The sequence below is a fragment of the Cryptomeria japonica genome, chromosome 4 (assembly GCF_030272615.1).
Source record: "Cryptomeria japonica chromosome 4, Sugi_1.0, whole genome shotgun sequence".
In the NCBI taxonomy this organism is placed as follows: domain Eukaryota; kingdom Viridiplantae; phylum Streptophyta; class Pinopsida; order Cupressales; family Cupressaceae; genus Cryptomeria; species Cryptomeria japonica.
In genome coordinates, this window is record NC_081408.1 from 216,982,236 (window position 1) to 217,126,414 (window position 144,179).

The window sequence follows — 144,179 nt, forward strand, 5'->3', positions numbered from 1 at the left end:
CTTGGGTTGGGTAAAGGTTGAGTCAAAACAAATGTTTTAACCATGTAGAAGGGTTTGGGTTAACCATTAATGGTTATTGGAGACTTTGTGGATTAAGTGGTTGAAGGTTGGAAGCTTTCAAAGGTTATCAAAGACTTTGAGACATTTAGTGGTTGAAGGTTGAAAGCCTTTAATGGTTATCAAAGACCTTGAGGCTTTGAGAAGTGACTTCCCTTTTGCTTAGGGATGTGACAAATTTTAGAGGAGAGGTTAGGTTAATTAGAAGCAATTAGAGGATTCTAGAAGGGTTTAGAAAGGGATTTAGGATTTTGCAAGTGGATGGGGGGATAATAGGATTTAATTGAAATAAAGTAATTTAATTCAATTTGGTTGCAATTTGGGAAAATTAAATAAATTAGATTTATTTAATTTTAGGATAACTATTTAATTAAATTTGAATTTAATTAAAAGTGGCTAGGGGGATTTAATTGAATAAAATGATTTATTCATTAAATGGTATAGTGAATTTTATTTAAATAAATTGAGTAATTTACTTAATAAAATAGAAGAATGTGGATAATTTAATTAAATTGGATTTAATTAAATAGGGAAATGAACATAAAATATTCATTTAGAAATATGGTCATTTTTATACGTCTACACAAATAACTCTACACCCTCTAATATCTAAAGGATCTTAAATGGTTTTTTTATATATACATGCCTATTCATGGTGAATTGTGCCATCAATTGTGCATGCAACATGTTATGTTCTTATGCATTTTTCCTTAATTACATACAATGTACTCCTTGAAATACAATATTTTATCAAATGATTTAACATTATTGAGTTGTTTGAGAAATTGAGTGGATTCTGGATTCTTAGAAACTATTCATAGCCTCTAAGTTTAAACAAAACAAGAAGCCTATATAGTAAAAGGGCAAAAAAACAAACAAGAAAATAGTTTGCTACATTTTGGTGTTGTAGGACTCAATGGATGGCATATGCATGTCCCCTTTCTTTGTGCTCAAAGATCTTGCCTTAGACATTTTAGGTTTTAGATTCTATCCTTGCGTAAACTATATGGTCTTGGTCAACTATGTTGTACAACCACTTGGGCAATGTATGGTGGGATGGAAATTCTTAGATCTAACTATTTGATGCCCTCTTTGCTCATTGATATGAATTTTAGCATCACAAAAAATAGTTAGCAATCACAAACTTGAAGGGCTATAACAAGATATTCAAGAATTACAATTGATGAAAGAGGATAGTCATCATTTGTGTTTTCAAGATAAGGATAGTTTTCTCTCAAGCAAGGATAATCATTGTATGAGAACATGGTGAACAAATATTGAATACATGTGCAAGAATAATCATTGTATGATAACATTATGAACCAATATCTATAAGAATAAGAGTTACAAAGAATAGAGAGTTAGAGACAATACAAAATGAAAAAAAGACAAGAATCTAGATAGTTGACATACGTGAAAAACATCATGATCATGTAATCAACAAAGTTCAGTTTGATAAACCCATGATCCTGAGAGATGACATGATGCTCATTGTAGATCAACAACAACAATTATATAATCATAGGAGAAGCCATGAACACTCAAATATGAGACATTCAACATTGGTGCAAGGTTCACAATGACAGTCTGTTTTTCAGAGGGATGATAATAGAAGATAATCAAAGATGACATATTTAAAGCCATTTACCTTTCATTCAATGAGAAGACTATAGTGATAAAAGGTCATTGTACAAGAAAGAAGACAGTTTATAGTGAATAGTAGTTGGAAATAAATAGATAGGACCTCACTGTCATAAAGGTCAAAGAATATTTATCATCATTAGTGAAAGAAATAGTATGAGTTAATAATCACCATGATAGAGAGCAAGTTTCATGATCATGTTGAATGCAATAAATAACAAAAATAAGGAGAAAAACACCAAACTCAGTCATTTGAGACTAGTGGACAACAAACTTGTAATGTTTTGGCAAGAGAACACACATAAAACAAATGAGAGATTATTAATGTGATAATTTCAAGACCCGATTGTTAGTAAAAACACAAAAATTTCAGCTTGCAATCATGACCAAAATCTATGACAAAGTGAATTGCAACTAACATTGACTTAGAGTTTAGGGTTTTCAAGCAATAAATTACATAGTTTTGCAATATTTTTGCAAGTTCCAATAGTGTCTTTAGTTGGGGATGAATGGCTATTGAAATTGTAAGAATCCAAAGACAATCTCTGGGATGCGGACCAAAATTATGAAAAACAACTAAGACACATTGACACAAATAAAAGTAAAATTTGAAAATGTAATCTACTATGAATGGAATCAATATTATTTAAGAAAAGAAGTGCATGCCCTTGATTGCAAAGAAAACTTACTTGAGGAGCACGCAGTTATGGAGAGATCGCTTTTGGGGGGAGGGAGGCAAGAGTAGCTTCAACTTTGGCAGACAATGCTCCTGACCTATGCTTGGTTTCTTTTAAAATGAGCTTGTGTTCTATTTTTTTAAATAATAATGGCTAAGTTCATCGAAATTCTGACGAACATCAGGTCTGCATCGGTGTATGTCTTACCAATAGCCTCATCGACTATCGGCTAGACCAAATGTTCCCTTCGCCGCTAGTGTAAGTCATGCCGATTGATTTCATCGGCATGTGCTACCCCGATCACAGGCTTCTATGCATACAAATAGATTCAAAAGGTTCCGATGAAGGTTTTTGATGGATAAGGCATATTGTGATCAAATTTAATTTTTTTTACAAAAATGCCCAAGTTCGTTGGAATTCTAATGAACATCAGGTCTACATTGGTGTATGTCTTATTGATAGCCTCATCGGCTATCAACAAGACCAAATGTTCCCTTTGCCGCTAGTGTAAGTCTTGCCAATGGATTTCATTGGCATGTGCTACCGCAATCAAAGGCTTCTATGCATACGAATAGCTTCAAAAAGTTCCAATGAAGGTTTCCGATGGACAAGGCATATTGTGATCAAATTTAATTTTTTTTTACAAAAATGCCCGAGTTCATCGGAATTCCGACGGAACATATTGTGATCAAATTTAATTTTTTTTACAAAAATGCCCGAGTTCGTCGGAATTCCGATGGACTGATCAAATTTAATTTTTTTTACAAAAACGCCCGAGTTCGTCAAAATTCCGACGGAACATTCGTTGGAATTCCAATGAACTCAGGCATTGAAAAAAAAAAAAAAAATTTGATCACAATATGCCTTGTCCGTTGGAAACCTTCATCAGAATTTGAGGCCAAATGTATTAGAGCATGCACTGTTAGACCTTTGATAAATGAATCTTTATAATTTGCATCGATTCTGTCATATTCCTCTGCTAGATTTCCTAGGTCAATGTGGACATTTGAGTTTTGTGCTTCAAACCCTAGGTTCAACAAACGAGCAAATTCTCCATCGACTATGGACAAAATTTTCTCTTGAGTATTTTTATTGACAATTGCTTTTGTATCTTTATCATAATTTTGGGCATAGACAATGACAATTTTTGGGCAAGAGAATACTTCAGGTAATACTATGCTGGGAAGTACAACATACCACAATGCAATTTTATTTGTACTTGCATTTAACATTGTGTTAAAGACAATATATTTTTCCATGTTTGGATCTCTCTCCTTATTAGACAATGTATATCTAATTTCTATGATTCGCTTTCTACCATGGATAATAGGGTCATAAATATCATGGTATTCATCAGTGAAACCTATTATTTTAACCAGTTTGGTTAAGTCTATTTTTTAATTCACTTGGGTTTTAGTTGTACTATTTGGTTTCCCCATAGTTGGTACTATGAATGGTTCAAAATAATGCTAACCCTCAAGTTCAACCCCTAATTCTAGTCCTACAATCTAAACGGTAAACCATGAGATTCAAAAATTAAAAACTCAAGATGTAGGTGCTCTAGATTTTACGCAGAATTTCTATTTGAGTAGACTGACATAGACAAACTCTGTTGCATTCCTCAATCTAGTAGCCATTTTTGAATCTCCCTAGATTTACCAATATGAGTCCCTTAGTTTGAAAACCCTCAAAAGTTCAAAAGTAAAACCTAAAGGGAAAAATTTCTAGAAAGTATTGTAATTTTATAAATTATTATTAATAACCATTTGCTACCACATGACAAAAAATTCTTTGATTCTTTCTAAATTTTGAGGACTGACAGTTTGACATGTCACACGAGTCACTTTTCTGGAATTGTTTTGAAGACTTTTGAATCCTTTACAACTTCTACCCGAAAATAGAGTTTATTACACTTAATTAAGTATACAATTACAAATTTAAAATTTAAGTATACTTAATTAAATGTTTATCATTTATGGAAGTCTTCTGGTAGATGTTTGCAAAAAATGTTTATCATCTCTTATTCGACCCAAAACACACCTTATGTCGTTGATTTGTGCTCATCCAATGAATGACGGTATCCTTTGTCAGTTGTCGTGGGTCCCATTATACATAGGATTTTTTCCACCCAAATGCCACATCACCTAACACTTCATCATCCCATGGGTCATAACCTTTCTTTCATGTCGGTGTTCAATGACACATGTTTCGAGCGAAAGTTTGCAAAAAAAAAAATATAGATCCCACATTCGGCCCCAAATACACCTTAAGCCATTGATCTGTGCTCATCCAACGGATGACAATATCCATTGTCAGTTATCGTGGGTCCCATTATCAATAGGATTTTTACCCCTTTGGGCGCCACGTCACTTGACACTTTTTCACTTAGATTTTTACATTTACATTGTTCTCACTTTTAAAAATAATTTATTTTAATTTTTTTAACAATTATTTCTATTTGTTTTTTAAGGTTAAATTAACAAAATGATAAATATAATATATTTTAATATTTAATTTTTTTAAAATAAGATATTTGTTTATTTTTTTATTCTTATCTATTTTAATAATAATTATATTATAACATATATAATATAATTAAATGATTTTAGGATATATTGTATGAAAGTTTTAAAAATGTCATTATTTAACTTTAAAAAATATATATAGGCGAATAATATAATTGTTGATTTTTTAAGTGTTGTTTATACTTATTTTAATATTACCATATAACATGTATAATATTTAATTACTTATGTGATTTTAATATGTATATTATATTAAGATTTTAATACATAAAATTAATTTTGGAATTATATATTTAATTTTTTTAAATTTTATTCTAATTTTTTTTAATAATAATTATTATATTATAATTACTATATAATATATGCTATATGAAAATTTTAATAATGTGATTATTTAACTTTTCAAAATACATATGTAGGTAATGTTATTAAAATTTTCATATAATATATCATAATATCACTTACTGATATTATATATTATAATATAATAATTATTAAAATAAATAATTTAAAAAAAAAATAAAACATATAATCTATTAGTAAAATGAATTAAATATATAATTTGAAAACTTACATAATATTTCATTTTTTAATCAATAATTTTTCTATGTATTACTTGGAAATAAAATATTACAAATATGCAAGTATAGGTGGTATAGTAAAACCACTAGAGTTATGCCGCTACAAAAAAACACCCCCAAAACACCATTCCCCCCAAAAAACAAAATCCTACTACATGTAGAAACCCCACAATTCCAATTCGGCCTACCAAAATTGTTAGCAGACATCCCCTCATTTTTACAAAGTTTGGGAGAAAATGGACATGGAAAAAAATGATACAAACAAACAACACCAAACACCATTGGCCATAGTTGGATTAACCCAGAAGCGGCCTATACTCTGGGTCATCATAGAATTCTGAGAGTTGCTTCATTGCTTGGGTAGTCTTGGGTCTTGGCTGCAACTCTCGACCCATCGCTACTCGTGCCACTTCATGAAGGACCCTTAAAACCTCATCAGATTGCATCAACCTTGTGAACATTTTGAAGGCCTGCCACACGCGCCAAGCAACAGATCTGCATCTTGCATTAAAATCATCATCATCCCATCGAATGAGTGGTAGCAACACCACCGGACCAGCCACCTCCATCTCAAGAACAATGCCCACCTTCGAGACCACATGAACACACACACTATCCAGATTTAATAGGTAGTTTGAATCAATTACAACTCTCAAGGCATCTTTTACCTTGTCCACCTCGTCCTCAAACTAGAAACCCCAAGTGACAATAAATGAATATGCCTCCATGTTGATCATGTAAATGACCTACATGGACAATTTCCTCTCCCAACAACATTTTGACAATCTCGTACAACCATTCATACTTAAACAAGAACAAATGTTTCAGGCTCCTATTCATAAATCATCTGAGAAATAGGATTAATTTCTTATCAGTATGGAAGGAGAAATTGGCTTCCATGCTTCTTAAGAAACCCAAGCCAATGCTGCAAGTCCAGACAATATGATACCAAAAAAATGGCAATCCAACTACACTCCATGACTCGTCCAATCCACCCAATCTTTAAACATTTCACACTTAATTATGACATCCAACGACAGTGGCCATCGCTATTAATCACAAACTCTACCATCATTGCTCTACATGTACTAGTTTAGATGCAAAATTCATCCGCACAAGCTGGCATTAAAGCCACCTAAATGTTAACCATTTAGTGGCGTGCATATGATAAGGCAATATCACTGTATATTCGTTGTCAGTTACTGTGGGTCCCATTATACATAGTATTTTGCCACCCAAACACCAAATCACCTGACACTTCATCGTCGCATGGGCAATAGCCTTTATTTTGTGTCAGTGTTCAATGACACATGTTTCTGGTAGAAGTTTGCAAAAAAATTATCGTTCTCACATTCGGCTTGAAATACATGTTACGTCATTGATTTATGCTCATCCAACGGATGACAGTATTCGTGCCCAAAATTATATATGAAGAATAATAGTATTTAAAATGTTACTAAATAGTTTTTAAATTATATTGATTATGTTTTATTTTTTAATATGTTGAAAATTATAATGGTAAGAAATAGTTAAAGTATTCCCAATATTTATAATAGTCATATTCAAAGTAGTGACTAGAAATTAATCCGTTTAAACTAAAATGGATTAAAAAGATTTAGAATAAAGCAATATACTTGAAAATAAATATAAAATAAATTAATATATTTATTTATTTATCATTAATTAAATTAATTATAATTTTAATTATAAATTACAAGCATCATATGATATAAATATTTTAAACATATTTATGTATAAGATATTAAATACATTTCCATCTTTAAAATCTTACATTTAATAAAATTTTAACTTTTATTTAACACAATATTTTATTTTGTTTAAGAAGTGTATTATTTAATTCTAGATATTTATTAATATATAACATTTATATTAAAATTTAAATAACTTATATTAAAATATGTAAATTAAATTTCTATAATCTTTAACTTTTTTTTTTAATTCTGCAATTCAAAGAGTACAAAAAATTGTCCCCAAACTTCAACATGCAAGCTCTCTACCTACATAGTAGAGGTAAACAACCTGCCAAAATAGAAGCGAACAAAATAAACACAAATCTAGCATGGTTTTTATGACAAAATTGCAGCAACCGACACTTTATAGTTAAAAAAAATCAGTATCACTTACACCTAAATACTAACAAAACTTAAATTTAATCTTCATCCTCTTCCTCATTCTCAACAATGTTGAAATAACACAGCTCATAGACATTGTGATCCTTATTGGATGCTATCACTCGCATCCAATCCCTGACATTATGCTTTTTCAAATACTTCTTTGTTAAACACTTCAAATATCTTTTAGAAAAGGTCGTCTTAGAAGTGACACTGAGTTTGTTCTTTAATTTTAGATAAGAAATCAGAATAGACCTGCTATGTTCGACACTATCTTCCCTCCTTTAATTACTATCCCATATCTTGGAATCTTCTAATTCCAACTTGTTTTCAAAATGGAATTTCCCTTTCTCTCTGCTCGAGATTTAATTTAATGAGATTTGACATTTGTTTATAATTTTATATTTTTTAATGGTGAAAATTAAATTTTGTATCCACACAAATTAATAACTATTTAAGCTATTTCAGAACATAATGATTATGCTAAGTATCCTGCCATGGCAGGAACTAATAATACAACGATATAGAAAGAATTTTTAAATCCATAGAAGGAAAACTGAAACGAACTAGAATTTGCAAAATTTTAATTAATATGTTGCACAAATTTATAATTTTTGACTGTCATAGTCCCTAACCCTCCAAAACTTTAAAGCCAAAATGAGGGAGGTTACGAAGAAATAGCCAAAATAACAAAAATACTAGAGGCTAGGGCATTGTAAGTGGATGGTAGACTAGTGGTATCCGAAAAACAAGACAAAAAAATGAAACCCTTCATGGGTAACCTTAAGGATCTTTCCCTCCATCTAGGTAGAATTATTCAGAGATGAGAAGCTCTGAGAATTCTTCGAGCCATTTGTAGTCTTGAAATTCATCTAGGAGAAACCATTTCCAAAGTAAATCCCTACTAATTTGTGGCCATTTCCTATGTCATGTCAACTATTCAACATTCAGGTTCAAAAGAAAAGGTTGCTTGGCTACATATTGGTCACAGAGGAGAATAAATCACTTGCCCAAGGGATCCCCACCCCTACTTCTGCAAAGACAAAAACAATAATGTTGTCCCCAAGGAATTGTTCTTTGAACACTCTCTTTAACAACATCAACATATCCACCTTTTCTCCTCTGAGGTCCAGAAGAGACACCAAGAACTTGGACGTAATGTCCATGTCAACACTGTATTTATTATCATTTCTCAAAAACTCTCGGCCCAACACCATCCTCATAGACTTGTTAAAGAACATCTCAACCTCCTTACAAACTAATTGGAGGGTTGCATCTTTGATGTAGCCCAAAAAGGCCCTCTGGTCCTCCTCAGATGCACTTCTGAATTAGATAAGAGTGTCCATCTTCAAAAATTTTAATACCAATTTATACAACCTAAAGACCTAAACCAGAGGCATAATTTCAACTACTGTTAGGTTTCACAATTTATCTACCAAAGACAAATTGAAGAAGAAAGAAGCAAAGATCGTCTATAAATAGCTCTTGATTCTAGCAATTCCTTCACCAACCGTATTAATTCCTTTGTCCTTTAAATTTTTATAAATATTTCATATCTCTTAGTAAATCTTCTTCATAATTGAATGAGTGTGTGAAATTAGAAACAACCGTAAACCACTACCAATTACCAAATTGGAAGTCGTGCATGCTGAGTGGATCACAGTTAGAGAATGTCAGTGACCAGACATTAATAAATGTTGATACTCAATTAGGATAAGAATTGATACGTGTCTACTATCTCCAATTCCATTCCGAGGACTTTCTAGAGAACTACACTCTCTTCAAAAATTTGGGCCAAAATAAAATTTTAGTCATTGATCTATGATCATCGAACGATTTTAAATCATTGACGGATTTTAGGTATGTGTGATGTGTCAATGAGTTTGTGCTTATCGATACATCATGCAGAGTCCGCACTCGACGTGATGTTGCATTAATTAGATAATGAAAAATAGCAATGAATTTATGAAATCACCAATAAAATATTTATTTTTCCATAAATAACGATATATTAGCCAATAAAATTAAATAATTTTCAAATGGTAGATACAAATCGCCTATACACTTAAATAGTTTTTCCTTCGGAGTATACTTTTTCACCCATACACTAATATAATTTTTTCCTTTAAACAAAAAAAATTCTCCTCCTACATCATGTATTTTCCACACACAATAATGAATTATTCACTAGGATTTTGTGGAATTTTCATACCCTAAAAAAAAATCACCAATACAAACTAATTTTTTTTCCAAATTTGAAAAATTTTTCACCATGAATATGAAATTCCCCCCCCCCCAAAAATAATGTCTGATTTGCCAAGATTTAACACTTTTTCTCAGGGGTGGTTTCTTAAAGTTATCCCCAAGAAGCATTATCATCCTTAATCTTGAAATTTTTTCTCAACCTTGCTATTACTATTTTGAATTTAATTATTAATTGGAAAATTGTAATCATCTTTTAGTTGTCATGAATGTTGTTAAATATAATTCTGATAGTTTGTAAGATATTTTTTAATTGTCAAAATAGTAAAATCATGAAAAGGGGAAAGATAAATGAAAGCTTGATAATGGAAGGAATATTTTTCAAAAGCCAAATAAAGTCTCAAGTCAAAAGAAGTTTTCTATTTTTTTGTAATTTGTATAAAACCATTTGTGATTTATGGTTTCTGTCATGTCTATATATTTAATGTTTGAGTTGAAGGAAACATATGGTACTCATAAGCTGTTGAATCAAAGAAGCGCTACAAAAGTTTAAGTGAGAAGTTGTATTGATGTAACTCATTTGAATAATTAATACATGTCTTAGATCTCTTTGGGTGTAGATTTTTTTGCCAAAAGGGTTTCTCCATAATATTATTGAGTTGAGGATTGCATTTATTTTGTTATCCATTTCTATCTTTGATTTATTTCTATCTATTTATTTGGATGCTTTAAATTGTTAGCATAATTTCACTGTAAAGTTTTATCCTATTTTCAACATTTGGTATCAGAGCCAAGTTGGTTTGATTTGAGAAGGGGATGCCTTTCTTAGAGTGTTTGATTGGGTTTTTCTCTGTAGTGGGAGTGTGTTGTTTATTCTTGTAGTTTTAGATTTTTTACAAGTATGGTTGTCATTGCACTAAAATATCAACTTGTTAATGCCCGATACAACCACTAGACTTATAGAATCCATAGGAGGTAGTTAAGACATGTCACAAACTCAAAGGTTGCGCTACACAACATAAGGAAACCAAGAGCGCACACCTTGCAACAATCCCCCTACCATCACAAGCGAAGGGGTTTGAACCTATGAGCAAGATTTGATACCACTTGTTACAAGAATAGTTGTCGTTGCACCAAAATATTGATGTATTAATGCCCAATAAAACTACTAGAACTTATAGAATCCACAGGAGGTGGTTAAGCCATGTCACAAACCCAAGCGTCGAGTTGCACAACACAAGGAGAACAAGGGTACATACCTTGCAACAAGATTAAGTGTAATAAGAGATTATGGTTAGATCATCTCAATTGGACATTGAAAAGTTCAATAGTTTTGGATATGATCTTTGGAAGCTAAAGATGGAGGATCTCTTAGAAGAAAAAGGAGAAACTAGATACCATGTCAAATGAAGATTAGAAAAAATGATACAAAAAGGCTCATGAAGCTGGAAACTAACCTTATCATAAGCTTTGAAAATATCCAATTTAAGAAAAAACCTAATTTCTTATTATCCCAAGAGAGAGAATAATCTCAAGGATAATACAAATGGAATTAAAAAATTTATGGCCTAAAATAAAACCATTATATTAGACTAAGATAATCACATGAAGGAATGTTTGAAGCTTGAGAGCTAAAACCTTCAAGAAAAACTTGTAGATGGAGTTACAAAGGCTAATGGGTCTAAAGTCATCAAAGGAGTTGGTGTAGCATTGTAAATTATACTCACTCACAATTTTATTCTCACCTAGACTTGACTTTGGCATTTCATCTTTCAATGTGTTATAAATGTGCTAATTGTACTCACACCCCATATTAGACTTACATTTTCATCATTTCAACTATTTCCCCCTCATTTCGAGCCTTGTTTTTTTAGGACCAGGGTTCCTAGCCCCTTGGTCCTTATCAAGACCCAAATTTGGGTCCTATAATGGTCATCTCAAATGAGAGGCAAATTTGACCCCATTGTGACATACTCCATAAATTTGATTTTTTCTCAACTGGTCAAGTATAAAAGGAGGTCTACCCATCACATTTGAAACCTAATGAATCAATCTTTAAAGTCATCCAAAATACACTAGAAAATTAGAGCGTGCATACAATTAAGTATTCATCAAGCATTGGAGCAAATGTGAAGTCAATTTCAAGTATTAAAGATAGCATCCATGATCAATGTTATATGAAGGCATTCTACATAAACCCCTAAAACCTTTTTGTGAAGGTGAAGTAAAAATTCCTCAAGGAATACATTGTTGTTTCAAGCATTTAATTTTAAATTCAACCTCACCCTCAAAAGGAAAGTATTTTATTATACTCTTACATTACATTTATCATTTCACTTTCATGGTTAATTTCAAAATCAAGGTTTGACCTAAGGAAAAACCCTATTCCCAACCTATTTCATATCTCTCTGTGTGCATGGAATAGGTGCAAGAGCTATACTCGAGAATTCTGATAGAGATGACCATGATGAATATGTTCAACTTTTGACAATAAAAAATTTAGGGGACTAGGGTGGATCTGTACTACCTAGTCCTAAAAAATCTAGTTGAATATTCAAAAACAAGTTCTAAACATCTTTTTCCTAGATCTCATTTTGTGGCTCTATGGAATATATGTAACAGTCTATTTGCAGCTATTTACTTTAATTATTCATTTTTTTGCCCTAACTTTCAAATATTAATCAATTTCAACTTAGGAAAGAGGAAAACCCTAATCTCGATGAATCTAATCAGATTTTCAGCCCTTTTGTTATTTGGATGGAGGTTAGGTCTATTAGGTTCACCCCTCTTTCCACCCTTTTTTGGCTAATTTTAGATTGCTACTGGTTATATTATCTTAGTTGACCCTAATTCAAAACTACACGATTATATATTGGTCTCAAATCTAATTTTTATGCATTTTAAAATTCTAAATTGCACTCATAGTTTTTGTTTTCAATTGAATTACATAAATTTAGAGGTTAAATTCACAAAAACAGTAATTTATTATTCTAAAATTAACTTGTGGGTTGCATAATTTTTTAAGTGTATTTTTAGATTTTATTATCATGACATGTTATATTATGATTTAAAATAATTTATTGTTCAAATTCAAAATTCACAATGGTTAATTTTCTGGTTAATCAATCATTTTTATAATAAATTTCATTTCTTAATCATATTTTTTAGTTTTGGCATTCAAATTTTGTTGCTTTGTGCTTGAGTTTTGTTGCCATTAATCCTACATGCAATATTCCAATGAGAAGAAGTATTAGACTTCAGGATTCCCAAGGCTTATACACTAGGGATATGGAGCCTTAGTTGGATAACTTGTTCCATGAGAATGTTGGTATTTCCTCTAATCTAACAAATGACATAATTTATCCCCACTCTCCTCATATTTCTCATGATGTGGATGAATCACTAACAAAGGTTACTATTGATCAATTGGAGAAGATTGACAATTAATTTAAAAATCTTAAAAAATGGACGAGTCAACAATACCCAAAAAGTGAGGCAATCCCTTTGATTGGAGGGTTAAAAAGAATGGTGCAAAGTGATAAAATAGGTGTGGATTTGTTGCGTGGCCTTATTCATATTGTTGACACTAATATTATACCAATCAAAATTTGTACCAAAGTCCTTGGTTACTCTCAACCCAGTAGTCAAGTTAATCATTCCATTTCTATGCCTACATCCTTTCCTATAGTGCCTACATTTACATCTTCTAACATGACTACTTCCACACAAAATTTTAATCTTATACAAGTTAGTTATGGGGGAAATTTTATTAATCAATATTCATACATATCTCCTTCCATGAGTCTTCTATTTGTTTCACAATCATCTCCCAAACCAACATACCACAATTGTTCACTTTCTTATTCTCAACTTCCACCTACATATTACAATGTTACTCCTCCATCACAATCCAACCTATCCAATTTCAATCCATCCACTGAAGAAACCATTAATAACCTAGCCCAAATTGTTACATCCCTACAACATCAATTAGCTTCCATTAGACAATCCAAGTTCAATGTTCCCACATTTGTTGTAGCGAGGTGATCCCATAATACTGGGTTACACATTTTGTCCAAACTTGAAACTAGAATCAAAATTTTGCATCCGATCTGTACTTTCTAAGACTTATAAAAAGGTAAACCATTAAGAATTTGAAGATGGAATAAACTAATGATTGGTGAGATTTTTCATATAGATTATAAATATATATTTTTAAATAATTAAAAATAATTTTTCCATATTGTAATGTAACTTCTAATAACTTAATATATACAGTAATCAACATTTTTCAAAAGTGACATTTATTATGTAATGCATAACATTTTTATAGCAAGAAAAAAAAATTAATTTTTAAAATATAGATTTGTCACACCAATATCTAGGAGATGGATGTCTTTTCATAGTTTTTTGTTAAGTCAGAGTAATTGTAATTTGGATAGAGGTGTATGTTGTAATGCAAAACTTTTTTTGTATGCATTTGAATTAGCTTCTTTTTTGTGTGTTGAAATGAGGATATTTTTTACAGTTTTTATCTCTATATTTCTATTTTTTCACGTGTGAAAAAATTCTTAATGTTCAATGAAAAACCTACAATCATAAGAAATAAAACATAAATATATTAATGAAATTAAATATACTAAACATTATACTATTTGGAAATCTTAAAATAAGGATTACATACTTAAAAAATCAAAACATTTTAAAGAATTCATATTGTTGAATATCTAGGCAACTAAGAGGGGGGTGGGGGGGGTGAATCAATTGATATATTTAAATTAATTTCTTAACCCTTTTACACATCTAGAACAACCAACATATTTAATAACTACAGGTATAACATGAAAGTACATGCATAACACAAATCACACAATAGACACCATATATGACGTGGAAGACCAAAAAATGAAAAAACCATAGAGAATGATAGTTCTCAATAAAAACACTAGTTAAGGTAGTTTTTACAAAGGGTGGCTCATTTCCATAATGCTCATGGCAGGTGGGCTCACTGCCTAGAAAAAAGGCTCACTACCAAAGAAAGAAAGAAAGAAAAGAAGAATCCACCACTCTAACACAATCTACAAAACTTGACTTCTTTCGATGCCTCAATGCCAATCACACACTTCATATAACATCAATAATTAGATCCTTAAATCTCAATCTCCAATCTCTTCAATAAAAATGTCGCACTTTTTCATCCTAACACAATCAGATCATCCTCATATAAATACTATCTTCTCGGAAGCATAATCTTCCAAGTCAGCCAAGACAGAGATCTAAAATAGGTCAACACTAATCATTCTGGTGGTGGGAAGGAATGAGAAATAGACCATACCACATCACTCAACAACTATTAGATCAATACATTATATTCATTGCAAATCCCGAATCCAAATTACAACTCACATGCTATATCAATGCCATTCCTCATCCTCGAATTCTGGACTTAATCCTGGCCCAAAAAACACTACTATGAAATAGAATGGAACCAAGATATACATGAATACAATCGATCAACACCAAATTTAATAAACAAAAATATTTGGATCACCATCAACTCAATTAATCCATGCTGAATCACAACTTCCAGAGTATGAAAGATTTCGGGGACACAACTTTTAGATTACCAACACCAAGAATATATGTTGACACTAATGACAAACATTATGTTAACAACAATGACAACTAATCAAAATCATCAACAACACATTTGCAATAATATGCCCCTTTGTCATTGATGGCAACATTCATCAACAACAAACATAAAACAATATTTGTACTACTCATCTCATCAACAATCTAAATCTCTCTGAATCTCTCGCCCTTTGACAACAATGACAAAGGCAGACAAATCTCCCCCTATGAAACTTACTCTTGCTCCCCCTAAGAGGAAGCATTTAAGCATAAGTCTAGATAAGAATATGAAAGATATTAACTATACTCATGTACATCCAAATGTACATAAGTTCAAACTAGGAAGGAGTAATACCCCTAGCTTCTACTAGAGATACTCAAAGGTATCTTTACACAACACCTTCATGAATATTTCTACAATCCTCTATTTTGTAGGTACAAACTTAATCTTGACTTCATTATCCAATAGCGTTTCCCTTAAGAAGTGATTTGAAATGTATATATGCTTTGTTCTGGAATTTTGTACCAGATTCTTAGAAAAATTTATTGCACTAGTGTTATCACACATGATAGAGATGGGTTCATTGAATATTAAACCAATATCTTTCAAATTATGCTTCATCTATAATATCTGAGTAGAACATGAAGATTCTGCAATATATTCTTCTTCAGATGTACATAAAGAGATAGAATTCCTCTTCTTACTTGACCAAGCAACCAATCGGGAGCCAAGAAAGAATGCTCTATCACTTGTACTCTTCCTGTCATCAACAGTTGTGGCCCAATCTGCATCAGTATAAGCTGTCAAATTAAAATCCAAGTTTTTAGGATACCACAAACCAAATTCTTTTGTTCCTTTTAGATATCTAAAAATTCTTTTTACTGCCACAACATGTGATTCTTTTGGTTCTTGCTGAAATCTAGCTACCAAATAAACCACATACATGATATCCAGTTTGGTAGTAGTCAAGTATAACAATCCTCCAACCATTGATCTTTACTTGCATTTTTTTTAGGGAACTTATATCATCTTTTGTCAATTTGCACCTAGTGGTCATAGGTGTACACACTAGTTTGGAGTTGTGTAACCCAAACTTCTTCAACAATTCCTTAATGTTTTTAGACTAAGAAATGGAAATTTCTTTATCATTCTGATTTACTAGCAATCCAAGAAATAAATTTAACTCAGTAATCATAGACATCTTAGATTCTTTTTGCATCTCATCAGCAAATATTCTGCACATGCCTTCATTTCCACTAAAAATTATGTCATCAACATACACTACAAAAATTAAGGTTTTACTTGAATTAGTCTTGAAATATAAATTGATGTGAGTCGATCTCTTCTAAAAGCCTTGATCAATCAAGTACTTATCTAGCCTTCCTTACCAAGCTCTAGGAGTTGTTTTCAATCTGTATAGAGATTTCTTCAATCTATAAACAATGTTTATATGTTATTTCAACTTGAATGTAAACTTCTTCTTTTAGTTCTCCATTCAAAAATGTTGATTTCGCATCCATCTGATAGATCTTGAAATATTTAAAAGTTGTGAAAGAAAGAAACATCCTAATTACCTCTATCCAAGATACTAAGGCATATGTCTCATCAAAATAAATTCCTTCAATATGAGTATAACCTTTGCAAACCAACCTTGCTTTATTTCTCACAACCTTTCCACCTTCATCCATCTTGTTTCAGAATACACATTTTGTTCCAATCACATTCTTATATGCCAGTCTGCGAACTATTTCCCATGTTTGATTCTTCTCAATTTGATCCATCTCTTCTCTCATTTCTTTCATCTAATTATGATCATTGCATTCTTCTTCTACTGTTTTCTATTCAATCTTTGAAAATAAGCATAACAAGACTTGTTCATGAGCTTCTTTTCTTCTAGTGATGATTCCTTTATTCTTATCTCCAACAATCTAATCTGCTAAATGATTCTTTTGTACATACCTCAGGGTTTTCGATGTAGATTCTAGAGCTTCTTGAGTATCCTTTTCTTTCTCATCTTCTCTAATTTTCTCTTCCCTTTTTTTGTTAGCCGATTCATCAGATTCATAACCTGGCAATTTGTCAAAAAATTTAGAAGTACGTTCATCAACTTTCACATTTGCACTTTCAACAATGTTGTTCAACCTCTTGTTCTAACACTGGTATGCCTTGCTCTTTGTAGAATATCCTAGGAATATGTGTAGGATTTTGCCAAGATCAAGGGCACAATGAAAAGCATAAAAAGAGACAATAGAATGACAAGAACAAACTGTATTCTCATCAACATGCAAAAATGATCAACTCGATTAACCAATACAATGAATATAGGTCTTCTTATATAGGCAAGGCCATATGGATGTATGAGCACACAATTATGACTTGTGGCTCAATGAGAAACAAGGGTAGGTAAGAAATACTAAGGGTAGGTAGGAGAAATAATATAATATTCCACAAGAGGTGGATGACCCATCGAATGTGGAGTGTAACAACAAAATAAGACCACAAAAGGTGGAATTTCTCCTACAAGCTCTATCCCTATGTGCACACTTCCCTAAGTGTCTCAAATCCAAACTACAAAGAGATGCATTAACCTAAGTTAACTTAAGTAAAGTGTAATAATATCCAAAATGAATATTTATTTACACCAACACCCCCCCTTAAGTGCAACTTAGGGGAATGAAGACTCAAGTCAACAATGCAAGATGGGTCCCGACTACTAGGCCATGATAGATACCCATGTACAATATGCAAATGCAAGCAAAACTATGCAATGCAATCTCTCACAAGCAGAGAAAGGGAGAAAACCCAGTGGGAAAAAGCTCCCCCCCAAAAGAGAGATGAATGTACAAAAGACTCTCAAAGAAGAAGGACGAAACCTCAAAGAGGAAAAAGTCCTCCCCCATAAGAGAGGAAGGAGAAGTCAACTGACCCCCCCTAATGACACATCCCGCACCCCCAAGAGAGCTCGCAACTGCTGGAACTTACTCTCGGTGAAAGGTTTGGTGAATATGTCAGCAACCTGCTCTACTATAGGACAATACTGCAAATCAATGACCTACTCTGGAATGAGCTCTCGGATATAGTGCATATGAATCTCGATGTGTTTGGTCTGCTGGTGTTGGACTGGATTCTTCAAGATTGCAATAGCACTTTGATTGTCGCAATGTAGAACTGTAGATCATGGAGTGGTGAAGCCAAACTCTGTGAGAATCTATTGGAGCCAAATGGTCTCAGTCGCTGCGTTAACAACGCCTCAATACTCAGCCTTAGTCGAAGAGAGAGCAATAGCATGTTGCTTCTTACTTTGCCAACAAATGGCGCCCAAACTAAGGGGAAAACTATAACCAAAAGTAGACTTACAATCATCAAGATCGCTAGCCCAATTGGAGTTTGTGTAACCAACCAAGCGAAGTCCTGTGCCTACTGCATAGTGAATCCCATAGTGATGTGTACCCTGGATGTAATGAAGGATGCATTTGGCAACTTTCTAATGAAGCTCATGTGGTTCCTGCATGAAGCAGGAAACCATGCCAACTGCAAATGAATTATTAGGGCATGTATGAGTCAAGTAGATGAGACTACCCACAAGCTGACGATACAAAGTGGCATCAACTGGTGGAGAAGAACACTAAGCCTCAAGCTTGACTCCTGAAAGAAAGGGAGTCAGAGTAGGCTTACAATTAGCCATATGAAAGCATGCAAGTAGATCAAGAACATACTTGGGCTGCGATAGTGTAATCACGGAAGGTGACTATGAAATCTCTATCTCGAGAAAGTAGTGCAAAAGACCCAAGTCAGTCATAGCGAATCTGTCATGCAAAGCAGATTTGACCCTGCTAATGATGGATGCGGTACTCCCTGTAATGGCAAAGTCATCAACATAGAGCACAAGTATCAAGTGAGAGTCATCCTATCACAAAATGTAGACATTCAGATTGGAATGACACCTGGTGAACCCTGCAGAGAGAAGAAAGGAATCCATCTTGGCGTACCAAGCCCTGGGGGTTTGCTTAAGGCCATAGAGAGATTTCCTTAGTCTACAAACCAAGGAAGTATCTTGGATGAAACCCTGTGGCTGCTCCATATAAATCTCCTCATCAAGATCACAATGAAGAAGAGCACTCTTCACATCCATCTAATGTACAGCCCAACCATGAGCTACAACAATAGCAAGTGTCAAACGAATGGAGTTCATCTTGGCTATGGGTGCAAAGGTCTTAGTATAGTCAACACTTGCAACCTGAGAGAAACCTTTCGCAACAAGCTGAGCCTTATACTTATCCACACTACCATCCTCTACAAACTTGGTCTTATAGATCCACTTACATCAAACCATCTTTCTCCCCTTAGGGAGATGGACTAAATCCCATGTATTGTTCCTCATCAAGGAACTATACTCTTCCTCCATAGCTTGGTCCCACTCAGGAACCCCTGATGCTTCCCTAAATGTCTGTGGATCGGAAGCAGCAACAATGAATGCATGTGGAAGATCCTGATGTTGTGATTGAGTTCTCCATGTATCTAAAGGATCCCCAACAAGAGAACCCATAGACTCAAGTGTCTGTCGAGCCCAACGAGGTCTAGGTGGAGGTGGAGAACAAGGCTCCTCAACTGCAAGTGGACCCTGTGGAGGTGTAGCCCTATGAGCCAGAGTTGAAGGAGTCTCATCATCTGAATCACTAACATCACTATCCACAATGGAGGAAGGTGGAGGAGGTAGAGAGGCTAAGCTAGGAGATCTTTCCTCAAAGTGAACACTCCTCTCAATGAACACCTCATGTGTCTCTGGATCCATGAATCTGTATGCCTTAACACCCTCAGGATATCCAACAAATATGCAAGGTCGACTCCGTGGTTCCAATGCCTTGCATTTCTACGGAGGTATGCGAGCCCATGCGGGACACCCAAAGACTCTGAAATGTCTCACAATCGGTTTCCTACCAGCCCAAGCCTCAAAAGGAGTAATACCTTGCAAAGCTTTGTGAGGAACCCAATTCTGGATGTGTGTGGCACAACTGATTGCCTCTACCTAAAAGGCGGGATCAAGAGAATGTGCATGTATCATACAACTAGCCATTTCTTTGAGAGTTCAATTCTTGTGTTCTGCAACCCCATTCTGTTGTGGAGTATATGCAACAGAATGCTGAAGATCAATCCCCTCAAATGTACAAAAATCCTCAAGTCTCTTGTTCACATATTCCCTTCCATTATCTGTGTGAAGAATCTTGACCACTTTCCCTAATTGCTTCTCCACACGAGTCTTGAAGTCCTAAAATTTGTCAAATACTTCACTCTTATGAATGAGAAAGTAGACCCAAGTGAAGCGGGAGTAGTCATCAATGAAGGTGAGAACATAGCGGGCCTTACTAAATGAAGGTGTTGGAAATGGACCTGCTACATTGCTGTGAACAAGTTGAAGAACTTCCAAAGCTCTCCAAGCTTTCCCCTTATCAAACTTCTCTTTGGGATGCTTGCCCATGGAACAACCTGAACATACACCCTCTGAAAAACTGATTTGAGGTAGACCTGTGACCATGTCTTTAGTGCTTAGCTGCTAAAGATAGCGGTAGTTGAGGTGACCAAACCGCTCATACCATAGCTTACTTTCTGAATTTGAATGAGTAAGCAAGGCCCTAGAAGGTGAACTTGGTACAGAGTGGGAGAATGAATAAAGCCTTGAGTTGTCATTGACTTGTCCCACTACTACCAAGGAATCATCATCAAGTTCCTTTACCACAACTGAATCTAGTGTACACTCAATCTTTTTCCCATTCCCATAGTGAGTGATTTGGTAGATAGAGAGAAGGTTGGTAGACAAGTTAGGAACATAGAGAACATTCTCAAATGTTCCATCATCCATGTCAACTGAACCTTTCCCTTCAACCTCTACTTATGTATCATCACCTATGTAAATGTGAGGTACCTTAGATGGCTCCAATGAAGAAAACTGCTCCTTTGTAGAACCCATGTGATATGAGGTACATGAGTCAAGTATCCACTGCTGTGAAGAACTTTTTGTAGCCACAAATGCTTGCCCTTTTCCCTTAGACTATGAGGAAGAGGAAGGAGATGAATCCTTCTTTGTGTAGGTGGATGGCAAGTTGATGTTGTTTTTCCTGAGAAGATTAGTTAACTCATCAACTTTCTTTGCGTGGCATCGATGCTCATCATGACCATACTTCTTGCAATATGCACAAGTTGGTTTATCCTTCTTAGGTGGTGTCCCCTTCTTAGAAGAGGATAAAAAATCACCTTGGGATGGAGAGGATGATTGTCCTTTTTCCTGGTGTGGCGTAGACTTAGAGTGCTTCTTCTTCTTGTTGGAATCTTTGCCTTGACTTCCTTGATTCCCTTGATTAGCCACCAAAGCCTTGGACTTTGAAGACTTGAGAAACCCCATGTTCAACAACTTAGATTGTTCCAATATTAACATTTCTGTGAAAGCATCAAATGAAGGCATAACATAAGAACTCCCCACCGTCAAACGATGAGTTTGGAAGCTAGACACAAATGCTGCATATTCTGGTGCAAGTTTATCCAACAAGTTGAATATCAACTGAGCATCCTTTTTGTCAATTCCACAATCCTTAAGCTTTGCTATTAGCTCATTTGCTTTGGTAACATAATCTTGGATTGTATCAAAACTCTTGGGATCCAAGTTGGTGAGCTCATTGTCAATCTGATACCCTCTGATTTCATCAACTAGACCATACAATTTCTAAAACATATCTCAAGCCTCTTTGATTGTTTTACACTTCTCAATGTGAAAAATGAGGTCATCTGATACATATTTGTGCAAAGTTCCAAGAGCCATGCAATTCTTTGTGAGCCATTCTAATTGAGAATTTGGATCAGCCTTAGGATCAGGTGGTGTTGTTATTGTTCCATCTATGTAATGTGTGAGACCCTTTTCCATTAATTTACTCCATACTTTAATTTTCCATGATGCATAATTATGTGGAGTTAAAGGTGGAAATTTATTAGGACTCATTGCAACAAAAAATGGAAAGATAAAAAGAGAGGCACAATCACACAAGACACCCCCCCAAATTCACTCAATCAAAGAACCCCCCCCAAAAGTGATGATTTGGCACTTTATAATTAGTGCGTATATAATGGGCCACTTGTAAAAAATGGCAAAGTGGACTTCTGATTACAATTTTACAACTGCCTCAATAAGGCCAAAAGAGACTCAAACTGATAATGCAAGAGATCTAAACTAAGATCCAAGCACATTACAAGCACCTAATAGGCCAAATAAGACCAATGTCTAAAAGTACAATTTCCACTCAAAATCTCTGAAATCTGATCATAGATTATGAAAGTAGATGAAAAAACATGCACTTTCAAAAAAAATGGCACTTGAAAAGGAGGTCGTATGAGCTCAAACGAGGCCTTTGAAGTTGTAGAATTGAGGATTGGATAGGTACAGCTAAGAGAATCCAAAAATTCTGAAAAACTTGTGCCCCAAAATTAGAAAATAACCACACCACTATGAAGATCATGAAATTTAATCCCATTTCAAAAAAAATTGCACCAAAAAAGGAGCAAAAATGAGCAAGATATGGCCTTTCAAAGTTGGACTGCAAAACTAAAAAGCTCAATGGAGAGGGGTTGAAAAAATTTCAAAAAGCTGCTGATGTGGTGCTGACATCAGCAATTCACTGTCTTAAATTTGACACCCATCTGACCGTCACAAAAATGTCATCATCCCTACATGGCGTCCGTACTGTACGAACATGCTGACTGGTTGTATGGACAGATGACGTGGCTCTGTGACTGGGTGTATGGTGGTGACGTGGCGTGGTGATAGTGCGTATAGAGGTCGACCGTGGGCCAATGGCCGCCTACCACATGGGGGGCACGGGTCCATCGGTTTAGTCGTTGATGGGAGGGAGGCGTCGCCGGTGGCAGGAGCTGGTGGAGCTGGGAGCCGAGGGGGCCGGCGGTGAGAGTGGGGTGGTCGATGGGAGTCAAAGCTGCCGGCGGAGTTCAGCGACAGCCGGCAGGAGTTCCTCGACGTGCGGAGCGAGGCGGCGATGGGAGTAGGTACGCGTCGAGGGTGGCGGCTCCGACAGCAAGTACGTGTTAGCAGCAGGACCTGCAACCTACAAGGTACTGTAGAGTATGGGGGGGTCTGCGGACCCCCAAACAATCCAAAATTTTTATTTATTGTTTGATATTTTTTTGATTGCTTTTTTTGATTTTTTGATTTTATATTTTTTTTTTCGAAAAATAATTTTTTTGAAATTTTATTTCGAAATCCATACGATAATAGCCAAAATGGGGAAAAAAAATTTCTCACCAAAATAGGTCGACTTTATAGTCAAAATTTATGGAAACGGCCTCCTGGATTCAACGGTGATGTCCAAATCGCTGTACGATGCCCTCCAAAAATGAAGATCCCCAAATCTGAAAATAGAAGCCTCCAAAATGTCTCCAAAAAACTAATCAATGAAGCCCCAATAGCTCTGATACCATGTAGGATTTTGCCAAGATCAAGGGTACAATGAAAAGCATAAAAAGAGATAATAGAATGACAAGGACAAACTGTATTCTCATCAATATGCAAAAATGATTAACTGGATTAACCAATACAATGAATATAGGCCTGCTTATATAGGCAAGGCCATATGGATGTACGAGCACACAATTATGACACGTGGCTCAATGAGAAGCAAGGGTAGGTAAGAAATACAAGGGTAGGTAGGAGAAATATTATAATATTCCACAAGAGGTGGATGACCCACTGAATGTGGAGTGTAACAACAAAATAAGACCACAAAAGGTGGAATTTCTCCTACAAGCTCTATCCCTATGTGCACACTTCCCTAAGTGTCTCAAATCCAAACTACGAAGAGATGCATTAACCTAAGTTAACTTAAGTAAAGTGTAATAATATCCAAAATGAATATTTATTTACACCAACAATATGCCTTCATCTACTCTGTTGTCAAAATTTCCAATATTATCTTCAGCTCTTTAGATATAGCACTTGCTTCCAAATACCTTGAAATATTTTACTATTAGAGTTCTGCCATGCCATAGCTCATATGATGTCTTTTCATGTCTTTTCCCGTATTAAACTTTGTTAAGAGTGTAGATTGCAATATGAATTGCTTCTCTCCAATAGGCTTCCAAAATCTCTCCCCCTTTGATAATTGATCTGGTTGCCTCTTGAATTGTTTGTTTCATTCTTTCCACTACACCATTCTATTGTGGTGTTTTAGGGGAAAACAACTATCTTCTAATACCACATTTCTCATAAAACATGTTAAACTCATTAGAAATAAATTCTCCTCCTCTATCAGACCTCAATTACTTAATCTTTCTATCAACTTAATTTCCAACCATAGTGATGAGAGAAGTTTATAGTCCTGTTTTGTAAGGATTTATTATGTTGTTCATGATGATACTTTAGACTTTGATACTATAATGTCACTATTTACTATGCCATTTCCTTAGAAACTATTACCTTTTGGTATTAAGTTTAATCTTGAAACAATTTGCGATACTAATGCATATGCTATGCAATTATCTATTAAATGTGCATGTGTTGAAAATAACATTGTTTCATGATTATTTGAGAAATGTGGTTATTTGTATGTGCTAATGTGTTTTGCAGGTTTGTGCTAAGGAAGTGGTGTTATGATGAAGCTTTCAACAAGGAGAAGGACTCTTACCAGCTAGCCAGTTGTTGAAGAAGTCAAGGAGTAACCAATGTAGAGGAGCTTTCTCTACTTAATGTTGCAACTACCTTTTTAACTAATAATGTACAATCAATTGAGTCTATTTAGGGGCATGCTGCTCTATGTCTATGTTGAGGAAGTACTATCTGACTTGGGTAAGCACATGCATGAGATTTCCTTTCCTCTTTTCATACTTTCAATAAATGGTGCCCTCCTTATGTTGTGGAGTTGGTCGCCCAATTAGTTAGGATTATTTGGTATTTTTTTTCTATAAATAATGTTCATATGATCTATGGTAGAGGTTGAATATTCTAATGTTGTAAGTTTACTTTCAGCTTTGAAATATAGTTTAAGAGCATGCTGTCATCTCTTTTGTACTACTATTTTGATGGATAAAATGATATTTTGAGTTTTCAACACTTGTGTTAATCTTGGAAGTCTCACTCAAGGGAGTCCACTTGGTGAAAATATTGTTTAGTTATCTTAGTATTTATTCTTCATTCAGTAGGTAGTACCATTCCAACAGTTAATTGTTCCTGCAGCCACAAAACTCTGTTCTATGTTGATTCCTGTAACCACAGTGGGCAAAGTAGTTTCTGATAACTCAATGATGAACAGTGAGTACCAAACCGGTACTGAGAAGGGGAGGTGAATCAGTACAGACACAAAAACTTTTCCTGAAATGGTTTGACTGCAAACAGTGAACTTGACCAGCAATCACTAACACCAGTCTAAACCAGATTACTACTGGTTAAACACAATGAGACTGTGAAAGATATAAACCGACAACACTTAGCTTTCCACACAACCTACACCCTCATTTCCACTTTATCCTTATGCATAAACAGGTAATCTATCATCATAAATATAATAAGTTGCTAGTTCAACATGATTCACCACTTGACAGAAAATAACAAAGCATCACATGAAAAAGACATCACATATGACACACATATTTTTCACGTGGAAACCCAACTGGGAAAAACTACGGTAGGGATGAATACCCACAAGCTGTTCTTGAACTCTTTGGAAGTCCGCTCTATTAGGAGCCTAGTCCAGTTAAAGACTGTTACAACAGGTTCTATTAGGAAGTGATCCTGTTCGGGATCACCCAGTTAAGGGATGGATAGAATACTCGGTTAAGGGTTAAACCCTATTAAAGGTTACCTTGTTAGAGGATTTTAAGAACTCAATGGCTTTGAGTCTCCCTGTTAAAGGATTTACAACAAGCTGGTTAAAGCTACCCTGTTAAGGGATTTCCCAATTGTTGAAGTGGTTAGGGATCAACAGGTATTACAATGATCTGGTAATAGCACTCAATGCCAATGCAGATCCTCTTTAGTTCCTTCCTTCTGCACACTCACTCTGCAGGTATCAATTCTCTTATCTGGTCTGGCAAGAATCATGTACCTTTGCACTTAGATACACACACAACATTTGCCAACAACCTCAACATGAAACACAACATCGACCTTATAAGAAACAGATAGGTCGATAGCATAAACCCTAAACCCTAAATATTTAGGTTGAGCAATTTAGACGGTTCAATCCTGACCATTGAACACTTTTCATTTGAATACAATGGTCTTGAACAGATCTCAAGATGTTCTCCATCGTTTGTTCTTCACTGCTTCTTGGAGGCGATAACCCATCACGCGCTCTCCACCACTTGTAGAGACTTCGTACATTCCCGAGGTAGATAGGATCAATCTCCTTCATGCAAGATCCTTCACGCACACAAAGATGACGTGGCAACATGATCTAATCTCCATTTCAATGCTAACTCATCACATGATGTCATCGGTTGAATCACACAGGTTTGGAAAACTTCAACCAGAAACCCTGAAGCTGAGACTACCAACCAGTAGTCATACCATATTATGCCTTGATAGAAAATATTCCATATACCGATTCACATTTCAACATATCGGTTCACTTGGAAAAATGTACCGCTTCACCTTTTGCATAGATATCAGTTCACAACAGCATACCGGTTGTCATTGCTAGTTACATAACTCAATATACCGGTTCACTCCTCAGCATATTGATATGAATGACAACATACAATATCATCATGTCATCATACTTTGCACATATGCCAACAATCTCCCCCTTTGGCATTGATGGCAATATACAAAGATATCTCTATTTCTGCATCACATCTTCTCCCTATTGCTACAGATATCTTCTCTGCTTCATATCTTCTCCCCCTTTGACAATAATGCCAAAGTGGAGGCACAAGCTTCCCTGTTCCATTATGTTGTTCCCCCTAAGGAGTAGCATCCTTCAACACATCAGTCCTAAAAAGATATATCAATGTTAGACCTGACTGATGTGGAGCACGAACCTATAGTTTACCTCTTGAAGGGGTACCACCCCTAATTCACCTCTCAAATAGTTAAATGTAGCCTTTGGTAGAGGCTTGGTGAATATGTCTGCTAACTGCTCCTTATTGGAAACATGTTCCAATACCACCTCTTTGATCTGAACCTTTTCCCTCAAGAAATGATACTTGAGTTCAAAGTGCTTGGTTCTAGCAAGTAAAATTAGATTCTTGGAGATGTTAATTGCACTTGTATTGTCACAAAATATACTTACCGGTTCAGATACAGGAACTTTGAAGCCATTCAATATATGCTTCATCCAAATAGTCTAGGTGCAGTTCATAAAAGCTGCAACATACTCTGCTTCTGCTGTAGACTGAGAGATACAACTCTGCTTTTTACTCATCCATGAGACCAGTCTACCACCAAGAAAGAATGCACCACCAGTTGTGCTCTTCCGGTCATCCACATTACTAGCCCAATCATCATCTGTGAACACTCTTAGGTTGAAATCATTATTGTATGGATACCATAATCCATAGTCAATAGTTCCCTTCAGATATCTAAGAATCTGCTTGACTGCTACCAAGTGGGATTCTCTTGGGCTTTTCTAGAACTGAGCGGTAATGCCCACTACATGTGCAATGTTTGGTCTGCTATGCACTACATAATGCAACTTACCAATCATTGATCGGTAATTCTTCTCATTTACCAATGCTGAGTCATCCTCTTTTGATAGTTTACAACCAGTCACCATTGGTGTACGAACCGGTTTGCTGTCTTCCATGCCAAAGGTATTCAACACCTCCTTGACATACTTGCTGAGTAATAAAGATTCCATCTTTTATTTGTTGAATCTGTAGTCCAATGAAGAACTTAATCTCCCCTATGAGTGACATCTCAAATTCCTTCTTCATCTCATCTACAAAATCATGACTCATCTTGTCATCTCCACCAAAGATTATGTCATCAACAAATACTTCACAGATCAAAATCTGATCTCCTTCTGATTTCAAGTAGATATTGCTATCTTCACTTGTTCTTTCAAATCCAATCTTTATAAGATGGGAGTGCAAGCATTCATACCATGCTCTAGGTACCTTCTTTAGTCCATACAAGGCTTTATGTAGCCTACACACCATGTCACTATCTTCTGATAGGGAAAATCCATCTGGTTGCTCTATATACACCTCCTCTTCAAGTATTCTATTTAGGAATGCAAATTTACATCCATTTGGTATACCTTGAATCATTTAAAAGCTGCATATGTAAGAAGCATACAAACTCCTTCCAATCTTGCTACTGGAGCAAAGGTTTCTCCATAGTCTTCTCCTTCTTCTTGGGCATATCCTTTACACACTATTCTAGCTTTGTTCCTTACCACTATGCCATCCTCATTCAGCTTGTTTCTGAAGACCCATTTGGTTCCAATGACATTTTTATGCTCCGGTCTGGGTACCAAAGACCATGTACCATTCTTTTCTATCTGATCAAGTTCCTCTTGCATTGCATTGATCCAGTCTTCATCTTCATGCATCTCTTTGAAAGATTTAGGTTCAAATTCAGAGATCATACATGAGTTTTCTCTAACCTTTCTTCTTGTAAGAATTCCTCCATCCTTGTCTCCCATGATTTGATTTGGATCATGATTGAGTTTGACATATCTAGGTATATTCTTAACATATTCCTCTTGCTTTTCTTCTTCATCCTCATCTTCATCAGCATCAACATCCACCGATGTAGGAGCACAATTACTGGTAATAGGCTGATTTGCAACTGGTTCCTAGAAGGTTACTACTGGTTCATCTCCTACTTTCTCATTGCCGATTTCCTCAGGTTTCTTAGAGTTTTCATCAACTCTAATTTTGATGCTTTCAACAATTCTCTGATTCCTATTGTTGAAGCATTTGAGAGCTTTACTCTTGGTGGAATATCCTAGGAATATTCCCTCATCACATTTTGCATCGAACTTGCTCTGATGTTCACTCCTCTTAATATAAAATTTGCTACCAAACACTCTAAAGTATCTTACCACTGGTGTCTTACCGGTCCAGTACTCATAAGGAGTCTTATCCTTACCTTTCTTGATGAGTACTCGGTTCATTGTGTAGACTGCAATGCTCACCGCTTCTCTCCAAAAGGTGTGAGCAAACTTTCCTTGGATAAACATAGTTCTAGCCACTTCAACCATAGTCTAGTTGTTTCTCTCTACTAAGCCATTCTGTTGTGGAGTCTGGGGGGCAGATAGTTGCCTCTTGATGCCATTCTCTTCACAATATTTATTGAATTCACCATAAGTGAATTCCCCTCCTTGATTAGTTCTAAGGCATTTGATTCTTCTACTGCTTTCCTTTTCTACCAATGCTCTGAAAGCTTTAAACTTTCCAAAGGCTTCAAACTTGTCCTTCAAGAATGTGACCCACATCATTCTTGAGCAATCATCTATAAGAATCATAAAATACCTATCTCCCTGCACACTCCTCATTTTCATAGGACCACACCAATCAGTATGCACAAGATCAAGTAAATTGTCTGCAGTGAAAGATTTACCTTTGAAGGTTGAGGAAGACATTTTCCTCAGTTGACACTCTTAGCACATAGGATTTTCTGGTTTTCTCAGCACCAACAATGCTCTAATTGCCTTGATCTTACTGGCCCTCTCAATGTTATCAAAGTTTACATGGCAGAGTCTCATATGCCATATCCAGCTATCATCAAACTTAGCCATAAGACATGTACTGATATTTGTATTCAACTGAAATAGGTTACCTTTGGTCTGCATACCGGTGGCCATCAGTTCACCATTCTTTCCTTTGATTTTGCATACTCCATTTTTAAATTCCAAAGTGAGTCCACTATCATTCAGTTGGGCAACACTCAAAAGGTTGTGTCTGAGACCTTCTACCCAATACACATTGTCAGCACTGCTCTTTCTATTCAGAGAGATGGACCCTCTGCCTTTGACTATACAAGGTGCATTGTGACCAAAATGGACAACACCACCATCATACTCTTCCAGGGATAGAAACTTACTCCAGTCACCAGTCATATGGTAAGAACAATTAATGTCAATAATCCACTCAGTGGAATTATCAAAGTAGGAGACAAGAGCCTTCTTGTCTGACACATCTTCCTTGACTGCAACAAACACAATATCTTCATTTTCTTCATCTTCTGATTCCTCATTTGTGACACCTTCATCAACTGCTACAAAATAGTTTCTCCAGTTTCCTCCTTTGAATTTCTTGAACCTTTCCGATTTATCCTTGTTATCACCATTAGGACAATTTACAACAATGTTTCCTATTCAGTTACAAGAAAAGCATTTCAAAGGGAGCTTACCTTTGTATTTACCAATTCCCTTAGGAAGTCTCTTGGCAAGAAGAGCTTCAAATTCCATCAGGATCTCCTCATCATCCATTTCTCTGCTCTGTCTTGGTTAACCGCTGGTGCTTGCTTCTTTTCCTTTTCTAGATGGTGCAGCAAATGCTCTAAAGGCTAATTCAGTCTTTTGAATACTGCCATCATAGTTATCTAGTTCATAGGCTATCAACTTTGCAACAATGGAGTCTAGGGATACCTTTGTCTTGTCTATAGACCTCAACTCCTGAATAGCAGCAACCCTTATTGCATAGACCGGTAATAAGGATCTCAAGACTTTGCTAACTATAGTAGAATCATTTATTTTGCCTTCTGCACTCTTGATATCTCCAACAATAGTTTTGATTCTAATTCTGTATTGTTGAATGGTCTCTCCTTCAACCATCTGCATGTCTTCAAACTTTCCCCTAAGGCTCTCTTCCTTAGCTTGTTTAACATGCTCATCACTGCCATAGATATTCTCAAGAGCATCCCATACTTATTTGAGATTGTCTTTATCTTGGACATCAATAAACTCAATGTCAGATAAAAAACTGATTAGGGCTTCCATGACTTGCCCATTCTCCTGGATCTCTCTCTTTTGATCATCGGTGAGAGTGTCAGTAGGAATAACATAAGCATTCTCAACATAGCTCCAGCGTTGAGCACCCATGCTTCTAATGTATATCTTCATTCTGTCCTTCCATATTTTAAATTTATCTCTGTTGAAATTTAGACCTTCCCTCTTCATCATTACAATAGAATCTTTCCCTTAAGCGGTTAAGCTTACAACATAGAGGACCTGGAGGATGCTCTGATGCGAATTGATGAATCAATGATGAACAATGAGTACCAAACCAGTACTAAGAGGGGGGGGGTGAATCAATACAGACACAAAAACTTTTCCTGAACCGGTTTGACTGTAAACAGTGAACTTGACTAGCAATCACTGACACTGGTCTAAACTAGATTACTACTGGTTAAACATAATGAGACTATGAAAGATATAAACTGGCAACACTTAGATTTCCACACAACCTACACCCTCATTTCCACTTTATCCTTATGCATAAATAGGTAATCTATCATCTGAAATATAATAACTTGCTAGTTCAACATGATTCACCACTTGACAGAAAATAAACAAAGCATCACATGAAAAAGACATCACATATGACACACATATTTTTCATGTGGAAAACCAACTGGGAAAAACCATGGTGGGGATGAATACCCACAAGCTATTCTTGAACTCTTTGGAAGTCTACTCTATTAGGAGCCTAGTCCATTTAAAGACTATTACAATAGGTTTTATTAGGAACCGATCCTGTTAGGGATCACCCAGTTAAGGGATGGCTAAAATAACTGGTTAAGGGTTAAACCCTATTAAAGGTTACCTTGTTAGAGGATTTTAAGAACTCAATGGCTTTGAGTCACCCTGTTAAAGGATTTACATCAAGCTGGTTAAAGTTATCCTGTTAAGGGATTTTCCAACTGTTGAAATGGTTAGAGATCAACAGATATTACAATGATCTGGTAATAGCACTCAATGCCAATGCAGATCTGCTTTAGTTCCTTCCTTCTGCACACACACTCTATAGTTATCAATTCTCTTATTTGATCTGGCAAGAATCATGTATCTTTGCACTTAGATACACACACAACATTTGACAACAACCTCAACATGAAACACAACATCGACCTTATAGGAAACAAATAGTTCGATAGCATAAACCCTAAACCCTAAACATTTAGGTTGAGAAATTTAGACGGTTCAATCCTAAACATTGAACACTTTACATTTGAATACAATGGTCTTCAACAGATCTCAAGACGTTCTCCATCATTCATTCTTCATTGCTTCTTGGAGGCGATAACCCATCATGCGTTCTCCACCGTTTGTAGAGACTTCACACATTCCCGAGGTAGATAGGATCAATCTCCTTCATGCAAGATCCTTCACGTACAAAAAGATGACATGGCAACACAATCAGATCTCCATTTCAATGCTAACTCATCACACGATGTCATCGGTTGAATCACATAGGCTTGGAACACTTCAACTAGAAACCCTAAAGCTGAGACTACCAATCAGTAGTCATACCATATTACGCCTTGATAGAAAAACATTCCATATACCGGTTCACATTTCAACATACCGGTTCACTTGGACAAACGTACCGCTTCACCTTTTGCACAGATACCAGTTCACAACATCATACCGGTTCTCATTGTCAGTTGCATAACTCAATATACCGGTTCACTCCTCAGCATATTGACATCAATGACAACATACAATATCATCATGTCATCATACTCTGCACATATGCCAACAGTTTCTTATCTGTTTGTTTGGAATTTCATTCTTGTAGCTTGTGTTAGTTTAATATTTGCATGTTTATATTAGTTGTTAATCTAAGCTAAGTTTGCTTCATTAATTATTTACAATATTTCAATTTTAGCATTATTCTTTTCTTATGTTATGGTGGCCATAACAAAATCTTAGTCCAGATACAGTACTGACCCATTTCAAGTTCATGTCCCTGGGTTGATAAGTTAAATAAACCTTTATAATGAGTCTAATAGATAATTAATATAGATGTGTAATCTCTGAGTTATACATTTAAGGGCTTAGTTATTGAACCATTAAAGGAGGCCAACACTTAGCCTTGAATATTTTTAATTTGTCTAATGCTTTGATTTTTCTGTAAAAAAATGTAACCCATGACATTCTAGAATAATCATCAATCAACAACAAGAAATACTTCCCACCTTGTATACTCTGATGAAACAACTTTGGAATAAGGCAAACAACTGAGGGTGGGGGGTTGAATCTATTGGCATTATGGATGAATTGATTATGTGTTGCATTGATGTTTTTTCATTGATGTCAACACTAACTGTTATGGTTGGTTACCGACAGATAGGTTTTGGTTACCGGTAGATAGGTTTTGGTTACCGGTAGAAGATCTACTGTTACCGACAGAAAAGACTAACTGTTGGACACTTTTGGCATGTTTGGATCAATGGGGTATGTTTGATTTTATGTGTTATATTCTTCTAGAGCATGTTTTGGTCAGTTGGTATTGACTTGGTAATCGAATGCTATCATACACTCTTGTAAACCCTTAGCGGCATTGGTTTAAGGTTTAACCCATAGAGCTTTCACTAAGGAATCTTGACAGGATGCATAAGTGGTGTTGATGTGGCTTTTAGGATTATCAAGATGTTATTTGATTGTGATTCAACAACTTGAAGACACTGCTTTGGTGTGGTGGACCCAGAATAGGTTCGGTGACTATCTAGGTTATGGACCAGTATTATGTTAACGTGTACTCTACACATTACCAAGATGTTTCAGGATGTTCTATGGATTGGTTATTGTTGTTTTTGTCTTAAGCCGACATGGAATATCATTGTAATATAGATTTATGTAATGATCGTATTGTAATATCTTTTAGGTGGCTGACCTAATTGGTTTAGGCCTTAGGGTTGGTATAAAATGATGTAAGATCTCATTGTAGATCATGAGAATGGGGAATATGTGTCGTGGTCTTGGAATACAATATCATATGTGAAGGATATTTGGTCTATCATAGGTGACCGAATTGGGATTAAGGAAGAGGTTAAAGGCCTTCGGTATTGAGCTTAACTAGAGCTGTAATCAGGCATGGTAGATGCTATATCTGGAAGTTAATTATTCTAGATTGTTGTCCATTTATCTTGAGGTTGTTTTAACCTCTCTTTATTTAGTGAGACTCTTTTGTAATGAGCAGTACACTCTAGGTAGTATGCCTTCTTACATGTGCATGCCCCTCATTGTATCACATACTTTCTGTAGAAGTATCATTTGACTATGGGTAGGCTTCCCACTATGGTTTTTCCCTTTCTAGGTTTTCCATGTAAAAATCATGGTGTTATGTGGTATGGTTGCATTGTATTGATTATCTGTCTCATTGTTAAGTTTTATTGCTTACCGGTATCTATTTATGCTTTACCACTACTTAATCTAGTTAAAGGTTATTAAGTGGATTAAATGATATAATCTGATAACAACTGATTCAACCCCACACCCCCCCCCCCCTTCCTCTCAGTTTTTCACTAGTTATTCTAATAATTGGTGTCAGATCTTTGGTCCTCTCTTGCAAAAGCTTAATAGCTTGAGGTAGATCCTATGGTAGCTAACACTTCAAATCCACTGGCAACTATTTTTAGAAGAGAAATCCCTAAGCTTGATGGAACAAATTATAGGATATGGAAAATTTGAATGGAGACTCATCTTAGATGTCTTGGAAAGGATATTTGGGAGATCACTAAGAAAGGATACACACCTTATGATCCGACATCTAGCAATCCTTCTCTGCAGACTTGGATAAGAATATTGAAAATGATGGTAGAGCTAGAGAAGCCCTCTTATGTGCACTTATTGATCAACAGATCATGGGGTTGACTAATAAATCATTGGCAAAGTTATGTGGGACAAATTGAAAAATCTTAATCAATGTGATCCTACTGTCAAAATTGCTAAATTTGATGGCTACCAGGTAAGATATGAAAACTTGAAGATGGAAGATAATGAAACAATTGCTGTGTTTATGGAAAGAGTAAATGAGATTGTTATGGGAATTCAATGTTGTGGAGGAATTCTGAGTGAAGATGAAATATTTTCCAAAGTCTTGAGAGTCCTTCCAATGACTTATAAGATGAAGGCAACTGCAATTAATGAGTTGAGAATAATGGCTAACTCTTTAGTTAACAAGGACATTCTGATTGGGAAATTATCTGCTTTTGAGATTGAAGAATTTGGATCTTTTGGAGCTGAAAAGTTTGAACCTACTTTTCATGCATCATCATCTACCAACAAAAATGATTGGAAAGCCTTATATGCAAAAGAATTAGAAGATATGAAGAAGGAAGATGAAGAATTTGAGCAACTTGTAGCCTTATTTGCTAGAAGAGTACCTAAAGGACCGACATGAAGTAAGTATGAAGGAAAAGCACCTTTTAAATGTTTTGCATGTAATAAGATTGGTCATTTTGCATCTAGATGTCCTAAAAGGAATGCAGGATTTGAGGAAAGAGTTAAGAAATCATTTAAGCCTAACTAGAACAGATATAGATTCAACAAAAGTAAACAATTCTACATAGTGGATAAGGAAGGAGTAAGTGATGACTCTAGAGATGAACCGACAGAAGACTCTGGTAGTGGATCTGGTAGTGGAAAGGAATGGGTGTTCTATGCTCTAAAGGAAGATGAACTAGAACTGGATATCATGAATGAAGAAAAGGCCCTGGCAGAAAAAGTTGAAGATAAGGATGAATGGGTAATTGATAGTGGATTCTCACATCATATGACTGGAGATAAAAAAAAAAAATTGTCCCTGCAAGAATACAATGGCAGTCAAGTCAGGTTTGGAGATGACAAAGCATGTATGATCAAAGGTAGAGGTATTATTTCTCTGGATGGAAAGCATAATATTGATAATGTCTATTATGTAGAAGGTTTAAAGCATAAGCTTTTGAGTGTTTGTCAATTGGTGGACAAGGGTTTCCAACTTCGGTTTAAAGATAGAAAACACAAAATCATTAACAAGACTAGTTTGGAGATTGCAACCAGTATTTAGACTGGAGGTAATATCTTTCACTTGAACACTGGTAATAAGACATGTTTGATTGCTTATATTGATAAGAGTTGGTTATGACATAAGAGGTTGTGTCATGTTAATTTTGATTGTATTGTTAAGATCAATTCAACTAAGGCAGTTAGTGATCTACCTAGGATTATGAAGCCTCATAATACGGTATGTAAGGAGTGTTAATTGGGAAAGAAAGTTATAACTTCTTTTAAGAGCATACACGATAAATCGAATGATGTACTTGATTTGATTCACATTGACTTATGTGGTCCAACAAGGACTAGAAGCTTTCAAGGTGATAGGTATTTCATGTTGATTATTGATGACTATTCTAGGATGATGTGGGTGACTTTTCTAAGGGAGGTGTCTGAAGCCTTTGAGAAATTCAAGAGGTTTAAAGAAAAGGTTGAAATAGAAACTGGATTGAAAATTAAATGTATAAGATCAGATCAAGGCGGTGAGTTCACTTCTCATGAATTTAACAGTTATTGTGAGGCAAATGGAATTAGGAGACAGTTATCTGCACCTCAGACTCTTTAGAATAATGTAGTAGTGGAAAGAAAGAATGGAACCATTTTGGATGCAACAAGATCTATGATTATGGAAGCCAAATTGCCTCACATCTAATGGAGAGAAGTAGTGAGTACAATAGTCTACACATTCAATGGAGTTCACATCAAAGGTGAAACGGGTAAGACCCCTTATGAATTATGGTTTGGACATACACCTACTATTAAATATTTTAAAAATTTTGGAAGTAAATGCTATATCAAAAGAGATGATTCAATTGGGAGGTTTGATCAAAGATGTGATGAAGGGATATTTCTTGGTTATTCAATTCAAAGAAAAGCATATAGATGTTATAAGAAAAGATTGCAGAAAATTGTGAAGAGTGCTAATGTGAAAGTGGATGAGCAGTAGAATAATCAATCTATATCACATGACAGGGAACCGATAGTGGAAATGATCATAACTAAACCAACAATGCCTCAACCGGTACAGGAAACTGAGATAGTTACACTAGCACAATCAAAAAATTCAACTATGACTGATGATTAGAGTAGTGAACCTGAAGTTTAGAAGACACCAAGGTATGTAAGATTAAATCATTCTGAAGATCAAATCATTGGAGATATGAACAAGGGAGTTATGACAAGAAGAGGATTGGCAAATGAAGAGGTATGTCTTATTTCTCAAATTGAGCCAACATCTTTTATTGAAGCTTGTAAGGATAAACATTGGTTAAAAGCTATGGAAGATGAATTAGATCAGATAGAGAAGAATGAGACTTGGACTTTAGTTCCCCGGCCTAAAAATAAGAATGTTATTGGAACTAAATGGGTTTTTAGGAATAAACTGAATAAGGATGGTCAAGTTGTAAGAAATAAAGCAAGATTGATTTGTAAAGGATATTCTCAAATGGAAGGAATTGATTATGGTGAGACATTTGCACTTGTAGCTAGAATTGAAGCTGTTAGACTATTTCTTGCCTATGCAGCTTATAAGAATTATAAGGTTTATCAAATGGATGTTAAATTTGCATTTTTAAATGGTGAACTTGAGGAAGAAGTATACATAGAGCAACCTAATGGATTTTCATTGACATATGATAAAGATATGGTTTGTAGATTGAAGAAAGCTTTATATGGATTGAAACAAGCTCCTAGAGCTTGGTATGCAAGGTTAGACAAATATCTTTTGAAGCTTGGTTTTACTAAAGGTAGTGCTGATAGTGATTTATATTATATGATCACTAATGATGACATTCTAATTATTAAATTATTTGTTGATGATATCATTTTTGAAGGAGAAGATAAATTGTGTATGAAATTTTCTAATAATATGAAGAATAAATTTAAAATGTCCATGATTGGTGAAATGATATTTTTCTTAGGTTTGCAGATTACTCAAACTAACAAAGACATTTTTATCTATCAAACTAAGTATCTAAGGGAATTGTTGAAGAAGTTTGGTATGGATAATTCCAAACCAACAAGTACTCCTATGGTGATAAGTGAGAAATTATCTATCAAGGATACTTCTACACTAGTAAATCTGACATAACTTAGGCTAGACCGAATATTATGAATGCAGTAAGTATTGTTTAAAGATATAAAAGTAATCCTAAATAGAATCATGAATATGCAGTGAATAGGATATTCTGGTATTTGCAAGGAACAACAAAATATGGCTTATGGTATTCTAGAAATGATGATTTCACTTTATGTGCATATACTAACTCAGATTGGGAAGGAGATACTGATGACAAGAAGAGCACTTCTGGTGGAGCTTTCTTTCTTGGAAAGAAAATGATTTCATGGATCAACAAAAAATAGTCATGCATTTCTTTATCTACTGCAAAAGCTAATTATGTTGCAACAACAACTAATTGCATTCAAGTCTTGTGGATGAAGCAAATGTTGAAGGATATCAAGGTAAATTGTAGTGAACTGATACTTATCTACTGTGATAACTCTGCAACTATTGACATATCTAAGAATCTTTTATTTCACTCTAAGACTAAGCATATATCAATAAAGTATAACTTTCTAAAGGACAAGGTAGAAGGAAAGGAAGTCAAATTGGTTTATGTGAACACTAAAGAAAACATTGCAGATATATTCACTAAACTACTATCTAAGGAATCATTTGAGTATTTGAGAGATAGGTTAGGGGTTTCTACCCCTCCGACAGAGACTTGATTGATGCAGTTTGTCATCAGTTCGACATGCATTATCATAGATACTATTCATTCCAACACTGATGAGTGGTGCTACTACTCAGGGGGAGTAATCAACTTTGAGATTAAGAGGTTAATACTCTTTCTTTGATATTTTGGTCAAATTTCTGGCATTGATGTCAAAGGGGGAGAGATAGCGATGTGAAAAATAAATTCAGAACTTTATAGAGATATCATTCATAGTTGGAGAGTTATTGATATTGAGGAGATTGATGGTCATCTTTCACAGGGGGAGACTTGTTTGTCATTTTCTTGGTACTTAGATGATTTTCACATCTAGTGTTGTCATTAATGCCAAAGGGGGATATTGTTGGCATTATGAATGAATTTATTATATGTTGCATTGATGTTTTGTCATTGCTGTCAACACTAGCTATTATGGTTGGTTACCACCAAATAGGTATTGGTTACCAACAGATAGGTTTTGGTTATCGGTAGAATATCTAGTGTTACCGACATAAGAGACTATTTGTTGGACACTTTTGACATGTTTGGATCAATGGAGTATGTTTTATTTTAAGTGTTATATTCTTCTTGGAGCATGTTTTGGTTAGTTGGTATTGACATGGTAATCAGTTACTATCATACACTCTTGTAAACCCTTATTGACATTCGTTTAAGGTTTAACTGGCAGAGTTTTCACTGAGGAATCTTGATAGGATGCATAAGTGGTGTTGATGTAGCTTTCAGGATGCTAAAGATATTCTTTGATCATGCTTCAACTTCTTGAAGACATTTCTTTGGCATGGTGGACCTAGAATAGGTCTATTGCCTAACTAGGTTATGGACCGGTATTATGTTAACATGTACTCTACATGTTACCAGGATGTTTCAGGATGTTCTATGGATTGATTATTGTTTTTTGGTCTTAAGACAACATGGCATATCATTGTAATATGGATTTATGTAATGCTTTTATTGTAATATCTTTTAGGTGGCCGACCTAATTGGTTTAGGCCTTAGGGTTGGTATAAATGATGTAAGATCTCATTGTAGATCATGGGAATGGGGAATATGTGTCATGGTCTTGGATTTCAATATCATATGCGAAGGAGATTTGGTAAATCACAGTTGATCAAATTGGGTTTAAGGAAGAGATCAAAGCTGGTATTGAGCTTAATAGAATTGTAATCAGGCATGATAGATGCTATCTCTAGTGGTTCATTCTTTTGGATTGTTGTCCATCTATCTTGAGGTGGTTTTAACCTCTCTATAGTCAATGAGACTCTTTTGTAATGAGTAGTATGCTCTAGGCAGTGTGCCTTCCTGCATGTGCAGGCTCCTCATTGTATCACACACTTTCTACAGAAGTATCATCTGATTGTGGGTAGGCTTTCCACCATGGTTTTTCCCTTTCCGGGTTTTCCATGTACAAATCATGGTGTTATGTGGTATGGTTGCATTGTGTTGATTATATGTTTCATTGTTAAATTTTATTGCTTACTAGTATCTGTTTTTGCTTTACTTGTACTTAATCTGGTTAAAGGTTAATAAGTGGATTAAATGATATAATCTGTTAACAATTGATTCAGCCCCCCTCTCATTTATTCACCAATTATCCTAACAGAATCAGTTGTGACAAAAAACCTACACAACTTGAACTTATTCTAAGATCTAATAATTAAGCATGAAAGCATAAATTAGCAACACAATTTGAACACATATAACACCAAGATTTTTGACGTGGAAACCCTATTAGGGGAAAAACCATGGTGGGGATGAACCCACGAAATAGGTATACTTTATTAGAAGTATTACAATGGGGAATGTGCATGCATTCAGGCACACTACCTAAAGCTCACTGCTCAAAAATAACAGGGGCTACAACCCAGGGAAGACTCATTGTATTACAAATAATCTCAGATCACATCCATAAATCATAAACTAAGAAATAGAATCCTCAATGCCTAGTTATAGTTCCGATTAAGCACATACCAACTTTCATTTGCTTCTCCACAATTCTTCTCTACTTTTGAAAGATCAATACATTATTCGTTCACTCTTCATGTGTTATTCATACCTCACATAAGATTATTAAATTAATTTATATATGACATCAACCTTAGAAGGATCAACAAGGTCGGCTCAACACACATAATGATGTAGCTTTTGATTAAATACAAATTATCACATGTGGACCAAAAAAATGTCAGCTAAGACATAACATAGACCTAAATCAACACATTTAACACGAAACACCTCCAAAAGTTATGCCTCAAACATTCTCAATATGCTACAATCATCTGGTTAGCCAATAGCATGAATAACACCATTGGACCGAAGAAAATCATCAATTACGGGCTCAACGATCAATGCAAACCACCAATACAGAAGGCACAAGACATAGGAACATCCATAAGTATCATGAACTACCATAAACATCCCACAAACACAAATTGCTAGAATCATGGCCATCTCTATACTGGACCTCAAGAACACTAACTGCAATGACTCTCAACCTAAAAAATCACTCGGGGACCTCCAAATTATGAACCACTTGAATTCAGGATACACACCAATATCCCAAACATTCCATTAAATCCATAGATCAAAATTTTGTAGTGTGGAGCAATGCAGATTAAATTAATGAACATTGGCATCATTGATCAAATGAAAAACTAGCCACAACATTGATACTCATAACTCAATCAAATCATCATGAGGACCTCTGAAATTTGAGCTGAATCAACTAGAGATAATCCTCTACAAACCCTTTAATCTAGAAAATTTGATCTCAATCATATTGAATAAAATAACACACTATACTTCACTACATCACTGTCACAAATAGAGAAATATGTTGACATCAATGACAACACATCTCTCAAATATATCTCAAGCACATATTTGCAGCATTATCCAACAATCTCCCCCTTTGGAATTGATGGAAACACATGATGTAAAAAACAATCAATGACAAAGAAAGAAATTTTGTGACTCACTCCACCAAAATTATAACTCTCTCCCTCAAAATTAGTAACAACTTTTTCACATGACTCTCCCCCTTTGACATCAGTGGCAAAGACACATATTTGCAATCAATTCACAAAAATCCCAAAAATAACTACTCCCCCTAAGTAGTAGCCACCAATCATGAATTCAGAACATAAGATGTGACTATGAAATGCATCAGATTGATGCACACCAAATGCATCTTAATTCTAGTTAGGAGGGGCAATCACCGCTAACTTATCTCTAAGATACTAAAAAACATCCTTAGGAAAATGATTCATGAAGATGTCTATAATATATTCCTTTGTAGATACATACTCAAATCTAACTTCCATCTCTTTTACTTTTTCTCTCAAAAAGTGAAACTTGATAGATATATGTTTAGTCTTTGAATGCAACACCAAATTCTTAGAAATGTTAATTGCACTTGAATTGTCATAGTAGATAGCAATAGGCTCACCATACTCAGCTCTAATATCCTTTAACATTTGCTTCATCCATATCACCTTAGTACAATCGCTTGTAGCAGCAATATATTCTGCCTCCGCAACAGTTAGAGAAATAAAAAATCTCTTTTTGTTCAACCATGAAACCAATCTTTTTCCCAAGAAAAATGCACCACCACTAGTACTCTTTTTATTATCAACATCTCTTGCACAATCAACATTAGTAAAAGAATTCAAAGTAAATTCATCATCTTTAGGATACCATAGACCAAAATCAATTATCAATTGTTCCTTTCAAATATTTGAAAATTCTTTTAATAGCTACAACATTAGATTCCTTAGGATTAGCTTGAAATCTAGCAACATGAAAAATTCCATTCATGATACCAGGTCTAGTCTAAGTCAAATAGAGAAATCCAGCAATCATAGATCTGTATCTAGTTTGATTTTTCTTAGGAGAATCATCATATTTTGTTACATTACATCCAGTCATCATAGGAGTACCAACTAGTTTTTAGTCTTCCAAACCAAACTTTTTCAACAACAATTTCACATACTTTGATTGAGATATAAACATGCCTTTATCTAAATAAGTAATTTGCAAACCTAAAAAAAGTTTCATCTCTCCCATCATAAACATCTCAAACTCATTTTGCACAAGCTATCATTCCTTCCAAGGGTAATTGTAGAGTCCTTAAATTGCACCCTTTGCAATTTTGATTGCATTTGGGGCCCTTACCTTAGTGGTTTCATCCTCACACTTGATCAAGACCCATTTATGCCTCTCCCATGCAACTAAGATTCACCTTTCCACTTTACACCTTGTATATCCCTTTGTCCCTGTCGCAAATTGGGGTACGACTAGGGCACCATGCCCTAGTCCTCCCTAGTTGGGAACCATTTTGGCCCCTAGGCCCTATCCCAAATTCAAGCAAGAAAAAAATATTCTTCATGTTGCCCTATGTCAAATAATTGATAAGTTGGACAATAGGAAAGTATATAAGGAGGTCTTCCCCTCTCATTTTGATATACATGCATGATATAAGCATAAGAAGACATGCATAAGGTAAAAATAGGAGAAGGCAATGAGACTACATCAAACATTTCTCGAGACTGTATATTCTTCATTCATCATTTATGGAGCATAATTACGTCATTCATTTTCAAGAATATGTGTGTTAGGGTTTTGTCATGTTCATGCCATTTCATACAACATATGTGATTACATCCAAGAAGCAAAGAATCATCATCATCATCTATTGTAGATCTGAAGGTATACATTTCCATCATTTATTTCAAGCATTTGCAGCATTTCATTCAAGGTTGATTCCAAACCAGGGTTTGACTTAGGCAAACTCCTATTCCCAACATATTTCCCTCTCTTTGTGCATGTAGAAAATAGGTGTGCAGTTGTTCTTTTGGAATTAAGCTTTATTTGTAGAGACCGAAATACCCTTTTCAACGCATGGAAAGTTTAGATGAATAAGAGGGTGGGTATCCTAGTCTGAACACATGGTCCCTACTACCTTTGGCGGATTTCCCAGAGAAGGTCTGAATCATCTCATATTTCTCAAATCTAGGTGCACGACTATATCCTGAATCTGTAGCTCACTGTTTTTGCCTATTTTTCCTTCATTTCCAGAACTTTACTTATTCAACTTACAAAAGACGATCAAATACATTCCAAACATAATCAATCTACTTAGTATTCAGTCCTTGTATCATTTAGGATTGGATCTAGTTGATTCAACCCCTCTTTTGAATGTAAAGTTTTCCAAGAGAAAATTGACTTAGTGAATTTTCCTTTGCAAGTGGTGAATTTGCTAAGCCTCTAATTTTCCACTTTACATTTTGGTGAACCCTACTCCTTACACCATTGATTCTGATTTTTGTTTTCTAGATCTAAGTGTATGCAATTAAAAATTCAAATTTTCATTTACAAGTTTGATTTCCTTGCAAATTTTAAAAATTTAGAGGTTAATTTCATTAAAACCCTAATTTTTAATTTCAAAACTGAGCTTGTGAATTGTATAATTTGGACTAATTATTTTAGATCTGAGCATTCATTCAATTTTTCAGATTCAAATTTTCATTTAGATGTTAAATTTCAGAATTAAATTTTAAAATTAAGTGGTTAATTAAAAAACCTTAATTTAAAAAAAAATAAAAAAATTGAGCTTATGGGTTGTTTAAATTTTGAATTTCCCTCTTCAAATATGTTTCTAATTCTAATTCAAAATCAAATTTGCAATCTTGGATCAAATTTCAGTTTTCAATTCAAATTTTAAAATTAAGTGGTTAATTAAAAATACCCTAATATTTAAATTTAATCTTGTGCATTTTCCAATTTTTCAATTTCCAAATTCCAATCTTAGCTCTATTTTCAATTTAAATTTTAAAATTAAGCAGTTCTTTCTACAAGACCTTAATTTTCTTGTGGGCAATTTCAAATTTCAATTTTAAAATTAAGAGGTTAACTAAAATAACCCTAATTTTTAAATTTAAATTAATTATTTCCATTCCAAAGTTCAACATTTAAAATTTAAAATTAAGAGGTTATTTTCACAAGGCCCCAATTTTAAATTTACATCTCTTTTGGATAATTTAATTTTAAATTAAGGGATTATTTTTACATAATCCTAATTTTAAATTTAAATTTAGTAGAGAATTGTATTTTATTCTTTCAATTAATTTCCTTATTTAATTGTAAAATCATTTTCTAAAATTTTGTGTTATTCAATTATTTTGCAAATTCAAATTTTCAAATATCAAATTCCAAATTCTCATTTCATTTCACATTCTTCCAAAAAAAAAAAAATAATAGCAAAAAAAAAAAAAATCAAATTTGTGAATCTCATCAATTTAATTAAATTAAGAGGTTTTATTTATAAAATCCTAATTTATTTTCCTCATGACAATCAGTGAATTTGATCTATTTTATTTTTCACATATGATTACATTGATTTTTACGTACATTTATTATAATAATGTGTCAGATAATGGCTTCTTTTACTTCATGTTACTTGTTTTCATTTATAGAACTTGGACATATTGCATTTTTAAAATTTCTAAGTTTCTCTCTTTTTATCAACTAGATCTCAAAGCGTGCATTTATCATTTATGTTGTTTTATGGTGATGATTTTAGGGAAATGTATTGCTTTTGTAGATCCCAATCCTAGAAATGTTCATGAAACACTTAACACTTGCACCTCTCCAAGGGTATCTAATGAGAATGAGTAACATGTTGATTTTCCTCTCAATGATCTCTTTAATGGAGAGAAAGCATTGAAGAGAAACATGGCTCCATCTACTTCTCACATACATACCCTTGCGCAATGGGGTAAAATCAAAATATTGGCATTTCCATTTCTCTAGATCCTCGTTATTCTCCAAGAGCCTATCTTAAACATTAAAACATGTTTAGAGCAGATGATGTTTGCATTTAATTCATGATCTCTCTCCCCATAAACATTAAGTAAAGATGAGGCCTTAGATGATAGGAATATCCCTTCCCAACCTACCAAAGAGGATGTGAGTAATAAAAGAAATGAAAATCTTCCTCCACAAGATATTCCTTCTTCATCTACTAATCCTTATATTCCTTCTAGATATCCTTACACTACAAACTCTAAATGAATTTATTCTAATGTTTCCCTATCAAAACAAGGTTTTAGAGGACAAGAACTCGGGAAATTTGACCAAGGAATTCAAGTCTCTATAAACCCTCCTACAAACATTACCACAAAAGACCTAGGAAACAATACTAAATCCCATATGAATGACCCCCTTAGGATTCAAGACTTTAAAGATCATCTTGCAAGACAAAGGAGTTGTCAAGAAGCTAAAAGAGTTTCTTCTTCAAAGACTCCTTTTAGTTCATTTCAGCAAACTCATGACCATGATTCTAGTCATTGTCTAGATTTTCAAGAAGGAATACAAAAGTCAGTCAATAATGAAACTATTAGACTCATTGAAGACATTATTTCTTCTTCAAACAACAACTCTTGTCCTCAATCTCAAAAGCATAAGCCTATACTCATTAATGATCAAGAAAAAATAGCAACTAGAATCTTTTGGAAATTGAAGTATAATAAGAATGTTGTCTTTCCTTTTTTGAAGTTTAGTAATAAACATAAAGAAGGAAATGGATATTGTCTTTTTCATCATGGCGGTTCTCATTCTCTTGGAAAGTGTAAAGCATTTAAGGAATTTGTTCAAGAACAATATGATCATGCTTGTATATGTCTTTCAACAGATCTTGCTCTCTTTCTAGGTGAAAAGGTAGTGCCTTAGCACTCCCTTGACCCTCATGTTGCTCCTTACCCTATGACACAAGTAGTTAACTTATATTGGGGGGTCTTTGTCATTAGAGGTGGTGCTTCTTCAACTTCAAATATCCTAGGGTAGCAACATGCTTTCTCTCCAATCTCTTATCTTTTCACCATTTCCTTTTATGGATTGCATTATTCATAACTTGATGTCCTTTCTTGCATGGAATTATCTTTCATGTGAAGACATGATTGTTCCTTAGTTAGGACCTATTTCTTGCTTGAAATGGTACATCTTTTAGGAATAATCTCTCATTAGATAGGATTTGTGATCCTTCTTCTTCCTCATGCTTTCTCTTTGAAAATTACCTCTTCTTTTGGATTGCATTTATTCATTACTTGATGTCCTTTCTTGCATAGGGTTATCCATCATGTGAGAACATTCTTGTTCCTTGGTTAGGATCTATTCCTTGTTTGAAATGACACGTCTCTTCTGAATAACCTCTCTTTATAAGATGTGTAATTATCCTTCTTGTCCTCTTGATTGGGGGGAAATGATGTCTCTTTTCCCTCTCTCTCTAGCCTATCACTATTCCCTTTGGGGGCTACATTTTTCATGTGTTGATATCCTTTCTTGCAATGGTATGTCTCTTATGATTAATCCTTCCTTAGTGGAATATGTGATCTTTATTTCTCTCTCTCTCTTTGAAGATTACCACTTCTTTTGAGATGCATTTTACATATACTAATGACTTTTCTTGCATTGAATATTCATTCATGTGATTTTATGGTGCATTTTCTTATGCCTAATCTTTCCTTCGAAGATTGTATAATTCTTCTCATTGTTCTTACACTTGGGGGGCAAATATTTCTCTTTCCTCTCTTCTCTCTATGGATCTATTTTACCTTTGTTGAGTGGTGTTTGTTCATTATTTGATGTTATTTCTTGTGTGAAGTTATTGTTTTCTCAAAGATTCTCCCTTACAAAAGAGGTGTAAGTCCTTGGCTACAGCCTCTTCTTCACTTGGTAATGTGTATCTATCATAAAATTACCCCTCACATTGGGTCAAAAGTGTGTCATCCTTTATCAAGAATCTCTTTTCACCTAGCAATAGGAGGAAGGTATGAATTCTTGTTCTCCTTCCCTTCTTTTGGTAGAAGATGTTATGTTTGTTCAAGATAGCTCCTCTTGGAGGTAGATGTCTTTTGAGGAAAGATCTCTTCTCCTCAAAGGTTCCCCTTTACACATGTTGCAAGATATCCTTTTTTAAAACTATCTTATCCTTTCTTGAAGAGTATTCCCTCTCTAGCTTGGATTTATGACATTGTTGCCTAAAGAATATCTCCTTGGTGTTGAAGTTAAGGTATCCTTGTGTCTAGCTTCCTTAAGACATCAACATAATTCTATGTTGACATCTTAAGGGGGGGGCCTATATTGCTCCCTTTGTATCATATTGTATTATACCTCTTGCATATCATGTTTGCATGTCTTAAACAGGGTGTTCATACTTGAAACCGGAGTAAAAAATCTTAGAACAAGATGCTTAATACTTGAAACCAGGTGCAATATTCGATATATGTCTTAGACGGGGTTACACATAACCAAAACTAGAGCAAAGACTCTTAAATGGGATGGCCTCAAAACTAGACATGTATCTATCATTCACCACTTAGCATTTGCATTTACATTACATGTCTTAAACAAGTTGAAGCACGGTAAAAAACAAAACAAAGACTCTTACATAGGATTATATACACTTGAAACCAAACATCACTTGAACACATGTATGAGGATGGGTGAAACCAGCTAAAAATAGGTAGACTATTTTTACCCTCCTCCCCACATAGATCACCTAGATAAAAACATCTAGGGGCAAGTAGTCCATGCCCTCTCTCACCATTCTTCTCATGGATCACCTGGATAAACACATTTAATGTGTATTCATGTTCTCTCTTCTTCCTCTCATGAACTCATAGTTTTTCTATTGATGGTTCATGGATGATGCTTGCTTTTCTCTTTTATGTGATTGCTTATGTGCATGAGATGGAATTTGTCAAGAAGGATATTAGTTGTTGAGATATTTTGATATCGAAGTCTATTCGGCTAGTTGACTTGAGGTCTTGTTTTTTTCTTTCTTATCTTTTGTTGTGTGTCTTTTTGTGTCTTATTCTTTTGTTTTTCATTTGTTTTACTTTTGTTTTTATCTTGTTTTGTGTTTCGTTGCATATGTTTGATTGAGTTCATATCCTAAGATTGGGGTCCTTGTTCCTCAAAATTAGTGATATCTTATATTCCTTGTGATCTTGCTATACATTATTCTTACTCATCTCTCTTTCTTCTACTTTACTATGAATGTTTGCATAATCTCATACTCCTGCTAAAGTGGGGGCTAAATGCAGCATCCTAAAATTGCACCCTATGCTATTTTGACTGCATTTGGGACCCTTACCTCAACGGTTTCATCCCCATGAAACTAAGCTTCATCTTTCCAATGTGAAGCTTTTAGATCCCTTTGTACCTATCCCAAATTGGGGTAGGACTAGGGCGCCATGCCTTGGTCCTCCCTAGTTGCGAACCATTTTGGCCCCTAGGCCATATCCCAAATTTAAGTGGGAAAATATTCTTCATGTCGGCCTATGATGTAAAATTGATAAGTTGGATAATAGGCAAGTATATAAGGAGGTCTTCCCCTCTCATTTTGATATACATGCATGATACAAGCATAAGAATACATTCATAATGCAAAAATAGGAGTAGGCAAGGAGACTACATCAAGCATTCAAGCATTCCTCAAGACTGCATATTCTTCATTCATCAATTATGGAGCATTATTACATCATTCATTTGCAAGCATGTGTGTGTGGTAGGGTTTTGTCATGTTCATTGCATTTGATATAACATATGTGATTATATCCAAGAAGAAAAGCATCATCATCATCATCATCATCATCATCATCATCATCATCATCATCATCATCATCATCATCATCATCATCATCATCATCATCATCATCATCTATTGCAAATTTGAAGGTATACATTTCCATCATTTATTTCAAGCATTTGTATTATTTCATTCAAGGTTGATTCTAAACGGGGGTTTGACTTAGGCAAATCTATATTCCCAACATATTTTTCTCTCTTTGTGTGTGCAGAAAATAGGTGTGTAGTTGTTCTTTCAGAATTAAGCTCTATTTGCAAAGATGACAAAACCCTTTTCGGCATGTGGAAGGTTTGGAGGACAAGGAGGGTGGGCATCTTGGTCTGGACACATGGTCCCTATTACTTTTGGCAGAATTCACAAAGCAGGTCTGAATTATATTATATTTCTTAGATCTAGGTGCACGACTAAATCCTGAATCTGTAGCTCAATATTTTTGTGTATTTTGTCTTCATTACCAACACTTTACTTATTCAAATTACAAAAGAGGGTCAAATACATTTCAAACATAATCAATCTACCTAGTATTTGACAGTCTTTGTATCATCTAGGACTGGTTCTAGTAGATTCAATCCCTCTTTTGAGTGTAAAGTTCTCCAAGAGAAAATTGACTTAGTGAATTCTCCTTTCCAAGTGGTGAATTTGCTAAGCCTCCGATTTTCCACTTTATAATAATATCATCAACAAAAAATTCAACAATCAGAATATTATCTTATCAATCTTAAGGTACAAATTACTATCAATAGTACCTTTGTTGAATCCTAGCTTCAACAAATAATTATCCAATCTGGCATACCATGCTCTTGGGGCATGTTTGAGTCCATACAATGCTTTCTTCAACCGGCAAACCATATCACCTTGATCAGACAATTGAAATCCATTCGGTTGCTCAATGTACACCTTTTATTCCAATTCACAATTTAGGAATGCTGACTTGACATCCATCTGATAGACCTTGAAATTCTTATAAGTAAGATAAGAAAGAAACAATCTCAATGCTTCAATTCTTGCCACCAGAGAAAAAGTATCATCAAAAACAATTTCTTCCATTTGTGAATATCCTTTGCATATAATTCTTGCTTTGTTCCTAACAACTTTATCTTTCTCATTCAATTTTTTTCCAAAAGATCCATTTGGTTCCAATTAAATTTTTGTCCTTAGGCGAGGGAACAAGATACCATGTATTGTTCTACAACAATTATTCTTCCATTTCTTTTACCCAATGCTCATCTTTACATGCTTCATTCACATCGTTAGGTTAAATCTTTGAAATGAAACAATACTCAACTTGATCTTCAAAAACTCTTCTTCTTGTTTGAACACCTTTATTTCTATCTCCTAAGATTTTATTTTTAGAATGATTCAGCCTTACATACATAGGAGTTTTAGGATTTTCTTGAACTTAAGCTTCGTGTGATTTTTCTTCAACAACTGCACTTGTTCCATTTTCCTGATTCAATAGAACAATCTGAACTTGATTCTAGGTTTGAGCTTGCTTCCCTTTATCTGAGCTGTCATTTTGGTCATCTGAATCATATCCAGAGGATCTAGGTTGTCTTTCCTTACCTTCATCAACCTTGACATTTTCACTCTCAACTATCTTTCTTAATCTCTTATTATAGCACTGGTAAGCCTTGCTTTTGGTAGAATAACTAAGAAATATTCCATCATCACATCTAGCATCAAACTTCCCTAGATCTTCATCCCTCTGAATATAACATTTACTTCCAAAGATACAAAAATATAAATATTTAATAGTAGGAGTATGACCAAACCATAATTCATAAGGAGTCTTACTGGCATCACCTCTGATATGCACCTCATTAAGGGTGTAAAAAACAATACTCACAACTTCTCTCCAGAAGACATGTGAACATTTCCTTCCAACATTATGTTTCTAAAAGCTTATTGAATGGTTCTATTCTTCCTCTCAAAAACTCCATTCCACTGAGGAGTTCTAGGAGTAGACAACTCTCTCTTTACCCCATCCTCTTCAAAAAATGCTTTGAACTCATTGAAAGTGAATTCACAACCTCTATCAGATCTTAGACACTTTAGCTTCAACCTTGTCTCAATCTCAACCATAGCCTTGAAAATATTGAACTTCTCTTAAGCTTCAAAATTCTCCCTCAAGAAAGTAACCCACATCATGCTAGAATAATAATCAATCAAAACATGAAATATTTGTCACCTTGCATGTAGTACCCCACTAGAAACCCCGAAGGAAAACCCACAACAAGGGTGAAACAATTAAAAAAAAAAAAGTATAAACATCATAAGTACATTTACACAACATGCACGATAACACAAGCAGAAGACTTACACCAGAATTCCTTAAGGGTTACCAATGAAGAACTAACTCCAAGAATAATTTTCACAACATCATAAATCCACATATGCATCATTGACTCAATGATCACAAGAAGCCCTAAGCAAATAAGGATTCATCATAGAAAGATTGAAAGGATACAACATAATCTCCACTTCAATAAGCATTTACTCACATCATCAAGGAAACTTGATAAAACCATCCAAACATAGGATTACATTGCTCTTTCAACACATAACTTCTCAATAAACATAAAGGATAGAACTCATCCAATTACAAGGTTACATAAGATCAATATTACAATGATACAATGACCACATAGGTCTACATATACCAATAATCTCCAAAACATGAGATGAAGCATGAGTCATGAACCACAGGAACACTTGCGAAGCCAATCCTTGCATGAAGGCACAAATTCGAACATCCGATGGGAAGTGGCACTACCCCCTGATCATGTAATTCCCAAAATGAATCACCCCACCATGCTAGGAGATAGCTGAGGACCCTGAAACAAGCATAAACATGACATGGTCGACTAAACAATACGACTCCATGACAGCATAATAAGACTCCATAAGAATCTAGGTGACTCAACTTCACAAACACCAATGAACTGACATCACAAAACACAAGTGAACCAAATGAGAGAGTGTCATCGCATAGCTTAAGATGGTTACCCTGGTACAGTCTCCATAGGTCCCGGCTCATTATCCTGGTAACCTCTCTCGACTGTCCGGCTCTAACTAAGTCTTATGCAGACCCTACCAACCTTTCATGAAGACAAGGTGGTTGGTTTTCCATTCTAGGCCTTCCCGAAACATTATGAGCCTTGTACTAGCACTCACCTATGCATGAGGTACAATTATCTTTATTAATGTTATGATACTACCCACCTAATCATTTCATTAGATTACCAGTTATTATTTAACTTTCATTGGGTCGTAATGCCTACCACTTTGGGTGCAACCCCCAAATGAAAGCCACTCTCTCAAAGGACACTACACAAGCATGGTCACTCCTTGAGAACCCTATGGTGAAGCAGACATCCATAACACCACTATCAGAAAACAAGTGGTCAAACAAGGACATACTGACTCTTGACCAACCACAAGGAAAAGACACTACATGGTTAAGACAATGGAGCCAACATATATCACTTGGTGAAAGGTACCAATTAAACCACCCTACGATGACTGAACCACATACCAAAATATCACAATACACACTTGCAAGGATAGCTAAATACATCAAATCCACACTCAGACAATCTTTGAGAATATCAGCATCATAAGCACTTGCAATGTCATTGATTGAAATCAAATATAACACTCTTGCAATAGTCACATTATTCAATTCTCAAATCAATATTCAATCAAGAAAAGAAATCCACATTTAAACATTCAACCGGTTATAACATGAATTCCAAACAAGCATTTAAATCATTTTCAAAATATATCCAAATCTACTAATTTGAATCTCTAATTCATGCCTTGATTTCTATTGATAAAATTATTAACCACATAATAAAAAATCACATGAAAAACACATTACGTCACACAAAATGACTTTAAACATTCCATTATAAAATTTAAGTTCTTAACACAAACCAGTTTGGAGGCCGGTGAGACCTCAAAACCAAGCGGGGGTCAAACCAACCAGTCGTTGTGCTGTTGCCTGGACAATAGATACCACTTACCGGTTGAGCTGCTACCACTAGTAACATTGCCGCCACCAACCGGTAATACTACCACTTCAGACCGGTAACACTTACCACTTTGAACCGGTAACACTTACCACTTCGAACTGTGACACTTACTAGTTCAAACCGGTGACACTTACCACTCCAAACCGGTAATGCTTACCACTTCAAATCGGTAAAGCTTACCACTGCAAACCGGTAAAGCTTAGCACTTCAAACTGGTAAAGCTTACCACTTCAAATCGGTAAAGCTTACCACTGCAAACCGGTAAAGCTTACCACTTCAAACTAGTAAAGCTTACCACTTCAAATATTCCACTTCTAGAATTATTTCATGGGCACACACATATAGTGCCGATTTCCAAAATTTCAATGGAGAGTTTACTAGCAAGGAAAAAGGTGAAATAAACATATTGGAAAGAATAGATAGACAAATAAAGACATAATAGAAATAAGGATGCACCCAGCAAGCCCAATCTAAAATTATTTCTTTCAAAAGAAGAGGTAAATCAACAAATTGATTTTCAAGAACAAAACACACAACAAATAAAGAAATGAACCATTTCTTTCCTGAATACAACCATATGATATAGATTTCACAAAACTAGCAGTAATAAACACTAATTCTTCCATTTCATTCATTCCACAAACATCTACAGGAAGATTGAACAAACTTCCATGCACAGGAAGCAAATTGAAAATTACAAAACAAATTCAAAACAAGAAGGAAACCTCCAACCTTGAAGCAACCAGCAAGCAAAAGGAATGAAGCAAATCCAATCTTGCAACCAGGGCAAATTTCCAGCTCCTCCAGGAAGTTTTTCGAGAATTTTCTCTCCAAAAATCCTCTTCTTCTCTTGCCGAGAATTTTTTGAATGGATGCCCCGAAAAATATCTTTTAACCCAAGCTTCTAGGTTAAAGTTTTTCATCCAATCATATTTAAATATTTTAAAATTAAAAGGCAATCAGATTTATTTCTTTTCCAAAATAAAATAATAATTCTTTCCAACAATTAAAATGAAAAAGCAAAAGTCAAAAGGAAAGCTTTTATTAATTTCTTTTTCCAAATTACTTTCTTCTAGCATAAGCATTTTACCTTTTTAAATGGCTAGGCAGTTTATTTATTTCACAAAAATATCAATGCAACTTTACACAATAAATTAAGCCCTTTTAACCATTTAATCTAGCAATCATTAATTTAAATACACAATAATCAAAAATCATATTAATTAAATGATTATACCAACATAAGATAGCATCATATATTTAAATTAAATAACCATTTAAATAACAAAAACACGCAAAACCAAGACAGATCAAATGACGACTCTCAAATGACCAAACCAAGGCACCATGACACACATAACAGCTAGACGGGGAAACACAACTGACTGACAACACTCACATGAGTGTAACTATAGTCAAGCTACAGTACAACAACTATCTCCTCCACTCCCATTGGATATATAAGGCATGCTCAGACCTGTGAAACCAGGTGGAGTCAATACCCCGTACCTTCCCAGTACTAGTACCTGCAATGTCCTGCACCAAAGAACCACATGTGCTTATAGACCAATATATATACAGACATGGTAAACACGTCGATGAAGGAGAATCGTGACATTCCCTATCTCACTAGAGTGAGTGAAGGAAAATCATCCCCTTGCATCCCAATACACTTGCAAACACGCAACATATAAATAACACATCGTAATGGAAGGGAAAAGTGTCAGTCCATGATAATGATCCATAAAATAACCTTAATCATAAGCACTGAAATATTGCATAAAATTGTACACCATAGATCCAGATAAAACATGAAATAACACATAATATCCGAATCAAAATACAATAATGTTCCATAGAACAATCACTGAAGTAACTCAAAACATACAAAAGAGGTTGATTGAGGAGGGGTACTACATCCTCCCCCCCAAGCCTAAGCTTACTCCTGGAAGCCTAAAACAGATAAGAATAAAGCTCTCTCATCTTCGCTACATCTTCCCAAGTCACAGAGGACTCATCAGTGGGGTCCCATAGGACCCTTACCTGCTCGATGGTGCAACCCCTAAGGGTCAAATCCTGATGCTGAAGGATGTGCACAGGCTCCATGGATAGCTGCCTATCCTTGACCTGCAAAGAATTCCAATCAAGAACATGGGTCACATCACAATGATAAGGCCGAAGAATAGAAACATGAAAGACATCATGGATGCGGGATAGACTTGGTGACAAGGCAAGACGATAGGCAATAGGTCCTATCCTCTCAAGGATCTCAAAAGGGCCTACAAAATGAGGTGCCAACTTAGAACCCTTTCCATAATGGATTGGACTCTTATGTGGATGCACTCTCAAGAACACATGATCACCAACCAAAAATTGGTGATCGACTCTATGAGCATCGACATACTTCTTCTGCCTATCCTGGGGCAACCAAATGCCCACGAATCTACTCAACCTGCTGCTCCATCTCATGAAAAAAATATGGACCTAAACACACCCTATCCTCCAACCAATCCCAACTCAAAGGAGTACAGAAAGGATGACCATACAATGCCTTGAAGGGCGACATACCTATACAGCTATGATATCCATTATTATAAGCAAACTCCACAAGGCAAAGATATTCCTCCCAGCACGACTGCTGATCCATAACATACATGCGAAGCATGTCCTCCAAGACTCGATTCACATGCTCAGTCTAACCATCGGTCTCTAGGTGATAAGCCAAATTGAAGTTCAACTAGGTCCCCAAAGCATGCTGAAGTGAGGTCCACAAGGCCGAAGTAAAGACAGGGTCTCTATCAGAAATGATCCACCTTAGAATTCCATGCAGCCTCACCACATCTTCTAAGAAGACTTGTGCCACCATTGTTGCGGTATAAGATGATCAAATAGGAACAAAATGAGAAACTTTGGTCAATCTATCCACATGACCATGATGGCATCATGACGCCGTGAAGAAACAGGCAACCCTACCATAAAATCCATGGAAATGATATCCCATTTCCAATCTGGTATCAAATTCGGCTATAAAAGCCCTGCAGGGTGCTGATGCTCTGCCTTCACCCACTGACATTCCAAACACTTGGACACAAAATCAGAAATGTCATGTTTCATACCAGCCCAATGATATATCTGTTTAAGATCTGCGTGCATCTTCTTGACACCAGGGTGTGTCGAATAAGGTGCACAATGGGCCTCAGTCATGATCAAAACATGAAGGCCCTCCAAAGGAGGTACATAGATCCATCCAAGATGTCTAAGAAGACCATCTGACTTAAAAGTATATCCGGAAAATCTACCCTCAAATGGTCTTCTAGACTCCACCACAGCTCTAACATCCTGATACCAAGTGTCCTGAGGAAGAACTCCTAGAATTCTCTCACTCAAGTCCACACCAAGGGACAATGCTGCAACCTCATGCTACCTACAGCTCAAAGCATCTGCCACCACATTCTCTTTCCCCTGAATATAATGAACCTCAAAATCATACTCATAGAGGAATTCCATCCATCTTCACTGTCGCGCATTCAAGTTCGGTTGCGTGAAAATATACTGCAAACTGTGGTGATCACTATGCAGCTCAAACCGACACCCCAATAGGAAATGTCTCCAATGAATCAATGCATGCACTACTGCTGCCAACTCCAAGTCATGAACTGGATAGTTCAACTCGTGATCCTTGAGTTTGCGAGACTCATAGGCAACCACACATCCATCCTGCATAAGTACCGCACCTATACCTTCCAAAGAGGCATCTGTGCATACCATGAAATCTCTGGATGGGTCAGGAACTACCAAAATCAGAGCACTAACAAGGAGTTCCTTCAAGGTACGAAAAGCCAATTCACACTTCTCTATCCAAACAAACTTCTTCCCTTTCCCCTGAAGAGAAGTAATCAGATGGCCTATCCAAGAAAAGCTCTGAACAAAGCAATGGTAATATCCAGCCAAACCCATGAAACTACAAACTTCAGAAACATTGGTCAGCACTGGCCAATAAACAATGGCTTGGATCTTAGAAGGATCCATGGATACACCTTCTCCCAAAACTATATGACCAAGATAGTCCACCTCTGACTGGAAGAAATCACACTTTGCCAGATTCGCAAAAAGCTGATTCTCCCTTAAGCACTGCAATACCTGACACAAGTGACCCTCATGCTCTTCCCTAGATCTAGAATAAATCAATATGTCATCCAAGAACACAAGAAAAAAGTGGTCAAGGTAGGTGCGAAAAACCCCATTCATAAGACTCATGAACACTGAAGGCGCATTCGTCAGCCCAAATGGCACCACATTGAATTCATAGTGACCATAACGAGTACAAAATGCCATCTTATGAATGTCTGCCTCATGAATGCGCAACTGATGATACCCAGACTTCAGTTCTATCTTAGAGAACACCTTGTCTCCCTTCACCTGATCAAAGAGAACATCAATCCAAGGCAATGGATATCAGTTTTGGATGGTTACCTTATTCAACTATCGATAATCAATGCATAATCAAAGAGAACCATCCTTCTTCTTGACGAAGATAACCAGCGCACCCCAAGGAGAAACACTAGGCTGAATGAATCCCTTGGCCAACAACTCCTTAACTTGCAACCTCAACTCACTCAACTCTTGAGTAGTCATCCGATATGGTGCTCTCGAAATAGGTTCTACTCCAGGAACCAAGTCAATGCGAAAATCTATGTCTCATTTTGGAGGCATACCGAGAATCTCCAAAGGAAACACATCTGCATACTCTTGAAGAATAAGGTGACCATCAAGCGTGATTTATTGACTCTCTCCCTCATCCACATCCTCAAGAGCAACTACAAAAAGCTGACACCCTTGATGCATGCACCACCTAAGTTGCATAGCAGAAATCATACATAAAGATATCGATCACTGAACTCCAAGGATCCCCACTCTCCTGCCATGGTCATCTACACACTCTACTATCTTCTGACGATAGTCCACATGAGTGCTATGAGATGATAACCAATCCATCCTCAACACAACTCCATTGGACCCCAAAGGAATGACTCAAAGGTCCACTAAAGTGACAAAGGGTCGTGAGTCTAACTCATAGCTGGGAATGAAGGCATCTGCAAACACCCGCACACTAGTAGCCAACTTTACTAGCCACCTATCTACCTGCTTAGCCGACACGAGCCCACATCGCTCCACAATGGATGAAGAAATAAAAGAATCTGAAGCACTAGAATCAAAAAGTATAGAGATAGGGGTTCCACGTAACACACCTGTGGTCTCAATCACAGTACTCTGATGCTCAACCTGGCGGTCATCCACCACTGCAAAAACACTATGGGATCTACCTGCATCCCCTACTATCGGCTTTGATGTGGATGGCCTCTGACTAACTGACTGATGCGAATGTCAAGGACACTAAGCGGCCTTGTGGCCAAACTGACCACAAGTAAAGCAAGCTCCACTACCAAGTCCTCTACTCCCAAACGGTCCACTAGACTACTAAAAGCTTTGCCCACTAGGGACCTAAGATGCTCCCTGAGAAGACTATCCTAGAAAGGTCTGCCTACCCCTCAGCCATCTCTTTCTCTTCTGGGACTGAGGGATGCCACCTTGCTAGCCCTAAGGATGCTTCAGTCTCGACGGCTGCTGCTGCTGCTATCCACCCTTGGTGGGCATCGGAGGACCACTAAAAGGTGCAACAGTCTGGGACTGATTCCCTCTACCTCTAGACCCACTGAAAGGATCACTCCTAATCTGAACTCTAGACTAGCCACCATGAGCATGACTAAGGTTTTGCTCTACCAACCTAGCTTTCACCACAACTACCTCCACTAAAGCAGGCTCAAAAACTCTTACTCCTCCACTGATACGGTCATTAAGACCCCTCGAGAAGTGTTGCACCAGCATAGCCTCATCATTGTAGATCCCGACATACTGGTTGAGCTCATAGAACTTGTGCTCAAACTAATCTACTGACAACCCAAACTAGTGTAGAGCATAGAACTCATCTGCTTGAAACTGCCTCCACTAGGGTGAGAGGAATGATGCCCTGAACCTCTCCAAAAAGATCTCCCAAGATGCGGTGTTAATGCTCACATCGATCCTCTCCTCCTCTAATTTCCACTAGATAGATGCGAAGCTCTCAAGATGCATGATCATGCATCTTGCCTTGGTTTTGCTACTATAAGGATACATAGGAAAACACCGACCTAAGCTGATAAGCCAGGTCTCTGCCTCGAGACCGGTACCTTTTGTTGAACAATATATTTCAAATCAAAAATCTTCCCAAAGGTGTGAAAGCTAAAAGACCATCGGCCAAAATATTGTGTCGAGCATCTCAGAAAAAGTTTCACCGAAAGAATAGTTTTATCGAAATAAAGCATAAGGTGTAGAACACTAAGTTAATATGTCTTCGGCAGAATATCTCTTTTGGTAAATGAAGGAAACCGCTCATCGATATTCTAGTTTCATCGAAAAAGCAAAAAGAAAACAAAAGGTGAGATCGAGGAAATACAACTGCCGAAGAGACTTAAAAAATGTTCATCGAAAAGAAAATCTTATCGATAACATTATATCGATAAAAACCGAGGGGTTTCATCGATAAAAGAAGGACGTCGAAGAAAAAAGGTTTTCAGAGGGCTTGCATGAACTTTCACCGAAGAACAAAACTCATCGAAATATAATTTCGATGAAACTCGCGAATGACTCATCGAAAGAAATTTCATCGAAGAAAAGGTGATTTCGAGGAGACTAGAAAAAGGTTTTTCGACATGAGCCATTCACCGATAAGGTGATATCAAGGAAAGTGAGCTTTTGATGAGAGATCAAAGTATTCGGCTGAAGACAAGGGTTTCATCGAAAATTCGATTCACGATCATTTTAGTTGAACAGTACTTCCCGTGAAGGAGTTAAAAGCTCAAGTGGAGGATGTCACATCTGCAATTAAGTTTAAACATTTGAATAGCCGTTAAAAATGCAGAGACATTAACTATTGCATAATTTGTCCATACAATTGCAGTTGAGTTGATCGAAGCTTCATAAGAACCAGATTGATGCCAGAAGACGGAAAATTGCAAGGAGTTTGCTGAAGTTCGTAAACGACAGACAGAAGAGCTCGACAATTCTCCAAGTAAGTGTGATTTCTCGTACCGATTGAAATTATGGAACCTTCTTCTTCTTCTAAAAAGAGTAGAAAAGGGAAGGAATTAAACCCTGAAGAGAAGCCCAAACGACAGAAAAAGTAGGGTAGAGCTTTAACTCAGGATTTGCTAAACGAGTGCCCGACATCCAGTGTGAGGTCTAAAAAAATTAAGAGTGAAGAGGAAGGGTTGGAAGATAGATTTGAACATCTGCGAGACATATGGATTGAAATTAGAGGACACAAGTTGTTCTTATTTGGTTACAACAGAAGGGATGCTCCTGAGCCCGTAAATAACCTATGGAAGAAAAACTTAGGGAAATTGGTAGTTCCAAATGTATTTGTGGATGTTGAATTAATGAAAGCTCTAGTAGATTGTTATGATCCAAGAACCAAAACCATATGTGATTATCGAGGGAATCCCATGGTGGTGATTAACAAACAGACTATTGATATGCTGTTTGATCTAGACTGGGAAGTAGAAGAGAAGATTGATATATAGAAACTATCACAAGAATTCTTTAACTTGGAGGACATCTATAGGACATGGAGACTACCCATTCACCGGCCAAAAGTTGGAAAATCCTTTGTTCCGTTCAGTAAAGATGACAAGGTAACATTTGATGTCAACCATTTGCACCCGTATTTTAAGTATACATACTATGCTGCAGCCCAAGTATTAGGCTTGGAGGCTCATCCTCTGATGGATGTTGGGGTTATGGTTTTATGTGCTGATCTACAATCAAAAGACCCTAGGTCGTTTAAATATGCTACTTATGTTACAAAAGCCCTAAATCATGGGTTAGAAAAGTTGAAAGGAGATCTGGTGAATATTCATTTCTCATTGTATTCATTATTAATGCACATCATTCTTTATTGTGGACAAGAAATCAATTTTTGGTCAAATAATTTTAGCGTCAGAGCTTATGATAAGAATGGTTTGAAGAAACCAGTTCAGTTGTGGGTTTCTGCATGGGATCAAAGATTCATAAACAACTAGTATTGGCACTTTCAGGAATATTTTGTGAAACCTCTTAGTGCAGCCTTTGGATAGCATAGAGATTATACTTTGTCTCCTGAAATTAAAAGATTCCTCAGGCCAAAAGATTTCTCTCCAGAATCTCAGATTGATCACAACTGGGGTGACTGGCATTTTCACGTTAATCATACAAAAATCAGGGTATTTGGGTATGAAGGAAAGCCATACATGCTTCCAATTATAGTACCAAATAGGGTGGCTAGCCTGAAGATTGTAAGACAATTGTCTGCTGTCAGTGCCAAACATCTTACAGATTTTGGTAAACAATCCATTGTGCCAGGGTTATTGGTATTTTCTGATTTTATTGTTAAGAGTTCCAAAAGCTATCATTTACTTTAAAATAAATTAGATTATTATGGCATGACTCTGGGTGATCCTAGAGAGAACTTTGATCCTGAGGGATATATAAGAGCTGCAAGGGCATCAAAGAAACTAAGGGCCGGAATACACGTGGCTCAAATGCCAGAAGATTTAATCAAGAACCTTGAAAGGGAAGAGGCTAAGGTTTTGAGAGAAAGAAGCGAGATGACTTGGGAAGACTTCAAGTGGAAAAGAGCAAGGGGGATGGTGGATGGAGACTTACTGGAAACCTCCAAGACCCTTTGGAGATAGCCAAAAGCTACTTCAACATGAGGTAGATATTATGCATAGAGTGCCCCCACAATTCCTCCATTTTATCAACACTGAAAAGGATAGCCAACCTTTGACTCACATGTCACCAAAATCGGCTGCTAGCACCATCCCTGTTGATTCCTCGAGAGAGGATTATCCCCTTGGTTTTGAAGCAGAGGTAGACATAGAAACTGGTGAATTCAATATTAGAGATGTAGTTGATATAAGAATGACAGAGCATGAAGACTTTGTGGTGGATGACGGGTTTGCTTCTTCAAAAGAATTCCTTTCATTCTTGTACCAGTACAAAGGGGCTCATGTGAAACGAAGCATGGCTGGGAGATCAGAGGAAGAACAGATGAAAAGGCTACAAGATGAGATTGATACCCTCATGAAAGATATGACCCCTGAGAAAGGGAGGAAAATATTAAAGGAGGCTGGTGTTACCATCTTTTCTGGTTGGGATATAAATTCAGCACTTCTGTTTGCTGGATTCTTGAAGAAACAGGACTTGAATCAATAGGTACTACCTCAAGAAATAGATAAATTGTTCCTAGGCTCAGGATATGATCCTGATCAAAAATCTCTCCTACAATGGGCATTGTATCTGAAAAAAAAAAGAACAATTATTGTGGATATTGAAGAAACCTTTGGACACCTTATGATCCATCAGGTTGGAAAGACTGACCCTAGGGTCACTGCTAAATTGAACTTGGATGTAGCCAAGTTAAATTTGGACCAGACAAAGTTTTTGTTCAGGAAAAACATCACCTAACGGGTTATATGAAAGATCTAAAGAGGAGAATCAGAGGCTACAAGTGAAAATATTACAACTTGAGACAGGAACTCCCTTAAGTGAATATGCTTCATATCCCGCAGGACAAAGCTTGGATGATGTCTCTGATGTTCTGTATTGGAAGTATCAAGCATATAAGGCTACCAAACAAGTAAATAATATCCAGCAAAAGATGGATAAAATGGTTAATGATATCATCGAACACCGATTCAACACCATGCTTATACATGTTGAACATTATTGGAAGGTGTACGCTGGAACCATAAAGGCATTAAAAGAGCATGAAAGATTAAAAGAACGATTGCATGAACTGATAAATAGTGTTGATACGATGATGCCAAAGGAGAAAATTGAAGGGACTGCGTATATGGAAAATCATGTTAAATTCGAAGATGTGCTAAAAGGAGATCTTAAAGAATTGGATGATAGGAGACCTATTGGAATGCCCTCGGTTTATAAAGAAGGAGAAGTAATATCTATGGAAGATTTACGGAATGAACTTGTCAGCGTCAAGGATCGGGCTCTATCAAAAATAGATCGAAGCAAAGTCATGGCCCCTACCATCAACTAGATGATATTCGAATACCTTTCATAGGGAGAGGAATTAAAGAAACAGAGCATCAGGATCAAGACTTTTAAAGAACATGATTATATTCATCATTTAGGGACTCTTAATCTCTTTTTACTTAAGTTTGTTAGGAACGTTCAAATTAACAATTAGTATCTCGAAAAGACACGTCTTTTCGTAGATAACACTTGCTCTCATATAAATATGAGAGAGATTTCTTATAATAGGGGTCAAGAAAAAATGAGAAAAGTAATGTATGTCAGCTGGAAAGATTGATGTCACACAAATTTTGACAGATATGTAATATAATCAGTTATCTTTTCTTTGCATATGTGCTATGGATTATTTCATTGGTTATTGGCATTTGCTTGTGATATTATCTAAAGGAGATAAGGTTATTCATATTCTTTGATTGAAATTCATGCTGTATGTTATAAAGTTGAAATAAAAGTTCTGCTTGTGAATTATAATTGTTCTTCGTAGTACTTACTTGGGTGGTCCCTTAAAGGTAGGGTTAAATTCATTCAAGAAACTTATGATATAAGCATTCAATTGATCTCATAAACGAATAATAACTGACAGATCCATAAAGGGGTGGGTTTAAAAACTGTCTCACAAATTCGCATAGTAAGTCCTAAGAAAATAGGGAGACTCTGTAGCCGAAACAACAAAGAAGGCACTGGCGATTTACAAATTACACTTATCACCATATTCATCATATGTTATTTTAAAGCGACAGGAGTAATTGATTAGGAAACATGGAGTAGATTGGAAGTAGTGTATACATAGATCGAATAGCTTCTACAACAACAATCTTGAACTCATCTGCTATATCTCCATCCTAGGAACTTATGCCATTCTGAGATAGGAAGAAACCAGATCAAGATGCTTAATTTTCTATAAAAGGCACTGGTCATTGAAAACAACTGGTGAATAGGTATACCCGCCTAGGTCTTGCAGAGCCTAAAGTGAGAGAGTCTGTAACCAAATTGGTTCACTCTATAAGTTGGCCAAATCAATTGGAGGGTTTGATCATAGGAGTTGGCATTTCCTTAGAACCTATCCAATCTATTGATTTGAGACCCATCAGATTGGCGACTCTGCTAGGGAAGAATTATTAAGACTCTGTTGTGGGAGAGAACTCAGAAGAAAGAGATAACTTATGTCCTCTATGAAAGAGGTGGCGACTCTGAATTAAGAGAGAAGAATATCGATGAACGGAACAAGATCAGTCACAAAAGGACAACCTTTATCCCAGTTAGATTTCTCTCAATGAAAGAACAAAAACAAAACAGAATCCATGAATGAATTCATGAGAGAAAGGTACAATCAGTATAAGCAACATTCACCTTTAAGAGAATAGGATAAAGCAACTACTTCAAGCCCAGTAAATGAGGATTTGGTTGCAGCATATAGAGCCCAAAAAGGCCAATATCAAGTTCCCCCTGGTTTCGAAAATCACGAAGCATGATCCAAACAAAACACACCGCCTTCATTGGGATCAGGTATGGCAGATCCTGCAGATAGATTTACAGATTTAACTAGACAAATGATGGAGGCAGCTGCTGAAATGAGAGATTCAGGAAGGACTCAGGAATGTTTGGAGCTATGTGCTAAATTAGGCATAAATGTTGGTGAAGACGACTTTGATAAAGATGTAAACAATTACAGAAAAAAATGTGCTCAGGGAGTGAGTCAAACAAAGAGTAATAATTTTAAGGCTTATGAGAACCCCTTGTTTGGTAACAAAAGGGATGATCATGTGCAATCGAGTGCACCACCAGCCCAGCCAAATTCACATAAAAACTTTGCTGCTTATAATCAATTCCCGCCTCCTAGTCAATTTTATAACCAACATCCACCCCCTGATCAATTCCAATATCAATACCAAAATCAATACCCTTTTCCTTATCATAATCAAATGCCCTTATATGGTAACATGAACCAAAACTTTGGGAATCCTCATGGGGGACATGGGCTAATAAATATGGAACAAATGAGGCAGTTTGATTTCTCAGGAATGATGGTATACCCATATCCTATCCCGAATGAAATCAGGACTGCAATACCAAGATTCACTGGAAGCAATGCAATTTTAGGGGAGACTCATTGTAAGGCCTTTGATGCAGTAATAGAGGATTTTGGTTTGCCACATGAAGATGTTAAGATCAGGTTATTTATGCAGTCATTAACAGAAGATGCAAGAGATTGGTTTAGAACGTTGCCTGATGCATCCATTAGAAGTCTCGCAGAGTTCAAAAGCTTGTTCCTTGAACAGTATGGAGACCATAATAGCCCTGAATTTGCTTTGCATGAGATCATTAATATAAAAAAGGAACAAAATGAATCAGTGGTAGATTTTAACAAAAGATTTAACAGGGTTCTAAACAAAATCCCCAATAGGATGAAGCCAGTACCTGAGGTAAGCATTCTATATTACATCAATGCTTATGATAGTAAAACAAACTATGAGCTGAGAACCAGAAATCCTAGGGACCTTCGGGATGTTATGAAAGATGCCATTGTTTTAGAAAATAACAGGAAGGCTGCTGGTAAAGTGGGGAAAAGAGAGGATGCAAGGTTGTACAATCCTAAAGCACCCAAAGCTAGTAAAGATGAGGATAAGCTTGACAAAGTTTTGAATGCTCTAAAAGATTTATCTATGAGGGTAAACAAAATAGAGAAGTAGCAATACTATCATCCTGAGAGACCCAGATTGCATGACATGCCCTATAACACTACCTGGAAAGATGGAAAACCAGTGGATAGGAACCTCAGAGATAACCAGCAAATCCCAGATCCCTTGAAAAGAACAGTGAACTATGCTCAAGATGATGACATGTGGTGTTATGCTTGCAATATGCCACATGCTCCCTCTTTGTGTGCAGTAGCAAGAGGATTGCAGGAGGAAGAGAATGGCCATGAGGAGCAAATGGGCGACCCAACTATTAACATGATATCTTTTGCAGAAGAAGGAGGACCAGATCCCATGAACATTGATCAGTACTCTATGTTACCCGTAACCACCAACATAGGAGAAGGTGCAAGGCTCAGAATCCCCACTAAAGAAGAAAAAAGAAGAATTATAGCTTATGCCATTGCACAAGCAAAAGGGACTTATGATTTAAGGAATAGAATGGTGAATCCGGAGCAAGGTAAACCTACTAGTCTTTTTATGAAAGAAACTGATGAGACACTCAAGCAAATAAATAAAGCAACTAAGACTAAGGAGGTTGTGCCAAAGAATAATAAAAAGAGTCTTGATGTTCAAAAGGAAGAAATAGCAAAATTTCCTTCAGCACAACACTCTACTTCATTTGATATTTCAAATGCATTAACACAATTAAAAGTTTTTGTTCCATTAATGGAGATAATGAGGTTTCCTGAGTACAGAAAAAAAACTCTGGAGATGATTTCAGGTATCGAAGAAGAAAAGGTAAATGAACAGAAACAAGAGGTTCCAACAAGTGACAATAATGAACAAATGGCCCCAGTTATATATTTAGGGTCCACTATAACCAAAAATCCAGCGCAGGTAGATCCATTTTATCTCACTTTGGTGATAAACAATAAGAAAATAAAGAATTGTATGATCGATTCAGGAGCAGCTATAAATGTCATGCCTGTTGGGGTGATGAAAGAGCTTGGATTGGAAGTTGATACTACCTTTGGGAAGTGCTATGCCATGGACAACAGATCAGTCCCAGTGGTTGGTGTCATGAAGGATGTAGAGTTCAAGTTGGCAGCTTGTCCAGAAGCATCATATAAAACAGATATTACAGTGGTAGATGTTCCTCCAAACTATGGAATGTTGTTGTCTAGACAGTGGTCAAATATGATTGGTGGATATGTGCAGTTGGATTTATCGTATGCTACAATTCCAATCAATGGACAGGAGGTAAAAATTGATAGAGAACCCCAGTCCACATATATAATAGAAGACATGGAAGAAGCAGCAAACCAAATATGCTTTTTGCAAACTGATATGGATAATTTCCAAGTGCAATTGACAAAATCTAAGTTTAAAGAGTGGATCCCCATTGAGTCATGTCTAACTGAGAAGGATGATCAAGTATGGAAAATGTTCTTTGATGGGTCTTGTAGTAAGGAAGGAAGTGGGGCTGGAATCCTATTTATTTCACCTGCAGGGGAAACTTACAAATATTCTTTCAAGTTGTTATTTGAATGCACGAATAACATTGTAGAATATGAACCTCTACTCACTGGTCTTAACATAGCAGTTAAACATGGAATTAAATTGCTAAGTGTCTTTGGTGATTCAGAATTGATAGTTTCACAAGTAAAGGAGAAATATGCCTCAAAACACTTAAGATTGAAACAATACAGGAATGCTGTTTGGGATACTATAGAGCTTTTTGATGCTTTTCAAATAAATTGGATAGACAGGTCGAAGAACATCATGGCATATTTTTTGGCAAATATTGCATTAAAGGATAATGATATAACACTAACTGGGATATCTGAAGTAGAGATGAAAGTAAGACCATCTGTTCCTGACAACCTATATAATTGGCAAGTGTTTCAAGATGATGCAGATCTGCTGAAATTTTTACAGTGTGTTGATCATTATTAGATTCAGGCTATAAATTTCAATGACTTTGTGGAAAAAATGAAAGGTAAAGAAACTTTATTTGGACATGAAATCATACAACTAAAGTCAAACAAATTACCAAGAGGCCTAGTTGCATTGGAAAGAACTTTTAATGCTCAGGATGTGATTGAGACTAAAGGATCAACTGTTAAAGAAAGTGATGTGGAACAAGTCAATCTAGGAAGTGAAGAAACCCCCAGAAATGTTTTTATTGGAAAAAAATTAACTCCTGCCATGAGGCAACAACTGATACTATTTCTAGAAAGGTATAAACATGTGTTTGCATGGTCATATGAAGATCTCAAAGCTTATAGGGAAGATCTTTTTCAACACGAGATACCACTTAAGCCAGAAGCTAAAAAATTCAGACAAAAGCAGAGACCTATTAATCCAACACTGTTACCAAAAATGAGGGACGAGATCATAAAAATGAAAGACGCGGGAATTATTGAACCCTGCAGATATTCCACATGGGTCTCTAACTTGGTACCGGTCAGGAAGAAAAATGGGGATATTAGATTGTGTGTGGACTTTAGGAATTTAAACATGTCGTCTCTAAAGGACAATTATCCATTGCCAAATATGGATAACATGCTGCAGAAGGTGACAGGGTGTGAGTTATTGTCTATGATGGATGGGTTTTCAGGTTATAATTAGGTGAAAGTTAAAGGAACTGAAAAATATAAGATAGCCTTTACAACTCCGTGGGGCACTTATGTCTATGCACGAATGCCATTCGGATTGACTAATGCTGGTGCTACATTTCAGAGGGCAATGGATGTGGCTTTTGCAGAGCTGATTGATGTAATCATGGTAGTATACCAAGACAACTTAACTGCATACTCAAAGAAAGCTGATGATCATTGTGAGCACCTTGAAAAGATATTCAAGAAAGCCTTAGAGTATGGGATTTCCTTGAATCCTAAAAAATGCCACTTTGGTGTCGAAGAAGGAAAGTTACTTGGACACATAGTATCCAATGAAGTGGTAAGAATTGACCCTGAAAGGGTGGTAGCTATCAATGAGGTTCCCATTCCCCGAACTATCAAGGCCATTCAATCATTCTTGGGACAAATAAATTTTGTAAGAAGGTTTATTTTAAATTTTGCAGACATAGTAAAACCTATAGTAAGGATGTTAAAGAAAGGAGCCCAAATAGATTGGACTGAGGAAGCAATCGATTCCTTTGTAGCGATCAAAAGAGCAATTTTTGAAGCACCAATACTAATTTCTCCAGATTTTAGCAAGCCTTTTATAATATTCTCATTTGCATCCTGTCACACAATAGCGATAGTATTGCTGTAGAAGAATCCAGAAGGGTATGAGTAGCCCATTGCATATTTTAGCAAGTCTTTGAGCCCTTCAGAAGTAAAATTTGAGTTGAATGAAAAGCAAGCTTATGCCTTGGTCAAACAGTTTAGACCATTCTTAGTAGGGGCTAAAGTTATAGCATATGTTCCTAATGCAGCAGTGAAAGATATCTTCAGACAAACTGAGGTCACGGGCAAAAGATGTAAATGGATCAACCAAATACAGGAATTCAACATTGAACTCAAAATTTCATAGGTTATCAAAGGGCAAGGGTTGGCCAAACTCATGACAGGAACTGAGATTGAGGGGTCTTGTGTAAATCAAGTTGGGTTGGAAGAAGCTAACTTCAGCACTGAGAATACAGTATGGTACACTGATATCATATATTACCTTAAGCACTTGAAATGCCCAGATGGTATGACTGATAATCAGAGGAGAACTTTAAAGTTGAAATCTGCAAGATATGTGATTGTCAATGGGGACTTGTATTGGAAAAACAGAGATGGGATATTATTATTATGTCTAGATAACTACCAAGCAGAGAAAGTTCTTCAAGAGATGCATGATGGGGTTTGTGGTGGTCATTTCTCGGCTAAGACTACTGCACATAAGATATTGAGAGCTGGATACTTTTGGCCATGTGTTTTCAATGACTCTTATAGATATGTTAGAAAGTGTGAAGCTTGTCAAAAATTTTCAGGCAAAATGAAATATCAAGGGTCACTCCCATTAAGACCAATACTGGCTGAGGAACCATTTCAACAATGGGGAATAGATTTCATAGGGGAGATATCAAAAAAATATAGCGGAGGACATAGATGGATATTGGTCGCTATAGACTATTTTACCAAGTGGGTGGAGGCAATACCCACTAGACAGACCACTAGTAAAGTGGTGATAAAATTCATAATGGAGAACATTATTACTAGATTTGGTGTTCCTGCAAAGATCATCTCAGATAATGGTATGTCCTTTAGGCCTGAGGAATTCAACACTTTTTGTGGAGAATATGGCATCAAAATATCTCATTCTTCTCCTTACCACCCTCAAGGAAATGGGCAAGCTGAATCGAGCAACAAGAACATCCTAAAGATCATTAAAAAGATGCTGGGACACAACAAGAAGGCATGGGATTGAAAATTGAGTCTGGCATTATGGGCAGATAGAATAACAGTAAAGAAATCTATGGGAAAATCTCCATTTGAGTTGGTCTATGGCAAAAGGGCTAGGTTACCTTTGGACAATCTCTTGCCCATACATAGATTCATGACTCAAGAAGGGATAGATGTTGAAGATCCCTCACAAGAGAGGATGATGCAGTTAGTAGAGCTTGATGAAGTCAGGGCAGAGGCTTAGAAGCATAATATTAAAATTCAAAATCAGATGAAGAGGTTATATGACAAGAGGGCATCAGATGGGAAATTTTGTGTGGGTGATTGGGTTTTAATGTGGAATTCTAGGAGTCAAGACAAAGGCAAGCATGGTAAATTTGAGGCCTTATGGATCAGACCATATGTGATCATGGATAAAAAAGGAGAAGATTCCTACTTGCTCCAAAATACAATAGGGGAAGTCCAAGAATTGCCAGTACATGGACAATTCTTAAAAAACTTCTTTTCTTGACATATTCTGTTATATGTACAGTAGATTAGGATCCACTTCCATTGTAAATACCATCACTTGTCAAAATGTATCCTCGCTAACCAGAGATTCTGAATTCTTGAAGACATACACAATATGCCTCCATCCTCAGTCAGAGCCACTATTGAACAATATATTTGAAATCAAAAATCTTCCCAAAGGTGTGAAAGCTAAAAGACCATCGGCCAAAATATTGTGTCGAGCATCTCAGAAAAAGTTTCACCGAAAGAATAGTTTTATCGAAATAAAGCATAAGGTGTAGAACACTAAGTTAATATATCTTCGGCAGAATATCTCTTTCGGTAATTGAAGGAAGCCGCTCATCAATATTCTAGTTTCATCGAAAAAGAAAAAAGTAAACAAAAGGTGAGGTCGAGGAAATACAACTACTGAAGAGACTTAAAAAACATTCATCGAAAAGCAAATCTTATCGATAACATTATATCGATAAAAACAGAGGGGTTTCATCGATAAAAGAAGGACGTCGAAAAAAAAAGGTTTTTGGAGGGCTTGCATGAACTTTCACCGAAGAACAAAACTCATCGAAATATAATTTCAATGAAACTCGCGAATGACTCATCAAAAGAAATTTCATCGAAGAAAAGGTGATTTCGAGGAGACTAGAAAATGGTTTTTTGACATGAGCCATTCGCCGATAAGGTGATATCGAGGAAAGTGAGCTTTCGGTGAGAGATCAAAGTATTCGGCCGAAGACAAGGGTTTCATCAAAAATTTGATTCACGATCATTTCAGTTGAACAGTACTTCCCGCGAAGGAGTTAAAAGCTCAAGTGGAGGATGTCACATCTGCAATTAAGTTTAAACATTTGAATAGCCATTATAAATGCAGAGACATTAACTATTGCACAAGTTGTCCATACAATTGCAGTTGAGTTGATCGAAGCTTCATAAGAACCAGATTGATGCCAGAAGACGGAAAATTGCAAGGAGTTTGCTGAAGCTCGTAAACGCCAGACAGAAGAGCTCCACAATTCTCCAAGTAAGTGTGATTTCTCGTACTGATTGAAATTATGGAACCTTCTTCTTCTTCTAAAAAGAGTAGAAAAGGGAAGGAATTAAACCCTGAAGAGAAGCCCAAACGAAAGAAAAAGGAGGGTAGAGCTTTAACTCAGGATTTGCTAGACCAGTACCCGACATCCAGTGTGAGGTCTAAAAAAATTAAGAGTGAAGAGGAAGGGTTGGAAGATAGATTTGAACATCTGGGAGACATATGGACTGAACTCAGAGGACACAAGTTGTTCTTATTTGGTTACAAGAAAAGGGATGCTCCTGAGCCCGTAAATAACCTATGGAAGAAAAACTTAGGGAAATTGGTAGTTCCAAATGTATTTGTGGATGTCGAATTAATGAAAGCTCTAGTAGATTGTTATGATCCAAGAGCCAAAACCATATGTGATTATCGAGGGAATCCCATGGTGGTGATTAAAAAATAGACTATTGATATGGTGTTTTTTCTAGACTGGGAAGTAGAAGAGAAGATTGATATATAGAAACTATCACGAGAATTCTTTAACTTGGAGGACATCTATAGGACATGGAGACTACCCATTCACCAGCCAAAAGTTGGAAAATCCTTTGTTCCATTCACTAAAGATGACAAGGTGCCATTTGATGTCAACCATTTCCACCCGTATTTTAAGTATACATACTATGCTGCAGCCCAAGTATTAGGCTTGGAGGCTCATCCTCTGATGGATGTTGGGGTTATGGTTTTATGTGCTGATCTACAATCAAAAGACCCTAGGTCATTTGACTATGCTACTTATGTTGCAGAAGCCCTAAATCATGGGTTAGAAAAGTTGAAAGGAGATCTGGTGAATATTCATTTCTCATTGTATTCATTATTAATGCACATCATTCTTTATTGTGGACAAGAAATCAATTTCTCGTTAGATAATTTTAGCATCAGAGCTTATGATAAGAATGGTTTGAAGAAACCAGTTCAGTTGTGGGTTTCTGCATGGGATCAAAGATTCATAAACAAACAGTATTGGCACTTTCAGGAATATTTTGTGAAACCTCTTAGTGTAGCCTTTGGACAGCATAGAGATTATACTTTGTCTCCTGGAATTAAAAGATTCCTCAAGCCAAAAGATTTCTCTCCAAAATCTCAGATTGATCACAACTAGGGTGACTGGTATTGTCACCTTAATCATACAGAAATTAGGGTATTTGGGTATGAAGGAAAGCCATACATGCTTCCAATTACAGTACCAAATAGGGTGGCTAGCCTGGAGATTGTAAGACAATTGTCTGCTGTCAGTGCCAAACATCTTACAGATTTTGGTAAACAATCCATTGTGCCAGGGTTATTGGTATTTTCTAATTTTATTGTTAAGAGTTCCAAAAGCTATCATTTACTTCAAAATAAATTAGATTATTATGGCATGACTCTGGGTGATCCTAGAGAGAACTTTGATCCTGAGGGATATATAAGAGCTGCAAGGGCATCACAGAAACTAAGGGCCGGAATACACGTGGCTCAAATGCCAGATGATTTAATCAAGAACCTTGAAAGGGAAGAGGCTAAGGTTTTGAGAGAAAGAAGCGAGATGACTTGGGAAGCCTTCAAGTGGAAAAGAGCAAGGGGGATGGTGGATGGAGACTTACTTGGAAACCTCCAAGACCCTTTGGAGATAGCCAAAAAGCTACTTCAACAGGAGGTAGAAATTATGCATAGAGTGCCCCCACAATTCCTCCATTTTATCAACACTGAAAAGGATAGCCAACCTTTGGCTCACATGTCACCAAAATTGGCTGCTAGCAGCATCCCTGTTGATTCCCCGAGAGAGGATTATCCCCCTGGTTTTGAAGCAGAGGTAGACTTAGAAACTAGTGAATTCAATATTAGAGATGTAGTTAATATAAGAATGACAGAGCATGAAGACTTTGTGGTGGATGACGGGTTTTCTTCTTCAAAAGAATTCCTTTCATTCTTGTACCAGTACAAAGGGGCTCATGTGAAACGAAGCATGGCTGGGAGATCCGAGGAAGAACAGATGAAAAGGCTAGAAGATGAGATTGATACCCTCATGAAAGATATGACCCTTGAGAAAGGGAGGAAAATATTAAAGGAGGCTGGTGTTATCATCTTTTCGGGTTGGGATATAAATTCAGCACTTCTGTTCGATGGATTCTTGAAGAAACAGGACTTGAATCAACAGGTACTACCTCAAGAAATAGATAAATTGTTCCTAGGCTCAGGATATGATCCTGATCAAAAAGCTCTCCTGCAATGGGCATTGTATTCGAAAGGAAAAAGACCAATTATTGTGGATATTGAAGAAACCTTTGGACACCTTATGATCCATCAGGTTGGAAAGACTGACCCTAGGGTCACTGCTAAATTGAACTTGGATGTAACCAAGTTAAATTTGGACCAGATAGCGTTTTTGGTCAAGGAAAACATCACCTATAAGGTGTTATATGAAGATCTAAAGAGGAGAATCAGAGGCTACAAATGAAAATATTACAACTTGAGACAGGAACTCCCTTAAGTGAATATGCTTCATATCCCGCAGGACAAAGCTTGGATGATGTCTCTGATGTTCTGTATTGGAAGTATCAAGCGGATAAGGCTACCAAACAGGTAAATAATATCCAGCAAAAGATGGATAAAATGGTTAATGATATCATCGAACACCGATTCAACACCATGCTTATACATGTTGAACATTATTGGAAGGTGTACGCTGGAACCATAAAGGCATTAAGAGAGCATGAAAGATTAAAAGCACGATTGCATGAAGTGATAAATAGTGTTGATACGATGACACTAGAGGAGAAAATTGAAGGGACTGCGTATATGGAAAATCATGTTAAATTCGAAGATGTGCTAAAAGGAGATCTTAAAGAATTGGATGATAGGAGACCTATTGGAATGCCCTCGGTTTATAAAGAAGGAGAAGTAATATCTATGGAAGATTTACGAAATGAACTTGTCAGTGTCAAGGATCGGGCTCTATCAAAAATAGATCGAAGAAAAGACATGGCCCCTACCGTCAACCAGATGATATTCGAATACCTTTCACAGGGAGAGGAATTAAAGAAACAGAGCATCAGGATCAAAACTTTTAAAGAAGATGATTATATTCATCATTTAGGGACTCTTAATCTCTTTTTACTTAAGTTTGTTAGGAACGTTCAAATTAACAATTAGTATCTTGAAAAGACACGTCTTTTCATAGATAACACTTGCTCTCATATAAATATGAGAGAGATTTCTTATAATAGGGGTCAAGAAAAAATGAGAAAAGTAATGTATGTCAGCTGGAAAGATTGATGTCACGCAAATTTTGACAGATATGTAATATAATTAGTTATCTTTTCTTTGCATATGTGCTGTGGATTATTTCATTTGTTATTGGCATTTGCTTGTGATATTATCTAAAGGAGATAAGGTTATTCATATTCTTTGAGTGAAATTCATGCTGTATGTTATAAAGTTGAAATAAAAGTTCTGCTCGTGAATTATAATTGTTCTTCATAGTACTTGCTTGGGTGGTCCCTTAAAGGTAGGGTTAAATTCATTCAAGCAACTTATGATATAAGCATTCAATTGATCTCATAAACGAATAATAACTAACAGATCCATAAAGGGGTGGGTTTAAAAATTGTCTCACAAATTCACACAGTAAGTCCTAAGAAAATAGGAAGACTCTGTAGCCCAAACAGCAAAGAAGGCACTGGTGATTTACAAATTACACTTATCACCATATTCATCATATGTTATTTTAAAGCGACAGGAGTAATTGATTAGGAAACATGGAGTAGATTGGAAGTAGTGTATACATAGATTGAATAGCTTCTACAACAACAATCTTGAACTCATTTGCTATATCTCCATCCTAGGAACTTATGCCATTCTGAGATAGGAAGAAACCAGATCAAGATGCTTAATTTTCTATAAAAGGCACTGGTCATTGAAAACAACTAGTGAATAGGTATACCCGCCTAGGTCTTGCAGAGCCTAAAGTGAGAGAGTCTGTAACCAAATTGGTTCACTCTATAAGTTGGCCAAATCAATTGGAGGGTTTGATCATAGGAGTTGGCATTTCCTTAGAACCTATCCAATCTGTTGATTTGAGACCCAACACCTTTTCCATCAAAGAAGGGAGGATTGGACCTCGTCAAGTCTCATGTGCCCTAAGATAGTTGGATTTTTGTCCACTAGGACCTCTCTCCTTCTAGGAGATCTCTTTCTCTCTCTCTGTGGAAATTGTTGAAGTCATTCGTCTACCCGACCATGGATGGGCTGATCCATCTCAGGTCTGGGGCCTAGTCTAGCTAGCACCTCCTGAAACATTTGATGCAACTCCTCCCTTTTGGGAACTTGCTCTACTGAAGGCGGTTCTTCCTGATGAACCGACTGCTCTATATCCACACTCGCATGAGTGGGTGGTGGAGAAGGACTATGGCGGTCGAAACCTTGACCCCTTCCTCCTCCCCTACCTCTGGTGCGGCCACCAACATGACCACCTCCCTTGGCTTTCCTAGCCATGACCTAATGCTACACGAGGAAAAAAAATTCAGATCAAAGGCAAAGAAAGACACAAGGAAGTCACACCACAAGACCTACACAAAAAAGGTCAAGGCAAATGGGCTCACTACAAACCCAGAGTACCCAGTGTTGAAACATGGGCTCTGATAACAAATGTAGTGCCCCGCCAGGAACCCCAAAGGAAAACCCACAACAAGGGTGAAACAATTTTTTTAAAAAAAGTATAAACATCATAAGCACATTTACACAACATGCACAATAACACAAGTGAAAGACTTACACCAGAATTCTTTAAGGGTTACCAACGAAGAACTAACTCCAAGAATAATTTTCAAAACATCATAAATCCACATATGCATCATTGACTCAATGATCACAAGAAGCCATAAGCAAATAAGGATTCATCATAGAAAGATTGAAAGGATACAACATAATTGCCACTTCAATAAGCATTTACTAACATCATCAAGGAAACTTGATAAAAACATCCAGACATAGGATTACATTGCTCTTTCAATACATAGCTTCTCAATAAACATAAAGGATAGATCTCATCCAATTACAAGGTTACATAAGATCAATATTACAATGATACAATGACCACATACGTCTACAAATACCAATAATCTCCAAAACATGAGATGAAGCATGAGTCACGAACCATAGGAACACTTGAGAAGCCAATCCTCGCATGAAGGCACAAATTCAAACATCCGATGGGAAGTGGCACTACCACCCGACCATGTAATTCCCAAAAGGAATCACCCCACCGTGCTAGGAGATAGTTGAGGACCCTCAAACAAGCATAAACATGACATGGTCGACTAAACAATACGACTCCATGACAACACAATAAGACTCCACAAGAATCCAGGTGACTCAACTTCACAAACACCAATGAACTAACATCACAAAACACAAGTGAACCAAATGAGAGAGTGTCATCGCATAGCTTAAGATGGTTACCCTGGTATAGTTTCCATAGGTCCCAGCTCACTATCCTGGTAACCTCTCTCGACCGTCCGGCTCCAACTATGTCTTATGTAGGCCCTACCAACCTTTCGTGAAGACAAGGTGGTTGGTTTTCCATTCCAGGCCTTCTCAGAACATTATGAGCCTTGTACTAGCACTCACCTATGCACGAGGTACAATTATATTTATTAATGTTATGATACTACCCACCTAATCATTTCATTAGATTACTAGTTATTATTTGACTTTCGTTGGGTCATAATGACTACCACTTTGGGTGCAACCCCCAAACGAAAGCCACTCTCTCAAAGGACACTACACAAGCATGGTCACTCCCTGAGAACCCTATGGTGTTGTAGACATCCATAACACCACTATCAGAAAACAAGTGGTCAAACAAGGACATACTGACTCTTGAATAACCATAAGGAAAAGGCACTACATGGTTAAGCCAATGGAGCCAACATATATCACTTGGTGAAAGGTACCAATTACACCACCCTATGATGACTGAACCACAGACCAAAATATCACAATACACACTTGCAAGGACAACTAAATACATCAAATCCGCACTCAGACAATCTTTGAGAATATCAACATCATAAGCACTTGCAACATCATTGATTGAAATTAAATATAACACTCTTGCAATAGTCACATTATTCAATTCTCAAATCAATATTCCATCAGGAAAAGAAATCCACATTTAAACATTCAACCGGTTATAACATGAATTCCAAACAAGCATTTAAATCATTTTTAGAATATATCCAAATCTACTAATTTAAATCTCTAATTCATGCCTTGATTTCCATTGATAAAATTATTAACCACATAATAAAAAATCACATGAAAATCACATTATGTCACACAAAACCACTTTAAACATTCCATTATAAAATTTAAGTTCTTAACACAAACCGGTTTGGAGGCCGGTGAGACCTCAAAACCAACTGGGGGTCAAACCAACTGTAGCGTCCTAAAATTGCGACACTTGCAATTTCGACCGCATTTTGGTCTTCACGATGGCGACACAACATGCAACCTGAATGGAGACCCCAAAACCTGATTATGACACTGAAAACTGCATTTTCTTGCACCCTGGCCTGAACCTCCTTTGCACCCTACTGTCCCGGGAGGTGGGACCAGAGCGCCCAGCGCCCTGGTCCTTCAGGACCAGGGCGCCCAGTGCCCTGGTCCCCCAGGACCATGGCGCCCAGTGCCCTGGTCCCTGGCCCTATTTTGGGCCCGGTCTCCTATGGGGTCTCGAGTCTTTTTGTTTGCAAATTGGAAATTAACTTTCCTGGTCGGCCTAAGGTCGGGAAAATCAGTCTATTAACCCTAATTGACAAGTATAAAAACTACATTTCCTCTCCCATTTGAAGGGGTCGAAAAGAATAAGAAGGACATATGTGTACAAGCATAGAAACTATACTCAAGCATTCAAGCATTCAAGCATTCCTTCAAGTAATTGATCATTTCAAGTCTCCATTCAAGGCTAAGTGTTGCATTCAAGACAAGGATTCAACCATTGAAGAGGAGATCACATATTACTACATACAACATACAACAAACAACAACATCTATACCTTCGCACATAAGGATACAAACATCCTTACAACAAGGTATTAGTACTTGTTTTACATTACATACATTTACATTTACAGCATTTCTCATTTCTTGGTTAATTCCAAAACCGGGGTTTGACCTAAAGGAAAACCCCTAATCCCTAACCCCCCAATTGTCTTCGCTTTTCTGTGTGTAGGTTGCAGGTACACGGCTGAAATTGAAGATCTAGAATCCTTGTGCAGAGACGAACAGATCCCCCTTCGTTTCGCGGATTTTTCGGAGGACCGTGTGCACGCCGGGCGCCATCGTCCCGTCAACTTTTGCTCAAATTTACAGGACAACGCCGTCTCAACATTTTACTGCTAATTCTAGGTCCGCATCTTCATATCATATCCCTAACTCAGTTTATAAGTGAATCTTTCTCACTTTCTATGTATTCTTAGCTTAACTCTTCTATCAATATTCTTTACAAAAGAGGGTAGCCTTGCTTTCTTAACCCTTGAAACACATTTAGCATCCAATCTTGCATTGTGTAGGATTGGATCTTGTGGGTTTCAACCCCTCTTTTGAATGTAAAGTCTCTCCCTTAAGTGAAAACCATCAACCCTAGAGACTCTCCCTTCTCTCTCCTTGGAGTTGGAAGAGGGGAGAACGACTAGGGTTCGATTGCGATTTTCCGCTTTACATTTTGGTGAACCTGACATGAACATCCTTTCTGATTATTCATAGTTAGATCTGAAAATTGGATTCCTTGATTACATTTCCATGTTTGATCTTTTGCAAAATTTTAGAGGTGAATTGCATAAAAACCCTAAATTTTCTTTTTAAGTAATTAAACTTGTGGAATGTTTAATTGTTGATGCTTGTTTCAGATCTGCCCTTCTATTATAAATTATCAATTCATATTTGTGCATTAATTTTGAAAATTAAGTGGTTAAGTGTCAAAACCTTAATTTTTGAAACCCTCTTGATTCAACCTTTGTCCGACAATTTCACTGATCAAAACATTTCCAAATCGGCTGTAACTTTGGATTCCACAATAAAATCACAATATCTTTCATCCCTGAAAATTGGAAAAAAGTTGCGAGGACCGTGTGCACCCCGAGCGCCATCGTCCCCGACATTTTTTCCAAAATTTCGGGAGCTAGATCTTACTGTATTTTCCTATTAAAATCCAGAATTTTGGCTGATTTGATCAATTTTAACACCTTCAAAATTAAAGTCAAAGTTGGTCTAGCGATTGCTCGGATTGAGGCTTCTAATCATTCAAAAATTGTTGAAATTAAAATTCATGTCAAAATTGTGTTTCTTACAGTCCTAAATCTGAAAAGTGTGTTAGCATTCATCCAAAATTTTAGTGCTTTATTCAAATTTTTGCAGTTTGTGACTTTTGAAATTAAGTGTTTAATTGCAACAACCTTGATTTCCACTTTCAAATTCGAATTTTGCATGAAATTGAGTCAACTTTCAAATTTCAAAACTTGCATTGCTTTTGGTATTCCCTCTAAAATCATAAAATTCAAAATTTCAGGTTCCCTCTCTTTTTCAAAATTCAAATTTTGCATTTTTCGACAATCTTGGTAGGGTTCAATTTTGAGATTGCAACTTTAATTTGGCCTATCTACAGATCGTAAAATCACTCAATTTTTTCAGGTTAGCTGTAAAATCATCATAACTTTCATCCCTGCAAATTTCGAAAAAAGTTGCGAGGACCGTGTGCACCCCGAGTGCCACGGTCCCGGACATTTTTTCCGAAATTTCGGGAGATTGTCCTGATTGTATTTAACAGCTTAAATCTAGAAGATTGGCTGGCTTTACTAAAATTTGCTACCTCTCAAATTCAAAATCTTCTCTCTTTCTTTAGTGCATGAGTTTTACAACAATAAGCCCTACTTACACTATTCCCGTTAGACGAAGCCTTAGAATTAAGTCTTTCCAAGGTTTAATTACTGAGGAGATGGAACTTAATTTGAATGGCCTTTTTAACGACGACATGGGTAATTCCTCTAATCCTCTTAATGATGAAGAAGCTCTCCATGAGGTTTCTGTAGAACAACTTTCAAAATTGGATAACCAATTTGACGATTTTCGACAGTGGATGTCTCAAGAATACCCTGATAGTCAAGCTCTTCCTTTAATTGAGGGTCTAAAACGTATGCTTCAAAGTGATAAGAATGGAATTGATATTTTACGTGGTATTGCACACATTGTGGATTCAAATGTGATTCCTATGAAAAGTTGTGCCGAGACCTTAGGTTATACACAACCTCCTACTCAAGTCAATCATTCTATTCCTTTGACGACTCCTATTGCTAGTATACCTACTTTTACATCAAACATAATGACTACTTCAATACAAGACATTCCTCCTATGATCACTAGTCATGGGGGCAATCCTTCTTCTTCAATTAACCCTCTTCCTTCATTCAATCCGACTTCTTCTTTCATTCCTTCAATGAGTGTTCCTATTATATCACCACAAATGAACATGACGCAAGGGGGCAATTCATTTAACCATTCCATACCCCCTTGTAGTGTTCCTCCTGTCCAATCATCTCCTATGACTAACTATCATAGTGTCCCACCACCTTACTCTCTACCTTCTTTCAATAACATAACACCTCCATCACAATCTAACACGTCTAATATGAACTCTTCGACTGAAGCGACCATTAACAATCTTGCACAAACTGTCTCTTCTTTACAGCAACAAATTGCCTCTATGAATCAATCTAAGTTTAGTGTGCCCACATTTGATGTTGTGAGCCCACTTTCTCTTGATATTGTTTGAGCTATTCCCCCTAAACATGTTGAAATTCCACATTTGGAGCTTTATAATGGTAAGGGTGATCCTCTAACACATGTTAAGACCTTTCAAACAATATGTATTGATTTTGCTTATGACCAAAGGTTTCTTGCAAAACTGTTTACTAGAACATGAAGAGACAAAGCCCTACAATGGTATTGCTCGTTGCCTTCCTATTCTATTACTTCTTTCGAACAACTTGCAAATGCTTTCATTCAACAATTTCAAAACAATATAAGTCCTAAAGTTACTTTGATTGATTTAATGCATTGTAAACAAGGTGTTAAAGAAAAAGTGACTGATTTCATTGGTAGATATAAGCATTTGTATGCTCAGATTTCTTTTCCAGTGCCTGACAATGATATTCAAAGAATCTTCATTTCTAATTTACAAAAAGACATTAGAGAAAAACTCCTGTTTTCTGAGTTTACTTCTTTCCAACAGTTGTGCGCAACTCTTCACAATTATCAACTGACTGTGAGTCAAATGGAACAAGCAAATCCTATGACTCCGAGTGATAAGGGTGATAGTAGTCAACAACCATTTGGGAAGTTTAAACCGAACAGAGAGTCCATTAAATTCAATGAAAACATCATCAACAACAATGTGAATGCAGCATCAGGTGTGTCTCCTATTTCTAAGTTTTTCAGGAAAGAAAGAAAGTTTACTCCTTTGAATGAATCATTGCATAGTATTATGAATAAGTTATTGGAACAAAATGTGCTTACTCTTCCTCCTATAAGGCAAATTGATCCTGCAAAGATTACTTCACCTTATTTTGATAACAAATCTTTTTGTCAATTTCATCGTCAACCTGGGCATGATACTGAAAAATGTTTTTCTTTAAAGGGTAAAATTCAAGATTTGATTGATAATAATACTATCTCTGTTTCTAGAGTGAATGATAAAGGCAACACATCTGTAGCTCCCCCTAACAAAAATCTTCAGATTTTTACTGATCCATTGCCTTCTCATACCTCTAATGAGATTGATACTACTGATTCCTCTGTCTCACCTAATGATCTCGTGTCTATGACTCTGAATGTGATTAACTTTGTGGAGCAATAGAAAATCCCTAAAGAACTTTCCATCACCTTTGATTCTAGTGAAACTATCAGGGCACTTGATGGTCCTTTATATATAGTTGCAAAATTCAAAAATACACCTTGCTGTGGAGTTCTTATTGATCCTTCTTGTATGGTTAATGTCATTATTGAAGAATTTCTTTTTACTTTGCAATTGAATCAAGTGATCTATGATGAAACAAATGTGGTTGTGAAACTATTTGATGCATTTTCTTCTCCTGCAATTGGTTCTATTACATTACCTATTGAGGTCCGTAACAAATCCCTTGATGTGAACTTTGCTATTATTCCATCTTCCGAACAATTTCATGTGAAGCTTGGCTATCCTTGGCTATCTTCCATGAAAGCTATTGCTTCTCCTATTCACAAGTGTTTGAAATTTCCCCATAATGGTGAAGTTGTTACTATCAATCATAGTCTCTTTAAACCTGCTGAAAGAACTTCTAGCGTTCCTTTTGATTATTTTTGGCCTAAACAATTCCAATCTCTTCCTCTGCGAAGTGATCATCTTTTCAAATCTTATCAAAAGTGGAAAACAGATATGATCCTATCTCTAAGTGAACCTAGAACACCCAAACTTGACATTCCTATCATTCTTGAGAAGGAAGTTCTTCCTTTGAAAGATAAAACTAATGTCTCTCCTTAAGAAGATTCCCAACCCATTCCTATGGATGTGACTATGCCTATATCTAATAAACCTTCTAAAGGTAGACCTATACCTCCTCGTCATGATGGACTTGGTCTCCTTCCTAAACCAAGTATTCCTCCCTTATACGGAGCAGTTCCTCCTCCTTCCTCTTATGGAGAGAAGAGACCTTCCTCTTCTCCTATTATTCAGCCTAAGAGACCACAACCTAAACACCCAAGTGCTAAGGATGAGAACATTCCTCCTCCTCAATCTTCTCAACGTCCTACTAAGACTAGATGAAATCATTCTGCACGTGAACGCCGACAAAAGCGTCGTCTTAGAGCTCAAGCAGCTGCTTCTCAAACTTTGCAATCCCCAAAAACACCTTCAGCTAGTATTATTCCATTTTCTCCTCAGCCGGAAATTGAGCCGAAATCTCCTAAACATAAGATGCATGATGGTCTTGATCCTGTGCGAGTTAAAGATCCTATTTTTATAAATCTTGATGATGATATAGATGAAAATGTTATTCATGATGCAAATGTTACTCTTGTTCATTCTGATAGTGAATATGAACTTGTTGATATTGATAACCATTTATCTAATGAATTTTCTAAAGCACTTATCCTAGCTCCTAGACAAGAACAATGTGGCTTGGACCATGAACATAGCCCTTGTTTGGATCTTGTGATAGCTCCATCTGCTGTGTTGGATGTTCCTCCTCTAGCGTGTTCCCTACCTTCCCGAAACAATGATCAGCAAGATCGGGGGGTAGATGATGTGCTAGACTAGTTTCATTAGCATAGCAGATTCTCTCCCCTTCTCTTTTCTTACTTCCTCTATGTGTTATTCTCATTCTTCTATTTGTGGTCCTTAGTGTTGTCTACTTGAGGATGATGCAAAGCATTGAGATCTCTTGATCTCTCTCATGTTGACTCAAAAGACACATGTGTTCCCTTCTTCTAGGTGACCTTCCTTGATTGGGGAATGAAGAACAATTATGCATACATACATATGATATACATGAATTATCATACAGCATACTGACCTCGAGGAAAGCGAAGTCACCTCGTGCTTTGTGTTTTGTGTCTATTATCCTTGGGCTTATCTCACACTTGGGGGCTAAATCCTTGCGATAACGTGCTCCTTCTCATTTCTTATATGTATCACTACCTTAAAGCAATCACCCCCGATGAGGCATGTGCGATCGCTTTAACGTAGGGGGGCATACATCCCGTTCATATCTTTTCAAGATACTTGAAAATTTCTTGACAAATTTAGCTTTGCCTTGAAAATTTTTGATATCTTTCTTGCATGACTCATAGTGAGGGAACCTTACTACTGACAGTCATGGTTCTCCCTTGTGATCTTCCCTTTTACTTTGTCAATCGAAGTCGTAAGATCCTTAGTCCACTGGGGGCTTGGTGTATCTTGCCTCCTTGACGTGGTGAAAGTTTTTCAATGTTGTTTCCTTGTACTTTACCGGAAGTATGAGCGTACGCTTATACTCCCGCTAAAGTGGGGGCTAAATGTAGCATCCTAAAATTACGACACTTGCAAGTTCGACCGCATTTTGGTCTTCACGATGGCGACGCAACATGCAACCTGAATGGAGACCCCGAAACCTGATTATGACACTGAAAACTGCATTTTCTTGCACCCTGGCCTGAACCTCCTTTGCACCCTGTTGTCCCGGGAGGTGGGACCAGAGCGCCCAGCGCCCTAGTCCTTCAGGACCAGGGTGCCCAGTGCCCTGGTCCCCCAGGACCATGGCGCCCAGCGCCCTGGTCCCCCAGGACCATGGCGCCCAGTGCCCTGGTCCCTGGCCCTATTTTGGGCCCGGTCTCCTATGGGGTCTCGGGTCTTTTTGTTTGCAAATTGGAAATTAACTTTCCTGGTCAGCCTAAGGTCAGGAAAATCAGTCTATTAACCCTAATTAACAAGTATAAAAACTACATTTCCTCTCCCATTTGAAGGGGTCGAAAAGAATAAGAAGGACATATGTGTACAAGCGTGGAAACTATACTCAAGCATTCAAGCATTCAAGCATTCCTTCAAGTAATTGATCATTTCAAGTCTCCATTCAAGGCTAAGTGTTGCATTCAAGACAAGGATTCAACCATTGAAGAGGAGATCACATATTACTACATACAACATACAACAAACAACAACATCTATACCTTCGCACATAAGGATACAAACATCCTTACAACAAGGTATTAGTACTTGTTTTACATTACATACATTTACATTTACAGCATTTCTCATTTCTTGGTTAATTCCAAAACCGGGGTTTGACCTAAAGGCAAACCCCTAATCCCTAACCCCCCAATCGTCTTCGCTTTTCTGTGTGTAGGTTGTAGGTACACGGCTGAAATTGAAGATCTGGAATCCTTGTGCAGAGACGAACAGATCCCCCTTCATTTCGCGGATTTTTCGGAGGACCGTGTGCACGCCGGGCGCCATTGTCCCGTCAACTTTTGCTCAAATTTGCAGGACAGTGCCGTATTGACATTTTACTGCTAATTCCAGGTCCGCAGCTTCATATCATATCCCTAACTCAGTTTATAAGCGAATCTTTCTCACTTTCTATGTATTCTTAGCTTAATTCTTCTATCAATATTCTTTACAAAAGAGGGTAGCCTTGCTTTCTTAACCCTTGAAACACATTTAGCATCCAATCTTGCATTGCGTAGGATTGGATCTTGTGGGTTTCAACCCCTCTTTTGAATGTAAATTCTCTCCCTTAAGTGAAAACCATCAACCCTAGAGACTCTCCCTTCTCTCTCCTTGGAGTTGGAAGAGGGGAGAACGACTAGGGTTCGATTGCGATTTTCCGCTTTACACCAACCCACCGTTGTGTTGCTGTCTGGACAATAGACACCACTTACCGGTTGAGCTGCTACCACTGGTAACACTGCCGCCACCAACCGGTAATACTACCACTTCAAACCGGTAACGCTTACCACTTTGAACCGGTAACACTTACCACTTCGAACTGGTGACACTTACCACTTCAAATCGGTGACACTTACCACTTCAAACCGGTAATGCTTACCACTTCAAACTAGTAATACTTACCACTGCAAATCGGTAAAGCTTACCACTTCAAACTGGTAAAGCTTACCACTTCAAATCAGTAAAGCTTACCACTGCAAACTGGTAAAGCTTACCACTTCAAACCGGTAAAGCTTACCACTGCAAACCGGTAAAGCTTACCACTGCAAACATTCCACTTCCAGAATTATTTCACGAGCACACACATATAGTGCCAATTTCCAAAATTTCAAGGGAGAGTTTACCAGCAAGGAAAAAGGTGAAATAAACATACTGGAAAGAATAGATAGACAAATAAAGACATAATAGAAACAAGGATGCACCCAAAAAGCCCAATCTAAAATTCTTTCTTTCAAAAGAAGAGGTAAATCAACAACTTGATTTTCAAGAGCAAAACACACAATAGATAGAGAAATGAACCATTTCTTTCCTGAATACAACCATATGATATAGATTTCACAAAACTAGCAGTAATAAACACCAATTCTTCCATTTCATTCATTTCACAAACATCTGCAGGAAGATTGAACAAACTTCCATGCACAAGAAGCAAACTGAAAATCACAAAACAAATTCAAAACAAGAAGGAAACCTCCAACCTTGAAGCAATTAGCAAGCAAAAGGAATGAAGAAAATCCATTCTTGCAACCAGGGTGAATTTCCAGCTCCTGCAGAAAGTTTTTCAAGAATTTTCTCTCCAAAAATCCTCTTCTTCTCTTGCCGAGAATTTTTTGAATGGATGCCCCCAAAAATATCTTTTAACCCAAGCTTCTAGGTTAAAGTTTTTCATCGAATCAAATTTAAATATTTTAAAACTAAAAGGCAATCAGATTTATTTCTTTTTCAAAAGAAAATAATAATTCTTTCCAACAATTAAAATAAAAAAGCAAAATTTAAAAGGAAAGCTTTTATTAATTTCTTTTTCCAAATTACTCTCTTCCAACATAAGCATTTTACCTTTTTAAATGGCTAGGCAATTTATTTATTTCACAAAAATATCAATGCAACTTTACACAATAAATTAAGCCCTTTTAACCATTTAATCGAGCAATCATTAATTTAAATACACAATAAATTCAAAGCATATTAATTAAATGATTATACCAACATAAGATAGCATCATCCATTTAAATAATGGAAACACGCAAAACCAAGACAGATCAAATGACGACTCTCAAATGACCAAACCAAGGCACCATGACACGCATAATAGCTAGACGGGGAAACACAACCGACTGACAACACTCACATGAACGTAACTGAGGTCAAGCTAGGGTACAACAACTATCTCCTCCACTCCCATCGGATATATAAGGCATGCTTAGACCTGTGAAACCAAGTGGAGTCAATACCCCGTACCTTCCCAGTACTCGTACCTGCAATGTCCTGCACCAAAGAACCACATGTGCATATAGACCAATATATATATAGACACGGTAAACACACCAATGAAGGAGAATCATGACATTCCCTATCTCACCGGAGTGAGTGAAGGAAAATCATCCCCTCGCATCGCAATACACTTGCAAACATGCAACATATAAATACCACATCGCAATGGAAGGGAAAAGTGTCAGTCCATGATAATGATCCATAAAATAACCTTAATCATAAGCACTGAAATACTACATAAAATCATACACCATAGATCCAGATAAAGCATGAAATAACATCGCATAATATCCGAATCAAAATACAATAATGTTCCATAGAACAGTCACTGAAGTAACTCAAAACATACAAAAGAGGCTGATCGAGGAGGGGTACTACATTGCAAGCTTCTAACTCTAGAAGGATCACATAAATTAGTATGCACAATATACAATAACCATTTGAACAATGCTTCTTACTCTTGAAAATAATTTTGGTTTGTTTTCATAATTGGCATTCCTTGCATATAGGGTTAGTAGGTTTGATCAATTTAGGAAGATCTCTCACTGCCTGAGTAGAACTTATCTTGATAATGTTATCAAAATTCACATGACATGTCCTTCTATGCTACAACCAACTTTCATCAATTTGAGCAATCACAACAAAGTTTACTAGCAATATTTAAGTGAAAGATATTACCATTTGTCTTTGTACCTGATGTAATCTCAATTCTAATACTACCCAAGATTCTACATTTGTCATTCTTGAATTGAAGATCATATCCCTTGTCAACCATCTATCCAACACTCAAAATATTATGCTTTAGACCTTCTACATACAAGACATCATCAGTATTGTACTTAGCATCAAGAGAAATGGAACCTCTACCACGAATTATACTAGCTTTATTATCATCAAACCTGAAAATGCCACCTTAATACTTTTACAAGCTCACAAATTTATTCTTATCACCTGTCATATGGTAAGAGCATCCACTGTCAATCACCCATTCATCTTTCTCTTCAACTTATGCAACCAAAGCTATTTCCACATTCATGCAACTAGCCAAATTAGTAGGCATTGGATCATCCTCCTTGATAGAAATAAACACCTATTCATTATAACTTGAACCTTCTTTATTCGATTCATCATCTATCACAACTTCATCAACAACATAATACCATCTCTTCTGAACTCTAGGTTTGTTAGGTATTGGATTAGGAACTCTTTCCAGACACCTTGAGGCAAAATGACATATCTTATTGCAAGAAAAACATTTAGAAGGCAATTTTCCTTCATACTTACCGACTTATTTGGGTAATCTCTTGGTAATAAGGGCTTCGAGCTCCTCAAGCTCTCACTCTTCTTATTCAATTTCCTTCATCTCTTTCTCATATCTGGGTATCCTCTCCGAATAACTTTCTCTTGAATCATATCTTTGATTCTCAGAAATAGTAGCTTTGAATGCAGATTCTACCTTAGGAAAAGAGTCTCTAAACTCACTCAATTCAAAGGTTGAAAGCTTACCAATCAACATATCCCTAGTTGCATTAGTCATAGTTTGGATCTCCTCAATAGCAATAACTTTGTGTTTGTATGATGCTGGTAGGGATTTGAGCACCTTAGCAACAATTCATGATTCTTCCAATGTTCCACCAGCACATCTGATATTACACACAAGTTCATTCACTTTCTACATGAAGGAAGTGATATTCTCATCTTTTCTCATCTTCAACATCTCATATTTACCCTTAAGGCTTTGCAACTTGGCAATCTTTACATAACTGTCACCTTCATACAAAGTTTCTAACTTCTTCCAGATCTCATGAGCAGTCTTCAGTTCCATAACATTTGTCATCTTAGAATCAGTCAGAGCACTCAACAATGCTTCCTTATCTCTAATATTGTATTCAACTTCCTTTATTAGAATCCGAAGTTGAAGGACCATTTGTAGGAATAATATACTTGCCTTTGGTAATTGTCCAATAAGATTCACCAATGCATCTCAAGTGACACTCAGTGCGATTATTCCTAAGAGAGTAGTTAGTGCCATCAAATGTTAGACTATCCTTCTTGTAGGTTGCCATCTTGAATCACCTCAAGCGATCAAGCTTCTTTGAAGCAACCTGCTCTGATACCAATTTATGAAATAGCTTTGGAATAGGGAAAACAACTAAGACGGGGAGGTGAATCAGTTGTCACCAAAAACCTACACAACTTGAACTTATTCTAAGATCTAATAATTAAGTAGGAAAGCATAAATCAACAACACAACATGAACACATATAACACCAAGATTTTCAACATGGAAACCCTCTTAGGGGAAAAGCCACAGTGGGGATGAACCTAGAAAATAGGTATACTCTGCTAGAAGTATTACAATGGGGAATGCACATGCATTCAAGCACACAACTAAGAGCTCATTTCTCAAAAACAACAAGGGCTACAACCCAGGGAAGACTCACTATCTTACAAATAATCTCAGATCACATCCAGAAATCATGAACTAAGAAGCAACATCCTCAATGCCTGGTTATAGTTCCAATTAAGCACATTAAAAATTTCATTTTCTTCTCCATACTTCATCTCTACTTCCAAAAGATCAATACATTATTCTCTCTCTTCATGCGTTATTGGTACCCCCACACAAGATTATTACATTTATTTATACATGACATCAACCTTGGAAGGATCAACAAGGTCGGATCAACACACATAATAATATAGCTTTTGATCAAATAAAAATTATAACGTGTAGACCAAAAGAATGTTAGATAAGACATAGAATGGACTTAAATCAACACCTCAAACATGAAACACCTCCAAGAGTTATGCCTTGAACATCCGCAACACGCTACAATCATCTGGTCTTCAAAGAACATGAATAACACCGCCAAACTAAATAAAAACATCAATTATTGGCTCAACGATCAATGTTGACCACCAACACAAAAGACACATGATCTAGGAACATCCACAAGCATCATGATTTACTATAACAACATCCGCACAAACACAAATTACTAGAATCATCATCGTCTCGATACTAGACCTCAAGAACACTAACTACAATGACTATCAACTTGAGAAATCACTTAAGGACCTCCGAATCATGAACCACTTTAATTGAGGATACACACCAATGTCCCAAATAGTCCATGAAATCTGTAGATCAAGATATTGCAATGCAGATCAAAATACTGAACACTGGCATCACCAATCAACTTAAAAACTTGCCACAACCTAGATACTCATAACTCAATCAAATCATCATGCAGACCTCTGAAACTTGAGCTGAATCAACTAGCGATAATCCTCTACAAACCCTTTAATCCACAAAATCTAATTTAAATCATATTGAACAAACTAACACATTGAACTTCACTACATCACTATGAGAGACAGAGAAATATGTTGACATCAATGACAACACATTTCTCAAATATCTCTAAAGAACATATTTGCAACATTATCCAACATACTCCTTGTTTTGGTGGGACCACATAGATCTTTATGCACTAAATCTAACAATCTGGTGGATGGATGCTCCTTTCCTCTATAACTTCATTTCATCTTCTTTCCAACTGTTAGTAAACAGATTTTGTCCTTCTTTAAATTGAATTGATTTTAAGCTTTGTTACCCCTTTGAAAGACAAAAGTTCAACTAAATAGTTGGGTAAGTGTCACATGCCTCACTTCCCTTTGAATTTTAGATAGGTACAACTCCCTCCATGAGTTATTCAGGGAATAATCTAACTAAATAAAATGTTATGCTTTTAACCTGAAAGCACGTAAGGTTGCCTACTTCATTCTTTGATGAGAGGCCAGACAATATATAAAATATTTTAGGATAATTTTCTATGAAGTGCTTCACCACGAATATTAGAAGAAATCAAAACAAAGTTTAATAACACTAATTCCAGTACTTCCTAAGAAAAAACAAGAGAAAACAAAGTCTCTTTTTAATTAAAAATCTTTCCAAACAACACAGAAAGAAGCGTCAGATTGATAACAACATCCATCATCAGAAAGGTAATCACAGATATTTTGATTAGATTAATATTTGCAAAGAAATACCACTCCACGGATTCAAACTCAAAGATTTTCCACCTCAAAATGCATATGATCTTTATATATGTATTTTATGCAACAAAGACATAACAATACACACATACGTTCTTTCCAAGTTCAGATCTTGAAAAACTTGATCACTTCCTTCAGACTCAACTAAAAACTTCTAAAAATCTTCATATATTTTCTAACCCTTTCTCTGTCTATCTTAATCTAATTTATATTAGTCCTCTTAAAGAACAGAGGAGGTCTCCCTCAAAACTCGACCTCCTCTGAAACAGTTATAAAAACCAATAGAGTATTTAGGGGATAGATGTCCCGAAGTCATTGCAAGGTTATGAAAAGCATATAAAATAAAAGCAAAACATCAGCATCATGATATGCTTCTTCTCCATCGTCATCCTCTCCTCAACTTTTTTGGGCATTGTGGGCAGTTGCAAGCTCTTGAATTATAGACTGACTTGGATTTTTCATGGCATTGATCTTTGCTTTTGCGGCTTCCTTATCCCACTTGTGTTTCACCATTTTCTCGGCATGCTTAGGTAACTAATCATTACCAATGAACGTCATGGACTCAATTCGGGCAATCTGTGTTATATCTTCAGGAGTGAAGTTTCCTTTGGCCTTAACTTTCTCCATGTACAGCCTAAATGCCTTTATTGCGTCCTGTGTGTTCAACACACAAAGTCCCAGTTGCCAATCATGGTCTGGGTTAACAACTTTATTGTCATTGACCAAACTACACAAAAGTTCTTGAAGCTCATAAACAGAGGCCCTAGCATTAGAAATCACACACTTGAATGTAATTACCCACCACGCTATAGTTTTCTTCAATACCAAAAGCTGGCACTCATCAATTACCAATTTAATTGAATTTACTACTAAAAACTTTGTGACTCCATATTCCTCTATCTTGGTGAGCATGGGTAATACATTTTCCCATTTATGCTCTTCCTTTTCCTAGCAGTAAGGTTTTGCATTTCATCGCATAGCTTCTTGGAGTTTGTAATATATTATCCACCATCTCTAATCACTCCTTCAATCCATTTCTCCATGGCCCCTGTGATTCTCTTGGCTCGCTAAACTTGATTCACTAGTTTCATGTTCTTTGGTGAAGTAGGATTGAAACTTTCTGAAGCATGCGATATGGGAAGTGCTCCAAAACAGTCTATGCTATCACTGAATTGAGTTAGAATCTTGATATGGCGTTTCAGTTCTCTTTTCTCTTGTCCATCTTTTTCTGACTTGGTGAGCATCTTCTTAGCCAACACTTGGAAAAGGTGATTATAAGAGTCCCTGCTCATGTTCCTGAGATCCACTTTGGTGACCTCAAAATCCTCTACATTTACTTCCTTATTCTCATCTTTGGGCTTATAAGAGGCAATTTCAGCAACCCACCTCCTGGTCTTTTCATCAGCATCCAATCTAGCAGTTTTTTTGAACTTCTTCTATTTGGGACCCTTCTCCATGTATTTGACCACCATGTCCTTGATTGGGATGGACATTGGGATGAAGCTTCATTTCTTGCTTACTGAAGTAGTTAGCCATTTGGGAGTTGTATTTGAACTAGCTATTCCTCCAATTACTTTAGGTGGGGGTGTCATGGCTACAGTGATTGCATGACAATCCATAGTGTTGACAATGTCATTGTCAAGGTCCTCAACCTCAAAAATCTGAGTATCAAGGATCTTGTCTTTTACCTCTGTGCAACACTTTGTGACCTTGTATATCGAGGGGCAAGAAAGTTTAAAGCAGGATTAGGCTTGTGCTTGGTGTGAGATGACTTCTTATTTTTACCTGCATGAACAGGCATATAAGTGGGGTTAGAAAAATGTTTTGGGGAATGTAGTTAAACCACATTATCTCTTGCAGGATCAATCTTGATGCCTAATTTCATTGCTCTTTTCTTATTAACCCAATCTGCAGTTTTTTCCAAGACTCTATTTGTTCTAAGTTGTATATCATCCTCTTCTTCCACATCCCAATTAATGTAGGATGTTTCAGGTTTAGCTTTGTCTAGATATCCAGGTTCAAAAAGCTCCAGATAATCCTCTTAGATCCCGCTTATATCAGGTTTCACCTGTAGTGAAACTACCTGTTCCAGAGCCATCCTCATATTTTCTCTTTTGAACACTTCAAGCTCATCACCACAATCTTCCCAAAAGTCCTCCAAGTGTGGGATTGGAAGATGTGACATCAAACCAAGACTCCATGAGAAACCTTTACTATCAAAGCCCGTCCTTTCATGATACAGTGGAAAATTGAAATTCTTCAAGTCAGCTCCTATGCTCAACGCATCTGACATTGAACTACAAGATAAAATGCCCAATTGAATAGGAAAATGATCTGCCCATTTATCTCTGGGTTGAGCTTTCTTAATTATGGCAGACAACTAACTACAGATCTCAACAAGGATGAAACAATAAGAACAAAAGCGAGGAAGTCTGAAAGGCTCTTCTTCAAAACCACCTACCCTTATATAACAGAAATGAGGAAACTGAACAAAGAAACTACCATATCTTTTCACTAATGCCTGGGCATCTTCAGACCTCCTTTTAGATTTCATGCCTTTGAACTCATAACACAAGTCTCCCAGGAAAGCATTGTGTATTGTCCTAAAATCCTGCAATGCATTATCTTTTTCCAACATGGGGTAAAAGTCATACATAGAAACATCTCCTTTAGCAAGTTGCCTAGCTATCCCCATTATTTCTTTAACACATGCCAGACAATATATCAAATACAAGGACATAAAGAAATTTTGCTTGAACTTCTTTGCCATGCTCAACTGTTCCCTCATGGACTCGGCAATAAGCTCTTCCTAGTCAAGATATTGCTTTCCTTCAACCACCAGTTGCACATAAAAGTAAATCCAATCATCGAAGCTGTAGGCCTCAGCTGAACCTCTAACTCGGTGTAGAAATAACATAACATCATGGATGTGGGGAAGCATGTGATTTTTTTTGGGATATTTAGGTAACCTGGAGCCACCCCTCTGAGGAACTTTCAACCAATACTTTGCTATATTGTTCCAGTGTCTAGTTTTATTTGCATTGAACTCAGTGACTGATTGGGCGGGAGAAAAATTTGAGAACTTATAATCAAGAAGTTTGAAAATTTAAGAAATGACTTCCCTATTAATCGTGAGGAGGGTTTCACCATTATCTCTCTTGATAGTTTCAGAAATGAGATCATACCTCGCAATGCACTCCCTAACTGGTTCTAGGCAAGGGATAGCAGGAGGAAAGGCCGTCGCCTCTACGAGGCCACTACTTAGAATTTCTAAACCAAAAGAACCGTCAATTCCTTTAAACACCCTTTCCTTAAAGACTTCTAAATTCTCTCCTTTGAGGTTTGTATCACTGATAATGGGTTCTATGCAAGCAAGAATGAAAATATTTCCAAAAAGGTGCAAAGTGGACTTCATAATTCATAAATAACAACCCTTATTTCCGCCAACAAATTTTATTACGAGAGAGAAAAATAGCTAAAAATCACTAGAGAAGATAGGAATCAAAACTCACATTCACAGTTGAAACCAATCAAACGATTACCAGCAGACAAACCTTCTATCAAACACTCCGCAGCAATGAAGAACAAGTTTTAGAAATTAATCACTTCATACCTTATAGCAAATGAAGTGATAAAAGCTCATTTAGTGCATTAATTTCGGCAGTCAACTCAAATGTGCCAAGCATTGGGATTTGGCATTACACATGTGTATTGAATGCATGGTGGCATTTTTTCTGAGGTAACTGCCAATTCCCAAAAATTGTTACTTGCCTTCAAAAATCAGCCAGTTGACATCACCTGAGATATGGTTCAATCTTCATCATACTAAGCAATAAATGCGCTATCATGTCGTTTAGTCCATGGGACCCACCTGATTTGAACATGCATGAACAATTTGAACTGACTTCATGAGGGTCCAGGTAGTTCAAAGCATACACTGTGCCAAGGAAATTTTACTTTGAAAATATTAACTTTGGTTAACAGCCACTGGCCTTTTGAACATTAACGAACATGTTGAACATCACAAAACTATTTGAAATAGGTTCAAACGGTTCACGGTCCGGAGAAAGAGGATATGAAAAATCATCCACGACCATAAAATAGAACTGCTGCAAAACACTTGAGTGAAATTTAGTCTGAAAACATTTTAGACACAACCTAGAACCTACGGTACCTAAATGAACATTACGAACTCCTTTCAAAATGGTTCAAGGGGTTCATGAGGTTCAAACAGACCATTGAAAATTCGGCACTTCAGATTAGGAGACAATTTACAAGCGGATTAAGGATTGAACCAAGGAATTTTTAACAAGATAAAGACTCAAATATAATTTTGTAGGGTGACTTACTCTTGTTATGAGGGATGAATGATAGGATAACACCAACTTGACATTCTTTTCAGATATTGTCATCTGGTTTAGTCAGCCTTGGTAAATCCCTCATTGCACTTGATGAACTAATATTCACCAAGTTTTTAAAGTTGATATGACACATCCTTTCATGCCAAAGCCAGCTATCATTGATCTAAACTAACAAATAGTATTTTGTATCTCCTTAGAATAAATACATGTTTCCACTAGTCCTCTTTCTTGTCGCAATAACAATTCTCCATCCTTTCCAGATCTCAAACCATCATCCCAAAAAACAAAATTATAACTATTTTCACACATCTATCCAACACTCAAAAGATTATCATGTAAACCCTTCACATAGTAAGCATTATTAGTATTATGCTTTCTATAAAAATAAATAGAACTAATTCCCACAATCTATTATCTGATTATTTTTGAACCTAACAAAACCACTAGCATACTTCACAAGTTTTACAAACTTACTCTTATCACCAGTCATCTGATTTGAACATCCACTATCAGTCAACCATTCATTTCTATCTCTTCTAACATGTAAAGAAATAACAACAGTCTTAGGAATATCAATCTTAGGTTCATCCTTATCTACCAAAAACAAGCAATCACCATCTTCACAATCTGATTCATCATCTAATTCATGATCTAAAATACTAGCATCATCTTTGACATAATAGGCTCTCTTATTAAACTTTCCTTTAACTTCTCTAGATTTTTGTCTTGAAAATTTCTTTGGACACCTAATAAGAATTTATGACCAATCTTTCCACATCTAAGGCATTTAAGGGGTAACATACCTTTGTATTTGTCAGTGCCTTAAGTTTCCTCACAAAGTTCTTTTCCATCTCATCTAAAATTTTATCTTTTTGATATTCCTCAAATTCTTTAAAGGTAGATTCATTCTTAGCTTCACCTTTTCCAAACTTCCTTATCTCAAATGATGATAGAGTACCATATAGTTTCTCTTTAGTAAATTTCTTCAAATCATAGGTTTCTTCAATAGCCGAGATCTTGTCACTATAGCTCTTTGTTAGGGACATCATAATATTTTCAATTTTTTCTTCATCTATCAAGGTATTGCCAAGTTTTTTGATTCCATTAACTACACTATCAACCTTCTGAAAATAGCTTGTTATGTCTTTTCCTTCCATTTTTAAATTTTCATATCTGTGCTTAGCTATTAGCTTCTTTGATAATTTGACTCTATCATTTCCTTCATAGATATCTTTCAACTTTTCCCAAACCTCATAGGTAGTATTCAATGAAATAACCTTTGTCAAATCAGTCTTTGATAAAAGAACTAAAGATTGTATACATTTCCTTTTCATTCTCTTCATAAGCTTGAATCTCATCAAGAGTGGTAAGACTATTTGATAGTTGAACATACTTAGTTTCCACTACCTTCCAAGTATTGTAACTCAAGTAGATCAAATAGCCTCTCATCTTCACTTTCCAAAAGCCATAGTTGGATCCCTCAAAGATAGGGATAGTTGATTTATGTGCCATCGAATTAGGATTTGGCTCAAGTGGTTAAGATCTTCCCCAAGGAAAAAAAACTTTGATACCAATTGTTGAATATTGGGGCAACTAAGAGGGAGGGGTGAATTAGTTGATACCTTTAAAGTATTTTCTTAACCCTTTTACACATCTGGAGCAACCAATAGATTTAATAATTGGAGATATATCATGAAAGCATATGCATAAAATAGATCACACAATAAACATCAGATATGATGTGGAAAATACAAGAAGGAAAAAAACATGGAGAATGTTAGTTCTTAATAAAAACATCGATTAAGGTTACACCGATTAAGTTGATTTTTACAAAAGGTTGCTCACTACTAGAATGCTCACTTCAGGTGGGCTCACTACCCAGAAAAAAGGCTCACTATTGATGAAAGAAAGAAAGAAAACAAGAATCCACAAGTATAATACAATCTAAAAAACCATAATGCTTCTAATGCCTCAATGCTAATCACACACTTTATATAGTATCAATAATCAGATCTTTGAGTCTCAATCTTGCATCTCTTCAATAACAATGTCACACTTTTTCATCCTAATATAATCAAGTCATGCTCATACAAATATTATCTTTCGGGAAGCATAATCTTCCATGTTAGCCAAGATAGAGATCTAAAATAAGTCAAAACTAATCACTCCAGTGGTGGGAATGAATGAGAAGTATACCAAACCACAACACTCAACAATGGACAGATCAACATGTTTAATTAATTACAAATTCCAGACCCAAATCTCAACTCATATGCTACATCAATGTTGCAACTCATCCTCAAATTCTAGACTTAATTCAGACCCAGAAAAATACTACTAAGAAATATAATGGAACTAAGATATACATGAGTACAATCAATCAACACCAAATTCAATAAACAAAAATATCTGGATCACCATCAACTCAATTAATCCATGTTGAATCACAACTTTTGGATCACCAAAGCCAAGAGCATATGTTGACACTAATGATAAGCATTATGTTGAAATTAATGACAACCAATCATAGTTATCAACATCATATTTCCAAGACATATGACACCCCAAAATCTAATGTAAAAGTGGTCTTTTATCATGATAGGTGAGAATGACACTCCATTACAGGCATAATTAAAGAGTAGAGAGGTTCTATCAAAGAGATTTTGATCAAAGAGTCTTTGATCTAACTCTCTTCAATTAATTACTTAAAATGGGACCTCTCAAGACTTAAATCATTATATTTTCACAAAAATGCATGATTTCAGTATTGTGTGAGACCATTATCTAATGACATTGTTGGCACAATTATTCCTGAACATATGTAAGTCCCTTAATTAGAGTTGTATAATGGAAAAGGTGACCTGTTGACTCATGTGAAGACATTCAAAATTTTGTGTAGTGATTTTTCTCATGATTAAAGACTTATAACTAAGTTGTTTGCTAGAACCTTTAGAGATAAAGCTTTGCAATAGTATTGTTTTTTGTCTCCTTGTTTTATTACTTTATTTCAACAACTAGCTAATGCTTTCATTTAACAATTTAAAAATAACATTGATCGTGAGATTACTTTGACTGATTTTATTCATTCTAAGCAAGGAATTAAAGAAAAAAGTGACTAATTTTATTGGTAGATATAAACATTTTCTTTCTCAAATTGCTTATCAAGTGCCTTATCATTATGTTCGAATAATTTTTATTGCTAATTTAAAAAAATACATTAGAGATAAGATTCTATTTTCTAAGTTTACTTCCTTTACACACTTATGTGTAGTGATTCATAATTATCAACTATAAGTGAGTCAATTTGAAAAATCTTATTTAATGGCCCCAGTTGATGATTTGAAGGAGGGTGCTCAACAATTGTTAGTGAAGTTTAATCCCAACAAAGGTTACATCAAGATAAATAAAAACATCAACACCCAAGTGGTAACCATGACATCAAGTTTAGCCCCTTTATCCAAATATTCTAGAAAATAATTAACTCCTATTTCTGAGAATTTGCATAGTATAATGTCAAGGTTTATAAATCCTATTGTGTTGCAACTTCCTCCCATCAAGCCAATTAAAACTTCTAAACCATTTACACCCTACCATAATCCCTAAGCCTTTTATCAATATCACCATCAACTTAGCCATGATACTGAGAAATGTTACATGTCAAGGAATAAGATACAAGACTTAATTGATAATAATTCTATATCCATAGTTGGTGTGAATGAAAAAAGAAACAAGTCTATAGCTCCTCCCAATTAGAATCTCCAAAAATTCACCAATCCTTTGCCTTCTCAATTTATCAATGTTGTTGAGTTTGAGTCTCTTGCCTTTTCTCTGGCTGACCTTGGCATAGAATCTAATAATGTTGTGAATCATTTTGATAAACCTACACATCCTAAAGGCCTATGCATTACTTTTGATCCTAGTGAGACTATTGTTGCACCTGATGGCCCATTATATATCACTGCAAAGATCAAAGAGTAACTCTAACAAGGGGTGCTTATTGATCTGATGTGTATGGTGAATATGATTACTAAAGAATATCTTTATATCTTACAATTTCCTTAATTTATGTTATAGTTAAGGTGTTTGATGGTTTCACTTTCCCTATTATTTGTTCAATTACTCCTTGTTGAGCTGGCAACTAAGTGCTTAGAAATGACTTAGGTGTATCAAGGTTTCTCTTTCCCTATTTTTTGTTCTATTACTCTCCCTATTGAGGTTGCAACTAAGTTCTTAAACATGATTTTTTTTATTATTCCTATATCAGATCAATTTCATGTGAATTTGGAACATCCTTGGATCTCTTCCATGAAAGTTGTCCCTTCTACAATTCATAAATGTTTGAAATTCCCTCATAATAGGACTATTAAAACAATTAATCATAGTCTTTACCAACCCATAGTGAAGTGTGTTAATTGCGTCCTTAATTACTTTTGGCCTAAAAAACTTGAACATCTTAAGCCTTGAAGTGACATCCTTTTCTTATCTTACCAAAAATGAAAAAATGGTATGATCATTTCCACGAGTAAAGCTAGATATCAAATACCTATGGATATTCCTCCTCCTCATAATGGACTTGGTATTCTTCCTACTCCTACTCCTATTATATATGCCTTAGTTCTTCTTTCTATTTCTTAAAAGGTAAAACACTTTTCATCTCCCATATCATAACCTAGCGGGCTTTCGCTTGTCCCTCCCAATTTAAGGGAAGAAAAGAATCCTATGTCCATTGATCCTCAACCTTTTCAACCCTTGGATAAAAATTAAAGGAACCATTGTGCCAAGGCTCATGAGATTTCCTCCCAAATCATTCTCCTCCCCAAAGCTAGAAAATATTGACTTGATCCCATTTGTCCAGCCTTCACCTAACACTACAGAGGAAGTTCAACTCAAATCACCAAAATTAAAAATACTTAAGAAAAATGACCATTCAAGTTCTTTTTTTGATAGAGATTCTATTTTATGAATCTAGATGATTATATGGATGATGATGTTGTTCATGATAATAGTGTTGATTCTAATTATTCTGATGATATGTATGAGCTTGATGACATTAATCATGATTTATCTTCACATTTTTCAAAAGCATTAACCCTAGTTCCTAGTGACAAACAAAGTGACTCATCATTAGAGAATGGTCCTTGTATGGAACTTATAGTAGCTCCATATGATGTGCTAGAAGTGGCTCCTCTTTCATCTTGTCCACCATCCGTAAATAATGTTCAACAAGATTGGGAGGCAGATGATTTGCTTTACTAGCTTCATTCTTGTCATAGATTCTCTTTTGTGTGTTTTCTTGTTCGTAATGTGCTTCCCCTATGATGTGCTACATGATATATTTTTATGTTATGTTAGGTTCTCTTTGGATTAACCTTGTTACTTTGTTGGTGCAAGGTAATAAAGAGGCCAAGTCCATTGTTACATTTCTCTATTTGTATCTCCTTTATTCTATATGTCATGCCTTGTGTTGTCTACTTGGCGATGATGCAAAGCATTGAGATCTCTTTTTGGTGTCTTCCATTTTGACTCAAAATGACACTTGTGCTCTTCTTTCATTTTGTGTGTAGTTATACTACCTTTCGGGGATGAGGTCAATTAAATACAAATATTTTTGATATACATTATTTAGCATAAGAGTTTGATGATCTCAAAGTTAGTGAATCCCTTATGTGATTTTTCCAATATGTTTTGTGATACTTATCCTTTGATTTTTCCTTTCTTGGGGTCATTTCATTGTGGTAACATTCTTTTTTAGGATGAATGCTATCTTAATGAAATTGTTCTTGATAAGGCATATGCAAAGGCTTTAACATAGGGGCATACATTTTGCTCAATGTTACACTTTTTACACACACCATGACATGGTTTTGATACTCAAGTTACTTTGCAAACATAGCCTTTTTCTTGGTAATTTGATATATTTATTTTTCATAACTCATGGTAAGTAAATATTACTAGGTTAGTATAGTCAAGCTCACTTTTTCTCTTTCATATGTTTTCCCTTTTATCTTGATATTATAATAATAAGATCCTAAAGTCCTTGGGGGCTTAGCATGTCTTGTCTCTTTGATATATTGGTGAAAGTTTTTCAATGCAAATTTGTAATTTACCATGAGTATGCTTAGTCTCATACTCCCTCTTAAGTGGGGGATGAATTTACCATTGTAAATTATACTCAGTTATAATTTCATTTGTAGTACCCCTCCTCGATCAACCTCTTTTGTATGTTTTGAGTTACTTCAGTGACTGTTCTGTGGAACATTATTGTATTTTGATTCGGTTATTATGTGATGTTATTTCATGATTTATTTGGATTTATGGTGTATGACTTTATGCAATATTTCAGTGCTTATGAGTAATATTATTTTTATGGATCATTATCATGGACTGACACTTTTCCCTTATATTGTGATGCATTTTTATATGTTGCATGTTTGTAAGTGTATTGGGATGTGAGGAGATGATTTTCCTTCACTCACTCCAGTGAGACAGGGAATGCCACAATTCTCCTTCATTAGTGTGTTTACCGTGTCTATTTATATATTGAACTTTATGCATGTGTGGTTCTTTGGTGCAGGACATTGTAGGTACCAGTATTGGGTAGGTACCGGGGATTGACTCCACTCGGTTTCACAGGTCTGAGCATGCCTTATATATATATCCGATGGGAGTGGAGGAGATAGTTGTTGTACCCTAGATTTACCGTAGTTACACTTGTGTGAGTGTTGTTAGTCGGTTGTGTTTTCCTCGTCTGGCTATTATGCGTGTCATGGTGCCTTGGTTTGGTCATTTGAGAGTCGTCATTTGATCTATCTTGGTTTTGCGAGTTTTTGTTTATTTAAATGGTTATTTAATTTAAATGGATAATGCTATCTTGTGTTGGCGTAATCATTTAATTAATATGCTCTGTGATTATTGATTTATTTAAATTGATGAATTGCTAGATTAAATGGTTAAATGGCTTCATTTATTGTGTTAAGTTGCATTGATATTCTTGTGAAATAAATTAATTGCCTAGTCATTTAAAAAGGTTAAATGCTTATGTTGAAGGAAGTATTTATGGAAAGAGAAATAAATAAAAGTTTTCCTTTCTATTTTTCCATTTTGGCTTTTTTTAATTTAATCATTGGAAAGAATTATTATTTTGGGAAAGAAATAAATCTGATTACCTTTTAGTTTTAAAATATTTTAATTTGATTGGATGAAAAACTTTAACCTAAAAGCTTGGGTTAAAAGATATTTTGGGCATCCATTCTGGGCATTCATGACAGGAGAAGAAGAGAATTTTTGGAGAGAAAATTCTAGAAAAACTTCCCAGAGGAGCTGGAAATTCGACCTGGCTGTAGGACTGGTTGTTCTTCCTCTCTTTGCTTGCTAATTGCTTCAAGGTTGGAGGTTTCCTTCTGGTTTTGAATTTGTTTTGTAATTTTCAGTTTGCTTCCTATGCATGGAAATTTATACAATCTTCCTGTACATGTTTGTGGATTAATTGAAAAGGAAGAATTAGTGTTTATTACTGCTGGTTTTGTGAGATCTATATCATATGGTTGCATTCAGGAAAGAAATGGTTCATTTATCTATCTGCTATGTGTTTTGTTCTTGGAAATTAACTTATTGATTTACCTCTTCTTTTGAAAGAAAAGTATTTTTGATTGGGTTGCTGATTGCATCCTTGCTTCTTACTGGCAAGAGTTTGCTAGCCATTTTTTCCAGTGTGTTTATTTCACCATTTACCTTGCTGGTAACTTTTCCTTGAAATTTGGAAATTGGCACTGTATGTGTGTGCCCGCGAAATAATTCTGGAAATGGAATGTTATTTGTGATTATTGTTTTTGTGATCTTTTGGGTTTAGAATGCCTTGGAGGCATGTGCTTTAGGTTTGTTCGTAGACTTTACTACTCCCATGATGGGCTTGTCTCATCACGTGAGTCGGTAGTGTCTGCTATCTACAGGTAGTAGAACTTCTGGTCGGAAGCACCGCTATGCAGTAGCAGTGCTACCGATCGGTAGGACTGCCACCGATTGGTAGCAGCACTACCGATCGGTAGGACTAGTACCAGTTGGTAGCAGTGGTACTAGTTGGTAGCAGCTTCTACCAGCGGTAGCAGCACTACCGATTGGGAGGACTGCTACCGGTTGGTAGCGGCTACTACCAGTGGTAGCAGCACTACCGGTCGGGAGTACCACTACCAGTTGGTAGTGGCTGCTACCAACAGTAGCAGCACTACCAATCGATAGGACTGCTACCGGTTGGTAGCGGCTGCTACCAACGGTAGCGGCACTACTGATCAACAGTACCACTACTAGTTGGTAGCAGTGCTACCGGTCGGTAGTGGCCATTACCAGCGGTAGCAGTACTACTGGTCGGTAGGACTGTTACTAGTGGTAGCGGCATGACTGGTAGGTAGTGCCTATTGCCACGATAGTAGCACTACTGCAGGTTGGCCTTTGCCGCCGCTTGACCCTGTGCCATACCGGTGCAAACTAGTATGGGTTATCAAATTTAATTTAAATTTTATTAAGTGAATATGTTGATGTGGTTTTTTTATGTTAAGCGTAATGGTGATTTTTCATGTGATTTTTATTATGTGGTTAATAAATTTCTCAATGGAAAATAAGGCATGAATTAGAGATTCAATGGGTATATTTGGAATATTGATTTGGAAATTGATTAGATGTGACTGCTGGAAAAGAGTGTTTTATTTAATTTTCAATCAATGATGTTGCAAGTGTTTATGATGTTGATATTTTCAAAGATTGTCCGAGTGCGGATTTGATGTATTTAGCTATCCTTGCAAGTGTTTATTATGATGTTTTGGTCTATGGTGGTGTAATTGGTACATTTGACCAAGTGATATATGTTGACTTTGTTGTCGTAACCATGAATGGTCTTTGCCTTATGGTTAGACAAGAGTCAATATGTCCTTGTTTGACCACTTGTTTCTGAAAGTGGTGTTATGGTTGTCTGCTTCACCATAGGGTCCTCGGGAGTTACCCCTGCAAAAGTCAGATAATAAGTGATAATCTAATTAATTGATTAGGTGGCTAGTTCATAACATTAATAAGATATCGTACCTCGTGCATAGGTGAGTGCTAGTACAGGGCTCATAATGTTCTGAGAAGGCTTGGAATGGCAAACCAACCACCTCGTCTTCACGAAAGGCTGGTAGGGTCTGCATGAGACTTAGTTGGAACCAGACGGTCGGGAGAGGTTACCAGGACAGTGAGCCAGGACCTATGGAGGCTGTACCAGGGTAACCATCTTAAGCTATGCGATGACACTCTCTCATTTGGTTCACTTGTGTGTTGTGATGTCAGTTCACTTATGTTGTGAAGTTGAGTCACCTGGATTCTTGTGTAGTCTTATTGTGCTATCATGGAGTCATATTGTTTTGTCGACCATGTCATGCTTATGCTTGTTTGAGGGTCCTCAACTATCTCCTAGCACGGTGGGGTGATTCCAGTTGGGAATTACATGGTTGGGTGGTAGTGCCACTTCCCATCAGATGTTCGAATTTGTGCCTTCATGCGAGGATTGGTTTCACAGGTGTTCCAGTGGTTCGTGGCTCATGCTTCATCCCATGTTTTGAAGATTATTGGTATTTGTAGACCTATGTGGTCATTGTATCATTGTAATATTGATCTTATGTAACCTTGTAATTGGATGGGATCTATCCTATATGTTTATTGAGAAGCTATGTATTGGAAGAGTAATGTAATCCTATGTTTGGATGTTTTTATCAGTTCCTTGATGATGTTAGTAAATGTCTATTGAAGTGGAAATTATGTTGTAATCCTTTCAATATTTCTATGATGAATCTTTATTTGCTTATGGCTTCTTGTGATCATTGAGTTAATGATGCATTTGTGGATTTATGTTTTTGTGGAATTGATTCCTGAAGTATTCTTCATTGGTAACCCTTAAGGAATATTGGTGTAAGTCTTCCGCTTGTGTTATTGTGTATATTGTGTAAATTCACTTATGGTGTTTATACTTTAAAAAAAAAATTATTTCACCCTTGTTGTGGATCTTCCTTCGAGGTTCCTAGCGGGGCATTACATCATCCTTGCCTAGACCTCACTTTGGCATTCCACCTTTTGATGCCTGATTACTGTGTTGATTTTTATCACACCCCCTATTAGACTTATAGTTTCATGATTTCCACTATCTCCCCCTCATCTTTAGCCCCAATTTTTCAATACTAGTATGTAAGGCACTCTAGTCCTCCTAATTGGGACCCCAATTTGGGCCCTACAACAATCATCTCAAATGAGTGAGAAATTTGATCCCATGTTGACCTACTCCAAAAAAATTATTTGTTTTCAAATAGTCAAGTATAAATGGAGGTCTACCACTCTCATTTGAAACCTAATGAATCAATCTTATAAGTCATCCAAATTACACTCTAGCAAATTCAAGTGAGAAAGCAATCAGTCATTCATCAAGCATTGGAGTAGAAATGCAGTCAAGTTCAAGTATTGAAGATGGCATCCATGATCAATATTATATGAAGTCATTCTACATAAAACACTAAAACCTTTGTGTGAAGGTCAAACAAAAGTTTATCAAGATATGCATTTTTGTTTCAAGCATTTCATTTCAAGTTCACCCTTTCCCTCAAAAGGAAAGTATTTTATTACAGTCTTTCATTCCATATATCATTTCAATTTCATGCTTAATTTTAAATCGGGGTTTGACCTAAAGAAAACCTCTTTATTCCCAACTAATTTCCTATCTCTCTATGTGCAAGGAATAGGTGCAAGTGTTGTACTCAAAATTTTGGCAAATTTAATTGTGATGAATACGTTTAGCTTTAGATGGTGTAAGATTTGGAGGACAAAGACAAATTTGTACTACTTGGTTTTGAGAAATCAGGTCAAACTTTTGAGAATAGGTTCTAAGAATCTTCTTTTGCCCAAATTTCTATTTGTGGCTTTGTGGAATATCTATAATAATCAATTTACAATGATTCAATTCAATTATTTGCTTTTTATCCCTAACTTTTAATTATCAATCAATTTTAACCTAGGAAAGACGAATACCCTAATCTAGGTAAATCTAATCAGACTTTTAGCCCTTTCCTTATTTGGATTGAGCCTAGATCTATTTGATTTGCTCCTCTTTCCACCACTGTCTTGGTTAAATTGGGTTTCCTAGTGGTTTTATTATCTTAATTGACCCCAACTGCAAATTAAACCATTACGGTTGGCCCCAAGGATCTTAGGCACAAGCATGATAAAAGTGGAATTAATTTCTTTAAGAAGTTGATGGTTTCCCAAAAACTTCTTTGGATCATCATTTATATCTTTAGCCACTACATTTGAAAGAATCTCAAAAGAGAACATGGGAAAGTCATCATGGGTAGGGGATTTATTTCCTTCAAAAGAAAAAACAACCCTTTTAATCTTGGACTTAGAAGGAATATCATCAAACATTGTATTAATCTCCTCCTCAATAAGACTAGGAATAACATTAAGGAAACTCTCCTCACAACCATCATCAGGACTACATTCAACTGAGAGTAACTTAGAGAAGAAATCATAAGACTCCTAAATAATATCCGAGATTCCTTATACAAAATATAACTATTCATAAGAAATTGAGTTATCCAATTAGAATTTTTATGTTTCATGGTTGATAGATAGAAAAAATAGGCACTTTTGTTTTCTTTCAAGCACTAAATAGTTCTTGACAACTATTTATACAACACCTCGTCCTTTAAAATGATATTGTGAAGATATGAAAGAAGAATATTTTCCTAGACTGCAATTGATCATTATACCCATTATTTTGAAAGGATCTTTAGATTACCATTAACTCCTTATTAATGGAATCTTTATCCCTAAAGATGTGACCAAAGGAGGAATTATTCCATTTTTTCAATTAGATTTGATAAAGTTGAGATTATTAATAATTCTATATAGCCGATCCATCAATTATTATGCTCCACAATTTCTTAATTATACTCCTTAGATCTGAATGTTTCAACCATATTTTTTAAGTCCAAAAAGGGAAGATCTTTCTTGTCCCCAAAAGATATGCTGAAAATAAAATAGTGAAATGGTCTGAATGAATCCTTGACAAAATTGAAATAGAATAAGTATATGACATAAGCCAACAAAGGGGTATAAAAAAAGATCCAATGTAACCTTAATAGGATCAGTAACAACTTGTCTATTTGACCAAGTTTAAAAACCTGCCTAAAGATCCAAATCCAATAGAGTTTGATCCTAAAATTCAATCCATAGGATCAAAATGAGTATCCAAAGGTATTTGAGAACCTTGCATCTTCTCATCTTCTTTAAGAATATTATTGACATCTCTAATTACATCCATCTAAAATTAGTGTAAGAAGATTTGAAATCTTATAGCTTGGTCTAATATCTTCTTGTAGAAAACTTATTGTTAGGATTATGAATGTTCAAGATGGTCCAAGAATAGCCATCGTGCAACTAGTAGAAATATTAGCAACATGATTAGAATCATCAAGGAGAGAAGTTCCCTTGATGATTCTATAATTCCAGAATGTATAAATCCCAAATCAAGAACCACTAGTGTTATAGCCATGGGCATCACAATCATTGAAGAAGGAGTTCTTAAGTATATTGGCAGTGGGCCAATGTCCCTCATGGGGATTCACGACATGGTTTAAAAGCCTCATGTGAATTCTGTAAGTCTAGTAATTGCATTGGGCATTGATAGGTTGATCTTTTGGTGCAACGCCAACCACACTTATAACAAGTGGTATGAGATCTTGGTCACAAGTTCAAATTACACAGGCCACGGTGAGTAATGTTGGGAGGGGGACTGTTGGTAGTAGGTCAGCGTCCCTCATGGGGATTTACTACATGGTTTAACAACCTCCTGTGAATTCTATAAGTCTATTGGTTGTATTGGGCATTGACAGGTCGATCTTTTGGTGCAACGACAACCACACTTGTAACAAAAACTTTCTTGTTTGTCACTTTAGATGTTATTTTATTGGATTAGTTGATATCAAGTTTATGATAATTAATAAAACTTGACAAGAGATCATGCTTATAAGAGTGATTTAACCCTTTTATATTCCAAGATATGAATTTTATATTTCCATAAATTATACTTTCTGTGCAATTGGATAAAATTTAATAGGATCTATGAAATTAATATGAATGATTGAAATAAATTTGAAAAGTGAATTATACTTTTGTTCTCTCAAGTACTAAATAGTTCTTGACAAATATTTATACAACACCTCCTCCTTTGAAATGATATTGTGAAGATGAGAAAGAAGAATATTTTCCTGGACTGCAATTTACCATTATACCCATTAGTTTTAATGGATATTTATATTACCATTAACTCCTTATTAGTGGAATCTTTATCCCTAAAGATATGACCAAAGGAGGAATTATTCCATTTTTTTACATTAGATTTTTTAAAGTTGAGATTATTAATAATTCTATACAGTTGATCCATCAATACTTATGCTCCATAATTCCTTAATTCTACTCCTTAGATCTGAATGTTTCAATGACATTTTTTTATTCCAAAAAGGGAAGCTCTTTCTTGTCCCTGAAAGATCTGTTAAAAATAAAATAGTGAAATGGTCTAAATGAATTCTTGACAAAATTGAAATAGAATAGATGTATGACATGAGCCAACAAAGGGGTATAAAAATAGATCCAACGTAACCTAAATAAGATCAGTAACAATTTGTCCATTTGACCAAGTTAAAAAACCTTCCTGAAGATCCAAATCCAATAGAGTTCGATCCTAAAATTCAATCCATAGGATCAATATTACTATCCAAAGGGATTTGAGAATCTACCATCTTCTCATCTTATTTAAGAAGATTATTGACATCTCTAATTACCATCCATCTAAAATTAGTATAAGAAGACTTGAACTCCTATAGCTTGGTCCGATCTCTTCTTTTAGAAAACTTATTGTTAGGATCATGAAGGTTCAAGATGATCCCAGAATATCCATCATGCAACTAGTAGAAATATTAGCAACATGATTAGAATCATCAAGGAGAGAAGTTCCCTTGATGATTCTATAATTCCAGAAGGTATAATTCCCAACTCAAGTACCACTAGTGTTATAGCCATGGGCCCTACAATCTTTGAAGAAGGACTTCTTAAGTCTTTCTTGCTTGTCACTTTAGATGTTATTTTATTGGATTTCTTGATATCAAGTTAATGAACTTTAATAAAACTTGACAAGAGATCATTCTTATGAGAGTTATTTAACCCTTTTATATTCCAAGATATGACTTTAATATTTGCATAAATTATACTTTCTATGCAATTGGATAAAATTTAATAGGATCTATGATTAATATGAATGATTGAAATAAATTTGAAAAGTGAGATCCAAGGCATTATTATTTATTTAAGAACCCCTAAATATATCTATGGGATATCATAAATATGCTTAACTAGTGTCTTTTGTTCTTTCCTAGGACCCATATACATTATTCATTTAAAAAGGTAGAATCATATCCTCAAAAGGATAAGGGTAATGCAAAATTTTCAATGTAGAACATGTATTTGTTAATTTGGCTTGATATTAAAATTTATGAATAAGATATCTAGTTGTGTATAATATGCATTTTCACTCATATATTCTAATATTATTAGATTATTATTTATATTACAAATAGAAGGTTAAAATTGGAATCTATGTTTCAGTATATAATTTATATTATTTCAATGCATATTATATGATTTGTTTTACCTTCAGCATTATTAGACCCTTAACAAAGATCAACCTAATATGATAGTTTATAGTAGATAAGAATTAGCGTTCTGAATTTCCAATATCATTAGAGTATTATGTGACATAATTACATCTTGGAGGTTATAGCATCCCTTCAATGATATATTACGTTTTTATATTGTTTTTTTTGTATTCAATGATAATTATATTCAAATTATGTTCATATGATTGATTGTATTTGTAGTCATACACATAATATTCTAAGAAAAAAAAGTGAGTAAGAAAATTTAGCATATGAACACGTCACGTTACTCAAAATTTTTTCCATGAAAAGTACATTCTGCACTATTTTATTATAAGATACTTACAAAATAAATTACTTCTAATGAATTAATGGTTATAAAATCTTAACATTCATCATTTCTTTTAAGGCTAAGCAATAAAATATACTAAATTCATTTGTTATTTTATAATATTTTTTGAAGAATTATTTATATTAGTTAAGTGACTTTTAATATCCTTATCTTATTTTAAGAAAATACTAGTCTTATTTTTAAAATATTTCAGCCCACCCTTAAAAAGTCACTTAACAAATGTATCTTTAGCGAGTTTTTTTTATATGTAAAATTTATTTTATTTGTAGAGAAGAGTGAAGATACATGTTAATAATAAAATATCAAAATCATTTTGAATATATATATATATATATATATATATATATAATAGCTAAAAATTACATATTATCTTCAAATATCTCTTCTTCATTCTAATATTAGTAACTGACTACTTACAAAATATCACAACAAACCAAACCCATATTGTGAAATATAAAATATTATAGATTCATATGAAATACAATATAAAAATAAGGTAACAATATGCAACAATTGAAGCCAATTGAGTGAAGAGTATAGATGTATATGTAGAGCTAAGATGTAGATGTAGACCAATCCTCAATATTAGCTTTTGGACCACTAGTGCTCTCAAGAAGAGGTGATATATCAATGGGCAAATGAAAAGCTCTAGGAATACCAAGAAATGCATCTACTATATTTTCTAATCTATCAACTATCTCTATCATATTTGGGCGTTGTTGTGGTAGCTCCCTTGTACAAACCAATCCTACTTGTATACATTGAGTAAGGCATGCCAATACCATTGATATATTTATCTCATTAACATCTTGAAGTAGGTAGTTGTCAACAACTTCTATTATTTTATTTGGGAAGTCCATACTAGCCCATTTTGGTAGATTGATACCTTCTTTAAACATATCATTTGTAGGTCTCTTCCTTGTCAACAACTCTAAAATTAAAATTCCATAGCTATATACATCTCCTTTTGTTGAAACATTTCCACCCATTGAATACTCTACAATACAATACAATAATTAGTTATTCTCATGTCATTTGAAATATCCATACAAAAAATAAAAATAACTTAATGATAAATTTGATATTGTAATGTGCAAAATTTATACCTGGTGCAATGTACCCAATGGATCCCTTAAGTGCACTTGAAGAAGTCAATGAATCTGATGAACTCCCAAATAGGATCTTGGTAATGCCAAAGTCTGCTATATATGGAGTAAAGTCATCATCTAATAGTACATTGTTCGGTTTTAGGTCACAATGAATGACTTGGACAAAACAATGATGATGTAGATATGCCATTCCTTGTGCTATCTCCTTTGCTATTTTTAATCGATTAGACAAAGTTAATGTGCATTCATCTCCTCCTTGGGGATATAGCCATTTCTCCAAACTTCCATTTGACATGAATGGAAGAACCAATGCTTTGAAATCAAGGTTGGAACAAATTGAAGTGATTTTGATAACATTGCGGTGCCTAACTCTTTTTAACACATTACATTCTCTCTCAAAACCTTTGATAGAATTTTCATCTAGCATATTGAGAGCTTTAACAGCAATATCTGTACCATCCTTGAGTGTCCCTTTATAAACAGAACCAAAACTACCATCCCCTACCAAATTGGTATGGCTAAACCCATTAGTTGCTTCTACAAGTTCTTCATATGAAATTCTTTTAAGCCCAATATTTATGTCAGGGACATTTTTATTACTATGCCTCATATAGTAAATTACTAATATAAAAGATATGATGAAGATTGTAGTGCCAATTACAGCTGGTACTATCACCTTTTTGGACATTAAGAATTGCTCATGTTTGGGATTTGAGCATGGCTGCAATTTAATCCACTTACCACAAAGACCAATATTTCCTAAAATTGCTGACTTGTCAATTGTTGTAAAAACTCCTCCCTCTGGAACCTCTCCTGTTAAGCTATTTGAAGAGAGATTGATATGTTGAAGCATTTTCATTTCTTTAAAACCTACTGGGATTGTACCTGACAAATTGTTGCATGACATATCAATGTCTTGAAGATTTTTTAGATTTGTGAGTGATACTGGTATCGGGCCATTAAATGAATTTCTTGAAAGATTCAAATATTGCAAGTTTTTGCAACTTGACAATGCACCTGAAATTTCCCCTGAAAAGTTGTTAAGAGACACATCTATAGCTTGGACCATTGCCATTTTACTTATTACTGAAATAGAACCTTGTAATAAATTATTTGAAATATTCAAATAAAATTGCAAATTTGTAAGGCTTGCCCAATCATCAGGAATATTTCCTTCTAGTTTATTCTGAGCCAAATCCACCTTCTCCAAAGTTATGCATCTCCCTAAACCAGCAGGAATTTTCCCTGACAATTGATTTTTATCAATGAGTAAATCTCTTAATTGTGAAAGACCACCCAAACTTTCTGGAATTTTCCCTGAAATCATGTTTTCACTAAGTGACAGCAACCCAAGTTGTTTTGCATGGCCCAAACTTTCTGGAATTCTTCCATCTAAATTATTTTCCTCCAATAGCAATCTTTCTAGGTTTAGAAGCAAACCAAGTGTTGATGGAATCGAACCATTGAAATGATTATTAGATAAAGTTAATACTTGCATCTTTGTGAGGTTACCAATTCCACTTGGTATATTTCCCTCAATTCTATTATTAGAAAAATCTAAGTAGGAGAGTTCGCTTGATAGCTTGCTAATAGAAGAGGGCAAAATGCCAGTGAGATAATTATGAGAGAAGCTTAGAAATTGTAGAGATGAACAATTAGACAAGGCAGTTAGAATAGATAAATCACTACTTCCACTAACAAGATTATTTCCCCCTAAATTAAGCCACTGAAGTTGGAGCAAGTTGCCAAATTCTAGTGGCACCAAGCCACTAAGTTGGTTAAGCTCTAATTCAAGCACTTGAAGCTGAGTGCAATTAGAGAGGGACGTTGGGATTTCTCCAATGAATTGGTTTCCCCATAAGAGCAAAACTTGCAACTCTGGTAGGTTACCAAATTGCCAAGGAATGTGGCCAGTTAAGTAATTACCATATAATGATAATTTTTGGAGAAGAGAGCAATTGAAAAGAGTGTTGGGAATCACTCCTGTGAAGCTGTTTTCAAGATCAAGCCTTCTAAGTTGACTAAGCATACCCAATTCCATAGGAATATGACCATATAGTCTATTTCCTCCCAACTCCAAGTCAGTTAAGGAGGATAGATTTCCAAGAGAGGATGGAATTGTGCCTGTCAGTTGGTTCCGCTCTAATGCAATAATTTCTAATTGTGAAAGAAGGCCAAGCTCAAAGGGAATTTCGCCACTCAAATTGTTATAAGAGAGGAGGAGCTTGTTCAATGAACGACAATCAGCTAGAGTGGATGGGATGGGGCCTTCCAATTCATTTCTAGACAATCGAAGTATTCTAAGGCGAGAAAGCCTTCCCAACTCAGGCGGAATATGGCCATGAAAGTGGTTATTCCAAAGAGAGAGTACTTTAAGAAAAGAAAGATTTCCAATGAAAGGAGAGATGGGGCCCACTAAAGACATACCTGTAAGATTGAAGGAAACCACGCGTTGGTGACGAGAAGAGCAGGCTATACCAGTCCAATTGCAAAATGAATGGTTGGGAGACCAGTCAAGCAAATAATTCTGAGGGTCCAAAATGAGGGAACGCTTAAATGTGAGAAGAGCGTCTTCATCAGACTGATAAGAATGAGCAGAATATGAGACCTGAATAGAGAGGAAGAACAACAGGAAAACAAGCATCTTCATGTCTTAGCTTCAACTGAGGAGGAAAATGGTGTGGGTTGAACTTTGCTAGTTTCACATATTTATAGTCTGCACAAATTACTTGGATGGATACCATCCACTGATCGTCAAACATCATCTTAGTGAGTGGAAGAGTAGGTGCTGAACAGATAGCTGAACATGACCGAGCCGCCTGGAATATTAATTTGATAGTTTCTCTGCTTCCAAATTTGAACAATTCAATGCTATACGTTTTTTATATTGAAGTCATTGAAATGAACACGAAACTGAGCTATCCAAGTGCCGAAAGAGTATTTGGGAATTGAATGGGTTCATTGACTTTTGCAAAAGCACTCAGGTGACTCGTTGGATACATTGAAGCAAGCATAAATTTGCATATTAAAATATAAATTCATTAGTTTATTTCTATTATATTTTATTTATGTTTCAAATTGTTTGAGATTTACTAGTTATCATTGTATTGTAGAATATGAAATGGTGGAAATATTTTACTACAAGGAGATGCATATGGTTATAGAATTTATTTATAGATTTGTTGATTTGGAGAATTTTGGGAGATGATATGTTTGTAGAAAACATCAATTTATCAAAATGGATAATTATGGATTTTTGAAATACACTAATAGAAATGGTGGACATCAACCTGTTTAGAGCTGGTCAGGAACTAGATATATAAATGATATTGTTATGTTTATCTTAATTCATATAAGTCAGATTAATGCACTTTTTGAAATACACTAATAGAAACAGTGGACAACAACCTATTTAGAGCTGACAAAGAACTAGATATATAAATGATATTGTTATATTTATCTTAATTCATATAATTCAGATTCATTCATACAAGCTTTGTGTACTTTGCATCCTAGCATTCATGTCATCAAACTGAGCCAAATTCACAAATTTGCAAGGTTAGATTGGTGCCCACTACTTTGGTTTTTTAAATATGTGAGAATCATTGATCTTGAATCTACAAATTTCTGACCATTGGATATGAATCTAGTTGTAAAGTGGAGTTGATCGTAGACCCTACTAACAAAGTACATGTGTCATATTTTTGTGATTCCACTATGAAAATCTGGACAACCCACACATGGCCCATAAGTTTGGTAGGGTTGTTGGATTGAATCAATTATAAATCTAGATTGCTCAAAACATTCATTCATTTATAAATTCAACAATATAGTGGGCTCCGCCAACATATGTCTTCCTTCTATGATTTTGGAGTGTTGACTAGATTTCGATTCATTTGTTTTTGGTTCTTTTCAAAGGTCATTTTGTCCATTTTTTAATCTTTGTTGAGGTTTCTAAGGTCTTCAAATTTGATTTCAAAATTTTTTCAAAAGAAATCCCCTTAGAGGGTAACTTTACTATCTCCCAAATTATATAGGATATTGAGCTAATTCATTCACCATTCACTTTATTGTTTAATTTCACTCCTTGGGGCTAGTATTTATGTTCATACATGCATGTATAGGTTAACTTACTAAAAATAAGTTAGCTAAGTAATTTTGGCCTTTTGAAACCTCTGATCATCCTACACCTTGTAAGTGTCACCATGGGCTCAATGACAACTTAAGAAATAAAAAAAATATGAGTAAAATCTAAATTTTACGGGTGATGCAAAATTGTCCTTACACCATCAAATGCTCTTGCATCACAAATGAAAGAAATATATAATCATAGAGTTCACTCTTTTATGTAAATGTAGCTTCATGTGCTTCACTTTTCTTGAATCTCAACTATTGATAGCCAGATTATAAGTTTGTCTTAGAGAAAATAGCCACACCCTTCACCTATTCATAAGCATCATTTATTCTAGGTAGAGAATCCATTTTTTTTGTTACTTTGTTGAAGATTTAATGTTGAATGTAATATTGAAGGGTTTTACTGACGGCCTTACAATTTTTAAGGATTTTCATGTTTGTTAGGGTTAAAAATTGTTAAATTTTTCTTAAACCCTAAGCCCTTATGCTTGAAAGCTTTCTTTGCATTCTATTTTGCTATTGACTAGTTATACCTTGTACTTGATCACTTAAGTTACAACTTAAGTCTATCTTCTTGTCCAAATAATCTACCCCATTCTATAATGTATTAAATTTTAATTGACCAATGTATTTTCCCTAAGTCTTAGAATTTTTAACTCAAGTGATTAATTTTTCGTGTTGTAATAAAATCCCCTTAGATGTTTTGGGCCCCACCAAGTATTTTCTTCTCACTCCTTGTGAGTTTTGAAGGGGCTCAAAGCCTTATTTTTTGAGCATTGTGAAATGGAAAAATAGCCCTATGTGGCTATGTTCTAAGGATTCTATATTATGGTCTTATCATCCTACATTTCCACTAGAGCTAAGTTGTCAAATAGAAAAGATGTTAAAAATTGTAAGAGGGCTTTGCAAGTGTTTATGGCATGACCACTTTGAACACTAATACCTTAGTTAATCTTTGAAAGGTCAAATTGATCTCATTTTTTTATCATCTACATCATGTTTAGATTAATGGTACTCATGCTCCCACAATCCATACAGAGTAACTATTCAAAATGTAGAAAAAGTAAAGATTGGGATACATTAGAAACCAACTTATTTAATTTTACATCTTTTTTTCTTTCTTTAAACAATTTCCCAATTAGATTTTTCTTCTAGATTTGTAGACCCAGGAGAAGGGGAAGATGAAACCCCTTTAGAAGACCCACCTAAGGGCACATCATAGAATGAATTAGGTGGGAATAAAATAAGACCATGAGTAAGAGTAGTGTCACAATAAACATCAACTAAGGTAAGAGGAAATAACAATTGGACACGCAATTGACAATGAGCCTACTACAAAAAATATCACCAACACTTCACAAGAGTGTAGGTAACCTATATTGGTGAAGTTATCAATGGCTTCTAAAATTACCGAAACCATTCAGAATGTACCTCGTAAAGAGAAGAGTTCATATCAATCTGAGGAATTCTACCTTCAATTAGACTAGTTGTAAACGCAGTGAGGAGCCTCAATAGGATCTTGTCAATTTAGTTTTAGAATACTCTCTACCCTGCTCAACCCCAATGGAAAGTCAGTTAAATGAAGGTTTGGAAGGACTGAACAACTTTAAGGAGTATAGGAAGATGAGGATCTAGACGTTGAAGGGAAAAATAAGGAATGATATGTCTAGCAAAGGATTATTGTAGAGATGAAAGACCTTAGTGCAAGAGTGGAGAACTTAGAAACATCTCAGAATTGTCTTCGATGTGAAAGAAATAGGGATTGCATAAGGAAGTTGGAGGGAAGTATACAAGACCTAATAAGGATAAACTAGTACCTAATGCAAGATTGTGTTATGTAGGTTTTGACCATCTCCAAGAAGATCGAGGGGAAGAAGAAATGAAATGACCCTATTACAAAGGATGGTTGATAGTGAAAGACACATATGAACACTATCCTTCTCCTATGAGAGGAATAATTAAAAGATATTCTAGATAGTCATGGCTACCTTGTTTAGTCCCCCTATAGTTTTTGATGTAGTTCTTAGTTCTAGGTGCTTTGCTACTAGTTTTTCTATGACTCTTGTTCTCTGTATTGTTACATTTTTCTACTATGTTACTTTGGCTAAAACTCCTAGTTGTAGGGGCTTTCTTTCTAAGCCCATCATTTTTTATTGGATGTTTTAATTGTTCAATTGTATGTATTGGGGTCCTTCCCCACTTAACTTAATAAATAACAATAGTAGGACAATCAATAACAAGGTTTCCTAACATCACAGACTAAAAAAAATTAATTTCTATTAAGTTCTATGTATCTTATTTGCGATATTCCATTTATTAGAAATAATTTTAAAAGATAATGTAAAGCATTAATATAATCATTATTAAGTAATATCTCAATTCAAATATTCATATAACATTAATAATTATCTTTGAGCTGAGAGGCTTTCTACAATGACAACAAAAGTATTGGTTAACATTTCATTTTTTGAGTAAATTTGACATGCATATAAATGCTTAAAGAATTCAGGTGGCAATTATGTTTTCACCAAAAGCTGATCTATGTAAATTAAATTTGACGTTTATTTGCATGTCCACCATTAATTTATTATTACCCTAGGTTGCGTATGATGGATCTTCCAATGGATGACAACCTTTAAGTAGATAAGTAGATACATGAAGAAAATGTGGGATTGTATTAGAAGTTGTATCCAAATCATGAAAACCTTAACTCAAATTAATTCAAATTACAAGTTTAAATAGGTTTCTCTCTAGCCAAATATACAAAATATATAAATTTTAAAGTATTAAATTGGTGAGTATTAAAGTGGAACTACAAAGAACTGATAGGGAAAGCATTTCTAATAAAAAAATGTGCACTTTTTATTAATTAAACCAAATAGTTGTAAAACAAATTGGGTTAAGATTAGGGTTAAGGTTAGGATTCTATTACATTTCTAAAATTATTTAGTTTGATTTATAATTATATTTATTCCTTTCAAAAAATTTTAAAAATAATTTGTATGAAGATTATGTATAAAATATTTTTTGAAAATATCAAAATAATGCAATTGACAAAATATAATTTCTCTATAATAATTCATCAATTAAGGGAAAGAGAGAATGAGGGTCATGGTTAAAATTAAAATGAGAGATATGTTTAGGGTAGGGTTAGGGTTAAATTATGGTTAGGGTTAGAATAGGGTTAGGGTTAAAAATTCATTAGGGTTAGAATCAAAATTAGATTAGGGTTTGAAGAAAGTTAGGATTGTGGTTACAATGTAATTAGGGTTAGAATTAGAATTAGAGACAAGATTAGAATTAGGTTGCAATTAAGGTTTTAACGTAGAATTTTAAGATTATAAGAAAAATAAGGTTAGTGTTGAATTATAATTAAAATTCAATTAGGGTTAGTCTGTATTTCTCCCTTACTTGTTTGTGAGGTCAATGCAATACAGATTAATATCAACATCAATATCAAGATGAAGATGGCTTGCTTCTATTATTATTAGCTGCTGAAACTTCAAGTCTGAACAATTCAATTTGAGTACTCAACATTTCTTAGAATGAAGTAATTGAAATGAATTTAATAGATGGTTTGTTTTATATCCATTACTTATTCGAGCATAACACAAAACTGAGCTATCCCAGTACCCACAAAGTAAACATTTGCATCCCAAATTTCCGCCCATTTTGCACAAGTCCTTTTCAAATCCTTGCAAGTTGAATGCTCTATATTTTACATTTTCTCTTGAAGGCATTATCTTGACTAGCGCAGAGTTTGTTTAAAACAAGAGACTTTTGTGCATGGCTCCGTAGACTTTGGCTTTAGAAAACTTGTATTTGGGAATTCAATGGGTTCACCGACTTTTATAGATGCACCAAGAAGAGAAGAGATGATGGAAAATTTGGTAGAGAAAAAGGTCAATCAAAGGCAAGGTTTTGTTCACATAAGAGATGACAACGATGACGATGACAAAAATAACAACAACAACAACAACAACAACAACAACAATAACAACAACAACAAAAAAAAACAAAAAAAAAACTTATATAGCCATTTCCTTAGCCTTACAGATTGACTTCATAACAAATTAAATAGAGGAGAGTTGAAATGTTATATTGGACATAAATGTACTAGAAATAATTAGTGTATATTAAAGGTAAGAAGAGTAGGAATAACTAATAGCATAGGGTGATAAAGAGATAGATGGGAAATTAGCAGATACAAAAGCTACTAATTTTCTTTATGATTTCTATTTATAGTGCAATGTAGACTCTAAAGGAAGCAAGTTTCTTAAATAAAGAGAGTAATAGTGTTCATAGACTTAGGAAGTACTCATAACTTCATTAGAAAAGAGCTTGTTTGTCATATAAATTTTTTTATATATCAATCTCTAGAATTTTAGAGCTTCTAATTGTAGATAGTAGTATTATCATTTGTTTTGGAAATTCCATAGCATTAAACTATACATTAGTGATTTTACTATTAATTGTTGAATGCTTTCTCTTCATGGGTGTAATAAACACTATTTTGTAAATAGGCTTTATACTACATCAGAGACAATTGGGATATATTTCTAGGACCTATTCATTTACCTTAAGTCAAAAGAAATAATAGTATAATTTTAAAGGTTTTGTGTAAAATTTTATAAATGATATGTTTTTACCAAATATTAAAAAATTACCTAACAAGGTAGGGAAATGGATTTGTGGATTTATTATTTTAATTAGAAGCATATCACTCATGGGATTCTTAACCACCAAATATAAAAATAATTATAGATAAGTATTAACTAGTTTTCAAAATATATTGTTATATTAAAGATAGTGCACAAAATTGCGTTTGCAATATGAGGAGCATCTATCCCAAGGTTAACACTATATGATCACCAAGTATAATAGACCAAAATAATGACTACCTAGGTATCATACTAGAAGACATAAAAATAGGTAATTAGTGGATCATCAACTATTACCATGACCCAATCACATTATTACTACATTCTTCATGATCACACTCAAATGTGCAAAGATGAGGCACAATCTCTATATCACATATTATATCCCACTTGGTCTTGTGTTTCCTCATTTCCTTGCTCTTAGCTTCAACATCTTTCTTGGTGATCTACTCTTTTTCTAGATACATGTTTGGTAACTCCAGGTCCTCCTCATTTAAATTGTGTTTTCCATGAGGAAAGAAATGGGCAGACTAAATATCTATCTATACACTAACATAAATATTTCTTTAGATCTCGTCATCATAGAAGAAACTTGCAACATGATAGTTAAGAAGGCGAGTTCACATTCAAATTCAATAAGGAGACTCCTTTTGGAGTGAAAAAACTCCTTTTCTATAAAATAGGACTTCACTAGTAAAAACAAACCAAAACCTATTCAGAACAACATCAAATTTCTCAACATAGCTAGCAAGAATTTCTGTCTTAGAGAATCCCTCATTATCATTTCAAAAAAAAAGGTAGGCCTAACATTAAAGACTCTAAATAAATAGAGAAATTGTATCTAATTTATGAAATGGTGGAAATATTTTAGTACAAGGAGATGCATATAGTTATAATATTATTTTAAAATAAAAAGAGGGGTAAAAATTTATTCCATCAAAGAAAGAGATACAAAGTGATAAGGGCAACATGCCCAACAAAGGAAAAGTTACACAACTTTGTCCACATCCACCAAAGTATCATGTAAATGAGATATTTTAGAGGATAATTGTTCCTTATCCACTATATTCCAGCCCTGCCCATGATCAGAAGTCCATTTGGCCAAACAATCACCAACTCCATACACTAATAGAAATATTGGACAACAACCTAGATCTAGAATTGGGAAAGAACTAGATACATAAATGTGTAGTATCCTAAATTGTGCCTAGTGCATAATTTATGACACTTATGCATGGCGCCCGGTGCATTAATGATGAACTCATGATCAAAATCCCATCATTTTGGCATCATGAGTCTCGAAGACAAAGTGCCTCCATTTGTCCTAAAACCCTATTTGTGCCTATCTTTAGTAAGACAGAAGTGTGTCGCACAGACGTATGTGCGCTACGCCAACGTCTCGATAAGTTCATGTAATCTTGCGTGTCACATCTAATTGGGCAGCTTTTAATACGTGTCTCTCAGCTCGCTTTCAGCTGTAAGGGTTCTTTGTGCCTCTTTCTAGGTTTAAAATCCTTTCTTTTCTCATTTTGAAGGGTTCCCTTCTGGGTTCTTATCTCATCTCTCTCTCTCGATGTCACTCTTGGCTCTTATATTGATGTCTTAATGCTCTCTTTAACACCTTACCAACCTTATCTATCTATCTCTATCCATAGAAACCTGTAACAATCTTGCAACAAGCACACATCTCGAGCTTCATCATGCTTCCATCTTAAAAAGGGGGGTTTGGTTGCATGCCATGTCTTCTCTTTATCATATTTCTATTATTTTATCATTGCATGGAATATTTCCATCACATCTATGAATGTATCTATCATCTAGGTGCATTTAACTTACCAATTTATCATTTAATTTACTTTCAATAGGGGTTTGCTTCCATTAAGCACAATATAGTTTCTATTTGCATATTTTTTTTGGTAACTAGAGGTATCCTGACGTCTCATCCCAGTGACCAACCCTACCTTACCTTGGGCTTATGGAAGCCAAGTTGGGGTCAGAGGAGGGGCGAGATGAGGTGAGACTAATCGTTTAGAGGCAGATGAGTCCACCCGTAGTCCCCAACTGCCGGGTTAACCTGGCAGGGAATCGAACCCAAGACCAATGGGGAGAAAACCCATGGCCCAAGCCAATTCACTTACCATGCGGGACTAGTTTCTAATTGCATATTTACCAATTATCTTTTATTCCAATCGATCTATCTAGTTGTCTCTGGTGGTGGAAACACCTAAATGGGAGTTTGAATGAGCCAGGCCCCTATACAACCCCAACATTCTCCTCTATCTCCATGTATACAGGTGATGAAAAGGTTCCGTGCAGTTAAGAGAAGTTTCTATTAGCTCTCGGGATGACTTCGTGTCTTCTGGTCATACAAATGACAGTGCATCACACTGGCATCCACACACTGCACTGGATTCCAAATCCTGAGATCTTCTCGATAGTTTGGTATAATCTACTTTAGATTCTGCATCATTATATTAATTTGAATTTTTGTATTTCATTACTTCTGCATTTTAATCATTCAATTATTTCTCTTTTAGCATAATCATTTGTTTTGTTATCCCCTACCTCACCCAAGCACCAATTTAAGTGACGTAGCAGTGAATCGATTTGCTCTCTAGAATTCATCATCCTAGAGGTAGTGAATCCCTTCCTCTTTATTTTGGTGAACCCGATGTTAACACCTAATGTTGGATCTTTTTCTCCTAGAGTTTGATGCTTTTGATAAAGAAATCTCTAAAGTTGCTTTTGATAAAGAAATATCTAAATTTGACTTTGATATGTTGGATGGAGTTTTAGATGATTTCTTAGAAGTACCTCTTCTCGAAAGAGATGTAAAAGAAGAGGCATCGTCCACAACATCCCCATTCGAAGGCAAAAAAATCTGTGAGTGTTATTGTAGTCTTCGCAGCTCCTCAGAGGGCTAAGAGACTTTACATTCATGTAACTGCAACAATTCCTTCTCCAAAGAAACTTAAAACCACTAATGGAAAACCTTTTAAAGGAGAAACTTCTGACTTATATACTAGGTTTACGCAATCCAAACAATCATCTTACAATACCATTACTCATACATATAACATTCAGAGGAATAAAAAACTCTTGATTAGCCACATGTTTCTTTACCACCTTCTCAACCTAGTCTTCCTAAAGCACCTTCATTGGAAGATAAGCAACCCGGTGATTATGATCTTATCGAGCAACTCAAAGTTACTCTCGCTAAGATCTCACTATCAGATTTTATTTAGATTGCTTTGGTGTATCAAGGTGTGCTACATGAAGCCTTGCAAAAGTTCTCGTTCCCTTTTTCTATGAGACCAGCGGATGTGAATGTATTGATTGATCATATTTGTGCAGATTCACCGAATATTACTTTCTATTTCGATGAACTCCCGCCTCTAGAAGTGATTAATTGGGTGGATCCTTTAATGATAATTATTCATATGAGTGGTGTTGTAATTAGATGAACACTTTTTGATACAGGCTCTGCACTTAATGTTTGTGGCCTAGATTTGTTACCAAAAATAAAGGTGGACCCAAACTCTTTGGCAGCCTCTTCTTTGTTTATCCAAGGATTTGATAGCATGATAAAAATGTTGTAGGCACCATTATATTGTCTTTGAAGATTGGGCCTATTATTATCCCAACCCTTGTACATGTGATGCCATATCCTTTGTCTTACAACCTCCTTTTGGGTACACCATGGCTTCATGCCTTGGGAGCTATATCATCTACACTTCATGGATCTGTAAAGTTTAAAGGTAACAACCAAGTTGTCACACTCAAGGCTGAACCTGAGGATATGCGCCCATGTCAAATAGCAGTAGTGGGTCAAGCCTCGATTGTGTCTTCTTTTCAAAATTATTTATCTTCTTCAGTGATGATTTCTACCTCTTTTTTGTTCCCTAAAAAGTAAGAGCAAGAGAAGGAGGAAGTCCCTAGAGAGAAAGATGTCGTGAATGAAAAATCACCTAAGGAGCAGAATTCTCTAAAAGCAGATTCCTTGAACACAGATTTCCCTGAGGTACAAGCCTTGGATTCTACTCCTACTAGGATTTCTCCAACTAAATTACCCTCTTGACCAAAGACAAATTCATTCTTGGGTGATGATTGGGGTTCCTTAGATTTCATAGACTCTCATGTTGGCGAATATAAGATTGGCCCCGTCCATTTGAAATTTCCTAAAATTTCATTCACTTCAGCTACAAAAGACAATTATGCATGCATAAAGCCAAGTGATGCATATCATGTTGATCATCTTTTCTACACAAAACCTTCTTCATTTAAGGAATCACATGATATTTATGATCCTAGATATAAGCTCATATCACAACTTGGCTATGACAGGAAAGGTTGTGGACCTAATGAACAAGGTATTTGAATTCTATTTGAAGCCGAACCTCATCACCACAATACTGGATTAGGATATCACCATATAGGTTGAAGGAAGAAACCATGGTTAATTGTTAACATGACTTCAGTTGACCCTCTTCCTGTTAATCTTGTTCATCTAGAACACATTGATAGAACTGCACCACCTAATGAAATTCCCTTGGACCTCTTTCCTTCAGAAGAATCCTTGAAGGAATTTCTACGAGCATATACCCACATCTCATCCAGAAGACCGTAGTATGCTCCTTAATGGAGAAACTAATGATGTCATCATGAGTGATAAAACTCTCGACAAAACCATCAAAGTCAGGAAATATTTATCTTCTGAGGAGTTTAAGGAATATTCAAATCTTCTACATCAACTCCCTAACATCTTTGCTTGGTATTATGAATAAATGCCAGGCATTGATGAGTCAATTGTCATAAATAATATTATGCTTAGTCCTAATGCTAAGTTGATGAAATAAAATATTCATAAGATAAATCCTAAGGTGGCCTTATTAGTCAAGACAAAGATAGAAAAGATTTTAAAAGATGGTTTTATTTGTCCTATCAATTATTCGCCTTGGATCCCAAACATTATTCCTATTAGAAAACCTGATGGTTGAATCCACATCTGTATTGATTTTTGGGACTTGAATAAAGCTTCCCTCAAGGATTAATTTCCACTCTCGAACATTGATATGATTGTAGATTCCACGGTGGGTTATACTTTTCTCTCTTTCATGGACGGTTTCTTCAGATACAACCGAATTCGTATTAAACAAGAAGATCAATATAAAACTTCCTTCACGACTCCTTGGGGAAGCTTTTACCATGTTGTCATGCCATTTGGGTTGAAAAATGCAGGAGCAAACTATCAACGAGCTATGACCTTGATATTCCATGATTTCATCCATAAGATCTTGGAAGATTATATCGTTGATATCTTGGTAAAATCTATCACTCTTCAAATGTATATTAAAAATATTTGTCTAGTCTTTGAATGGCTTCGATTATATAAGATGAGAATGAACCCCCTCAAACGTGTCTTTGGTGTGGATGCAAGGAAACTTTTGAGATTCATCGTATCTCGTGGAGGAATCAAAATAGATACTAATAAAATCGATGCAATGGAAAACATGCCTCCACCTAGAAACATCTCTTAGCTTCATAGTTTGCAAGGGAAGATTCAGGCCATCTGTATATTCATGGCACAATTGGCTGATTGTACCCTTCCTTTCATGCAACTATTGAAGAAGCATGTTCATTTCAAATGGGATGAATTATGCCAAGAATCTTTCAATTCTATTAAGAATTACTTGGATAATCCTTATATTCTAATGCTGGATATGTCTGATAGAACCTTCTTTTTATACATCTTTGCCTCATCTCATTCTCTAGCAGCCTTGTTATTAAATTAACCGCACTTTTACATAGTATGTAACTCAATATTCTACTATGGAAAAGTAATGTCTATCTCTTTTCTTTGCAACACAAAAGTTAAGGCATTACATCCATTATGCAGAAACACAAGTTATGGCTAAGAATGATATCATTAAGCATCTCTTTACAAAGTATGATCTTTCAAGAAGGTTCGCTAAATGGGTCATGTTTCTTTTTGAGTTTGACTTGAATTTCATAACTCAGAAATGAATCAAAGGGCAGGTCATCACTGATCAATTGGCTGACGCCCCATCTGAAAAGTCTTCTCCTACCTTAGATCTTTTTCTTGATGAAGATGTGTTAGTCACTGATCATGAATCTGTATGGGACATGCATTTTGATGAATCGAGATGTCCAACTGGTATAGAAGTAGGTGTGGTCTTGATCTCACTTGAAGGAAAACCAGTCGTTCTCTCATTCCATTTAGAATTTCATTGCACTAACAATGTCAGTGAGTACGAAGCCTTAATTGTTGGGTTATGTGTCATGATTTCTATTGGTGTGAAAAAATCTGTAATCATGGGGACTATGAGATTATCGTAAATCAAGTTATAGGCACTTATCATGTTAAGTAGCTGAAGTTATCTCAGTATATGGATTTAGACATATCCATACTGAAATATTTCATTAATTATACAATTGATAGTATTCCATGGAGAGAAATCAGTATGCGGATGCAATGGCAAGTGTTGCTTCCCTTGTAGGCCTAGACTTTAGTTAGGATGAGTATCAATTTTTGGTACAAGTCCTTCACTCTCCGACTGTGACTGATCAAACCCAATTTGATAGTTTCATGTGTGCTCATATTGATTTAGGAGAATAGTTTACACACATCTACAATTACCTAAAAACAAGAAGCTTTCCTAATGATTCCAACAAGAGCTTGAATGTGTGAATTTGAAAGCCAATCAGTAGCTATATCCTTTTATCTAATATTCTTTATCGAAGATTGTATAATGGTCTTTTTTTACATTGTTTGATGAAAGGTGAGATACCCCTTGCCCTCCAAGAGGCCCATTTGGGATCTAGGGGTGGACACTTTGGGGGAAAATATTTGATCCACAAGCTGATTCACATGGGTATTATTAGCAAACAATGGAACGAGATTCATTTGCCTTTGTCGAGAAATGTCCCCAATGTCAATAGCATGGTAACTTGATTTGCCCCACACAAGAGCTCTAAAATCAAGCTTCTCCATGGCATTTTCAGACATGGGGATTGGATATCATTGGCAAGATATCTCCCCCTTCATCTAAGGGCCATGTATTTATCATGACTACTATAAATTATTTCATAAAGTGGGTCAAAGTTATTCCACCGAGATCCTCCACTGTTGACATGATTTTTGGCTTCGTCATGAGTAACATCATTTCCCGTTCTAGCTTACCCACTACCCTTGTTTCTGATAATGGTATGCCATTTAAAAACAAAGAGGTTAAGTAGTTCCTTGAGAAGTTTCACATCCAACATCATTTTTCTATACCTTATTACCCTTAATATAACAGTTAAGTAGAAGCATCTAACAAGAGTATTGAATAGATCCTACGTAAGATCATTACCAAACATGGTAAAGATTGGTATATTCAACTGGTATATGCATTATGGGCTTATCGCATGAGTGTTCGTATGGCTATGGGGAAAACACCTTACAACCTCATGTATAACACTGATGCTATCATGCCCCTTGAGTTGGATATTCCATCCTTGTGTGTGTCCCTAAAAGGGGTTATTGATGATGATTCTTATTGTACTCTTCATCTCAATCATCTTGAGTTGTTGGATGAGCATCATCTGAAGGCCCTCCAACACCTCCAAGATTATCAAAAACTTACACACCTTAAACTTATTATCTCAAAAACTTACACACCTTAAACTTATTCTCCGATATGATAATTAAACATTAAAGCATAAATCAACAACACATCATAAACACACATCACACCAAGATTTTTGATGTGAAAATCTTGGTCAAGGGAAAAACCATGATGCAAACACACCCATAATAAGATTATAGTCTATTATAATTATAGAAGTATTACAATGGGGAATGCACATGCATTCAAGCACACTGCCTAGAGCTCACTACTCAAAAAAAGAAGAGCTACAACCCAGGGAAGGCGAGCTACCTTATAAATAGATTCAAATCACATTCGGAAGTAATGAATTGGAAAATAGCATCTGCTTAATGCCTAGTTATACTTATAGAATAACAAATTTCATCCTCTTCTACACTCTTCTCCTCTGCTTCTGAAAGATCAATACATTATTCGCTCACTCTCCATCCACAACCACACTCAAATACAAATATATTACATTTATTGATACATGACATCAACCTTGGAAAGATCAAAAAGGTCAGCTCAACACACATAAAATAATTACAATGATATAGTTGTTGATCAAATACAAATTATGACATGTGGACCAAAACAATGTTGGCTAAGACATAGCATGGACCTAAATCATCACCTTGAATATGCTATAACTCCAAGAATTACACCTTGAACATCTGTAACATGCTACATGTATCATGTCGGTCAAAAACATGAAGAGCACTAATGCATAGGAGAAAATAATAAATTACGAGCTCAATAATCAATGTAGCCTATCAACACAAAAGGCACACGATCTAGAAACATCCACAAACATCATGAATTACCATAGAAACATCTACATTAACACATATTACTAGAATCACATTATCATTATACCGAACCTCAAGGACGCTACCTGCAATGACTGTCAACCTTGAAAAATAACTTGCGGAGCTCCAAACCATGAACCACTTGAATTGAGGATACACATCAACATTCCAAGCACTCCTCCAAATCTATAGATCAAGATATTACAATGCAGAGAAATGCAGATCAAAATACTAAACACTCTATCATCACTAAACAACTAAAAAACCAGTCACAATACAAATACCCATAACTCAAATAATCTTCATGCAAACCTTTGAAACCTAAACTAAATCAACTATACACAACCCTCTACAAACCCTGTAATCCACAAACTCTAATCATTACCATACACAAAAAACTAACTTGCTGAGCTTGACTGCATCATAGACAAATAAATATGTTGACATCAATGACAACACATCTCTCAAGCATATATTTATAGCATAATACCAACAATATCCCCTTTGGCATTGATGGAAACATATGATGTAAAAAATAATTAATGACAAAGAAATCTCTCTCCCAAATCTCTTATGAAACTTTCTCTCCCTTAAGGTTTTTCGCATGTTTCTAGATCGTGTGCCTTTTGTGTTGATAGGCTACATTGATTGATCAGGAGGGGTAATCACCCCAAGCTTTGCTTTGAGATACTCATGTTAGAAAGTTCAAATAACTAGAAGACAACTGAGAGTGGGGTGGGGGCTAAATCAGTTATCATAGATTACAGGAACCATTACCAATTTAAAATTTAATACCGGAATCCAAAAAATTAATATCGGAATAGAAGATAAATCAATTAAGCATAAACAATAATCACAAAATAAAAGCCATCCACATAACACCAAGATTTGTACGTGGAAAACCGGGTAAAGGGAAAAACCACGATGGAAAGCCTACCCACAGTTAGATAATACTTCTTTAGTAAGTATGTGAATTACAATTGAGGGGTGTGCACTTACAGAAAGGCCAAAAACCTAGAGCACACTACTCATCACAAAAGGAGCCTCATTGACTACATAGAAATCCAGACTACAATCCGAAGAAGTGTTGAACTTCAAAAGATAGCATCTCCTATGTCTGAGTATAGTTCCAATTAAGCTCAATACCAAAGGACTAAATCCTCTTACATAAACCGAATTTGATCTCCAATGATCGACCAACTCCTCTGCCTGAATGATATTACATTATTTGCACATTACATTCTTTGACGATGACCCCTAACATTAACCATGATGATCTGCAATGAGGTCTTACATCTATATATACAAACCCTTGACCATAAACAATTAGGTCAGCCACTAGACAATAGACCAATTACATAATTACAAACCATGTCGGCCTTAGACCAAACAAATAATATCAACACATAAGATATCCCAAAAATACATTAATAGGTCATATCCACACATTACATTAAAGTCAGTCCATAACGTAGATCAATCAAGACCAAGTATAGGTCCATACACTTCAGAAATGATCTCCATCTGCCAACTCTCGAACATGATCACCAACAACATCCTGAAACTCCATCAGAAGTTGCACCAACATGACTTATGCAATTCGTCAAAGATCTCCATCAAAAGCTCGATTGGTGAAACCCTTGCTAGAACTAGAAACCAATATTCTAATCATGAAGGATAGCATCTGATCTCCAGACCAATACCAACTGACCAAATATGAGTATAAGTATCATAAACAAGCTGATTCCATCACTAGACTATATCGAAGCCTACCAGACCATGCCAGATCCAAGTTAACTAGAAACCACCTAACCCACCGAGACCAGAAGGGTGCCTGGTAAAGCATCCAAACACCTAGTGTTGGCATCAATGACAAAACATGAATGCAACACAATCAATTCCCCCAAATGGCCAAAAATCTCCCCCTTTGGCATTGATGGAAACACTAGATGTGAAAAATATCTAAGTATTAAGAAATGCCAAACAAGTCTCCCCCTATGGAAAACAACCAACAACCTCCCACGTATAGCTTTGAATTTTTATTTATCAATATCTCTCCGCCTTTCTTTTTATTTTTCATATCAATATCACTCCTCCTTTGACATCAATGCCAAAAATCTGACATAAATATCAAAGCAAAAACATAAGCCTCTGAATCACAAAGCTGACTACTCCCGCTGAGCAGTAGCATCCCACATCAGTGCCGAAATGAATAGTATCTTTGATAATGCATATCGAACTGATTTGAAACTGCATCAATCAAGTCTCTACCAGAGGGGCAGAAACTCCCAATCTGTCTCTCAGGCACGCAAATGATTCCTTAGACAAAGTTTTACTGAAAATATCTGCAATATTCTCTTTAGTGTTCACATAAACCAGTTTAGTGTTATACTTGATAGATATGTATTTTTTTAAGAATGAAATAGGTTTGATTCTTTGATATATCAATAGCAGCAGAGTTATCGCAGTGAATAACTATAGTGCATCATAATCCACCTTTATATCCTTCAACATTTGCTTCATCCATAAAACTTGTGTATACCTAGTAGCAGTAGCAACATACTCATCTTCAACAGTAGATAAAGAAGTACATGACTACTTCTTGCTGATCCATGAAACCAACTTTTTTCCAAGAAAGAATGCTCCACGGGAAGTACTTTTCTAGTCATCAACATCTCCAGCCCAATCAACATCTGTATATGCACATAGAGTAAATTTATCATCCTTAGGGTACCACAAACCATATTTTGATGTACCTTGCAAGTATCTAAAAATAATTTTCACCACCATTTCATGATTTTCTCTAGGATCACTCTGAAATATTGAAACAATACAAACAACATTCATAATGTCAAACCTAGTCTAAGTCAAATAAAGCAGACCTCCAATCATAGATTTGTATCTTGTACAATTTACAGGTGTAGAAACATCTTTTCTTATCAATTTCTCTCTTGTAACCATAGGAGTACTTACCAGGTTTAGAATCTCCCATACCAAATTTATTCAATAATCCCTTAGCATATTTTGTTTGACAGATGAAAATACCTTTGTCAATCTTAATAATCTGCAAACCTAAGAAAAAATTCATCTCACCAATCATAGACATCTCAAATTCTTTCTCCATATTCTTAGAAAATCCTATACATAACGCATCTTCACCTCCAAAATTAATGTCAATAATAAATACTTCAGTGATCAGTATATCATCATTAGTGATTTTATAATATAAATTACTATCAGCACTTCCCTTAGTAAAACCAAGCTTCAAATGATATTTATCCAACCTTGCATACCAAGATCTAGGTGCTTGTTTCAATCCATATAAAGTTTTCCTTAGCCTACAAACTATATGTGTATCATCTGATAGTGAAAAACCATCAAGTTTCTCAATATAAACTTCCTCATCAAGATCCCCATTCAAAAATGCACATTTAACATCCATCTGATAAACCTTGTAGTTTTTATAAGCAGCATAGGCAAGAAATAATCTTACAGCTTCAATCCTAGCTACAAGTACAAAAGTTTCTCCATAATCAATTCCTTCCTTCTGATAATATCCTTTACAAACCAATCTAGCCTTATTCCTTATAACTTGACCATCCTCATTCAGTTTATTCCTAAAAACCCATTTAGTTCCAATAAGATTTTTATTTTTAGGCCAAGGAACCAAGGTCCATGTGTTATTTTTCTCAATCTTATCTAATTCTTGTTCCATAGCTTTCAATTAATTTTCATCTTTACATGCCTTAATTATTGATACTGGTTCAACCTGTGAAAATAAGCATACCTCATTAGTTGCCAGTCTTCTTCTTGTCATCTCTCCATTTCTCTTATCCCCAATGATTTGATCTTCAGGATGATTCAATCTCACATTCCTAGGAGTCTTCTGACTTTTTGTTCCTCTTCCCCATTCTTAAGTTACTGTATAATTCTCTAATGTTATCGGAGTAAAAGGTTCAACTCTCTATTCTAGTAAAGGTGCTACCGGTTCAGATATAATCATTTCCACTATCGGTTCCTTCTCATAAACTCTGATTTGACTTCTGCTCAGCTCATCTACTTTGACATTAGCACTCTCCACAATTCTCTGCAATCACTTGTTATAACATGTATATGCTTTTCTTTCATTAGAATAACCAATAAATATGCTCACATCTAGGATCAAATTTCCCAATAATATCATCTTGATATAACATTTACTACCAAAATTTTTAAAATACTTAACTGTAGGTGTATTGCCAAACTATAATTCATAAGGTGTCTTACCATTTTCTCCTTTGACATGTACTCTGTTGAATGTATAAAACATTGTGCTCACTACTTCTCTCCAGTAGACATGAGGTAGACTAGCCTTCATCATCATTGTTCTAGTAGCATCCAAGATAGTTTTATTCTCCCTTTCCACAACTCCATTATTCTGAGGTGTCCAGAGAGCAAAAAATTGTCTTCTTATACAATGATTGTCACAAAAGTTATTAAACTCATCGGATGTGAATTCTCTACCATGATCTGATCTTAAACATTTAATCTTCAATCATGTCTCAGTTTCAACTTTAGCCTTTTATGATTTTGAACTTTTCAAATGCTTCAAATTTTTCTCTCAAAAACATAACCCACATCATTCTAGAATAATAATCAATGATTAGCATGAAATATTTATGACCTTGACAAATTTTAATTCTAGGACAACCACACAAATCAGTATGAATAAGATCAAGATCATCATTTGATTTATCTTGTATACTTTTAAAAGAGGTTTTGACTTGTTTACCCATCTGACATTCTTTACATACCAAATTATAGGGCTTCATAATCTTAGGTATATCCCTAACTACCTTAGTTGAACTAATCTTCCCAATGCAATCAAAATTCACATGAAACAATCTTTTATGCCATAGCCAACTCTCATCAATCTGTATAATCAAACATGTCTTCTCACTAGAGTTCAAATGAAATATATTACCTTTTGTTTGTGTATTGGTTGAAATCTCCAAGCCAGATCTGCTAATGATTTTGCATTTTCCATCCTTGAACTGTAATTGGAATCCCTTATCTACCAATTGTCCTACACTCAAAAGATTATGCCTCAAACCTTCAACATAATAAACATTGTCAGTATTATTCTTACCATCTAATGATATAGTTCATTTTCCTTTGATCATACATGCTTTATCATCTCCAAATCTAACTAGACCACCATCAAATTCTTGCAAAGATAGAAACTTCCCTTTATATCCAGTCATATGATGTGAACAACAACTGTCAATTACCCATTCATCATTGTCTTTAATTTTTGCAGTAAGTGCCTTTTCTTCAGGTACATTCTCTTCCAGTGCCAGATGATCTTCCTTGATCACCATGAATACCCATTCCTTCCCATTTCTGAATCCACTAGCAGAGTCTTTTGTCGGTTCATCATCAGAATTAGTAATGGCTTCCTCATCCACTATGTAGCATGATTTGTCTCCATTTTTATTGTATTTATACTTGTTTTGATATCCAGGGTTAGGCTTAAATGATCTTCTAATGCTTTCTTTAAATCTTGAATTTCTTTCAGGACATCTAGATGCAAAATGACCAATCTTATTACATGCAAAACATTTAAAAGGTGCCTTTCCTTCCAACTCCTTTGCAAATAAAGCTTTCTAGTCTTGGTTATCTTAGATGTAGATGCATGAAAATCAAGTTCAGTCTTCATAGCTCCAGAAGGTCCAAATTCTTCAAGCTCAAAAATAGATAGTTTCCCAACCAAAGTATCTCTGTTGATAGATATATTAGCCATTGTTCTCAACTCATTAATAGAAGTAGCCATCATTTTGTAAGCTAGTGGTAGGGCTCTCAGTACTTTAGAAACAATTTCATCTTTACTCAGAGTTCCACCAAAACATTGAATTCCCATAACAATCTCATTTACGCTTTCTATGAATGCAGTAATCCTTTCATCTTCTTCCATCTTCAGGTTTTCATATCTCACCTGGTAACCATCAAGTTTAGCAATCTTCACTATAAGGTCACCTTCATTAAGAGTCTCCAACTTATCCAATATAGCCTTTCCAGATGATTTGTTGGTTATTATTTGCTGATCAGAAAGTGCACACAAGAGGGCTTCTCTATCTCTACAATCATTCTCAAGCTCCTTGTCCAGGTTTTCTAGAGGAGGATTGCTAGATTCTAGATTATAGGGTGTGACACCATTCTGTGTGATCTCCCAAATCTCTTTGCCAAGACATCTTAGATGAGTCTCCATTTGAATCTTCCATACTGTGTAATTTGTTCCATGAAACCTCAGAATATCCCTCTGAAAGATAGCTCCAGAATAACTGGATGAACTTGAATTGCTAGTCACCATAGGATCTTCCTCAAGCGGTAAAGCTTTCTATAGAGAGGACCAAAGCTCTGATACCAATTGTTAGATAGCTCAAATAGCCAGATGACAACTGAGAGAAGGGGGGTGGTGAATTAGTTGTCACAGATTATAGGAACCATTAGAAATTTTAACTTAAATAGTGAAATAGAAGATAAACCAATTAAGCATAAAAACTAATCATAGAATAAAAGCCACCCACATAACAGCAATATTTGTACGTGGAAAACCAGGTAAAGGGAAAAACCATGGTGGAAAGCCTACCCACAGTTAGATAATACTTTTGCAGTAAGTATGTGAATTACAATTGAGGGTCTTGCACTTGAAAGAAGGCCAACAACCTCGAGTGCATTGCTCATCACAAAAGGAGCCTCACTGACTACATAGAAATCTAGACTACAATCTGGAGAAGTCTTGAACTTCAAAATATAGCATCTCCTATGCCTGAGTACAATTCCGGTTAAGCTCAATATCGGAGGACTAAATCCTCTTACATAAACCCAATTCGATCTCCAATGATTGACCAACTCCTCTGCCTAAATGATATTATATTATTCGCACATTACATTCCTTGACTATGACCCCTAACATTAACCATGATGATCTACAATGAGATCTTACATCTATATATACAAACCCTTGACCATAAACAATCAGGTCGGTCACCAGACAATAAACCAATTACATAATTACAAACCATGTCGGTTTTAGACCAAACAAATAATATCAAGACATAAGGCATCCTAGAAATGCATTAATAGGTCCTATCCACATGTTACATTAAATTCAATCCATAACCTAGATCAACAGAGACCAAGTATAGGTCCATATGCTTCAACAATGATCTCCATCCACCAAGTCTCGAACATGATCACCAACAACATCCTGAAACTTTATCAGAAGATGCACCAACACCACCTATGCAATTCATCAAAGACCTCCATCAAAAACTCTACCGGTGAAACCCTTGCTAGAACCAGAAACCAATCTTCCAAGAAAGTAGGATAGCATCTGATCTCCATACCAAAACCAACTGACCAAATATGAGTATAAGTATTATGAAGAAGCTGATTCCATCACTAGACTATACCAGAGCTTATTAGATCATGCTGGATCCAAGTTAACGAGAAACCACTTAACCTACTAGGACCAAAAAGGTTCCAGTAAACCATCCAAATAGCTAGTGTTGGCATCAATGACAAAACATCAATGCAACACATAAATAATTCCACCAAATGGTCAACAATTAAAAATTATCTTTAGGAAATAGCTTCATGAAAATGTTTTCAATTTGTTCCTTTGTAGGCACATACTCCAATCTGACTTCCTTCTCATTTACCTTATCTCTCAAAAAGTGAAACTTTATTGATATATGCTTATTCTTTGAATGCAACACCAGATTCTTAGAAATTTTAATTGCACTTGAATTATCATAATAGATAGCAATAGGCTCATCATACACTACTCTGATATCTTTCAACATCTGATTTATCCATACCACCTGAGTACAATTGTTAGCAACAACAATATACTCTACCTCTACAATAGATAGATAAATTGAATTATGTTTTTTTCTCAACCATGAAACCAATCTCTTTCCCAAGAAAAATGCACCGCCACTGGTACCCTTCTGATCATCCACATCTCCTACCCAATCAACATCAGTAAAAGAACTCAAAGTAAAATAATTATCTTTAGGATACCATAAACCAAAATCAACAATTCCTTTAAAATATCTAAAAAATTCTTTTAACAACTACAATATGAGATTCCTTAGGATCAACTTGAAATCTAACAACAAGACAAACAACATTCATGATATCAGGTCTGGTCTAAGCCAAATAAATTAATCCACCAATCATAGATCTATATATGGTTTTATTTTCTTAAGGGGAATCATCATCCTTAGTCAGCTTACATTCGGTCACCATAGGAGTTCCAACTAGCTTTGTATCATCTAAACCGAACTTCTTGAATAACTCTTTTACATACTTGGACTAAGATATAAAGATTTCTTTTTCTAACTAAGTAATTTGCAAATACAAAAAGAATTTCATTTCTCCAATCATAGACATCTCAAATTCATTTTGCATTTCATTAGCAAACTATTTGCACAAGCTATCATTCCCTCCAAAGATAATATCATCAACAAAAACTTCAACAATCAAAATTTTATCATGATCAGTCTTGAAATACAGATTACTATAAGCAGTGCCTTTGTTGAATCCTAGCTTCAACAGATATTTACCCAATTTGGCATACCATGCTCTTGGGGCTTGCCTCAATCTATACAATGCTTTCTTCAATCGACAAACCATATCTCCTTGATTAGTCAATTGAAATCCATCTAGTTTCTCTATTTACACCTCTTCTTCCAAATCACTATTTAAGAATGCTGACATGTCATTCATCTAATAGACTTTGAAATTTTTGTAATTAGCATAAGCAAGAAATAATCTAATAGCTTCAATCCTTTCCATCGAAGAAAAAGTCTCAAAATATTTTCTTTCAATTTGATAATATCCTTTACAAACATGTCTTGCTTTGTTCCTAACAACTTCACCTTGCTCATTCAATTTGTTTTGGAAGACCCATTTGGTTCCAATTACATTTTTGTGTTTAGGTTTGGGAACAAGAATCCATGCATTGTTCTTTTCAATTTGATTCAATTCTTCTACCATTGATTTCACCCAATATTAATCTTTACATGCTTCATTCACATGCTTAGGTTCAATCTTTGAAATCAAATAATACTCAACTTGATCTTCAACAAATCTTCTTCTTGTTTAAACACCTTTACTTCTATCTCCTATGATTTGATTTTCAAAATGATTGAACCTTACATACCTAGGAGTCTTAGGATTTTCTTGAATTCCAGACTCTATGTGCTCTTCCCTTTGTACTTGCACTAGTTCCTTCCTCTTGATTCACTGGATTCACTGAAATGATTTGAACTTTATTTTGACTTTGAGGTTGTTTCCCTTTGTTTGCACTATCACTCTGATCATCTAATTAATATCTATAAGATCTGTAATATCTCTCATTTCTTTCATCAACCCTGACATTTGCACTCTCAACTATTTTTCTCAGTCTCTTGTTATAACACTGGTAGGCTTTGCTTTTAGTAGAATAACCAAGAAATCTTCCTTCATCACATCTAGCATCAAACTTTCTTATATCTTCATTCCTCTTGATATAACATTTACTTCCAAAATTTTTAAAATATTTAATACTAGGAGCATGACCAAACCATCATTCATAAGGAGTCTTACCGGTATCACCTTTGATACACATTGGTTAAGAGTGTAAACAATAGTACTCACATCTTCTCTCCAATAGACATGCATAACATTTCCTTCCATCATCATGGTTCTAGCAACTTATTGAATAGTTATGTTTGTTAGAATCAAGGAACACTGAGAGGGGGGGGGGGTGAATCAATGTTCCATTGGAAATCAAATTCACAAACTTATTCTTTATCCACCATTTAGGAATGTATAATAGTAAATAACATAAGCAAGCAATAAATAAACCATAGATCCAAAACATCAGAATCTTTACATGGAAACTCGGAAACAAAAAAACCACGATGGGGCTGTAACCCACAATATTCATATACTATGACTAGGAGTACATAAATATTACATAGATGGGGAATGCACTTGGATTCAAGCTCACTTCCTAGAGCTCATTTCTCAATTACAATGGTGTGGAAGGCTACGCCCTTCAGGAAAGTCTCACTTACTTACAATTTGATTACAATAAGGAAATACATTTAAAGAACTTTGAAATAGAATCTAACAATGCAAAAATGATTTCTGGTTAAGCACAAGATCTCTCGATCTACTAGCTCTACAATATGCTCTATTTCTATCTCAGTCAGCTACTGGATCACCTAGGAATCAAATGTGCATGTGAAACTGTGCTCAATCACACCAAAATGAATCACCACAACAGTAATACACTAAAAACCAATCACCAATTCAATCTTATATATGTGGTCATATAAAAAATAATCTCCTCCAAGTTGGATATAAAAAATGTAATGTGTAACTTCGAGTGAGATTCAATATCTTACAAAACATAACACCAGACCAAAACAATTTTCCAAAATGCTTCATCAATGTTGGCCTAATCATTTCCACCTTGAACTTAGTCACTGCAATCACCGCAATCACCAGAAATCTTTTTGGACTAAAACTGCACTAGAATAATTTTGATTCATCGGTTAACTGGCTACCAGTTAACTCCTTCTTCTAAATAAGAAGAATTATGACCACCGGTTTAAATATCCAAAAATATTTTTCATCAACGACAACCCTAAAACATAAATCAAGCATCGAAAATCATTGGATGAGTGTCAATTGCCAATAATCTCCCCCTTTGGCATTGATGACAACACCTGTGAAAAATGGCTAAGTGTTGAAACCTGTATACCAGATTAAGAATGAAAGAATTCTAAGGCTCCCTCTTAGATCAAAAACCCAAAAACCTGTAGAAATTTGTACACTCCATACACAACCAAACATTTGTAAATTTTTCACTTTATCTCTCCCCCTTTGACAACAATGCCAAAGATATGGTGTGAAGCAAAATTACCTATACATGTATACACATGACGTGACTATATCTATACATACTTGAGTAGATCTCCATATATAGACTTAAGAAATACAAAATAGGTATTCTAACCTAGCCGCATTTTTTCCAAAATTGAGACAAAACCCTTCAGAACATAAGCATGGAATTCTATTGCATGCAGCTCAATTGGTATCTCTTGAGTCATATTCTAAAGATATTCCATCTTATGGCACACCAATATGTCTAACCGAGGACCAACTAGGTTCCAGAGTTCACCCACCCTTCTTTGCATCTTGTCCTTTTCCCTCTCTAGATCACCAATCTTTCCCATAAGAGTCAAAATTTGACCTTCAACATTTCCGATCAAGTTTACTGTGGGATCATATGCCTGAGAAATTTGGGCTAACTGTCCTCTGTAATTATCTATCTTCTTGTTTATTTCAGTAATAAAATTTATCAAAATTAGACAAGACATAAATCTTACCACCTTCCTGTAAGGCCTCATTAATAAATTTCAATTCTTTGTCTAGATGGGCCTTATCACTATCAATCATTTGTAAAAATGATTGTATTCTTGCATCTTTGAATTTCTCCAAAGCTTGTTGGGCTGAAGCCTTGGTGAAAGAATTAAATTGATTAGATATATGATTTACCAAGTGCTAGAGCTTACCGAATGAACTAGCATTAGCATCAAGTTGAAATTCCGATACTAACCATTCTAAAACTTTAACATATTTCTCAATAAGATTATCTTCTTTTGACCCACTATGTGATAACTCATGAATAGCTTGAGCTTTAAGAGCAACAACAACAATCATTCTTTCAGCCAGAGACATTTGATTGAATGGCTTGTCAAAGCTGATGTTAAATTAAAGAAAAGTCCCTTGGCTTTGAATTTTGTAAGTGTCAACTGCCATTAGGATTGGAGTTTCTGACACTTTTCTTTTCCCCTTGTCTTATTCCTTTTGCTTCTCCTCTTCCTCAGCCTCATCCTGCCCTTCCTTGCCTTTATCCTCTATGGGTGCCTTATGTGCACTGGTGTCACCACTTGGTGCACCAACCTCTGTTTCAATTGATTTATCTTTTGCCTTATCAGGATAAACCTTTGCTGAATCTGAAACTTGTTTCTCTACAACATCCTATGTGTCCTCCATCTTTTCTTCATTAGGTACTGGATGATTCTCTACCTGAGTGGCTCAATCATGTGAATCGAATTCTACTAGCCGGTTCTCAGTGAGAAATTTCTTCCATATGTCAATGGTTTCTTTTCTTATTTCCTCCACTCTTCCCACCATAAGGTTTTTAAATTTGTGTTTTCTTCTGAATTCCTTTTTGTTTGCTTGAAAAATCAACCTATCAATTTCTTCAATAGTGATACTAGTGCACTGGTTGACCAGTTCATTTTCTTTCATTTTTTTGTCCATTTGACTTGCAGTTTTTCTTCTAGCATCAAGAAGATTATATGGATCTTTTGGAAGATAGCGTTCTAGTTCAATTAAAGTATTACTAAATACATCCAAATATAATACTAGTTCTTCCTCAACCTGTCTTTTATCATTATCATCTAAATTCTCATAATATGCATAAATGTTCTTCAGGTTCTCATCCTTGATAATTTCATCAATTAATTTATGAGAAGATAAAGGAGGAATAATATCATACTTGGTTTGAGTTGCTTCCATCTTACTGGAGTCAATTGCTTCATCAAAGTTAGATTTAACTCTCCATCCTCTCATTGGTCTACTAGATGGAATAGGCTCAAATTTCACTTTCTTCTCTTTTTTCCCTTTCTTCACTTCACCAGATTGAGGCTTCCAGATTACCCTTGCAAATTCTCCTTTCTTGGGGGCCTTTTGAATTTCTGCATCTGACTCAGCTTTAGATGCCACAAGAGATACTACCACATAGTCCCTTTGAGGTTTCTGCTTCTACCTTAGAATACCCTTTCCCTTAACTGATGAGCCAGAGGGTTCAGACTGAGGTCTTCATCAGAGCGAAAGAAGACCCCATCACCTTAGATTTGGCTAGAGATAGAGCAGTCTTTGGCTTCTTGGCTTTATCTTCAGCATCTCTCATAGCCCTTGTAGCCCTAACCCTTTCTATTGGGTGACCTCCACCATCTTAGCAACTTTCCTTTTCACAAGGATTTCCTCCACCATCTTAGCAACTTTCCTTTTCGTCTTCGGTTCAGTGAACTTGGCGTGAAGTTCCATAGACTTCTCTTTATATGAGTTGAACCTTTATTCCTTTCAATCAACCCAAGCATTCAATAGGTGTTGTGCATATGCATCAAGTGTTCTTGGTTCAACCTCATAACCCATCAGTAAAATCCACACCATCCGGGGTTTGGATGCCTCCATAAGGCATTCATCCTTCTTAACCATAAAACAAATTGTCCCTTCATATTTGCTGACAATCTCCTTAGGGATCCTTACCCTCTGCTTCATCTTCTCCTAGAATATTTTGAAAAATTCTCATAAAGAAGCATTCTGATTATCTTTTTTCCCAAGTCTATCAATACCTTGTTTGATCTGTTGGGATACCAATATGTCAAATGCCCACTACACTCTACCAATTATATGAATCTCATTCAAAAAGGAAAGAGCCAAACAGATAACCAAAGAACCATATTTGAAAATGTTCTTTTTGTTCTGCTTGATTTTCTTCAGATTGATCATGAGCTTTTCCAAAAGAACACTACATAGATCATAGTGTGCATCTTCCTTTACTATCTGGTAAGTTGCATGAATGGATGTCCTTGACACAAAATTTGGTCAGTTAGACTGATATACCTTATACCCAAT

At 35.6% G+C, this 144,179-nt stretch overlaps 1 protein-coding gene across 1 annotated transcript; it reads right to left on the reverse strand.

Moving 5' to 3' along the window:
• Positions 1-112,574: 112,574 nt before the first annotated feature.
• Positions 112,575-115,845, reverse strand: LOC131061931 (probable LRR receptor-like serine/threonine-protein kinase At3g47570). The gene is made up of 2 exons (XM_057995770.2): positions 113,175-115,845; positions 112,575-113,065 (listed from the first exon to the last, which is right to left on the reverse strand). Exons 1-2 carry the CDS (start codon positions 115,825-115,827, stop codon positions 112,623-112,625), a joined length of 3,096 nt encoding a protein of 1,031 aa, XP_057851753.2. The 5' UTR covers positions 115,828-115,845; the 3' UTR covers positions 112,575-112,622.
• Positions 115,846-144,179: the final 28,334 nt, after the last annotated feature.

Excerpts from the sequence above, each read along its gene's own strand:
- LOC131061931 (XM_057995770.2), bottom strand. The coding sequence starts at position 115,827 with ATGAAGATGCTTGTTTTCCTGTTGTTCTTCCTCTCTATTCAGGTCTCA. Across the intron at positions 113,066-113,174 it reads CATTGGGTACATTGCACCAG|AGTATTCAATGGGTGGAAAT; the intron begins GTATAAATTTTG and ends ATTGTATTGTAG.